This window comes from Gastrolobium bilobum, unplaced genomic scaffold, assembly GCF_033153095.1.
Source record: "Gastrolobium bilobum isolate Gb01-03AN ecotype WA unplaced genomic scaffold, APGP_CSIRO_Gbil_v1 utg7986, whole genome shotgun sequence".
NCBI lineage: Eukaryota > Viridiplantae > Streptophyta > Magnoliopsida > Fabales > Fabaceae > Gastrolobium > Gastrolobium bilobum.
Window position 1 is genome coordinate 465,763 of NW_026899159.1, and position 144,179 is coordinate 609,941.

Consider the following 144,179-nt stretch of genomic DNA (forward strand, 5'->3'; position numbering starts at 1 on the left):
TGTACTAGATGCATGATAATAATTAAGTCTTGCTCAAGGCATGACTCTGAGCATAATTTTTTCTTGTGAGCACCAAGGCTTTTGATCCAAGCATATAAAGCAAAATATTTTATCAATCAATTTTTTGGAATATAAAATGAGTTGTCTTTGCAGGATACATGTATCACACCTGCAAAATATGTTGGTACAGAATCTGACGCAAAATTGAGGAGACCTACATTGACCATCATACATGTGCTTAAAACTAATTCTTTATGCAAAAGTATTGTTCTCAATTTTACACTATTGTTTCACTATAGAGCGTTGATTCACTTGTCAACTCCGTTGCAAAAAAATATCAGCTTCAAGAATGGAAAGCCTATTGCTGCATTTAACATTTACAAATATATTCTCCATTGGAAATTATTTGAAGTTGAAAGCACTAGTGTATTCGATAGTCTAATCCGAATGATTGGATCTGCAATTAAGGGGACTTTATTGATGTATTTCGAATTATGCTTTGTGGTACATGCACTCTTATGTAATAACATGTCTTTAGTTTTGTTGGATTAGATGCATGGTAATAATTAAGTCTTGCCCAATGCATGATTCTGAGTGTAGTTTTTCCTTATAAGCACCAAGGCTTTTGATCCAAGCAGATAAAGCGAAATATTTTATCAATGCATTTTTTAGAATATAAAATAAGTTGTCTTTGCAGATACATGTATTACACTTGCGAAACATGTTGGTACAAAATCTGACGCAAAATTGAGGAGTTCTAAGATTAACCATCATGCATGTGCTTAAAACTAGTTGTTAGTTTTCATGTTCTTCATGTTCTCAATTTTATACTATTGTTTAATGGTAGAATGTTGATTCACTTGTCAATTGTTTTACAAAAAATATTGGCTTCAAGAATGGAAAGTCTATTGTTGCATTTACCATTTACAAATGTCTTCTCTTGTCTAATCTAGGTGATTGGTTCTGCAATTAAGGTGACTTTATTGCTGTGTTCCGAATTATGCTTTATGGTATCTGATAACTACCTCTACAACACATTTAGAGGCGATTCATGGTGTTTTAGACAATGAGATTTAAAGAGGGAGATCTCTTTGTTCATTTGTTGGATCATTCTCAAATTTAATTAGTGTGTTCTTCTTTTATTATACTTTAATTTGATCGTTTAGATTTTTGAGTTGAATCATATGTTGTTATATATACATTTCAAAGAAAGCTGCTTCACATTATAAAAACCATCTCACTTTCACTTTGAAGTCACACATTGAATGACCCTTACTCCTCCTTCTCCCTTTCCCTCTATATAAGAACCCACACTTAGACACTAACACACACCTACACTTGAATATAAGTATACACCAAGAGACTTATTCAAGAGTCCATCAAAGACACTTGAATTTAATACTATAAAGTTTATGTTATAATATTTTTTATTTTTTTTAAAGAGAAGGTGACTTTCCACAACTTGGTACTATACAAAATCATTATGGAGGAGGTTTAACTAACTACCTTTTGAAAACTTGAACCCATTATGCAGTGTTACAAACCATCTACAAAATCGCCTCAGAATGTCAATTGGAGGCGGTTATATTAACTGCCTCGGAACGTCTTGGAGGCGGTTATTCTAACAGTTCATAAGAATTGCCTCATTTTACCTCATGACGGTGTTGACTTCGGCGGTTCATAAGCTGTTGAATAGAGCAATTAGCGGCATTTTTAACCGCCGCAAAATGTTGGTTTTCTTGTAGTGAACATATATCATCATTTCCCTCCTTGTACTGAATCTTCCAAATTTCTTTTTCTAAGATTGCTTTATGGTATCACAACCTTCCTTTTGAGGGTCTAACCACCATCCGTATCCAATGTCCACACTATATTTTGGTTCCAACAGATCTTTCCAAACCATTGTTAATGGTGAAACTTCAAACCGCAACAATGAAACACAAAACCCTACTGCCTCATCTCTTATCTCAAATGAAAGTCCATATCTTATCATCAATGGACATCAATTTAATGGAGATAACTATTTCTTGTGTGGTCTCAAAGTGTAAGTACCTCAAAGGAAGAGGAAAGGTTGGGTATCTCATTGGTGAAATAAAAGAACCCGATGAGGACGATCCAAGAAAGAATTGGCTGTTACTTGTTGTTTTTCGTCACATATATTTTTTATTTTGTTCCTTATTCAAATAGCATTGTTGATATACATGCACCAATAACATCAAAGGGAGCATTACTATCTGGCTGATCCTCTGATAAAGATACCCTGATGGTTCATTGGCAGAGTATTATTGAATCCCTCAACGTCATCCTCTGTACACTGATAGAGAACTTTGTAAGAAGTGTAATTTCAATTTATGAACCACCAAATATTAAGCAATTATCTCCTTGTTGGACTTGTTCATGTGATTTCTGAAAATTGCTTAAACGTTCTTTTGGATTTCAGGTGCCTCCCATTCTTATCCAAAAGATCTTCAGTCAAACATTCTCATATATTAATTTGCAACTCTTCAATAGGTAAGTAGTTTTTACATACATCATTTAACATAAGAAATTGTGCATCATAATGTTTTCATCTTAAAATGTGGAAAGGTTAACACCTTTTTTTCAAATGATTACCGGTCTTCGTTTTCGCGAAAGATGCACATTCAGCCATGAGGAATATGTGAAAACAGGATTGGATGAATTAGAGTTGTGGTGCGGCCAAGCAAAGAAGGTACTTTGTTTTTGCTTTTACTATAATTTGTTTATCTTGAGTTTGTACATTTATTAATTGGGTTTTAACAAAATAAGGTGATGAATTATGATTGTTCTATGTGATTTTTGGATTGATGTACACATTTTACTAAAAGCTCCAAACTAATTGCCTTAAGTTTGCAGGATTAAGGGTCATCCTGGGATGAGCTTAAGCACATAAGACAGGTTGTTGGATTACTGGTAAGTGTGTCTTGTTTGATAATATGACACCTTTTCATGCTATTATCTTGGCCATGTTGTAGCTGATGGTTCATTATTTTGATAATCAATATTGGTTTTCTAATCAAATTTTATTTTCTTTTTTACTTACCTTAATCATATAAAATCTGAGAGTTTCATAATTAGGTTTGGTAATACAAGATAAATACTTTAAAACTAAAGGATTGAGGGAATTTGATTTTACTTTTAGACTTAGCTTGTTTAATCTAAATGCTTATACTCATATTAAGTAACTATAATTATTTTTCTCGGACAAAATGCCTTTAGTATAGGTTATATAAAGAAAATCATGCTTAAAGAAATTAACGTGAGACGTAAATGGACATTATTTTTATATGCAGGTTATTCATCAGAAGCATAAGATTTCCTATGAGGAAATCACTAATGATTTATGTGCTGTAAGTATTTTAGCTAATAATAAAGAGAGTGAAATATGTTATTAACATTTCTCATTAAATAAATTTGTTTTTTTAAAAGTAAAAATATTTTTCATTGGATACCAATTGCGGTGGTTAAAAGTGACTGTAAAATCTAAAAATAAAAAGTTTAATAGTTGGAGAAATATTCTTAAATCGACCTTTAACCTTCATTGCATTTTATCAAAATTGCGAAAGCAATGTATATATGTTAAAAAAATGTTGAAGTGAATTTTTTTTATATATTTTTTTAAAATCTTAAATGGAAATTATCTTGAAATAATGGGGTAACTTCTTGAAAAATAAAAATAGGATGACAGTTGTTGAGAACTGAATGTAACATAAATGCTTAATATTCCTATTTATTTTTTCTCACTTAAAATTATAACTTAAATGAAGAGAAGAGACGCCCGCTTATATTATTAATGCTTTTAAAAAGAAGATAAATGTAAGACTATTCATATTACAACCGCAATCAAATTATCTCTTTAAATTTGTACGAAATTAGTACTTGTTTTAGAAGATAGTTAATGTACCTCAGTAATCGGTACTATTTTTTTTACATTTGATTAATTTATTTCAGTATTTATTATTGTGAAATCAATCACTCCCGAACAACAGTTGCAATTAACTCAATAGTATTCGAAATGACTAATAGTTAAATTTTAGGACTTGTAGAAAACGAAATTATTGAAGAAGAAAGAATTAACTCAACAAATCACATGCATTCATTCAATGAAACTTGAAAAAAAAAATATTTATAATTCTATTGATTTTTTTTCAAGAAAAAAAATCTATTGGTGTTTCTTTTATGTCAGCTGAAAATTAAACAATAAAACATAGTCTATATCATGTAATCCAATAAATTTTAAGTCACGTATTTTCGATGAATTTCAAACATTTAAATGTAATAATTTTGTATCTGTAGTTAAACTTAGTGAATCATTAAGTACTCAACCATTTATTCATTGGAATAACAATGGGCAAACTTAAGATATAATTTTCAAGTTTTTCAAACTAACAATGATATTTCACCTAATAAAATTAATCATGTCATTTTTAACAGAAACAGTTTCCAGATAATATATTTGTTTACTGTTGTACCTCTAGCCAAGTCTGTCAGTGCAACATTGTGAATTTTTTATCGGTTGATATAACATTTTCCTTTTTAAATATCACGCTTTGCATTGCCATTATGTATTCCCCAAAATAAGGAGAAATTCTTAAAGTGTTATAGACACAAAACTAAGTTCACTTTTCAAATTGCTTTCACGATGGCTTTTAAAATTATTACAGATAAAAAAAAGCTGGGAAGTAAGAATTATGATGATAATAGTTTGACATCAATTTATCAACAATATTAGACAAAAGAGCCTTACCTAACTCAGGTACTCAAATCTAATTGGAGGTTTATTCTGGGTGCATTGAACTTAGGCTAAAGACACACAAAAAAGAAAAAAAAAAGAATCACAGTTTCTTAACACAATTTCTTACAATGTTATGGAATTAATTTCCTTTGTCAATTTGAAGAATAAAATTGAGATACTATTCTGAATAATTAATTCAATTCTAAGATCTAATTCTAATGTGGACCAATATTAGTAGCCATAAAAGATCCCGTAAAGCCATAGTTTAACCCAAGATAAATGGTCAAATTAAAGATTTAACCAGTAAGAAAGCATTCAGTCACGCGTAAACGCAATCCCGCAGGTTATTCAGTAACACAGATAGCTATACTCCATCAAGCATAGGTTTGTCAACCCCCTCATCATTGAAGGACAAATAGTTAAAATCTTGATTTTACATAAAATTGAAAGGAGGATGAAAAATTATAAATATAAAATTCTAACGTAAAAAAAATCATAAAAATATAAAAGTATTTGAAATTTTGATAAAATCATTTTAATTAAATTTTTTTGTAAAAATATAAATTTAAATCAAAATTTTAACTACCATATAAGTCTCAACAATACAGCCCACCAATAGTCACCTCATATAAAGTGTATGCTAGCAAAGGCACCTCATGTAAAATTGGATTCTTTGACAATTTACTTGGCATGTGGTTGCTACAATGATCGAAGACTTACTACCACTCATGTGGTTGCTACAGCCAGTATCCACATACCAAACATCTGGCTCAATTTGCTTTTCATCTTTAGCAACCATCAATAAGGTTTCACCTTCCTCCTTTTCTGCAAAGTTTGAACTTTCTCCTTTTTCTTTGCTATTTGGCAGCTTAGTATAACATTCAGATTGATAATGACCAAATTTATGACACCTGAAACATTCTACCTTGGATTTATCAGGGGCTCCTCCTCTGCCTCTGCCTTGAAATTGATCATTATTGGCTCTGAAATTAGTAGACCTTCCTCTGCCTCTGCCTCTGTCTCTACCTCTGCCTCTACCCCTTCCTTGAAAATTGTTGGAACGAGTATCGGTAGAAGCCTTTAATGCTTGCTCATCTGTGTCTTCCTGTTTGAACTTCTGTTCATGCACCACCAATGAGCTCTGCAATTCATCAAGTGACAAATCATCTATATCTTTAGATTCTTCTATAGCACAAACAACAAAGTTAAATTTTGCTGTTAATGATCGAATAATTTTTTCTATGACAGTTATTTCTTCTGTCCTGCCTCCATGAATTCGCATTTTATTGACAATGGTCATCACGCGAGAGAAATAATCTGCAATTGATTCTCCCGACTTCATTCGAAGTGTTTCGAATTCCGAGCGTAAAGCTTGAAGCTGCTGCCTCTTTGCTCTTGCAGAGCCTTGATACTTCTTTTTCATGGAGTCCCAAATATCCTTGGAAGTTTCTTTGGAAAGAATGGTTTCCAAGATAGAACGGTCAATGGCCTGGAAGAGATAATTCTTCGCCTTCAAATCCTTCAACTTTACTGCTTCATGAGCTGCTCGTTGTGCTGCTGTCAATTGAGCTCCTTCTGCTAGTGCTGGTTCAACAACACCATTGGTAACTACATCCCAATATTCCTTGGATCGAAGGAAATTCTCCATCAACATGCTCCAATGATCATAATGACCATCGAAACGTGGAATGGCTGCTTGCACAAAATTAGAATCTGTGGCCATGACTCTTCACTTTTTTTTTTTCTCAACTCAATTCCCTCACGTGTTTAACTCTCAACCTGGCTTTGATACCACTGATAGAGAAAAATTAAGATGCAGAAATATAACTCACAAAGTTGTCTTTCGGGTAAGAATGATATTGGGCCTCACACTTGAGGGAGGATGTTGGAAATAATCAAGTATGAGTTATAAAGAAGTACCACATAGACCAAGTGATGACATAACCTTTTTCTTGTAATTGGCCAGCACTCAATAAATTGCTTTTCAAATCAGGAACATACAATACATTAGATATTGTTTCCACAAAACCATTCTTGGTTTTTATTTTAATGTCACCTTTTCCCATTACTTTCACAGTAGAATGATCACCAAAACTCACAGTAGATTGAAAATTTTCATTCAGATGAGAGAAAGAAGACTTACTACCACTCATGTGGTTGCTACAGCCAGTATCTACATACCAAACATCTGGCTCAATTTGCTTTTCATCTTTAGCAACCATCAATAAGGTTTCACCTTCCTCCTTTTCTGCAAAGTTTGAACTTTCTCCTTTTTCTTTGCTATTTGGCGGCTTAGTATAATATTCAAGTGTGATGAGTCCCAAATTGGTTGGTAATGAGCTAAGTAAAGAGTATATAAGTGAAAGGACCCATGAACTCAATGCCTTAAGGTTTTGGGTTGAGACATGGTGTCAGATCCACTTGCTACGGTTGGTGTAGCCTTAGCTCATTGGTGGTGGCCCCCGCCACGGGCTTTCCCTGGACCCGCTTGACATTGGAGTTTGAGGGAACAAATTTTCCAACAGTGGTATCAGAGCCAACGATTTGGGCCAAGTGTTTGGAAGGCCTCTGCAGAAGGCTAGTGTGACCCTAATATTTGAAAAAAAAAAAAAAAAAAAAGACTTCCACAGAAGTTGTCTTTCGGGTAAGAATGATATTGAGCCTCACACTTGAGGGAGGATGTTGGAAATAATCAAGTATGAGTTATAAAGAAGTACCACATAGACCAAGTGATGACAATATAAGTGCAAAAGACCCATAAACCTACAGCCTTAAGGTTTTGGGTTAAGATGTGGTGTCGGCCCACTTATTGTGATTTATCATTTGGCCCAGTGGTGGATGTATCCTTTGCAAAGAGTTTTGGGCTCCCCCGTTCCATTCCCAACAATACTAAGCATATGTCGAACCTACAAGCAAATAATGTCTCATATTATTAATAAAGAGGCTAAGACCAAGGTATAATCATATTTTATCCCATTATACTTAATTTTAGTACTCAAATACTGGCTCGAGCTTAAGTATATGTGACATCAAAGATCTAGTCCTAGGATATTATCAATAAAGCATAGATCGCATAGATGCTAGTCATCACACCAAATTCCATTAATCAAACCAGACTTAAAGGTCCGTTTGTAGACGCTTATCAAAAAGGTACTTTTTATGCTTTACTTATTTTAGAAGTGTTTTTTACAAAATATAGATCTATTTAGATTTTTTTTTTAAATATTTGAATTTTGAAAAAAATATTTGACTTTTATTTTTTTCAGAAGCTAAAATTTTTGTTTTTGACTTTTTTTTTGTAGCTTCTACTTTTTTTTAAAAGCAGACATCCAAATAAATTTTATAGTAAAAGTGTTTTTCTTTTTTTTATGAAAAAAAGCAATTTTAACTAATTTTTTTTCCATCAAAATAGACCCTTTAATCATGTGTGATTAGACCGAATATCTCGTGGTCGGCAAAAAAATTAAAATATTACTGTTTTAATAAATAATTACGAATACATAGTTGTTTCGAAATTATCTACGAATCTATTGCACTCATTCACGTCCAAATTAAGCGTGACTATTCACGCCCAAATTAGGCATCCACGCCTAATTTAGACGTGAATCATCTGGTGTTGACACGTGACAAAAAAAGTCAACTTACGAACCGTAAAACTTTGAAAAGCCATAACTTTTGACTCGGATATCCGAATGAGGTAATTCTTTTTTTGATTCCACGTAACTTTTCGAGATCTACGTAATGACATCTCATTTGATATATTTTATCTCTCACAAACACAATTCAAATTTGCAATAATTGTATTATATAGTGTATTACCAAAAAAATTAAAAAATTATTATTAATAAGAAAAACAAAATAAAGATTTAATTTGTGATTTAAACTCAAAAATTAATTTGAAAAATTTGTATCAATAAAGAAAATAAATAAATATTCTAAACACTTGGTAGAATATTATATAAAATTGTATATGTTTTAATAATTAATTACGAATAAGTTGCCGTTTTGAACCTAATTACGAATATATTGCACTCACTCATATAACATTAAATTCAAAATTCAAAATTCAAATAACCTCCAATAAGTTGATTGCATTTTGTATTTAATAGGAGTTGATTGTGTTTTGTATTTAATAGGAGCTGATTGCGTTGTAATTTTATGAGTTAGTTACAGATTGTGCCAATTCAAATAAATTTGCTGGATGTTATTTGAATTTTGAATTTAATGTTATAGGAGTTGATTGTGTTTTATATTTAATAAAAAATTTGGTGCCATCTTATTTATAGATGAGTTAATCCATTTTGGTGCCATCTTTATAGTATCTTTGTTGCAAATTTGAATTGTGTTTGTGAGAGATAAAATATATAAAATGAGATGTCATTGCGTAGATCTCAAAAAGTTATGTGGAATCAAAAAAAGAATTACCTCATTCGGATACCCGAGTCAAAAGTTATGGCCTTATAAAATTTTAATGTTAAACTATTAATTTTTTGTGCCACGTGTCAACACCAGACGAGTCACGCCTAGTTTAGACGTGAATGCCTTGGGAGTCACGTCTAATTTGGACGTGAATAGTCACCCCTAATTTGGACGGGAATGAGTGCAATAAATTCGTAAATAGTTTTGAAAAAGTTATATATTCGTAATTATTTATTAAAATAATAATATTTTAATTTTTTTTTGTCTCTCGTGGTCTGATCAAATCCCCTTCCCTAAAATACCGAAACCTTTCACGCTACAAACACAGAGATATTAAGTTGCAGTAACATATTACGTGACTTACTAGCAAGTTAAACTATACGGAAACAACTTGCAGTAACAACAATTCAGTGTAATAATTCCTTCGAGTCCTCCATTAATTTTCTGTTAGAAGTATTTTGCAATTACAAATAGCCGTACACATATATATTGCTCTACACTCTGCAGGTGGATCCCGAATATGTGTTTTCTGAATGAATATTTGTAAGAATTGAAGTAAAAACTCACCACTTTTAGAACAACCGATTTCCCTCGTGCTAATTGATGAATTAACCTATATTTTGATAAAACTAGGCTTGAAATCAAGCTTTTGGTGGAGAGAGACTTGACATTAATTAAGGCATCGATCAACAATGATACTACTTTCACACGTTGGAGATGTTAGAATTCACATAATTTGTGATGTAACTTCTAACCAAACCAAAAAAATAAATTACCCCAGTGAAACAAAACCCAAACAAAATAGAAATACAACAGCAATAACAATCATTTGTCCTATTTCTAAGACAAGTTAAATTTCATTGGAAAAAAAAAAACAAGAAAATTTTATAAGGTGACGTTTGGTTGGGAGCTTTTCAGCGGATATCTATGTTTCTCAAGTATGACTTTTAGAAACACCATGTTTGTTTCAACGTATTTTCACCAAAAACCCATCTATCCAATTTGTATGGATTTATGAGAAACATAGATATCACACTGTTTAGAAACCCAATTTGAAGGTGGAATTTTTTGAAAAAACCGGTTATCTGACTTTTAATGCACTGTTGATTTCATAAAGTTACCTAATTTTTCCAGTAAAATTTTTCTCCACCAAAAACAACTTTTTTTTATATTTTTCTACCTATTTCAATTTATCTATCTTTCTAATCATTTCTCTATCTATTACATTTCCCTAGTATTCCAAAAAAATTTCCTCAACCAAACGCTCCCTAAGAAAAAGTGAGTGAATGATGTCTAATGGGTGCTACGAGATCATTCTAAGGAATTTATTCAAACATGCAAATATGGTAATTAGCTTCACTTGTTCTTGTCGTCTAATGGCAGCGTGCAAACTAGACATTAAGATGGTCCCATGATACCTTCCATCTCCACATTTTCATCACGTAATGATGGCTAAGACTCCACATTAAAACAGATAAGAAGTTCCACCAGATAATTATTTGTTCAATGATCTTTCAATGTCACTATTATATATATGAGGTTTGTTAAATGGACTTTTGAGAAGGTGCAGCTTCGGACATTGGATGGCGGAAACAGCCATAAAGATAGTGGGGGATAAAAGAGCTTAACTACGTGACAAAGCCTAATCAACAACCCATTTTGGACATAGTTCAAGATTAAAAAAGGAAGATAGGATTTTATTTTATTTTTTAGAAAAAGCATTGTCCACTTTCGCTTTTGCTTCATTACGTTAGTCGTTAGGTTTCATATACTAACATTGTGCGAGTTCAATTAAGGCGACGAAATAGTTTGCACTGTAAGAGAGACTAACCTACAGTCCCTTGGGGCATCCCATAAAATTAGAATGAAACATTAGTCTACTATATTCAAACTAATCCTTTATAATTGGAAAGATACGTATAAAAACCTATATGCTATGAAATATGGACTCTTTGAAATATTCGTATTTATATGTATATTTAATTTAAATTTTATCACCTCATTGACCTTTGATATACCTGCTTCGAGCCTTTATGAAATCCCCCTGCATTAACTGTCAAAAAAATTATACGTATATACATACAAAAAATAAACTTAAAAAAAGCGAAACATAAAAGTTATGCACTTGCAAAATAGTTACTTTTATGACTCACATTTGTATAGATGTATAGTTTGCTCCGTTAAGTTTTACAAAAGAATGTTTAAATTGGAATACCAGAACCGAACTTAGAGAGTCAAATGTATCAATATACTTTTAACGTGAATTAAAATTATTTCGTGTAAAGACAAAGTCATCTTCTAGAATTCCAAAACCAAGTTGCTTTAAAGTTTTAAGAGATAATTTTTATCTATTAGTCTGGGAGAAACAATTTTCCCCTTTGATTTAAGGACAATGTTTTTCTCGTGTTACATGAGATAATATTGTCTTATGTAGAGATATAATTAGATAAGTCCTACAATTAAAAAAAAAAAGAAAAAAAATACTATCTCAGATTTTGATGGATATATAACATGAGAAAAGGTTTCTCATATAACACGAAAGAAATATTTCCCTTGATTTAACAGGGAAAAAAGAAAACTGCATTGATACTAATGCACCTCTATTCTAGTACTGTTCTGCAGGTTCCTAATGCAAGACGACCCAACTCTGTTAATCACCTCGTGGGTGGGATGTCTTTTTCATCTTTCATATTTAGTTACTTTATTCTGCTGGAGCTGTGATGATGTAGGTCCAACAACGAAGGATAGCGAGCTCTGTTATGAAACCAAAACTTTGAGGTGGACCCGCGTGAATATTAAAGATAAAACCCAGACATAAGATCACAAAAGAAAATAAAAAGATTTTTTTTAAACCTATATTCTGACATTATCACTGCATAAAAATCTTCAAAAGCTACAGTTGCATCTTAGCGATAGCAAGGTCTTATTGGATAGGAAGGCTGTTGATAATAATAGAAAACAAGGAATTTACAATATCTGATATTAGGAAGAAACTAAGATAAGAAAACAAGAAGCCAGTATGATGGGATGGACGGTATTAAGGTGTGGTGAGGAGAAAAAGACCATTGTATAATGGACATTTAAGTAGGAAAGATAGAAAGGAGAAAATAAAAACGAAAAGAATATAAAATTGGCATTAATTTAATATTTTATGATACAATACAAATTATAAAGCACTAATCTCTATTCACATTAATATTAAACTCTAAATTCTTATTATATATGAAAATAAATCATGAAATATAAAGAAATAAGAAAATTATTTATTAAGAGATCATATAAGATACTCTGAACTATTTTAAGAAATAATTTTCATACACTGCAAGAGGTCCATAACCAGTTAACTAAAAGGAAGATTCCTATCGGAGCTCCAATATGTTTGATTTGAGAGATAGAAATAGAAATGAATAACAGTATATTGTCTAAACCACTATGAAAAAAGTTCATATAAAAATAACCCAAAACCAAGTGTTTCTATTACATCTTGATAGTTGATACAACAGATTGTATGTGTTCGGATGCACAGCATCTGATGAACTACTAACTATATTAGAACACAACTTTAATTCCATATTTCGTGCAACGTAAATCGAAATCACACGGAATTCGTTTTCTAAGGATCATCGTCATAAGGTGGAGCAGAGGTTGCTGATGATGGAAGAATCAAAGTAGGCTCTCCATTATGTACAAATTCAGTGCATAGGGAAGCATGCTCTGGCTTAAAGTCCCATGTATGTCCCGTCAAGTCCAAACGCCGAACATTACCTAAAGCGTGATAACCATAACAGTTAAATCTGAAGGTGACAGGAATCTTTGAAATGTGAAATTAAAATTTTCAATAGCCTGGTTACTCTCTCTCCTTCCCAACTCTTTTCTCTATCTGATCAAGTAACTTGCTAGCATTAAGTATAGAAGCATTTGCAACAGTATGAAGATATATCGCTTCCATTTGTGCAAGTTAGCATCAATGGCATTTTCCTCTTTAATTAGCATTTAATAGTTGTATAATGTGGTATCATATATAAACACAGAACACACCAAGGAATGATGCACACATAATAACGTATATTAAAGAAGATATAAGGTATATGTAATAGCTGTCACAGATTTAAAACATTTATTATTGAAACTTCAAAACATATTTTAGATGGCTAGATTTAATATGGTTCTACAAATACTGTCCTAGAACAACACATATATCAAGTACTTTAACCGAGGTTGAACTAGGAGTATTCTAGATAAAGTTAGTTACTTCTTGTGACTATAATGTGACACTACTAGCATCCAAGTAACCACAGATGGGAGTTTAGTGGGCATGCTTTAGCAACTAATCAATTAAATGATCACAAAGTTACTACCTGCCAGCATCTAAGAGTCAAGAGGTCAATCATAGAAGAGACAATAACAACCTAAATACCTTTTGCAAACTTTAATGCAGAGCAGATGATGGCCAGTGATTCTATTGGCATAAAATTACTTGCAGCATTCACTTCAACTAGTTTTGGAGCCTGTGACAAGAGCTTTGACAAAAACATGGCAGTTTCAATCGAACCACGGTTTTTGCTGTTCAAATAGGAAAACATGTCACATGATTGTATGTGCAAGATTAAACAAAAGCGATAGCAGAATTTTACGTATTAATCATGACCTTAGATTAATTTTCACCAGCTTAAGATCCTCCTTTATTAGTTTCTGAAGCTCTCGAAAACCAGATGAACCCAATCCAACTCCTGCAACATCAAGTACCTCGATAGGTGTACTCAAAAATTTCCCCAAAGATTCAGCTACTTCACTATATAAGAAAAAACAATCAAAATACAAATGGAGAGAGACTTAAGTGATGAAGAGTGAGATTTTATTGTCTACACACATACCTGCCAAGGAGGTTGTCAGCAACAGAAAGAGACTTCAATGGTCCTTTGAAGGTAGAAAGAGCATCTAGAAGATAGTTCACTCCATCACTGGACAGCTCACAATTCTCTAATTTCAAACAAGCCAATTGAGAGCACGTTTCAGATGCTCCAGCAAAATAGGGAATTAAATTCCTGTAAGTTTGATGATAGATAATTAGACACACTAGAAGAATTTCATAACTTCAAAATATACCTAGAACATGGAAATACAATTGACCTGATTCCGTCATCCTCAATGAAATTGTCACTTATATCCAGGTTCTCCAAGTTAGGCATGTGCACAAGAGCATCTCTAAGACTTTCTGCATCATCTTTCCGTAAATTGTTCCCCCTATAAGGCTATGACTAGATTAAAAATCTTTTGTTCACCAAGCACTGACCAAAATGGAAATATAAATGCAACGAGCTTATCAACATTGTCTTAAAGCAGCTCATATTAAGACTAACACATAAAAAGATGGAATCAGGACACTATGCACCAATATCAATATGTACCAACAGCAAAAGGTAATGCTATAGAGAAACCGTCTCATTCATTTTCTGTAAGTATCCGATTATTGATCACAGCCAACAGAAGTCTATTAATGAAGAGTTCTCATATCACACAGATAGTATACAAATATACTTTAGCACAGTGCTACCTCAGGTTAAGTACACGCAAGAGTTGCAAGGACTTTCCAATTCCAAAAGACGAATGTGAACCACTTGAGAATCTCCTTTTAAAGTCAGAAAGCCATCCTGCTATCTTGAAGAGGGTACATGAAACTGTTTGTTAGCTTAGAATAAAGGGCAAATCCCAGTGCACAAGGCTCCCCCAACTTTGTAGATCAAAATACATAATGCATAAAGTGTAGAAGAAAACTCACTTTATTCTCAGAAAGATCAAGGACAGATATGCTAGAGGAAAGATTGAGAAGAATCACAAAAAGATCTCTTGCAAAAGTCCGTCCAAGTTGGTTGTCAGATAATTTTAATGAGCACAGGGACCTAGTAGCAGCATCAGCATGAAAGAAGGTTAACATTTAACAAACAGAAAAGCTATTATCTAGTTATATGTCCAGGTGAAATACAGCAAATAGCATACTAATCATAATAAGTACTCCCCAACTAGTTTAGGATAAAGGTGCTGTTGAGCATACTAATCATAATGCAAACTGTTGCAATGATTAAAATAGTATGATGATATTCTAGTCATGTTAAAAACATAGTAGGGGATTATCTAAAGTATTAGATCTAATGTATTCCAATAAGATGAATGCTCCTCAAGAAGCTAGTCAATTTCTTCATTATCAGTCAAATTGATGTCATAATCATATTATATTGTAATATTATATTTAAGCGGCAGCTATATATAAACATTATCCCCCTCTCCACAATCCATTGCTTGCCAAAAACAACAAAAAAAAAAAACCTGGAGGAACAACTATAAACACAATTCCTTGAGAAATAGCACGTGCATCAGCAGTTGTTTAGTTATATTAAAACCAAACTAAATTTTTGAATCCTGATTACTAGGAGAACATGTCAAACCTTCATAATAAAACCACAGTATGAATAAAGTTGATAACAATCAAACAAAAACAAAAATAAAAAGGTAAACTTATGCTCATGTACCTTCCTGAAGACAAAAATGACACAAGTTCACCAGGTAAAGAAACTTTGCATGGTTCCAGAAAACTTGAGGCTATGATTGATAAGTGTTGGATCCCATATCTTTGTACACTATTTATGACCACAGAACCGAATATTGCCCTCAAAAAATCTGTGGAGACCGTGCAGTGAATAAATTCCAGTGATGTCAATGTTCTACAATGTTGCCTAAGAAGTTTGCATAATCCATCAATCTGTGAAACAGTGCATATGAAACCATCAATAAGGTCATAAAGAGGCATTTTTTTACACTTGGAAACACTACTAATATAATCAATCACATTTGAAAAGTAAAACATATTTTAACACACCAATCTAGAAGGTTCTTCACCAAGGTATAAAATGTCAATCCTCTTTGCTCAAAAGGTACTGAATACTTTGATTTATAAATCATCACAAGGACCAATTGAGAGAAAGAGAAAAGCATATATTGAAGCTTAATATAGGTCCTTCAACTTATTAGTCACCGACTCACCATAGATAGCAAGTATGCATAAAAGGGGCATGGTTTCTCACCTTTACTTCAATCAGTACATATAAAAGCCCAAGTATTCAAGTAACTTGAACGGGGCCTAACCTAACGATACACATGGCCCAAAATGCTTACGCCCAAGATACTAGTAGCATGCTACACAAGCCTTATGTACCTTTAGCATTCACTTCTCCCTCTAATCTGGGTTTTGGGATGTTTTATGTATATCTGATAGGTACCAGAAAAAGAATTAAAATCTGATATTGTATTGATAATTTCAGGAAACATCGCACAATGAAAATTGGAGAATGCAATGTAATAAGGGAAGCAAATACTGGCAATTAGAGAAGCCAGTTTTCTCCCAGTATACCAAAGGTGTCCGTGTCCCAAATCCAAGGTTGTTCAAATCCAGATCTTACCTAAGATCAGAAATAATAAGATCGTAAATTGTGAAATCGACAAAGATTGTAAGATTTTACTTTCTTATTTTCAATAAAAAAATAATAATATTTTTATATATAAAATAACATTTAAATTATAATTTCAAGTATAAAAGACACCAAATATAAAAGATAATTTAAATATAAAAGATAAACTCAAATAATCGTTAAATTCAAAATTTTAATAATAATTTATTTATCTAATAAATCGATTTTTTTCTTAAAATATAGAATTATATTTGAAATGTATATCAACATCAACATCAACAACACCTTTATCCCAAATTAATTGGGGTCGGTGGTAGATGAACCCACATGAAAGATACAAAACGGTTGAAAAAAAAGAAAAAAAGCAATAAATAAATAAATAAATAAATAAATAAAAATAAACAAATAAATAAATATATATTATATATATATATATGTATATATAAATAAATAAAAGTAAAAAAGAAAGGGACAAGAAGAAGTGGGGGAAATGAAGGGGAAAAGGACTAAAAAGAGACCATCTGGAACATAGGAATAACAGCGGGTCTAACCCTCCACCATACTTATAGCTTTTCTCCATTCTGTTCTAAGACATACTGTCCGCCAATCTATATCCCACTCCATTAAATCTTGTTTTACTACTTTCCCCCAAGTAAGCTTCGGCCTACCTCTGCCCCTTTTTTTTTTTTTTTTTTTTTGATAACACCTCTGCCTCTTTTTGTGTTTAGCTCTTGGTAACAAACTTCTGTTCTTACAGGAGCATCCATGGGTCTTCTCATCACGTGCCCAAACCACCTCAATCTATGTTCTCTCATCTTCTCGGCTACCGGTACTACTCCGACCTTTCGTCGAATATCTTCATTTCTTATCTTATCCATCCTTGTGTAACCACACATCCACCTTAACATCCTCATCTCTGCTACTCCCATCTTATGCTCATGTTGCCTATGTGTTGGCCAGCATTCCGCTCCATATAGCATTGCCGGTATTACTGCCGTTTTATAGAATTTTCCTTTTAACTTCAGGGGGATTTTGCGGTCACACAAAAATGCAGATGCACTGCGCCATTTCATCCACCCTGCTCTGATTCTGTGATTTACATCCTCATCAATCTCTCCACCATTTTGTAAAATGGAGCCCAAGTATTTAAAAGCATCTTTTTTGGGTACCTCTTGACCATTTAGATGCACAGGTTCTTGGTCCTCATCTCGTACCAGAGAAAACTCACACTTCAGATACTCAGTCTTGCTTCGCCTTAATGTGAATCCTCTGGATTCCAATGTGCTTCTCCACAATTCAAGTTTTCTATTAACACCCTCCTTGCACTCATCAATAAGCACAATATCGTCTGCAAAAAGCATACACCATGGCACTTCCTCTTGAATATCTTTTGTTAGTTCATCCATAACTAAGGCAAAGAGGTAAGGACTTAGAGTCGACCCTTGGTGTACACCTACCGTGATAGGAAAATAACTTGATGATCCGTTACAAGCTTTTACACATGCAGTAGCCCCATCATACATATCCTTGATTGCCTTTACATACTTTAATGGAACCTTTTTCTTCTCCAGGACCCACCATAAAACTTTCCTTGGAACCCTATCGTATGCTTTCTCAAGGTCTATGAACACCATATGCAAGTCCTTCTTCTTTTCTCGGTATCTTTCCATTAGTTGTCGCATCAAGAAAATGGCTTCCATGGTACATCTTCCTGGCATAAATCCAAATTGATTTACAGAAACCTTGGTATCTCTCCTCAAGCGATGTTCAATAACCCTCTCCCACAACTTCATAGTATGGCTCATTAGCTTAATGCCTCTATAGTTTGAACAATTCTGTATATCTCCCTTGTTTTTGTAGATAGGCACAATCATACTTTTCCTCCATACATCAGGCATCTTATTCGTCTGGAGAATCTTATTAAAAAGATTGGTCAACCATTTTATTGCCACATCCCCCAGGCCTCTCCACACTTCAATAGGGACACCATCAGGCCCCAAGGCTTTATTAGTCTTCATCCTCTTTAAAGCCTCCTTAACTTCATGTGTATTAATTCTGCGTACAAATCTTCTATTCATATCATCATACGCGTCCTCTAAGTCCACCTCGCTTGTATCTCCACCCCCATTAAACAGCTTGTTGAAGTATTTCAACCATCTTTCATTTACATCTTCATCTCTCACCAGAAGTTTTTGATTTTCATCCTTGATGCATCTAACTTGGGTGAGGTCTTTACTTTTCTTATCCCTTATCTTTGCAAGTTTATAAATACCTCTTTCACCATCCTTGCTCCCAAGATTTTTATACAACTCGTCGAAAACCTTGCCTCTAGCTTCTCGCACTGCTTTCTTTGCATTTTTTCTCGCCAATCTAAACTTTTGCAGGTTCTCTTCACTGGGACTTTTATGCAAAGATCTAAAGCACTCCTTCTTATGTTTAATTGCCTCTTGCACCTCTCCATTCCACCACCATGTTTCCTTTGTATGAAATCCATTTCCTTTGCTTTCTCCCAACACCCTCCTTCCCAAATTTTGAATTCACTTAGCCATCTCATTCCATATTGCATTTACTCCTCCATCAAACTCCCAAGGTCCTTCGTGCAACATTCTATCATTGAACTCTCTCTCTTTTCCCTCCTTAAGCTTCCACCACCTTATCCTTGGATTCTGAGCCCTCTTCTTCATTGTACGTACTTTGTTGAACCGAACATCCAAGACTACCAGCTTATGTTGCGTAGCGACACACTCTCCAGGGTAGACCTTACATTCGACACAAGAAGTTCTATCTTCTCTTCTAGCCAGAAAGAAATCAATCTGACTACGATTATGGCCACTATGATAAGTGATTAGGTGTGACTCCCTTTTTTGAAAAAAGGTGTTCACTAACATCAAATCGTAGGCAAGTGCAACATTCAAGATATCTTCTCCAGTCTTGTTTCTCGTCCCATAGCCAAAACCTCCATGGATTCTATCAAAACCTCCATTGCTTTTACCAACATGACCATTTAGATCTCCTCCTACGAAAATCTTCTCCTCTCGAGGTATTCCCCTCAAAACCTCCTTCAAGTCTTCCCAAAATTGGCTTTTATCAGTTGGTTGCAATCCAATTTGGGGTGCATACACACTGAGGATATTCAGGATTAAGTCACCCACAACAAGCTTAACCAGAATAATCATGTCGCCTTTCCTTTTGACGTCCACAACTTTATCTCTGAAACTTTTATCGATCATAATTCCAACACCATTTCGACTCTTGTTCGTACCTGTGTACCATAACTTGAAACCAGTTCCATCCACTTCCTTGGCCTTTTCTCCAGCCCACTTAGTTTCTTGCAAACAAACAATATTCACTTTCCTTCTAGCAAAAACATTTGCCAACTCCCTCAATTTACCCGTTAAGGTTCCTATGTTCCAGCTTCCCAATCTCATCCTTAACCCCTGGGCTGTGCTTGCCCGCCACGCTCGCCCATCTGCGTGTTGGGACCCTGGCATACTTCTCACTTGGCCATTTGAAATGTAATATAAAGTAATATTTAAATGACTACTAAATTTAATTAAAAAAATTAATTTCTAAAGGAAAATTTAACAATCAATAAAAAATAATTCTGATAATTTAAATAAAAGAAAAAAATGAAAGTAGAAATTTATAAATTTGAATAAGTAAAGAAAAATGCAAAGATAAAATTTGAAATGGTGGGTAAGAGGATGTACGGTTACAGTAGACTTTTTCTCGTCATTCTGCAAGATGCTTTCTCTTTCTTTCTCTGTTTTTCTCTTTCAATGGCCAAGTTTGTTAGCAAGTGGTTGTCCTCTTTGTGGATCTAGTCTCTGACGGTCACTGCCGTTCTTCTTCCCTTTCTTTCTCTTAGTACTTGGGTTTTTTTCCCTAGATCGTAGAAACCGTGGGATCGGCCAATCCCACCAATTCTACGCCTTTGCCCGTTGATCCCAATCAATCCATGTGGAAAGCAATCCCATATGCAATTTAGATCGCTTGAAGGAAAAATATCATAGGATTGTACGATCCTACGATATTTCATGCGATTTTAACAATACCCAAATCCACTCACCAAATATGGGATTTACCCATGTAACCATAGTGACCACGATGGCCATGTTTTGCCATGATAGTGGCCACCTGTCGCAATGTGATGGTGCTAAAGTATTGCTATCAAGCGCAACTGACTACTAAGGACTGTATAAGAGAAATAGTGAAGAAGATAGCAAACAGTAACCAGGTTGGAAACAGTTGTAAGTGAACTTTCACTTATTTTATAAACAGCTTGTTTTAGTTCATTTTAGCGCAATTACAGGATGAGCAAAACTCAAAAATTCAATTAATTAAAGATTTGGAACAGATAAGTTATACAAACATACAAGTACAAAATTACAAATACATTATAGAATATAGATTATACATATCTATAGGAGGAAGGAAGCTTACTTGTTCCTTGGATCTGATCCATCTTAGCACCAGACTCTGCAGCTTGCAACTTCTCAACAAATCCTGCAAGTTAGAGCACATGACATCATACCATGTTACATGGTTTTAAAGCATTAAACGAACTGGAATTTAGGAAACCATCATATGATACATGTCTTGAACTGTAAACTATAAATTTAATTTGTGGTAATCAGCTTCTAAGGAACATCAAAATCACCTTCATCCCAATTTAATTAGGGTCAACAGTCCATGAACCCATATAAAAACAAGAACAGAATAAGGAAAAATAAATAATAAATAAGAAAAAATTCAAAAAAGAAATAAATTATGATTGAAGTATTAAAAACGAAATGTTCCAAAATGCTTTGACAATAACAAACAAAACTAGTTGCTTATAGAAAATGACCTTTAGGAGGAACCAACAACTGAAAATTTATCAATCAAAAGATTGCCCAATGAATAAATTATTTAAGTTATAAATCTTTGTTAGAGAAATGTAATATAAAACCATTGATTGGCCTTCACTTAATAGCTTGAGTTATTAGGTGAGATCGTTGTTTATCATGGTATCAGAGCCTCCGTGACCAAGGGGTCACAAGTTCAATTATTAATGCCCCTCACTCAATTAATGAATAATAAATTAAATATTGTGCAGTTTCTTATCATGGGTAGGCGGGGCTTGTGCATTGTCTACCCTTCAAGCTCAATGGGACTCTCGTATAAGAGGATGTGTGAGAGAAATATAATATAAAATCACTGATTAGGCCTTTACTTAACAACTAAAGCTTTTGCGTTGAATTGATTTTTTACAATCTTATAAGGTATGAACTTGTATCAGCCAATGCTTTCCATAAACTTGTTAAAAGCTACAAATGCATTTGACCAGATGAAAATATAATGACTATGGTAGGAACTTCACCCCAAAAGCTAGCTCGTACGGTAGCAGAGCCCAAAGTCCATATAAACCCCACACCAGAACCTTATATTTCTGATGTGGGATTCCAAGTCCCATACCTTGCAACTAGATCGTAACATCCCACCATGCTCTGCAGCCCACGCGGCCTAGCTTTGCGCTAGTCTTTTTACTAGCTTTGGGCGAACACTGCAATGCCAGCGTCACCAGCCGCGCCGCTTGATTGCAACTAGGAGACATAGTGAAAGGTTCTAATTCCAATTGGTACGAACCTTGGGAGAGCCTCATCACCAAAGCTAGCTCGTAAGGTAGGAGAGCCCAAAGTCCATATAAACCCCCGCACTAGAACCTTATATTTCCGATGTGGGACTCCAAGTCCCATACTTTGCAAATAGATCGTAACAGACTACAATTCCAAAAAGATAAATAACAAACAAGCAGTGGAATTGATCAGGGAGTTTTTCATGATATTCTAGGATGCACAACTTACACAAGTTTCTGAAGTATATAGAAAATTTTGCAGTCTCAGACAACTGCAAAAAGACAAAGTGATATAAGAAGCGAAAGAATTGGTCAAGATAAAGTGCAATAACACATTTACCAGCAAAGTTTCAATCATCATGTATTATATTTGTAGACAAATGCAACATTAAACTTTAAAGTAGGGAAACAGTGTTGTGAAAAGCAGTTCATGTGGTTGCCTAGACAGGGCAGAAACAGCCTCCCTGCCTCAGATGGCCTAAGGCGAAGCAAGTTTGATGACGCAGCCCTAGCGTGGCTGTATCATGCATTTTCAGCCAACTTACTTATTTTGTCTCACTTAAAATGTTTAGTAGCCAATGGTATCTAATAATCTAAACAGGTATTTTGGTCTACTAACACAATCTGAACTTAATTTACCAAGCAATCCGAGAAAAAACACCTAAAATTAGAATCTGAATTTATCTGCTATGGGTCAATTACAGTCCAGAAGCTGAACCTACCATTATCCTCTAAATCCATGCTCATCCATAGCCTCATATCTATTTTGGACTGAAGCTACGATTTCCCCCCTTTATCTCCAGTGAGATATAAACCATTCATGAGCATTAACAAACTACTTAAGATTTTAGGAGAGTAGGTTTATGACAGAATATTAAAGCCTTGATGACCAAGTAGTCAGGAGTTTAATTCTTGCAACCCCCATTCTTCAAAATAAAAATTGAATTTCAACACAAGGTAGGGTGGGCTTGTGCATTATCCACATTTTAAGTCCAGAGGGCTCGTGTGAGAAAATGTACTACATAAAAAACCATTCATGAGCCTTCATTTAGCAGATTGTAGAGTTGATCTATGCTATCTCTCTCTATTCCCTAATATTTGCAATTGTGTCATTGTTTGGCCTCTTGACTTGCATTTCATTCGATGTGCACTTACATTGTAATACTTCTAGTCAATTTGGATTACATTATGTTTTCAAAGTATTGTCATGACTTAAGTTGCATTTAAATCTCATCAAAAGTGATGCAGGTTTTGGGGGTGGCTGCCCAAACCTATTTGTTGCCTTGTGATAACTCCGAGGGAAAACCCAGCTAACTAGTCAGCTGAATCTGAAACGGATAATCAAAGCGAGTTCAACTGATTATGTAACACTTGAGCTTCACCAATAGAAAAAAGAAGTATTTATCCAAGAACACAAAAAATGAAATCCATGGTTCTCTTCTTTCTTTATTATTTAAAGGCAATCCTAACTGATTCTTTCTATATAAATTATGACACATAATATCACTTTAACATCTTACCTCACATGGCTGCCAAATTGTAGGCAATGGTAAGACAGTTTTGAATAGTCACAAATTGAATGAATTTCATGTCCCGCAAAACCAATATATTTCAGTATACTGTCTGAAAAGAAAAGGGGTAAAGTGAAAAAATTCAATAAATTATCAACGAAAAACTAAAAGTATAGAAATGGGGGGTGAAGTGGGTTGTGCAACCCGAAAGTAAGATTATTTACGCACAAAGTTCAGGGTAACTTAAATAAACAGATATTATAAATTTAATTGATGCAAAAGCAAACTCTTTGCAACTTAGTTTTTCTCACAAGCTCTATCTCCATTCTCCAGGAGGTGTCAGAGAAAATATTTGAAGCATAAAATGGTGCTTCAATGGTTTTTGCAAAAGGATGACCAAGCAATTCAAGAAACTTTCAATCATCCATACTGCCCCTTCATTCTTTGTCATCAGCCAAAGGCATTCTAGAGACCTAGACTGCCGTCAAGTGTCTAAGTGACAAAGATTATGTTTATACTTAAAGCTGAAAAGTAATACTGATATTTTAATATCACATGTTGCAATCACAGCTCTTCATGAACAAAAAGAACAGCGGCAAAAGTATCATTTAAGGAGCAAAATAAAATTATTCCATAACCACTTTCAAAAGTGAACAGACTTTTGAGTTTGACTAAGCTAGACATAGAAGGCAGCTTCACCTAGAAATTTTCATTAAAGAGATAGCAGATTAACATAGTACCTGAAATCTGTATGTCACCAATATATCCATTAAAAGATGGGATTAGTGCTATCTCTGCTGCTTCATCTAGACAACTGTTATTTCATGTAGATTGTAGAAAAATGTAAATTTTGAGTAAAAAACCAATATTAAGCGATAAACCTAATACAACACTTTATAGTTTATATACTTTTGCAAATGGGTTTCCCAATACGCTTGCTGCCAGTCGGTTGGTTGGATCTGATTAACGAGACAAGGCCACCGTAACTTAAACAACATCTGCCAAGCTGTATTTAGATTAAAATCCCTGTAATAACAAGATTCCCCACAATCAACAAAGATACCACGAGAATGCATTTGCACAAACGGATGAGTATGAAATTCTTGGCAACCTTGAGCGTTTTCTCTTGTTTGTTGATTCATCGCAAGAAAACCCTTCCTCATTCTGGTCCTGGAACGGCCTGTTCCAATAATAACACATACAAAAGATCTAACTAAGGTAAAAAAACCAAAAGAGCATAAAAGAAACAGCCGCGGTTAAGACTTAGGTGCAACACAAAATCTAGAAGACAGCTAGAGCACTTAAAATACAAAACCTTTCACCAATCAATAATGTATCTTCACTTGTTCAGAATTTTGGTAGTTCAGATAAACAATAGTTAGCCAACACATAATTGAAAAAAAGGAAAAAAAAATATTAATAATAATCCAGCTAATACTATACAAGAACTACTCAAAATACTTTAGGTGAGTGAATAAATTATGCATTTAAAGACGAAATTAGGATGATAATGCTGACGATAGTGAGGGTAAGAAATGAACATACAGGTGATGTTGGAATTTGCGCAACGCGATTGGGGGCAAACGCGCGATTAAGGTATCAAGTAAATGGAAAGGAAGGTCGTATATAGCCTGAAGAAGAAGATCATTATCCCCTGCAACCATTCCTGACTCTAGGTTACACTCCAAATACACTACAATTTCAAAATCCTTTATAGAAAAGAAAGAAAGAATAATTGTGTAACGAAATTTACCGAGGAGAAGTTCTTGTGCGAGTGTGTCGATGCACAGAGAAATCAGAGAAGGAGCCTCCGCCATTGCATCAGAACTATTGCTTCTGTTCTGTGTAAAGGAGAAGGGAAAGGAAACATAAAAAATCAACACTCACTGTGCCCGGTCAATGCGGTCAACGCCAAACGCAAACCTTATCGTTTTATGAACCATCGCCACGCAACGAAGCCGTTCCACTTGTTTATGAATTTATTGCCAATTTGTTATTAGCTAAGCTATTTTCTTTGGCCCCACACTGCAGAAACAGTAACTTGTTTATAGAAAATAAAAATAAAATTTATGCTATTACATCTGTTTCAAAATTTATGCGAATTTTTTTAACGCGTATTTGTATTCAATTTTAGTAATAGGGGCATAAAAGAAAATGGATAAAAAATAAGAGATTAAAATAGAATAAAAATTTCCTATTTTAGTAAAATGATGTACTCAATTTGGTACAACTGTAGTATTTAAAAAAATTTCCCATGAAAGATTGAGTCCAATTATGTTGGGCTCGTACAATATACATTCTTTTGTATACGCAACAGCGTGGCAACTGGCAACAAACCAAGAGAAATGAAATAAATACAAAGGCGTCATGTCTGGTGAGTAAGAGAACAAAAATAGAAGATGATGGAAATAAGGTACACATGTGGGTGATCAAATAGATAGAATTATGTGAAAATAAAATCTCATAACTTTTGTATAATATTTTAATGTATTGGAGATGAAATATAAAGCATAATAATATAAATAATTTGTAGGAAAAAATATTTATTATTTTAAAGGACACAATTTTATGTCATTTTAAGTAAAATTATTGTGTTTTGGTATTTTATTTATTTATTTTTTTTCTCCTCAAGAATACTTTTTTTTTCTTGCTGATTTTGTGGATAAGAAAGAAGAATTTTTTTTGCCAAAATACAATAATCACTTAAAATGACATAAAATTATGTCCTTTAAAATTACAAATACATTTTTCATAATATTGTAACCAGAAATAATGTATCCTACATTTTTTTTTGTCATATATCATAGAACAGATTGCATACAGTATATACTGAAATTTTTTCACCCGCCAATCATACACACTAAATAGCAATGCTATTAATATATTGGATTTTGGAGTCCATGACCATGATGGTGGTGAGGTTCATAGGGCTCAAAAGGTCGCTGGTTCCCCTGAATATTGTTATTGGAAGACACTGGTGATATTAAATCACTAAGAGATTTGAATCCATGTATAGAACATAAGAGATTAATAATCAGAATTACAGTGCAACATTAAAATTAGAATAAACTTACAAGTCAGTTAATGAGACAGAATGATAAAAGTATGCAGTATGGTGGATTAAATCCGAGCCCAGAGAATATGTCTTCTTAAGACAATTTGCCCCCTCACTGACGCCAAAGGTTGATGGACAAGTGTCTCCGATGATAGAACAATTTTCGTCTGAGGAGTGGTGGCACTACCAGTCAACAGCCCAAACGAACACAACAATATGCCACAGGAAGGTACACCAGAAAATAGAAAGGAGGATGCAAACTGAATGAAGGAAAAAATCTGGCAGAGTAACAATACAGAAAATTAGATGATTTTGCTGGGGGGGTCAGGGTTTATTTATTGATACTGACCGGTCACGATGAACCGCTGACGATAAACCGCAGACGGCAAATCGCCGTGACTAACAGCCGCGAACGGGCATGACTGGTGATCGATTCGGTGAACAGGTACAGTCGGTGACCGGTTCGCGAAAGTTAAGAACCGGTTCGATTCAAAACGTTCAAAAAATCGACGGATAGAAGCGTGGTTTGAAAAAATTGGAGGGAAGCAACGGATAGTCACAGGGATATTTTGGACAAAAAATTAAAAAATAATTTAATAAAAAAATATTTTTATTTAACACACACTTACGAACATAACCAGACAGCGGCGCACGCGCGTGGTGGACCTAAGCCCACCTATCTCCTCTCACCTCATACTAGTTGTCCAATGTGAGACTTTTTAAACCCACACACCCTGTAACAGCCCATTACGTACCGGAATTATTAACATTGATTAAGATATTAAGCGTAGTTACAATCACAGCAGTTCATTTATAAAAATGCGAGTAAACTTTTTCCTTTTCATTACGCGAGCATTTAAAACAATAATAAAGCGTAATGAATAAAAGTTGTGAGCATAACTAAAAACTAAATGCAGAATAATAATAATATTAATTGTCTAACTATCATATAATACTTCTCTCAAGTCACTAAGGGGTTTCCATAAACTCACTCAGCATAAATCTCACTTTTACGTTTTTTTACCTATTCGAATATGATTCAGTCTTTTAGATACTGCAGAAAATTCGCATGTCGCGAACCTCTCATCTTTTAGTATGTTATTATAGACTTAATTATCTTTCCAACAAGCTATCACACACTCCATAAAGTTCTCGTTTGCTCCGGTTATCACCATTTGAAGTTGGACAAGCAAAGCTGCCAGTGCCAGCAACCTCAAATAGGACACCAAATAGCCCTCACTCTTTCCATAATTTCGGACAAACCACACCACCAATTACTCTCAAATTTTTATACAGTAAACTAGACACATAAAGATTCAATTTTACATATCATGGGCCTAATTTTACAAATAATTGAAACGGGAATAAATTTTCCAAAAACAGGTGCCGACAGCCTCAAGTGCAAGGGATCTCTGGACAGTCCGGGTTCAATGGCCTCTACAGGTCAGCGTACTACTCCTATGGTTCACAAATTTTGACAAAATATAGTTGACATCTCAATCTTCAAAATAGTGTATGGAACGCCTTTATTGGACTTATGTGGAGGGAGATATGCTCCCCAAAGTTCACCCAAAATCTGCCATTTTATAGAAATTTCGGCAGCAACTCCTTTGTTTTTCCAACATATCTCACTTTTGTAAAAGTGTTATCTATCATCAAGGGTACCTAATAGACACGGGTGGCACTCAATGACCAGCAATGCCTTGGTTCTCTTACAACCCATCACAATTTATATCCATTTGCTCACTTTACATTTCATTTCTCAAATTATAAAACTTAAAATATTTCAATCACTTTGATCCATTTGCATACATTCTTTAAACATACGCATAATTCATCAACTAAAATAGGCCTAATGCCCTTTTATCATACATCATCTTCAATAATACACAAGGTCCAATATTACAATTACAAGCCTTAAATGAAACATCATACAAATAAATCTCCAATTACAACATAATGAATCCTCAAAAGAAACATGGTAAATAATCAACTAAACTTAGACAAAATATGGCATAAACAAAGATGACAATATGAATAATCCTAAATCAACATACAATTTTCATGCCCTAAGTCTAGCCTAGGCCTAGTGGCCTCAAAATGCAAAAAGGCATAAGTCTCCACTGCTCATCCTACAGGCCTCTTGCCCACAGCTCCTGCCCCACTGCTACTACCTGAAATAAAGTCCCCAAAACTTGATGAGATATACAAATATATCTCAGTAATCCAGAGGTTCTGGAGATCACTCCGTCTCATGGCTCACTCAGATGCAAATCAATAATATACCACAACATCCAAAAAAAAATAAAGCAAGGGATTTAGTGAAGTAGGGAAGCATAGGGAGTAAACATACGATGAAGCTGAAATGATCAATGCCAAAGCCACGCAACATCCGGCCTATTGGCCTCGGCATATAGCCTACGGGTTCTCATCCAGGAAAATGTTCCCAGAATATCAACCAAGGCACCCTCCATCCATATACACTCGAGACATTCCTAGAGTGCTCCTCAACGGATGACACCCCATGACCCCAGGTCAACTGAAACTCCCGGAGACCTATCCAGTGGAAGTCCGTAACGCCCGAAGGCAACAGTCTACTGGCCAGAGACACAGTACATCCTATGTACCACTATAACACATAAATGCATGAGCATGTTATAATACATTATTAACATCCACCTCCAACCACTACCCCCAAGGGGCGTGGTGGAGCACACACGAGGACTAAATTCCAGTACCAAGGGATTACCTGGTGACAACTTCCTCTCTTGGTAGCTCCAATCCAATACACCACCGAGCTTAGTCCAACAAGAAATGCCTACACATAGGTCATTCTCATTTCAATACAACCACATAATTCATATACATGATTATTCATACATCATTACATAATCACTTACCACAATCCTTTTGGTCAAGGACCAAAGGCAACCCACCAAGCTCAATGCTCCAAGTTTAAGTCTGTGGGAGGCAACCTACAATGATCACACAAGGATCATTAGCACAAGGTGCAACCAACTAAATTACAAAGTACCAAAGTCCACCCCCCACATGTATAGATTCGGCCATATTGCCCAAAATTACCAAACCATTTTCTTAATTTCATTTCAAGGTTCTACTAGCTTCCTAAACTTATCACAACACCGTTTCAAGTCCTTAATTCCATGTCATACCATCATAGCACCATTTCCCCTTAATTTTCCCTAAATGGCCGAAATGCACACACACATCACTTAATAATTTTCCTTCCAATTCAATGCATCAATTCAACATACAACCAATTTAAACACCATTCATAATCACACAACATCAATTACATAATTTTTACATCATCCATCTTTATTTCCCCTCATTGGCCGAATTCACCGTGCATGTGCACCAAAGGATTTTTAATCTATTTCAACACTTATACACATCCTACAATCCTATAATTAACTCATACAAATTCTTCACAACTCAATTACACAATTCTACAATCATACCAATTCACAAAGTATTGAATTTCCACATCAAAATTTGCCTAAGTTACCAATCAAATCCTCAATAACTTTTACGTGTTCAATCACTATGAAACGTCATTCTAAGCCACTTTATTTAATACACAATTTTAATTTGAGCTCTCTAACTACATCAATCCATGCACAATAGCTTTAGGTTTTCAAATTTGGATCTACCAATTCAACCAATTAAAAGTGTTGAAACTTACTTACAAGTAAGGCTTAGGACTCTTCTACATCATACCAAAGCATTGGAGGATCAATCAACTCCAAGAACCTCAAAAACCTTCACTTGACCGCTGACAATGATGTGCTTTTTCTCCCAATTCACTGAGTTTCAAGCCTTAAAACTACCATGGTTGTGTTTGGAAGGTCCTTTACTTAAAGTTTGATGTACTGAAAGTTGGATTTCGGTGGAGATTTAAGTGAGTTTGGAGGGAAAGAAAATTTGAAGCAAAGCTTTGTCTCCCACCAATGGAGGCCGCGGGTTTTTCAAAGAGAAGGGAGGAAAGTGATGCATGAATAGTGCTAACCCATGTGGCTTAAGTCACTTAAGTGGGGTGGCTCCCACCGCCACCTCACGCGATTCAAATTAATTCAAATATCTCGCTTATTCCACTAAACGTCCATAATTTCCTAAACTATTTAAAAACTCCAATTTTTAACATTAACCATTGTCTTTTAATTGTCCTTGATCAGATGAATCCGGAGTTTTCCAGTCGTTTTGAGAAATCACAGTTTTAAGCTGTTATGCGCGTTGTGGGCATGCTTCCCCAAAAACCCTATTTTTCATCAATTTTCATCAGAAATCATATTTACTAGTTCTATGTACCATATATAATTTATTTCTAAACCTAGAGCTCAAAATTCATTCAGCACGCTTTACGATGCAACTATAGCGATATTTGTACCGTTGTGATGGGTGGAAAGCGTCCCAAAATGCATAGAGATCACGATTAGGGCACAAGTTCTACAAGGGGTTGCACAATCCTAGCCTGTTGTAGGGACCTTGACCACAACATGTTATCTTTGATGTAACGAGACCTGCATGCTCCTACTAATAATTACGATAAATAAGCATTGGTTCACCCTTGACACTACATACAAGTAACACAAGTAAAACTAATGTTGAACACTATATATATACCATATTTTTTAGGGTTGGTGATTAAGTTCATGTTCATTAGGAAGGCATTGACAAAAATAAAAATGTCAGAGCCGAGTTTGGAGTGGAGATCTCTAGTCATTTGGACCAGAAAAGGGTTGAAAAATCTGTGCAGCTTGTTGCAACTCTGGCGCACACTCCCCGTTCTTGCTTCTCATAGCAAGCTGAGAAGGAACACAACCTAGTGAACTAGTTCCTGTCACCAGCACACGACGAGCCCCTAACTCATACAACCTCTACATCAACATTTAGTAACACATTGTACTTAAACTCAATCAACACATATATGTAAATAAATAGAACAAAGCAACATAAGAGAATTAAGTTGGCTTGCAACATTTTTAAAACTGTAAAACATGCTAACATATTTAATTCTCTCAAGTGAGTAAAAATAATTCACTTTTTTTCCACCGAAGTGAAGGAACCAAATTAAGCATGGCTAATAGGGTTAAAGGGGAAATCTAATCTATTTCAATCTTTTTTGAGTGGAAAGTGAAATCATAATTGTAAGAATCAGAAATTGGATAATGCAATTATAAGGTTATGTAAGTTAAGGCTCAACCATCATTTTTAAAAGAAAAACTTAAGAATTTACAATTACAAAAGTCAGAAAAAAATTGTTTTATGTTGGGTATGACTTATATTTTACATTCACTTGGGGGTGCACGAACTGAAATTCAGATGTTGCATATAGTCCAGATGAAGGGAATAGAAGGAGGTTAGGGTATTGATATATGTATGGTGAAGAAATCATTGTCTCTTTCTCACACTTCATCACAATATCTTTCACAGTCTATATGCTTTTCTAATGTCCTTTTCCCTCCTATTTCTCTCCTCCCATCCCCTGATTCTGCCTCTCCAAATCTCGAGTGTCCACCAACTGTATAGAATACTGGGATGACAACTACAATATTCAAAGTGTATTTCCAGATGTAAGTTTGTGTCTATATTTCTCCAATAAAAGCAAAATACACCATGAAATGGTAAATGCTTAATTAATTCAATAAAATATTCCTTCAGTTTTTTCATACATGAGGATGAGTATGACTGAGGACTCCAACAATGCTCAAAGCGATTCTTTGTTGTCGAATGACAGTTATAGGTGAAGGTAATTGTATATTTATGTAGTGCATTAGTAACATGCGCTTTGATATTTAGAACTATATAGAGGAGAAGATTATCTGCCATTATAGTGTATAGAAGAAAGTTGATAATATATGTAATTTATTTGTAGTGTAACACATCCTAAAAGTATGAGAAGCTTAAATTTGGGAGATTAATTAGAACAAATGAAGATATTATGCAAATAGGATATATGTAGTGTAACACATCCTTTTCCGTCCTATTTCTCTCCCCCATCCCGGCTGATTCTGCCTCTCCAGATCTCGAGTGTCCACCAACTGTATAGAATACGTACTCTTTACAAGAATGACAACTACAATACTCAAAGTGTATCTCCATATGTAAGTTTGTGTCTATATTTTCTCCAATAAAAGCAAAATACATCATGAAATGGTAAATGCTTGATTAATTCAATAAAATCTTCCTTCAGTCTTTTCATGCATGAGGATAAGTATGACTGAGGCCTCCAATAATGCTCAAAGCTATTCTTTGGTGACGAATGACAATTCCAGGTGAGGATGACTGTATATTTACGTGGTACTTTAGTAACATGATCTTTATAACTATGTAGAGGGGAAGTGTAACGGGCTCGGATGTTAGCCCAATTAACGAGACTGTGAAGACTAAAAGAGTTAGGAAGAAACTTGGGTACTTAGCGGACTATATTGTGGGCTGAGTGTTTAAACTTATTAGGCCAGCCCATTAGTAGGGATACTATTTCACAATTTACTTTTAATGTCATGTAATTTCATTTTAAATAGCCTGAGAGCATTAGTAAAGGCAAGAAGATATTCAAAATTTCTCTTTCTCTCTCCTATTCTTCTCTCTAAATTTCCTCTCATCTTTTCCCTATTTTATCTGTTTCCTTGACCCTGTTACATTGGTGCTTTCCATTGAGTTATGGCTGAGAATACTCGCCTGCGTGACCTCACCACCCAAATCCATGTTCACGACCAGCAACTTCATGACTGACCAGATCACCACCGTGGAAAGAACCTTAGATCATCGTTTGGAGACGTCAGAACCCTCCCTTAATCAACGATTCAATGATGTCAATGTCCAGATCCAGATGTTTATTCTCTTCTACAAACTATGCAAGCTCAAATAACCACACTACTGGCCAACCCTCAGTCAGGTATCCTCGGAGCCACTCCAGGAGCCAACAATGCACGTCCTCCTAATCAGGTCCGTTCCATACGCATCGATTTTCCCAGATTTGGATCTGGCGACCCTGGACCTTTGGGTGTTCGCTGTGGAGCGTTACTTTCGATACCACTAGGTACCGAAACAAGATCGTCAAGATCTGGTTTCCCTCAACATGGATATGCTTGCTTCATGTTGGTTTGAATCCCTATTTGCCATTGGACATCTTCCCGATTGGCCATCATTTGTGCAAGCACTCCACCAACGCTTTGGACCTTCTAATGTCGAAGATCCTCTGGGTTCATTGGCTAAATTGATCACGGATTTTCAATCTCCTTTTGAATTGCTTGCTAGGAGGAAACGTACACTTACGCCTCTGATGCGTAAGAGCCTCTTTATTTTGGGATTGAAACCTCAGATTCGACGTGCTGTTCTTGTGCATCGTCAACCAGATGTAACTGCAACGTTTGCATATACCAAACTTTTTGAGGAACAAGTTGCTGACTATCGCACAACTAAACCATGGGTAAGTCGCCCATCACTACCCAATTTTCAACCAGCTACACCAATCACAGACCAATCCATTTCTACTATTATAGTGTATAGAAGAAAGTTGATAATATATGTAATTTATTTGTAATGTAACACATCCTAAAAGTATGAGAAGCTGAAAGTTGGGAGATTAATTAGAACAAATGAAGATATTATTCAAATAGGCTATATGTTTCTCTCATGTCCTTTTCCGTCCTATTTCTCTCCCCCATCCCGGCTGATTCTGCCTCTCCAGATCTCGAGTGTCCACCAACTGTATAGAATACGTACTCTTTACTCTTTACAGGGATGACAACTACAATACTCAATATATTTTCTCCAACAAAAGCAAAATACATCATTAAATGGTAAATGCTTGATTAATTCAAAAAAATTTCCTTCAGTCTTTTCATGCATGAGGATGAGTATGACTGAGGCCTCCAATAATGCTCAAAGCTATTCTGTGTTGTCGAATGACAATTCCAGGTGAGGGTGACTGTATATTTACGTGGTACTTTAGTAACATGCGCTTTGATCTTTAGAACTATGTAGAGAGGGAGTGTAACGGGCTCGGATGTTAGCCCAATTAATGAGACTGTGAAGACTAAAAGAGTTAGGAAGAAACCTGGGTACTTAGCGGACTATATTGTGCGCTGAGTGTTTAAACTTATTAGGCCAGCCCATTAGTAGGGATACTATTTCACAATTTACTTTTAATGTCATGTAATTTCAATTTAAATAGCCTGTGAGCATTAGTAAAGGCAAGAAGATATTCAGAATTTCTCTTTCTCTCTCCTATTCTTCTCTCTAAATTTCCTCTCATCTTTACCCTATTTTATCTGTTTCCTTGACCCTGTTACATTGGTGCTTTCATTGAGTTATGGCTGAGAATACTCGCCTGCGTGACCTCACCACCCAAATCCATGCTCACGACCAGCAACTTCATGACCTTACTAACCAGATCACCACCGTGGAAAGAACCTTACATCATCGTTTGGAGACGTCAGAACTCTCCCTTAATCAACGATTTAATGATGTCAATGTCCAGATTCAGATGTTTATTCTCTTCTACAAACTATGCAAGCTCAAATAACCACACTACTGGCCAACCCTCAGTCATGTACTCTCGGAGCCACTCCAGGAGCCAACAATGCTCGTCCTCCTAATCAGGTCCGTTCTACGCGCATCGATTTTCCCAGATTTGGATCTGGCGACCCTGGACCTTTGGGTGTTCGCTGTGGAGCGTTACTTTCGATACCCCTAGGTACCGGAACAAGATCGTCTAGATCTGGTTTCCCTTAACATGGATATGCCTTCTTCATGTTGGTTTGAATCCTTATTTGCCATTGGACATCTTCCCGATTGGCCATCATTTGTGCAAGCACTCCACCAACGCTTTGGACCTTCTAGTTTCGAAGATCCTCTGGGTGCATTGGCTAAATTGCAGCAATAAGGTTCGGTCACGATTTTCAATTTGCTTTTGAATTGCTTGCTAGGAGGATACCTACACTTACGCTTCTGATGCGTAAGAGCCTCTTTATTTTGGGATTGAAACCTCATATTCGACGTGCTGTTCTTGTGCATCGTCCACCAGATGTAACTGCAGCGTTTGCATATACCAAACTTTACGAGGAACAAGTTGCTGACTATCACACAACTATACTATGGGTAAGTCGCCCATCACTACCCAATTCTAAACCAGCTACACCAATCACAGCCCAACCCATTTCTACTATTATAGTGTATAGAAGAAAGTTGATAATATATGTAATTTATTTGTAGTGTAACACATCCTAGAAGTATGAGAAACTCAAAGTTGGGAGATTAATTAGAACGAATGAAGATATTATGCAAATAGGCTATATGTTTATCAAACGACTTTTGTGTTTTTACAGCATCTCATTCTCATCGGATTACCTCTCTACATCACTACAAGAGAAGGACTTCTCAGACATGATATGAGCTGACGAGCTTCTTGAGATGTAAGTTTGTGTCTATATTTCTCCAATAAAAGCAAAATACACCATGAAATGGTAAATGCTTAATTAATTCAATCAAATCTTCCTTCAGTTTTTTCATACACGAGGAGAAATTGTAAATTTATGTGGTGCATTAGTAACATGCGCTTTGATATTTAGAACTATATAGAGGAGAAAATTATCTGCCATTATAGTGTATAGATGAAAGTTGATAATATATGTAATTTATTTGTAGTGTAACACATCCTAAAAAGTATGACATGCTTAAATTTGGGAGATTAATTAGAACAAATGAAGATATTATGCAAATAGGCTATATGTTTCTCTCTTGTCCTTTTCCGTCCTATTTCTCACCCCCATCTCGGCTGATCCTGCCTCTCCAGATCTCGAGTGTCCACCAACTGTATAGAATACGTACTCTTTACTCTTTACAGGGATGACAACTAAAATACTCAAATTGTATCTCCATAGGTAAGTTTGTGTCTATATTTTCTCCAATAAAAGCAAAATACATCATGAAATGGTAAATGATTGATTAATTCAATAAAATCTTCCTTCAGTCTTTTCATGCATGAGGATAAGTATGACTGAGGCCTCCAATAATGCTCAAAGCTATTCTTGGGTGACGAATGACAATTCCAGGTGAGGATGACTGTATATTTACGTGGTACTTTAGTAACATGATCTTTAGAACTATGTAGAGGGGAAGTGTAACGGGCTCGGATGTTAGCCCAATTAACGAGACTGTGAAGACTAAAAGAGTTAGGAAGAAACTTGGGTACTTAGCGGACTATATTGTGGGCGAGTGTTTAAACTTATTAGGCCAGCCCATTAGTAGGGATACTATTTCACAATTTACTTTTAATGTCATGTAATTTCAATTTAAATAGCCTAAGAGCATTAGTAAAGGCAAGAAGATATTCAGAATTTCTCTTTCTCTCTCCTATTCTTCTCTCTAAATTTCCTCTCATCTTTTCCCTACTTTATCTGTTTCCTTGACCCTATTACATTGGTGCTTTCCATTGAGTTATGGCTGAGAATACTCGCCTGCGTGACCTCACCACCCAAATCCATGTTCACGACCAGCAACTTCATGACCTTACTAACCAGATCACCACCGTGGAAAGAACCTTAGATCATCGTTTGGAGACGTCAGAACCCTCCCTTAATCAACGATTTAATGATGTCAATTTCAGATCCAGATGTTTATTCTCTTCTACAAACTATGCAAGCTTAAATAACCACACTACTGGCCAACCCTCAGTCAGGTATCCTCGGAGCCACTCCAGGAGCCAAAAATGCACGTCCTCCTAATCAGGTCCGTTCTATACACATCGATTTTCCCAGATTTGGATATGGCGACCCTAGACCTTTGGGTGTTCGCTGTGGAGCGTTACTTTCGAAACCACCAGGTACCGAAACAAGATCTGGTTTCCCTCAACATGGATATGCCTGCTTCATGTTGGTTTGAATCCCTATTTGCCATTGGACATCTTCCTGATTGGCCATCATTTGTGCAAGCACTCCACAACGCTTTGGACCTTCTAATTTCGAAGATCCTCTGGGTTCATTGGCTAAATTGCAGCAATCAGGTTCGATCACGGATTTTCAATCTGCTTTTGAATTGCTTGCTAGGAGGAAACGTACACTTACGCCTCTGATGCGTAAGAGCCTCTTTATTTTGGGATTGAAACCTCAGATTCGACGTGCTGTTCTTGTGCATCGTCAACCAGATGTAACTGCAACGTTTGCATATACCAAACTTTATGAGGAACAAGTTGCTGACTATCACACTACTAAACCATGGGTAAGTCACCCATCACTACCCAATTCTAAACCAGCTACACCAATCACAGCCCAACCCATTTCTACTATTATAGTGTATAGAAGAAAGTTGATAATATATGTAATTTATTTGTAGTGTAACACATCCTAGAAGTATGAGAAGCTCAAAGTTGGGAGATTAATTAGAACGAATGAAGATATTATGCAAATAGGCTATATGTTTATCAATTGACTTTTGTGTTTTTACAGCATCTCATTCTCATTGGATTACCTCTCTACATCACTACAAGAGAAGGACTTCTCAGACATGATATGACCTGACGAGTTTCTTGAGAATTCGGCCTTCTAATTTTTAATTGAGCAAAGTGTGAAGCTTAGTACGGTTCTATAATTATGTCTTGACTAGGAAGATAACAGAATAAGTTGTTAGGTGCATGGACTGATATTCAGATGCTGCATATAGTCTAGAGGGATGGAAGAAGGAGATTAGGGGTATTGATATATTCATGATCACGAAATCATTGTCTCTTTCTCACACTACATCCCAATGTCTTTCACAGTCTATATGTTTCTCTCATGTCCTTTTCCGTCCTATTTCTCCCCCCCATCCCGGCTGATTCTGCCTCTCCAGATCTCGAGTATCCACCAACTGTATAGAATACGTACTCTTTACAGGGATGACAACTACAATACTCAAAGTGTATCTCTATATGTAAGTTTGTGTCTATATTTTCTCCAATAAAAGCAAAATACATCATGAAATGGTAAATGCTTGATTAATTCAAAAAATCTTCCTTCAATCTACTTGAAAAATGGTATACTGATATATATTAGAATTGTAAATAATGTGTACAAGGGATTCTCTATTTATAGAGAATATGTGACCTACTTTTAACCTAAAGGCCTTGGCCCAATACAACAAAGGGCTTGGCCCAATACAACAATAAACTAAATAATAACTAAATCAATATTATTTACAACACTCCCCCTCAAGTTGAGGAATAGATATTTATCATTCCCAGCTTGCTAGTAAGTTCTTGAAATCTGTCTGAAGGAAGCCCCTTTGTTAATAGATCAGCTAATTGACGCCCAGTGGGAATGTATGAAGTGGTAATCAACCCGCTATCAAGTTTCTCTTTGATGAAATGGCGGTCGACCTCAATATGTTTAGTCCGATCATGTTGAACTGGATTATGAGCTATACAAATAGCGGACTTATTATCACATAGCAGCTTCATAGGTCCCTCACATTTTATTTTGAGATCATCAAGTACAATTTTCAGCCACAGTAACTCACAAATGCCTTGAGCCATAGCTCGAAATTCAGCTTCTGCACTTGATCTGGCAACCACATCTTGTTTCTTACTTCTCCATGTCACCAAGTTACCGCAAAGAAACATGCAATAACCAGTGGTAGAACGACGGTCAGTCATGGATCCAGCATAATCAGCATCTGTGTAGACTTCTAAAGATAGATTGCCATCACGTCGGAATAACAATCCTTTACCAGGAGTACCTTTAAGATACTGAAGAATTCTCTCTACAGCCTGCATGTGTTTTTCCTTTGGATTGTGCATAAACTAACTGACAACACTAACAGCATAAGCTAGGTCTGGTCTAGTATGGGCCAGATATATCAATTTCCCAACTAGCCGTTGATATTGTCCTTTATCAACTGGAGGACTCTCTTCTTCATAGCCCATCTTGTGATTCTGCTCAATAGGAGTATTAGAGGGTTTACACCCGAGCTTTCCTGCTTCTTTGAGAAGATCAAGAACATATTTCCTTTGGCTGATAAAAATTCCTTTGCTTGAATGAGCTACTTCTATCCCTAGGAAATATCTCAGTTTCCCAAGGTCTTTGACTTCGAACTCAGAGGCAAGCCGTGTCTGCAGAATCTGTCTCTCCACAAAATCATTACCTGTGATAATAATATCATCAACATATACAAGGAGCACAGTAAGCTTCCCGTTTTGGGAGTGCTTGAAGAAAAGAGTGTGATCTCCTTGACTCTGTCTATATCCTAAGGTCATCATAACCTTAGTAAACCTCCCAAACCAAGCACGAGGTGACTGCTTCAATCCATACAAGGCCTTTTTTAATCGACAAACGTTATTTCCCCCCTTCACAGAATCAAAACCAGGCGGGATTTCCATGTAGACTTCTTCTTCTAACTCACCATTGAGGAAAGCATTTTTCACATCAAATTGATTTATATCCCAATTGTAATGGGCAGCAAGGGACAACAAGATTCTCACTGTATTCATTTTTGCAACTGGAGCAAAGGTTTCTTCATAATCAATGCCATAGGTTTGAGTGTAACCTTTGGCGACTAATCGAGCCTTGTATCTCTCAAGAGTGCCATCAGAATTATATTTTAGGGTATAAACCCATCTGCACCCTACTGCTTTCTTTCCGTTGGGTCTATCAATAACCTCCCATGTTTTATTTTTCTCCAATGCATTCATCTCCTCTTGCATGGCTTGAGCCCAATTCCCATCTCTCAAAGCTTCATGTACTGATTTTGGGATTGAAGTAGAATCTAGTGCTGAAACAAAGCTTTTGTGCTGCATAGAAAGATTAGCAGAGGAAACAAAATGGGAGATAGGGTATTGAGTACAAGAGGGACAGGAAGAACAAGATTTCTTGGAACAAGATCTTTTTCCTTTTCTTAAAGCAATGGGTAAATCATCAGAAGCAGTAGTAATGGGTAAGTCATCAGAAGTATCATGATCAGAAATATGAGATTCAGGACTTACCAGTGGTTCAGACGATTGAGGTTGCTGTTGAGGCAATGTGGGCTGTTTCCTTCTTTGATATACCAATTCAGGTGTTACAATCTTCCGTATCTCTTGTGTACTTGATGTATCAGTCATAGGAGGATCAGTCACAGACACATTAGGAACAGGAACAAGAGGAAGAGACACTGACACAGGTGAAGGAGTAGACACTGAAGTTTCAAAGAAGGAAGGTGATGAGTCTTCTGGTGAATCATTCTCCCCCTGAAGATGAGGACCTTGGAAAAAGGACTCAGATTCCTGAAATGTAACATCCATAGAAACAAAAAATTTCCGACTTCCAGGGTGATAACACTTGTAGCCCTTCTTATCAGGAGCATATCCAAGGAAGACACATTTAAGAGCCCTAGGATCCAACTTACTGCGATGCTGTTTATGAATATGAACAAAGACAACACATCCAAACACTGGAGGAGGAAGACTTTGCAAAGTTGGAATAGAAGAAAAAAAGGAAGTCATGGAATGAATAGGACTTACATGATCGAGAACCCGAGTGGGTAGACGATTGATCAAGAATGCTGCAGTAAGAATGGCATCTCGCCAATAGCATTTGGGTACATGTGTTTGAAACAATAAGGCACGAGGAACTTCAAGAAGGTGACGATTTTTCCTTTCAGCAACCCCATTTTGTTGGGGGGTGTCTACACATGTAAGTTCATGAATCATACCTTGATTTTGTATAAATTGGGAAAAAGAGTGATTGACATATTCAGTACCATTATCTGTCCTTATTCTTTTGATTTTTTTACAAAATTGAGTCTCAATCATTTTATAAAATTGAAAGAACAATTTTGGTACCTCAGACTTTTCATGCATTAAGTAAACCCAAGTTATACGAGTGCAATCATCAATAAAAGAAACAAATCATTTATTTCCAGAAGAATGAGGGACCTTAGAAGGACCCCAAACATCAGAATGAATAAGATCAAAAGGTTCAACACTTTTAGTAATACTAGAAGGGAAAGATACACGATGATGCTTAGCAAACTCACAAACATCACAATGATAAGACTCAACAGACTTAGACAAAAACAAAGACGGAAATAAAGACTTGAGTAAACTAAATGGAGGATGTCCCAAGCGCTTATGATGAAGCCAAATCAGAGAATCAGCAGTTGACTGGCCATGTGACAATAAGATGTGATCCTTAACATGAGTTGCAGGAGATTGTGACACCAGATAATACAGCCCACCTTGCTCTTTAGCACCCCCAATCGTCTTCCCTGTGGCGAGATCCTGAAAAACACAGTGAGTAGGAAAGAAGGTTACAGTGCAATTTAAATCTTTTGTAATTTTATGAATAGAAAGAAGATTAGTAGAAAGTTTAGGGACATGAAGAGCATCTTTGAGATGTAAGGAAGGCTGTAATTTTATGTTACCAGAACCCGCAACTGATGTATGGGAGCCATCAGCTACGGCTATCGTATGAGTGCCAATGGTAGGGTTATAAGAGACAAAGGGGTCAGCACAACAAGCCATATGATCAGTGGCACCAGAATCAACAACCCAAGAATGTTTAAAATCAATACATGAAGTAAGAAAAGAAGAAATTTTGGAGCTCATACCAGTCATAGCCAAATCACTAGTACCAGATGGCTCACTCAGAGAATCAAGTATGGTTCGAAGTCTTTCCAACTCATCTGGACGAAATGCAAGTTGGGTCTCATTAGGTGTAGGAGCTATATCAGAAGAAGTAAAATGCGCTTGACCACGCATCCTTGCCATCTTTTCTAAGACAGTTTATTTTCCATGGAGGCGATAGCATAGATCTTTGATATGACCTGTTCTTTTACAATAAGAACACCAGCGATCATCTTTCTTAGGTCTAGAAGATGCTCCATCAGAATATTTTGGAAAGGAACTCCTGTAAGTAGAACCATCTTTTTTTGTTGAAATCATAGCAGACCCATCAGTGGGTTTAGAAGCAGCACCATCTTTTGATGATAACATGACAGATTTATCAGGGTTCATCATAACACCCCGACGATTCTCCTCTCCCCGAACAGTATTGAAAACAGCAGAAAGGGATGGAAAAGTTTCTTTGCCAAGTATCTGAACCCGAATAGGATCATACTCGGAATTCAAACCAGCAAGAAAATCAAAAATACGCTCATTTTCTACCTCCTTGGCTAAAGCAGTAGCATCTGCAGTACATTTCATCTTCAAACTCTGAAATTGATCAAGTTCAGTCCATAACTCCTTCAAGGTGCCATAGTACTCAGTCACGGATAAAGAATCTTGTTTTGTAGTGAATATTTTATTGCGCAATTCATAGCGCGCATCCATATCCTGTTTCAAGGAATAAGTGGAGCGGACAGTTTCCCAAATCTCCATAGCAGAAGACAAGAACATACAATGACGACCCACTTCAGGAGTCATCGAATTCCACAACCAAGTCATGATAAGAGAATCCTCATTATCCCAAACAGCAAAATCGGGATCCGTGGCAGCAGGAGCAGGGCCATCAAGATGAGCAATCTTCTTGCGACTCTTGATGGTAGTACGAATGAACTGAGACCATGACAAATAATTTGATCCGTCAAATCGATAACTCTGATGTAGATTTGGAAGATCATTGTGACCAAGAGGGGTCACCACAGATGAGGTAGAATTTTTTTCAGATAAGTTTAGAGTTGAATCACCGTCGGAAGCGGCCATACTGCAAAACAACTCAAGGAATAGTACCAAGAAGCCAAAAAATCACGAAAAATTACCAAACGAGGTCCGATCAAAGAGGTGAGCACAGATCCAGAACGAGCTTGGAGAGTCGGTCAAGACTGCACCGGTCCGCAACCAATAGCAACCGTCACGCGCTGTCACGCGCCGGTGAAGCTGGCGGCGCGTGAGATTCACGCGCAGGGAAAGAAGCGGCGCGTGGAGGCGCGTCTGACGTCCGATCGGGCTGGGCTTTTCAGGCGAAGGTCGTCCAAGGATTGCGAACCTATCTGGGGCTGATCGGAGTTGAATGGCCGCCAAAAAGAAGGTCAATCGCGATGAACAGTGTTCTTGGTTAGTGAAAAACGCTTCTGTTTGGAGGTGACGTTGAACGGTTCAGTTTGGGGTCTTGTTATTGAGGAAGATGGGAAATGCTAAATGCTTGATTAATGCTTGATTAATTCAATAAAATCTTCCTTCAGTCTTTTCATGCATGAGGATAAGTATGACTGAGGCCTCCAATAATGCTCAAAGCTATTCTTTGGTGACGAATGACAATTCCAGGTGAGGATGACTGTATATTTACATGGTACTTTAGTAATATGCGCTTTGATCTTTAGAACTATGTAGAGGGGGAGTGTAACAGGCTCGGATGTTAGCCCAATTAATGAGACTGTGAAGACTAAAAGAGTTAGGAAGAAACCTGGGTACTTGGCAGACTATATTGTGGGCTGAGTGTTTAAACTTATTAGGCCAGCCCATTAGTAGGGATACTATTTCACAATTTACTTTTAATGTCATGTAATTTCAATTTAAATAGCTGAGAGCATTAGTAAAGGCAAGAAGATATTCAGAATTTCTCTTTCTCTCTCCTTTTCTTCTCTCTAAATTTCCTCTCATCTTTTCCCTATTTTATATGTTTCCTTGACCCTGTTACATTGGTGCTTTCTTTGAGTTATGGCTGAGAATACTCGCCTGCGTGACCTCACCACCCAAATCCATGCTCACGAGCAGCAACTTCATGATCTTACTAACCAGACCACCACCGTGGAAAGAACCTTAGATCGTCGTTTGGAGACGTCAGAACTCTCCCTTTATCAACGATTTAATGATGTCAATGTCCAGATTCAGATGTTTATTCTCTTCTACAAACTATGCAAGCTCAAATAACCACACTACTGGCCAACCCTCCCTCGGTCAGGTATCCTCGGAGCCACTCCAGTAGCCAACAATGCTCGTCCTCCTAATCAGGTCAGTTCTATGCGCATCGATTTTCCCAGATTTGGATCTGGCGACCCTGGACCTTTGGGTGTTTTTGTGGAGCGTTACTTTCGATACCACCAATTACCGGAACAAGATCGTCTTGATCTGGTTTCCCTTAACATGGATATGCCTGCTTCATGTTGGTTTGAATCCTTATTTGCCATTGGACATCTTCCCGATTGGCCATCATTTGTGCAAGCACTCTACCAACGCTTTGGACCTTCTAATTTTGAAGATCCTCTGGGTGCATTGGCTAAATTGCAGCAATAAGGTTCGGTCACGATTTTCAATCTGCTTTCGAATTGCTTGCTAGGAGGATACCTACACTTACGCCTCTGATGCGTAAGAGCCTATTTATTTTGGGATTGAAACCTCAGATTCGACGTGCTGTTCTTGTGCATCGTCCACCAGATGTAACTGCAGCGTTTGCATATACCAAATTTTATGAGGGACAAGTTGCTGACTATCACACAACTAAAGAATGGGTAAGTCGCCCATCACTACCCAATTCTAAACCAGCTACACTAATCACAGCCCAACCCATTTCTACTATTATAGTGTATAGAAGAAAGTTGATAATATATGTAATTTATTTGTAGTGTAACACATCCTAGAAGTATGAGAAGCTCAAAGTTGGGAGATTAATTAGAACGAATGAAGATATTATGCAAATAGTCTATATGTTTATCAAACGACTTTTGTGTTTTTACAACATCCCATACTCATTGGATTACCTCTTTACATCACTACAATAGAAGGACTTCTCAGACATGATATGAGCTGACGAGCTTCTTGAGAATTCGGCCTTCCAACTTTTAAATGAGTAGAGTGTGAAGCTTAGTATGTTTTATAATTGTGTCTTGACTAGAAAGATAACAAAATTAGTTGTTAGGTGCAAGGACTGATATTCAGAGGCTGCATATAGTCCAGATGGATGGAATAGAAGGAGATTAGGGGTATTGATATATGCATGATCACGAAATCATCGTCTCTTTCTCACACTACATCCCAATGTCTTTCACAGTCTATATGTTTCTCTCATGTCCTTTTCCGTCTTATTTCTCTCCCCCATCCCGGCTGATTCTGCCTCTCTAGATCCCGAGTGTCCACCAACTGTATTGAATATTGGGATGACAACTACAATTATTTCCAGATGTAAGTTTGTGTCTATATTTCTCCAATAAAAGATAAATACATCATAAAATGGTAAATACTTGATTAATTCAATAAAATCTTCCTTCAGTCTTTTCATGCATGAGGATGAGTATGGCTGAGGACTCCAACAATGCTCAAAGCGATTCTTTGTTGTCGAATGACAGTTCTAGGTGAGGGTAATTGTATACTTGTGCGGTGCATTAATAACATACGCTTTGATCTTTAGAACTATGTAGATGAGAAGATTATATGCCACTATAGTGTATGGAAGAAAGTTGATAATATATGCAATTTATTTGTAGCGTAACACATGCTAAAAGTTGGTGAAACTCAAAGTTGAAAGATTATTTGTATATATAATGAAATTCTTACATTATTATATTACACCTTTTATTTTTATAAGACGTAAAATATTTATGTTTTGTTTTTTCTTGATTGAATTACACATATTTGTATATATAATGACATTATTACATTATTATATTACACCTTTTATTTTTATAAGACGTAAAATATTTATGTTTTGTTTTTTCTTATGAAATTCTTAGAACATAAAATAAAATAAAAAATCCAATATGTAAGGTTCGAGAGGCTGAGTTCTTGCATAACTGATTGAGATTTATTTCGAGTCCACTCTAAGTTAAAAAGATTCAAAAAATGAAGCAAGTTAGAGAAAAAAGTATTCTATTATATTTTACAAATCATCCTATAAGAGTCCTCGACGAAAAATAACAAATTTTCCTAACTTAGTAGCATTGATTAAACTGAAACAACTTGATTAATTGATTAACATGATTGATGATATTACTTATTATATGATGGACAATTACGGAACTAGCTAATATGTTACATCTCAGAAAAAAAATAGAATAAAAAAAATTTCTAGACAATCTCAATCCTTAATTTATTTATATTTTATTATAAAAATTAAAATAATACAAATTTGAGAATCATCAACCGTTGTATTAAACTGTATTTGGTGCATTTTTATTTTAAACTCTAAAAAATCTATTTACTTTCAAATTTCAATGTGGGCTGTGAAAGTTCCCCAGCTGAGGCTCCATGGGAGATTGGGTCCAATGATGTTGGGCTCGTACAATATACATTCTTTTGTATACGCAATATCATGGGAATCAAGAGAAACGAAATGAAACAAACGTCATGTGTCTGGTAAGTAAGAGAACAAAAATAGAATAGAAGATGACGGAAGTAAGGTACAGATGTTGGTGATGAAATGGACGGAATTATATGAAAATAAAATCTCATCATTTTTGTATAATATTTAATGCATCGGAGATGAAATATAAAGCATAATAATATAAATAATGGTAACAAAAAATAATGTATCCTACATTTTTTGTTGTCATATATTGTAGAATAAATTGCATACAGTATATATTGAAACTTCTTCACCGGCTAATCACGCACACCACATAACTGTTGAAGGTTATGGATTTGAGAGAAAAGAATTTAGAAGTGTTTGAAGTATTATACCAACGGATATCAAGTTTGGAATACTCAGTTTAGGAAACTCTATAGATAACCTAAACTATTAGGTTCCAACCCATATAAATTCAAATAACCATGCTTTCATCTATTGAGTTTGTATATCATCATATTATTGAAATATATTATTAATATATCCAACAATAAGCATGCTATAAATTAAAGTGTATACTATATTAGATGTTGGAGTCCATGGCCATGATGGTGGTGAGGTTCATAGGGCTCATAAGGTCGCTGGTTCCCCTGAACATATCATCAACGATAAACCTGAGTGCACGTTGTGATGGGTGGAAAGCGTCCCAAAATGCATAGAGATCACGATTTGGGCACAGGTTCGACAAGGGGTTGCACAATCCCAGCCCGTTGTATGGACCTTGACCGCAACATGCTATCTTTGATGTAACGAAACCTACAATTAAGATAAAGAAGCATTGGTTCACCCTTGAAAATGCATGCATGTGTATATATATGAGTGACACAATAAGCAGAAACACAAATAAAATTAATCTTGAAAACAATACATATACCATATTTTTGAGGGTTGGTAATGAAGTTCATGTTCATAAGAAAGGCATTGACAGAAACAAAAACGTCAGAGCCGAGTTGGGAGTTGAGATCTCTGATCATTTGAACCAGAAGAGGGTTGAAAATCTGTGCAGCTTGTTGTAACTCTGGCGCACACTCCCCATTCCTGCTTCTCATAGCAAGCTGAGAAGGAACACAACCTAGTGGACCAGTTCCTGTCACAAGCACACGACGAGCCCCTAACTCATACAACCTCTGCATCAACATTTAGTAACACTGTATACTTTAATTAAATTCAATCAACACAGACCAAGAAGTTGAACAACACAACATATGAGAATTAAGATGGCTTGCAGCATTTTTAAACTGTAAAATACGCTATAACATAATTCTATCAAGAAAGTAATATAACTCACTTTTTTCCACCTAAGTGAAGGAACCAAATTAAACCAGGCTAATTGGGTTAAAGGATAAACCAAATTTATTTCCATCTTTTATGAGTGGAACATGATATCATGATTGTACGAATCAGAAATTGGATCAGGCAATTAGAAGGTTATGTAAGTTAACGTTCAACCATCATTTTTGCAAGAAAAACTTAAGAATTTACAATTACAAAAGTCAATCAATTTTTCTCTGTTTATATCATTAAATTTAGGTACATTTCAAGAAACCAAGTAAATGTAACAGTTGAAAATTTTCCTCAACAAAAAAGGAACATACTGCTGTATCAGTCGCATCACAATTTTTTGGTTAGTTTTTAGTTTTTACCTTAGAACCTACGACGTTACATGAATTACTTTCAACCTCAAGATTCACTTCGAGTTCTTATTAGAAGTGCATATCATGTTGTTTCAGCGACCAACAACTCCGTGGCAAACATCAAAGCCAGAGAGGAAGAGAAAAGTAACAAAAAAGATAAAGCAGAGGAGAAAGAATTACCATGAGAATTTTTCTGTACTCGGTGATAAGGTAGCTAGAGAACTGGGGGACAGTGAATTGGTGAGACCTGGGAGAGAAAGGAGTTAAGAAATAGTTGTTAACAAAGTCATTACCACCCACTGTCATGAGGACCAGAGCTCCATTCACAACCCTTTGAGCCTGGTCTGCCCCTACAGCTGCACTTAACCTTTCCTGGTACTGCTGGAACAATGCAAACTGCTGGCACATTCTGATTATACCCACCTGTTGTAAATTTTAATACCCCAATGTTGTTAATTCAAAGTTAATCAAAACCTTTCAGCCTGATTCCAAATAGAGATAAGGGAGTGTTTGGTTCAATAGAAATTTTTTTTACTAGGAAAATGTAATTACAAAGAAAAAAACGTCGGAAAGTAAGTTTGGTAGGAAAATTTAAAAAAAGTTTTTTGGTACCGCAAAATATTACTAGGAAAATTGGCTTAAATATGCTGAGTGTATGTTTGGTTGAAAATAAAAATTTGATGGAAAAATAAATAGAAATTACGAAAGTAACCTTTTTATAAAATTTTGAATGTTACATGTGGTTAAGAATAGGGGTATTCTTGTCTTGATTTTCATCCACTTTTTCAATTTCTCCATTTTTTCAAGAAATACCATCTTGCAAACAGCATTCGTTAATAGTGTAGAAGTACCTTTTTTACATGCATTTGTAATTAGATAGGCAACTCTTTTTCATAGGTAAAAGTCATGATTTCATTCTACCAAATGCGGAGAACGAGAATGCAACATGCACTTTCCTAGAAAGTTTTTGAGATATTCTAAAACAAACACCCCCTAAGAGAATAGCAAGTTTTAAAGTTAGTTGGTAAGGACCAAGTTAATAATATAAATGCATAATATTATGTATATGCACAGAGAATTGGTTATTTACATGTTATTCTCCGAGAGCATGTGATACCATGTAAAGAGTGAACATTATATTTATATTTATTTATCAAAGGGAGAGAAAAAAGTGAGATAGCAGAGATTTACAAATTGGATGCCAGTGTCATTGAGGATTCCTATACCAGCAGAAGCGAAGTTGGCCCCAACCAAGAGCTTTTCTCCATTTAATTCAGGGCTCAGGTATGGCAATGTAGGTTCAGACCCAATTTGCTGGCCTACAATAACATTCACATTTCACACCCCATGTAAAACAATATCATCATGTGTCATTAGCACCACAATGACCATATATTCAACAAAGGAACAATTGAAGGGTAGCATATGCAGTATCATCATGAGTTATGTATGGTTGAATATATATACACATTATATGTGATTGACGTACTAATAAGGTCAGGGAGGTTGAAGCCGTTGGAGAAGCGTCCAGTGGGTTGATGAGTGGGATAGTCAATGCCATAAGGGGGTGAGTCAGCACGTGCCGTGGTTGGCAAGTAATTGTTGTTGCCACTGTCAACCAATGAGTCCCCAAACACGAAGAAAGTTCGAGCTGCTTCTGCTGTCTTTGGTGAAACGACAATGATTGCCACCACCACCACCAAGGTGACTAGGACCAGGAGGAAGACTCTGTTACTTGACATGAGCTTGATTATCTTAGCAATGTTGTTGGCTTCTTCTAAATGTTGGAATGTAATAGCTAATTGCTGTGTGAAATCTAAGGCTGGCTTTCAATGGTCTTATATAACAGTTTATTACTTTATTACCCTGTTACTTTCACTTGTATTTCAATTCTAATGTATATTGATATATCATTAATTTACTAGTGAGCATAAAAGTTATTTAATAAGAATTAATGATGCGTTAATAATTTACTTATTTAATCCACTTAATTTATACAAGAATATTTCTCTTTTTTTCGAAAGGAGGAGTAATTGTATCCAGAAAAATAAAAAAGAAGGAATAGTTAATGATGAAAACTAGGGGTGTCAATATAGGTTTTGACACGCGGGTCGACCCTCGACACGACACGAAAATTCGTGTTCGGGTTGACCTGCAAAAAAATTCGTGTCGTGTTGGAAAAAATGACACGTAAAAAATTCGTGTCGTGTTCGTGTTGATGTATTCGTGTTCGTGTCGACCCGTATTTTTTTAAAATTATTTTATTTTTTATTTTAATTTTTTTTAATTTCAATCCATGAATGTTTGTGCCCGTAACTGGGGCAGTCCCAAAAACCTCCTCACACATAGCAATCCAATCCAACGCTGTAGATCCGGTAACTGCCTGCCCGTCAGTAGGCAAACCAAGTATACCAGCCACGTCCTGTAATGTAACGGTCATCTCTCCCTGCGTCATATGAAATGTGTGTGTCTCCGGTCTCCAACGCTCAACCAAAGCAGATATCAAGGGGGTATCGATCTGAAGGAAAAACAACAATTATACAAAGTCCACATACGGTAATTTAATTAAGCTATTTGAACATTACATACCTGAACATGACTCATACGTGCCACGTGTATGAACCCAGCCTGTGTCAAATAGTCAGCGACAACATCTGGTATATCATCGTGATGGGGTCCCCCCTGAAGTTTCCCTCGCCTCGTCTTTAACCCCCTAACCGTATCCTCGTTCCACACAACTTGTGAAACGTGACTGCGTTGTGTCCTCTTACGGAGTACCTCCCACCTATATGGATCAGGAAGTACATGCGTACAAGGATCGGATGGCTCAAGATCACCATCGGATCCAGAGCGCGAGGACTCTGATGAAGACGAATGGGCCATAATAGAAACTACTACAGATGAAAAAGATGTACCCAAATTAGTATTGATATTATATTAATTTACACTAAATAAAATTTAATTGCACTTAATTAAATAGCATTTAACTAATAACTTCAATTGTTATATTAATTTCAATTACATTAACATCATTGACAATTAATTCATTTAACATTACATTATTCTATCAATATATTTCAATACAAATATTAATTCAAATTCAATTTAAATTAATATTGCATACGTTATTCATTCGTCTTTAACCCTAATTACAATGTGGTTAATTGAAAGGTCAATATGTTTGCAAGTGTCCTTCATAAAAAAAAATTAATTGTGACAAACTAATTTCTAAGTGTGTAAATAAGTCATAAAACCAACATATACCAATTTAGAAGTAACTAATTAATTTGTAAGTCCATATAATATATAAGTCACATCACAATCTTACATAGGTCACTAATATTTTTCTAACCCCCCTAACAATTAAATAAAGTCACAAATATTTTTCTAACCCCCTAACAATTAAATAAAGTCACAAATATTTTTCTAACCCCCTAACAATTATCTAAGTCGCTAATAACTATCATATATTAATTGCTGTTAATAAAAAAAAAAATCAATAAATAGGGACTTACATGAGAGAGAGACAGAGCTTCGCTGCGCAAAATCCTCCAAAAGAAATTTAGAGAGAAGGAGGAGGAGGAGGTTTAGAGAGAGGATGGGAGGGTGGAAATGAGGTAAAAAAGTGAAAAACGGATTTATATACACCGCGGATAACACGCCCTATCGTGGGCGTGTCTCTCTCCTGAAACACGCCCTTCCTTTGCCGTGTTTGCTTCATAGCTCACGCCCTATCGTGGGCGTGTCTCTATCCTGCCACACACGCCCTACCTTGGGCGTGTTTCTTTCACAAGCTCACGCCCCACATGGGTGTGTCTTTCTCCATCAGAACACGCCCCATGTGGACGTGTTTGGGTGCTATAGATTCGTAATTTTTTGCAAAACGATAACTTTTTTGTAATTTTTTATTAAAAAAGTAATAAATTAATTTTTTTGCGAAAGGAAATCAATTCAACAAATAATTGATGTGTGATTTAACTTTACGGGGGAGTGAGAAGACATGTGTAATTCAACAAGTTTATCCGTTGTCTCCTAAGAATGATATAAGGAATGCTTGTAAGAAGGACAGTATCCAGACATGTTATGTGGAAGTAAAAGTGGAAACTTTACTGTCATTTAAGATGGTTGGTGACTTGGTGTCAATTTAGTGTCAACTCAATATGGAGGAAAAAGTCTTGAGATATTTTAAGGGACATTACACTTTTCTGAAACTCGCATATAGAATTCAATTTACTTTTCACAGGGATTATGTTAAAGCAACACGATTAGCTAGAAAATATCTCACCATAAATGTATCTAAAATCTGCCATTACTATTTTGTATCAATATCTTTTAACTGTAGAAGTAAGGTGGTGTCCGACATTATTTTATATGTACTTAGTAATTTGCTTTTTTAATTCAACCAAAATGCAATGATTCAGGAATTAATACAAACAGAATAATTATAATAATAATATGACCCTCAATAATTAATAAAGCTGAAATTCAAACTCAGATTATGATTGTATGCTTATCTACATATTGGATATTTACTTTTATCAATAAATTATCACCATGATGCAATGGCGGACGGACATTGGTGACTGTGTCTGCACATGCAGACACAAAATTTGAGATTTTTTTTTTTTTTTTTGGTTTAAGTGGAGGAGAAATCGTACGATGTGTTAGGTAAATATCCTAAGAAGCATATATATAAATAAACACTATTTTATTACGATTAAACTTATATTAAACTACCAGCGCCGTAAATATCCTAAGAAATAAAAAAAAAATTCTGGGTCCACCACTGCCATGATGCAAGAGTGTCTTTTTACATATATATGCTAATTGGAAGGGCGACCCACTCTTTTAATAAAGGTTTTGATCCGACCAAATCTTTACAACTGGGTCGATCATGTGATCTTCCTCTACACAAAGGCCTGGAACCTCCTTGGGTCAGAGCATCTTGCAGTTTGAAGTTTGGAGCAGCTTTAATCCATGGGTCTTCTATGGAACGCGATGGGGGTGTACCTGCAAGACACTCCGACGCTCAAGTTTTTATTATGTAGGAGAAGATGATGTACCTTAGTGTTGATACATGTATTTATAGTGGAGTGATATGCTCCTTGGAAGATGTCTTTCTTCATAGGGAAGGCAAAAGTTCTTTGGTGCCAAAGTAGTATGACTGTCATGGTTAAATGTTGAGGAGCTTGCTGTCATGGAGTCTTCAAGTTTGTGTTGTTTGCTGTGATAGCCTTTAATATTGTGCAGCTTGGAGAGATGAGTTTTGCAGCCTTTGTGGACTAAGAGCTTTGCTTCATTGTAAAGGCTTTGATTCTGGGCCTTGTATTTGTATAATAATTATCCATATCAGGTTTATTGACATAAAATTATATTCTACAAATTTATAAAAGTATATGGATTCATATTTTAGTTTCTCTTTCTGCATGAGCCCTACATATTTTTATATATGTATGAGATAATTTTATTTCTTAAAAAAAAAAATTAAATACTTCTATAATAATAATAATGAAAACGTAATTGTCAAGCTGCATTGACTTGAAATTTTTCTCAGCTGGCAGCCTATGAACTTTGCTATTCAAGTTGCGATTCCCAATAGAATCCAATTTATTAGGTTGCTATATGAAGTTAAGTACCCATGTGAATTGCATAAATGGCTAAGGTAAATGTATACAATCTCAATTCTCAACTTTTCTTTTCCCCTTCCAAAAATGTTTCAATGAAATGCTACATCGAATGGGAAGCAGAAAGCTGCCACTAACAATGCACATTTATTTGGTGCACCCACTTGAAATTTCCAATTTACTAGGATTTCAATCAAACATAGTATATATGCTTTTGGGTCGTTTTTTAAGATAAATGAAAACTCAGCAACATTGGTGGAAATAACTTCCTCCATTACACGTATAAGGGAAAAAATTGATTGTCTTATCACTCTAATGACAAAACCTACAAAAATGGAAAGTAGGGTACCATAGCATTTTTCATGTACACCTACCCCTTGCAATGCCATTTAACGGTGGCATTCAATATTCATTGACGAAGTGCGTCGGATATTGATCATAAGACTTCAATAATAGATGTTTAATAGCTGTATATCTAAATAAGATGAAGCTTATATGTAATTAGTTGAAGCTGAGGATTGGTTTGTCCAAAATTAGGTTTAAAGACTTAATTTTGATAGGTTTTAAGGTGCGTACACCAAAAAACCTAAGCACAAAATGCAACACACTTTATTTTTTTGTTTTTTTCTAACGTTTATAACAATTACAATACACATATGTTAAAGTAATGTTCTGTTATCTAAATGGTGAAACGCATGAGCGCATAGTAACACTGTATATATCCTAGCTTCTATACTACGTATATATAAAATTATTAATGTTGTTTCACCAAATATTTTAAGGTGTTGTATTAAAATGATTTTTTACATGATATCAGAGATGGAGTGACCAAGTGATAAGTTTGATCCTTATCGCCTCTCTTTCTAATGGAATTAAGTAAGAACAAGATAGAACCCAAATGACTCTTGCGTCAGAAGGTCTGTGAGAGAGGTAAAAATTTATTAATGTAGCTTCACTCAATACTTTAAAATTTGGGATTGAGACATTGTGTCGAAGTCACTTGATATCGGTGATATAGCTTAGTCCATTGGTAGTGATTTCTTGAATTTAATGGGAATTAATAATTAATTAATAAATGAGATCTAATAATTTCCAATAAATTATAACCGTTAGATTGACGAAAATTAACGGTGATTAAGTTGGTTGTAAAGGTGATAAACTTTTTTGGTGGTAAGTATATCCTGCCCTAAATTAAAATACTTATAACTTAAAAAGATAATAATATATACTTATAGTCAAAAGAGAATATTTCTTTTGGGGTAGCATATACTTACCACCAAATTTTTTTACCACATTTACAACCAACTTAATCACCGTTGATTTCCATCAATGTAACGGTTATAATTTATTGAAAAAATATTAGATCGGATTTATTAATTAATTATTAATTCCCATTAAATTCAAGAAATTATAACTGTTAGATTGACGGAAATCAACGGTGATTAGGTTGATTGCAAATGTGGTAAACTTTTTTGGTGGTAAGTATATCATTCCCCCTTTAATTTAGGGTTTTATACTTCTCATGTAATATGAGAAGAAAATTTTTCCTATATACTCTTCGATTTACGTAGTGACAGGGTCCCGTATATAACTTTTTCAAATATATGGATATCACATAATTTTTGTTTGAGTAAACACCCTTTTTGGTCCCTGGTAATATCTACGAAATCCTTTTTAGTCTCTGGCAATAAAAAAGGACCAAATTGGTCCCTAACAGTATGTAAAAAGGGTCACGTTAGTGACGGAGGAGTTGACATAAGGACTAACATAGCCCTTTTTTCATAATTTTAGGGACCAATTTGGTCCTTTTTTATTGCCAGGGACTAAAAAGGATTTCGTAGATATTGCCAGGAACCAAAAAGGGTGTTTACGCTTTTTGTTTCTATGGCATAAGAAAACTCATCTCATATGACATCATGGGAAATATAAAACCCTTTAATTTAACTATCAAATTTTTTATATTCTCCTTTAATTGTTAGTGTTTGTTCGGTCAACATCTCCAAGAACATTCCAACTTATCTATTAAATGCCTTCTTGCTCAGGCCAACCACCAAAGCGTCTTTGGGTCTGGGTCTTGCTCCAAATTTCATTACTATTTCCTTTTTTAGAACATAATTTGTGGCAGTGTGAAGACCTTAATGATTTAGACAAAAAAAAATAAAAAAAAGTAAATACCATTTTTGATCCTCAGCAAATTTTACGATGTCCGCTTTAGTTCCTAGCAAATAAAAAGACTATTCGTAGGCCTTAAGAAATTCAAAATGGACTTATTTTAATCCTTTTGAGGGACTAATGTAGGTCTTTTTTGAATTTGTGAGGGACCACAATTTCAACTAAATGAGTGCATTTTGAATTTTTTAGAGACCACGAATAGCCTTTTTATTTACTAAGGACTAAAGCGGACATCGTGAAATTTGCTGAGAACCGAAAATTGTATTTACTCAAAAAAAAAAATCAAGTGAAAAACCTGAAAGCCTTAATAAGTTGAAAATTTTAAAACAATTAATTAAATTATTAGAATGGTTTTGAATTTTAATTTTAAAAATTAATCCAATTCAGATTGAAAAACAATAATAAAATAAAACAATATTTCATCTAAAATATTATTACGTTATCCGCACTTGAACTTTACTATCATATACTCCTTGTCATGAAGTTTAATTTTTTTTTTTATGTCATTTTTTTACTTTTATAGTTCGGACATTGGATTGAACATGTTTGTGGGATTGGACATGTATTGTGGGATAAATGAACATGCATGATAGCTAGCTATATTGCCAATATTCAAGATTATATACATGTTAAAATATTGTACAAAGTCTTCCTGCTTGCTTTGGCTATTATTTTGACTTAAGTAATTCCGGATTAAAAAAATGTTAGGGACACACAAAGATGTGCTATATATTATTTTGCATTTAATTAGTGTATTCCTAATGTGATTCTTGTATAAAGTAAAAGATAATTTAGGAGTATACAAAAGAATGTAATTTGAAAAATTAGGAGGTGTTAACTACTTAAAATTAATATTCACAATTAGTTGCACAATCCATTTTCGACTACTTCAAGATTATGTTACCATTGTATTGACTATTGAGTGCCTTGCAACTTGTGTTGTGCTGAATCCACCATGACAAAACATTGTTCATGTTCCGGTAAAACACAAAAACTGTAAATCCTTATAATGAACAAGAAGCAAAAGCAAAAGCTTCTTCAATCCATATCATACTGAAGCATCTCTTTATCCTTTTTTTCATTTGATAGAGAAATGACAAGTGAGAAAGAATATCTCAGTCCCTTTCAAAAGTCATGCTTATTCTTTGGGCTCATCCTGCAATTTTGGGATCTCAAGGATGGGATGAGGTTAATTATTCTATTTACTGATACTAAAGGCTTTTCTTGTGGAAACACAGGCTAATAGAGATGTCACGGGATTTCTGGGCTGTGCTTCAATTTTTTAAAGCTAAAGATGCTATAGTTTTGGCTTATAGTCTAGTTCAAAATTGCACAGTGAATAACCATTTGCCAGAACACAGGTCACTGGAGAATATTCTCCTCCTTTTTCTCACTTTTGATAAATGCCCCTACCCTTTTGATTCAGGTTTCAGACTCAGCTACTATGACTAGTGCCTGGTTCATATCATGTGTGTCCAATGATTCTTTTTTCTACTTCTCTTTCGTTGTGTTACACGAGTCATGTGGAGAAATAATACAGTTAAGTTGACTACCTCTATTTCCTCATTGTTCGTAAGACTTTTATTTATTATTTTTATTTTTCAAGGGATATTTTAGAATTTGCCAACTTTCCAAGCTAAGCTAATTGGCATATTGAGTATGCCATAATAACAGTATGAATTTTCAATTGTTGAATTTGCACTTATTTTATCACATACAATAAAAATGTAATACTTTTTGAATGATTTACATTTTTTATTTTTAAATAACTTCAGTTTTGGCCCACGTGATCCTGAATAATCCTTTTTTTTTTTTTCAAACAAAACAAAATCTATAAATTAGGCCACAAGAGATAAAAACTATAGTGGAAGGCTCTTTTTTAGGCCTAATTTATTGGGCCCAATATTAAAGTTCGCATCTAGAATCTTCTAGAAGGTATCATATAAAATTTTTTTTTTTTCTCTTTGCACTGCTACCCCTGATTATGAGACATCTCACCACACCTTCTCTCATGCTTCAGAGAGACACTCTCTCTTTAAAGACCCACTTTACATATTGAAGGGATATCTTCTTCTCTATTCACCTTTCATACTATTACTTTACTACAATGGAGAGTCACTTTAGCCATCTACACACACTCCCCTTTTGATATACAGCACCATGAGAAACTTTTACAGTGCCTTGGTCTTTACAATTGTCATTGTAAACACTCGTAAATTGACATACTTCACCTTTTTTGAAACACATTTATGAACCTCAAACGGGTTCAAAAAACCAGAAGAAATAATAAATAAATGGAGGAGATACTTGTTTCAACTTGTGAGTCGTTCTTGGACCACATACTTTTCCTAGTATATGCGACACTACATGTGTTGTAGGAGAATCTCAAATTAAATTATAGCTAGGAAAGAAGATAGGAATCCAAGTAGACAGATACATAACACTATGAGTTAAACTAGTTACAATTTCCTTGTATTTTAATTTTATTTTGTTGTATTACACAAACGTTTCATGTATTTTAAAAAATATAAAATCAAATAATAAATTGCACAAAATCGTCCCTTAAATTTTGTCACTCAAAGTCTCTTCTGTTATAGTTTGAAAACAAAATATAAAACCGAGGAAAGTAATTTAGGCTTTCATTTTAATTTTATTTTGTTGTATTACACAAACGTTTCATGTATTTTAAAAAATATAAAATCAAATAATAAATTGCACAAAATCGTCCCTTAAATTTTGTCACTCAAAGTCTCTTCTGTTATAGTTTGAAAACAAAATATAAAACCGAGGAAAGTAATTTAGGCTTTCATTTAGTGACAATAGGAGACAACTACTAGGTAAAGGGCACGCTGCATTGAGAGTGTCGGTGCTATGTTTTTGTAACCTAAGTACTGGTATACTATAGTTGTGCATGAATTGAACATGCTCTCATTCGGCTTTGTTCTCTATATTTTGGTAATTAGAATCGTGACCGTAAGGTTGCGAAAAAGCCATCATCATTCTGGCCTTGTGACTCGTGAATCTAATCTATTCATTCATCATGATTCATGATTTAATGGGAGCCAGACAGGAAATAGAGAATTGAACTGTTCCTCTCTTTTGGGGTTAGGGTGGGTCCATGTTCCATACAAGTTGTACAGATGGTGTTGTACCACAGCTATGGCTGCATTTTTTTTTTATCGATCCTAATTGTTTTTTTAGAACGAATTGAACCACTTCGGTATTTTTATGGATTCGATTTTTTGAATCACCTGTAAAATTAATTCGAAATTTTGGGTGTATCAAAAATTAAATTAAAATCTTTCTATCACCTACTCATTTCCAACACCCAACTGAAGTACTGGGTCACCTAGCTACATTTGTACCTTCTGAGACAGTCTATGACAATGTTATGTGACCAAATACACACTCGGCGTTCAGATATTGATGATTGAGTACTCAAGACCGATTATGTATTTACTATATTGTTCTACTGTCAGAACTGAATTACTTTATACACGTATTACAATGTATCGATCTGCTTTTGCTGTTCTTTTCGCTGTCATCATATTTTTAGGGTTGCCATTTGCAACACCTGAATTTACTTTTCTGGGTTAAGTTCGAGATGGTAGCATCTTTCGACGTAACACTAACAACCTTCTGACCTATCCAGATTTCAGCTAGTCATTCTTACTTATAAAAATTATTCACTTTTCCCCCGGAGATAAAAAAGGAAACCAATTTATAATTCTTATAATCCGTATAATTCTTTTTATTCTTTGTTTCAGGTAATTAATAAATTACAGCTACATTAATATAAAATAACTATAAATTGAAACAATTCTTTTAGCAACTTTTAATGAAATTAGGGAAGTAGGGCCATGCGTTGATAATCGAATACAACAATAATAGAGTTACAACATTAAAAAACAAAGAGGAAAGACACATCAGGGATTCAACCATTTAGGCCCTGCCTGTCAAATCAACCACCGCATCCTCCACAAGTTCTTCTAGCAACTTCCCCTCTACTTCCTTCACCAAAAGATCCATCTCCAATTGCATAAGCTCAACCCACCCTTTCCCCACAACCTCTTTCCTGACAACACTCTCCACCACCAGGCTGTTGCTGTCCCCACAATGCCCCCAAACAGATCTTATCCCACCAGATATTAACTCCTTCATTTGGGCCATGATGAGGTCCACCAATGGGGGAGGTGCACCCTCTGTGACTTGGAGCCTGCTGTGGCCCCCACTCCACAACATGGCCATTAAGTAATTCTCTGATCCATAACCAGTGGTTTCTATTAGTGCAACATTGACACAATCGAATACAAGCTTCTGATTAGATCTTCTCTGCCTTCGCTTGGCTTCATGGAGAGGCTGAGTTTCCTTGTCATTGAGATTGGCATATTTATCCCTCAATGATGGATCCAATGGGCTTTCAAGGGAATGCCATCTAGAGTAAAACGAGTTAGATTGCACTTGATCATCAAGTTCAGCAACTGATAGTAGTTTCTCGACTAAGACAAGCCAGTCTTGATCCTCTACCTTGGTGTCTAAGGAAACCAACGAAGGCTTTAATGGGTACTGACTTGCCACCTCTGCACAAGAATCATCCCATGAGAGGGTCCGAGCTATTGATTCTATAGGTGGTGATTTGTCAATTAAGTTAGACTTCAGAGACACCCGTGATCCTACAGAATAAATGGCAGTCAGGTAATAAACCAATAAAGATAACAATGATTATCATTTAAGAATTTCCTAGCAGGAACAGGGATAGAGAGAGAGAGAAAGGCCTAAGCATTACCCAGCTGACCGCCCTTCATACGGTCCAAGGACTCATGAGCTGCATTATCATCTTCAAATGGAGGTTCTAAAACTGAGATTGGACTCGGCTGATCCTGGTTTTCGCTTGAAATCCCTGGTACCGGTGGCTTTGACAGAGTCAACCCGGGCTGTGAAAATTAACAAAACTGTCTCAGAATCCTCCAGTTTATTTACCAATTTCCAGTACAGAAAAAAGATTTTACTTATGTGATCCCAGTATATAATATGGCATTCAGTTTATCATTCCATAATCAATGATAACAAGAAATAAAAGAAGTTGAGCTTTACTGTAATAAGTCTTGGCTGACTGAGAAAAGTTAGTTCTATTATTTATCAAGTAGTAATCAGGAACCAATGATGTTTATAACCAGGTATGTTTTCATTTGTTTCCCGATTCCAAAACATTAAGAAAATCCCAAACAATTTGTCAAACGAATTGGTTTGCTTAGATAGAACCTACCACCATATCATCCAATTTCCTTAACAGCACACCATGCAGCCTACAATTCACGCAAGCACCTCTACAGCAGCACAAGTTTCAAGGGACTAATTTAATTAGCAAGTTAGAGAAGGCACAAAGTTACCTCTGGATCATGAAGAAATACTTAGGATTCCACAGTTAAAGACTGTTTTTATCATGTTACCAACCAAGAACTTGATACAGATTAAAAAAAAGCCAGCACTACAACTCAACAACATTAAAGTTTAGAAGTAGCAATCTATACTCGTACAGTTTTTCCTTTCTGTATTTCTGTTCGTTTCGATTCTTCTTTCCCTTCTTTTGAAGGAGAGAGGGGGCCAAGGGACTGAGAAGGTGTGAGATTTAGAGGGCGTTAAGGAGTGACCTTAAGTAGCCAACAGCAAACGAAAGAAAATTTGCATAATGCACCATAAAAAAGTACATCGAAATATGTAGAATAGTAGCTATTACCTCCAGAGATATTACGCCTTGTTCGTTAGAGACAGAATCTGATAAAGTTTTGCCTGATGATTCATATAGAGATGGAAGAGAACACTCTCCAAAGGAGCCACTGTTGAAGCTTTGAGACACATCATCCCTAATGTCTCCAGTTGAATTTACTGGAGATACTGATGTTTCAGCAACAGAAGATTGGGACTCATCTTTTATTTGAGATAGACAAGATTTTTCCTTGGTTGATTTCTTATTCCTTGAGAATAAAAAACTCGTAACTTTCCCTTTAAATGATGATTTCATACTCTTTGACTTTGTCAGTTCCTTGGAGTCATGTGCTTTGCCAGCATCGTTATCACAAACTTCAACATTGAGCCCACTTTCATAGACAGTAGAAGATACAGGGACAGATTTTGACCTGAGGAGGTTTTTAGGAGAACCATCAACATGTACTTCTTCATATAAATTTCGACTGTAGGAAACAGATTCACTTGGTTCTTGTTCTTTATTAATACCCTCAACCTCAGATATTACAGATTTCTTTATATCTGAAAGAGCAAGCATCTCACCCAAGGTAGAGCTTCTCCGCATATGCCTTTGTTCCTGAGGACCCTTACTTGATGCCATCATGGCCCATCTTTCAGAAAGTCGTTTCTTGGCCTCTCTGCATACTGATGACTCAGGAGACCCGGATGCACGACTGAAGGATGACGAAGAAAAAGGACTGCCACAGCGATTGATGTAATCCCAAGAATGCCTTGGAGATGGTGACATAACTTCCAAATCACTAAAATTTCCAGCAGTATACTCATGGTCTGATTTGTTGAATGAACTCGCATCACCAATATAGCCATTGGAAAATACTGAAGAATACAAAGTTTCATCTCTTTGATGAATTATGTTTTCATGCATTTTCTGTGTAAGTTCTGTGGCCACTTTTCTCGATTCCAGTGCACCATCATCTTCAGGTCCCTGAAACAAATTTCCAATTTGCAGATTTTGAGGTGATGACATCGTTGGAGAACCCACAGCCTTAATCTCATGTGTCTTCACAGAGGTAGGCTTCAATACCACTATTCGAGTAGGTTGAACTGGGAACTCATCAACTTTCTGACTGGCTGGAGAGTACACAGGGCTATTTTTCTCCCATGCAGCCCCAACATTTGCTGGTTTCTTGATCTGCTTGTCGTTCTTTTTCCCCTTTCCACCAGATTTTTCATTGTCAGCCATCTTTGAAGGTTTAAGAACAGTAATACGCTTTGTCTCAGCTAGTGGAGTAGACTGAAGTTCATAAAGATTTTGAGAATCCAATAACCTGATTAATAGATCATTATTGGAGCTTAAAACTTCCAAGGCATCGTCAAACTCCTTGGACTGGCGCAGTCTCTCATCCGTAGATAGACGTTTTGCTTCCAAAAATTTCTGGTGAATGAGAGCCATTTTTTTCCCATTAACATCTTCAGTCCACTTTTCTCTCTCTGGTGTCTTGTCTCTTAGATTGCTTGTTCTCTGTGACCGCAGCCATATATCATAAATATCTTTATAAGCAATCTGTTCTGTGATTGGATGAACTTCATGAAGCATTTCCTTGTCCATAAACCTATCTTCCAGCTGCCAATGTTTGAATGGTGTCCCTGAATGACCACACATATGTTGAGAATAAACTCCTCTTTGGCTTCCCTCCACAGCTAAATTAGGCTCTCCCAATGGGATGGCTTCAAGTCCCATTAATTTTGCTACTACATTCGGTGGATTGTGCTTGGAAACAACTTCTTTGGACATTTCTTGGTCTATGAGCATCTTGATGGGTGTTCCGTTTATTTTCTTCTTTGAAGATGCTCTCATTGAGTCAGAAACAATCTGCAAAGTCCATGAAAATGGAAAATAAATAAAAAAAGTACAGCAAAGCATCTAATAAATTAAAAAAGAAAAGAACATTCCACATGACTATATCACATCATTTATCTTTTCTTTTTGAATTTCAACCAATTAGCTTTAATGACAATAACGAATAATCCTCTCCAAATTACCAGCTTATCCTCTACATGATCACCAAATGGAGGACTCATGATCCTCGCAACATCTGATTGACTTCTTGAAACTGAAGATGCTGCAAGTGAGGTAAAATTTCGTGAGATTAAGACTGGATAATATAATGGCAAAGCAAAATGTCAAAGGCAGAAATCAAAAGTACAATTATTGCATACAACTTGGAAATAGATAAAAGCAAATGACAATTTAGAGAAACCTCCAGCTGGGTTTCATGATGCTCCAGGACATTTAAAACCAGACAGATCACCAAGAGAAAGGTTTCTATCCAAAACTCAGTCAACGAAAACCCAAAAGAAATAAGCTCCAAATAAAAACCACAAGGAAAATAGGGTATTAAAAAATACTACAAATTATACAATTTTCTATGTTTCCTCTTCATCATCACCTCAACCCACCACTCTCTACCAAAACCACAAACTAATTTGAACGTAAGTGCATAAACATTCCAAATAAAGAGTCAATCATGGACTAAGCAAGATCATCTTCCAAGGGCAATGAGGCAAACAAATAAAAAAGAGTAAACAAAGAGAGATAGAGACGACCATCATGATGTGGCTTGTCCGTGAGTAGCTTGTTTCCATTTACTCCAGCAGTTAAATCAAAGAGGTTTACCATTCTTCCCAAGCATCCTGGAAAAGGTTTCTCAACATTGTGAACCCTTCTGTTCTGCACCCCATTCATTTCAACAGCTGCGCACACAAAGCTCCGAGATTAATCCTCATACACAAGTACATAACATCTGGGTTGGTTGGGGAGATCTGAATAGCAATAAAATGCACACATAAACAACATCACCCAAACGATGGGGACATAAACGAGGCAAAAAAAATAAAAAAATACATACATACATAACCAAACACATTAAAAGAAGAAGAACCAATCAACAGAAGCACCGAAAGACACAAGATCCAAACAGTAAATGAACACCAATGCAATTAACACAGGCAGGAATATAAGGATACTTAGAGAACAACAAGAACAAGCTCTGTAGAACTGATTCAGTGTGAACTTGCACAGTAAATTTCAATGTCAAACCTCAGTATTATCAGTTGAGCTACCCAGAAACATTAACAAGCGCAGAAGAGAGAGTGAGAAGGTAACACAGACAACACTTTCCCGAAGTACAACAACCCAGATTGTTCAAAGATAGCAGCGAAATGACACGAATAATCAAATCAACTCAAAAATAAAAAAATCGTTGGTTCAGTTCAGTTCAGATTTGGAAAAAGAATAGAAACACACACAATACAGTGATCAAAGGCCCAAAGGTTCAATTGATAACAGACTGACATTCTTCTCGAATCCCAAACAGCTAAGGAAGAAGGAAATCACGAAAGCGGAATATCAGTTCGAAAAATTGCCGGTGGCCAAAAAGCTGCGAAAGAGGAAAAAGCAGAAGATTCGAGAACAGCGAGATCGAGGCGAAAAAAGGAATTTGCTGAAAAAAGGCGCAGAGAAGCAGAAAAAGCAAGACAAGACGCGCATAGACAGCGTACCTGATGAGGAGTGGCTGTCGACGGTGGCATTCCCAGCGGCGGCACTGCCGGAAGGTGGCCGGAGAAACGGCGGGATCGGCGATGTGGAAACTGAAGAGAATAGAAAGAGAAAAAGAGATGGTGTCGTCCACCGACTCTCCTACTCGGACTTGAAACACCCCTCCTCAAAACTGCGATTGATTTAACAGTTTTGGATTACGTGTAGAGAGATAAAAAAAAAAACGAAAATAATTATTAAATTGTTTTAGATAAATTAAATATTAATTGAGATTATCACGTAACTTAATATGAATTTGAGATTTAGAAAATTTATTTATCGCATTACGTTTTGCGCTCCTCCTCAACTACCTGGTATGCGTTGTTCTGGCTTTGATTTGCTTCCAGTTTAGCTTCCATATTTTGTTGTTGCATAATTGTACCACGTTATCATCACTACTATTTAAAAATAAAATAAAAGTTTACAGTTGAAAATGATGAAATGTCCAAAGTATGACATTCAACTTTGTAATAATTTATTTTAAAATAAGAAAATTTTTGTTTGCGTTTATTTTATGAAATCTGAAACCTGTGTTGTTGCTGTCAAGAAGTTATTATATTCCGATATCCGAAATGTAAGTTAGACCAAGTTATAATTTTTATAGATAATATATCGATAAAAACAATTAACAGAAATGAAATTTTAAATGGATTCGATGTTTATCTGACGTGGAGTTGTGTATTTCAAATGATAGAAAAAAGTAAGCAATGGAAATCAGTGGAAAAAGAGTGAGTGGTCTTTTTAATTTAAATTTTAAATAAAAAAATATTATTTTGTATTTTTCTCTCACTTAAAAAGATACATGGGAGAAGTTATAAGGTTATAATTATTATCTCTTTTTTCTTATTATCTCTTACTACTAAATCTTAACAGTTGATTTTCGTTAATCTAATAGTTACAATTTATTAGAAATTAATAATTAATTAATAAGTATGACCTAATAAATTACAATTATTAAATTGATGAAAATTAATGGTTAAGATTTAATAGCAAGATATAATAATTATAATCTCTCCCAAAATATAATTATATATCTTTGAAAATAACAAATATTTTTCTCATGAATATACGAATTGATGTAATTTTTAAATATAACCGCAGTATATTTTCACATTCTTTAAATAGATATTACTTCAACTTGAATATAAGATTAACTCTGACATAACGCAATCTGATCTTATCAAATAGATTGACTTCAACTTTTTGTGTGGTTGAAGTGTTATCTCAGGAATAGATGTTTTTATGTGCTAATTAACATGATCATGTTATGTGGGATAATTATAATAATATATGAGTGAGTTAATGGTGATAAGGGAGGAGAGAAAAAATATAAAGATAAGAAATTACACAATCATCACCGTTGATTTAATTATTAATGGTTAAAATTAGGATGACAAAGTGAGCAGTCCGCTCCGCCCTGTCCCGCTTTTGAAGGTGGGCTGAAAAACTCTGCTCGCCCCGTCCCGTTTGGCAGGTTGGACGGGATGGCCTGCCAGCCCGAGCCTATTTTACACTGACCCGCTTCGGCTCGCCATCAACCCGTCAAAAAATGAACTCGTCCAGCTTTTCAGATGGGTTGAAAAACTCAGCCCGCCCCGCCCCGTTTAACGGGTGGGGCGGGTTGGTCCGCCGAGCCGAGCCTGTTTTGTCATCTCTAATTAAAATCCTCTCACATGACATGATCATGTTAAATTACACACAAGATGATCCGTTTATGTTAAACTTGTATTTTAATTAGGGGTGTCAATATGGGTTTTGACACCCGGGTCAACCCGCGACACGACACGAAAATTCGTGTTCGGGTTGACCCGTAAAAAAATTCGTGTCGTGTTCGTGTTGGAAAAAATGACACGCAAAAAATTCGTGTCGTGTTCGTGTTTATGAATTCGTGTTCGTGTCGACCCATATTATTTTTAATTATTTTTTTTTAATTATTTTTATTATTATTTTTTTATTTTTTATTTATTTTCGATCTATTTTTTTAAATTTTTTGTCAATTACCGTTTTGTCCCCTATTTTGCGTGTTATTCGTGTCGTGTCAACCCGCAAAAAATTCGTGTCGTGTCAGTGTTGAAGATTTTGACACGAATGAAAATTCGTGTCGTGTTCGTGTTGATGTATTCGTGTCGTGTCGAATTCGTGTCGTGTCAACCCATATTGACACCCCTAATTTTAATGTTAGTTAAATAGCTCTATTGAATCGTAAAATTATAAGCGATACAAAATTTGTAAGAACTTAGTTGTTTGTTTGTTTACTTTCACGTGTATCTCCAAAAAAAAAAAAAATAAAATAAAATTGTTAGACCTGTATATTTAGAAACTGGAACTTTTTATGAAAGGATTTATTTATAATAAATTCCTTAACTAATTTATTTATTCAGTCTTGTGTTCGTTAAAAAAAAAAACATTTATTAGCTGTAATCTTTTGTCAATATTTACTTGTATGAAGTTGTGGGAGCAGTTCGGGGAAAAAAGCTAATTAAAAAACATTTATTAGCTTTTTTCCTTAACTAATATATTTATTCAGTCTTGTGTTCGTTAAAAAAATAAGATAAAAGAAGACTTTATTCTCTAATATCAGGATAAATTACTAACCTCAACAGGAATTTATAACAGGATTATCTATCGCCTACTAATGAAAAATCTGAGATTTAGATCCAAGTTATGGTATATCATTGCTATTTTCTTTTCTTTCTTTTTTTTAATGAGAAAAGAAGTTTATGGTATATAAAAATGTCTCACTTCATAACTGCGTCATTGGAATATTTATTTATTTTACTTTAATTAATTAATTAATATAAAAAACTTACTTTAAAACTGCATCAAGATATAAACCTAGTTGCTCACTCACAATAAACAAATCGCCGGTCATCTCAACTTAATAGAATCATTTTGGATTCGTATAGTTCAAATGTAGATATTATATTTAAGTCATGCTAGAAACACTTGATATAAATAAAAATATTTAATGTAAGTAAGTCCACAATATATTGTTTGTTCTCTGCACTGACTTTTATCGAGTATGCATTCAGAGAAAAATAGAAAAATCGAATAGAAAAATATGGACATATTAAACAGCTGGAAAATATACACACCAAGGAATATTTTAATCCAGAGAAACGAAAAATTAATATTTTAACCTACCAATTTTTTTTTTTGAATATTTTAACAATTTGAGTGTATGATTGAATGGCCTGAGGGATGAGAGGAATTTTGGCCGAGAGTGGGTGACTGAATGTGGACTCATCACGACGCGCCATCAGTGAAACGATATAAAAATAAAAATAAAAAAACTAATTAATAAATACACACCTTGATTTCTTACAATCCATTTTCTTTTTTTAATGATAAATAATAGTATAACAATATGAATTTATGCATACTTTTAAAAAACTAATTAATTTTTTATTCAAAAATAAAACTGTAAATATAATAAAAATATCACTATAATTATAATTCCATATTTTAGTTGAAATATATATAAAAAATCATGAAATTAAACTCTGCTTAGCAATATATACACTATAATTGAATAGGGCAGATCATTTTACATCAGTTAAAAATAAAAAGTCTCACACTAAATTTTAATTATTTATCTATTTACATTTAATGATTTAAAATATCTAATAAATTATACTAATGTAAATAATGTTGTCCCTAAACAAGATTTTTAATTTAAACGAGACTATTTTTTAAGGGATCGTTTTTTCTAAAGTTACTTTAGATAACTTTATCTAATGTTCACCGAAACGACGTCGTTTTGGAGAGGAAATCATGGTGTGTTTGTAATTTTAATTTATTTCAGGGTTATAATAGTCTTTATCATTCTAATTTTTTGATTTTTCAACTCCAAAACGACGTCGTTTTGATGAACATTAGACAAAACTGTCTAAAGTAACATTAGAAACTTTTTCCCCATTTTTTAAATATATGTGCTGACAGATAGCCAATTTTTCCCTACTTTGATATATTAATTTTTTCTTTTTGAGTTTTTTTAATCAAACTTCGAATGATCATCAAAAGATTTTTTTTATACAGGGGAAGGATTTGTTTATAGATTTTTTTTTATAAATTTTTGTAAATTACACTATGTACTTCTAAGAATACATAGTGTAACTTAGTATACTTTTAGGAATATATAGTGTAGTTTGTAAACAAAAAATTTGTAAATATATCACTTCCATTATATATATAAAAGTAATAAACTATGGAATTTGCATCTATCATGTCACATGACACAAAAAAGTTTCCTATACATACAATATTTTGTGGGACTTGCACTTTTTAAAGCAAAAAAAAAATTAAGACACGCAAAACGAATCTCTATAACATTACACAATCACTTTTCCTATAATATAACTCTTATAAAACCATAAAGTATCCCGCTAAATAGTGAGCAATTCGGTGCTTTTCTTAAAGTTTTTGTCAAGCAATTTGATGGGGTAGTTAAAATCTGAATAACCATAACACATGTTCAGAGCAACCGACCACCAACTACGAAGACCTTTACATAAGGAAGAGGTGGGGCTTCAATTTTATTATTGTTAGACTTCTTTCTCTTAAAAGCTGAAATTATATAACTGTAAAACCTTAACACCAAAAACTAAATACCAAAGCAGCATCTATTAACTACAGTCTACGATTTTAATACAACGATACAGCGGGTCTTCAAAAAGAGAAAGTCTTTCATTTTATTACAAAAAAAAAAAAAAGTCTTTCATTCAATCTTCATATTTATTAAGAAACCATATATGGCATAATGCATATGCATGTATGATTATTAAGTGGGTGCAAAAGAATCAAAAAAACTGAATTAAAATGTGAATTGAACCGAATTGTATATAAAATAACTGATTTTTAAAAATCAATTCTTAAAACGAAATGATTTTTAAAGAATCAGTTCAAGAACCGAACTAATTTTTAAAAATCAATTCAAGAACTGAACTGAACTAGTTTTTAAAAATTAATTCAAGAACCGAACTGAACTAGTCTTTAGAAATCAGTTCAAGAACCGAACCGAACTAAACCAATTTCAAACCGAACCAAACATTTAAATCAATTCAATTTAATTTTTCAAAAAATTCAGTTCAATTTGACTCATACAAATTATCACATTTATTTTATTTTTTATGAATATTGTGGTATTAATAAAGTTTTATATTATCTTGATATTACACTCAGAAATCACCATCGCTAACACCATGCATGCCCCCCTCATTCATCTATACCAGAAGTTCTATCTCAATCCACATAGTAAAGTATCTATCTCTATCTTGAATTGAACACCCCACTATTCCTATTCCAGTACACTTATAAAAACACCCTGTATTTTTATTAATTTGCTCTATATAATATAACAGTTGAAAACTGAAATTATTATTTTATTGTATCAACAATTGAAATCAGCGAAGTGTCTAATTAATGTGTCTAAACAAATATTTTGTTTTGCAGTTTTAAACAACACAATCGCACAAAAATGTTGACGATGAAGCATTTTTAGAAGTGTCTTGAACATGTCTTGACTTTAAAATAGGATAACATTTCCTCCTTTAAACTTCCAATAAATAAGTAAGAAAAACAAAATTTGGAATTTAACATTAATCTTTGGTGTTATAAAAAAGAATTTGTTTTTTTTGTTTTTGTGTTCACTGAAATGATTATACAAGTTGATGATGTACCTATATCTTCAATGATAGCAAGATTAATCATTGAAGAAAAAATAAGCAAATTGTTATACAAGTTGATGTACATATGTCTTCAATGATAGCAAATTAATCATTGTAGAAAAAATAAGCAAATTGTTACACTTTTATATACAGGCAAATAATTATGCAACCTTGTACCGAAATAAATAAATAAATATATATGCAACCCAAATGTAAGACACTGCTGAAATTTCTTTCTTCAGAGGTGTTGTTAGCTAGGAGCTTCATCCCTGAATAGAAATAAAAAGAAATGGTTCATTAATTGGATAGGAATCAATTTTATTGTGCTTTCTTAATATACCTATGTTATGTGAGACAATTTTAATTATTTATAAATAATTAACGATAATGAGAGATGACAAAAAAAATTTAAAATTACATAAATAATAAATAACCAATGAGACATTACTTATTTACTAAAGAAAAATATAAGAAAATGGTATTTGTTTTTGTTTTTGTTTTTGGAACACTTCAACAAGTACGTTACTTGACTTATTAGCTACTTGCCTAAAGCTAAAGTTTTTGTGGGAACACGTTTGCCACTTTGAAATTGTATCTTGTTATTTTCAAAAAGTAAATCATTACCTGATATTTAGCATCACGTGAAAATGATATTACTGTTTTAGATACAACGGATAGATTAAAGGGTGCTGATAAATAAAGATAACTAGAGGGGTATAAACATGAAAAAGAGAAAAAGAAGCAACACAAAGCTTTCTAATTTTGTGATTTGACTTTGTAATGATTATTTGTTTGATGTTATCCCTTATACGCCAAAACATATACAAAACATTTGGGACCGTTTTTTGGAGGGATTAATTTTAGATATTCTGAAAACTCACATTAGAAATTCTAATTATTCATGTTTAGTACAAATATTTTTAAAATTTTCAATAAGATTTATGGAAATTAAAATTGTAAATAAGAATCTCGTGAAATAATATCATCAGATGGATGATATTCTTGAATTTTCATTGGAGAAAAAATATTTACATAATTTATAGGACATAAATAACCTCATTTAAAGCAAAAAAAAAAAAAGTAATTTGAGGGGCTGAGAACGATTTGAGAACGAAACTGGTTTGTGACGGTCAAATTCGTTTGAAAATTTTGGATTTGATCTTCGATGCCATATTTTAACTCTTTTGTGGTATATTAAAATTTATTTTCAAAAATTAATCAAAGGTTAGTTTAGTAAAATTTGCTACATTCCTATAATCATTGACAATCAATCATAGAATCAGAAAATTTAAACCAATATTACTGAAAGTATTTTGATTTATCAAATATTTTTTGATAATATTATTGAAAAATTTACTTTCTTAATATATTCTTAAGAATCATGATTCAAAAAAAAAAAAAAAAAAAAAATCTCATCTGAAATGTCTTAAGTATTGTTATTAAAATCTCTATTTATTATTATAATTTTATGTTTTTATGATCTTTTTCATCAAAATAATCTTACTAATATTCCAAACAATTTTATAATTTTTTTACATTATAATTTTATGTTTTACGCTTTTTTAATCCTCTTCTAATTTTATTAAAATCTCGATTTTAACAATATTGATATTAAGATTTAATAGGTGATCGAAAACAAATAAAAATGTACCATAAGGCTGCCGTTAATCCGGGAGAAAATCTTGAATGGGCCACAATACACGTCGCTTTCTTATGTCTGTCAATGAGTGACGTACAAGGTGCACATGCAACTGAAAATGACACTTTAAATAGAATACCAAACCTAAACTAAATCTAAATGTCACTTATACTGCATGATTTGCGAATAAGGGCTCTTTTGTATTACCTTCTTAAGAAAGTTTTTTTTATCATTTTTTTTTATTTTAAAGTACTTTTTATAAAAGTTATAGTTATTTAAATTTTTTAAAACATATTTGACTTTTGATTTCTGCTTTTTTTAAAAGTTAAAAATTTTAGTTTCCGAAAAAAGTAAATTTTTGATTTTTTTTATGACTTCTGCTTTTTTTAGAAGCAAGCATTCAAACAGACTTTTTTGGAGAAGTGCTTTTTTTTATTTTAAAAAAGCAGCTTTTGAAGAAAAAAAACTCATCGAAACAGGATCTAAGTATGATTGTCTCCGTGTTCAAAAAACAAACAATTAAGGCGAAAATCTCCAATTTTTTTTTTTTTTTATAACAAAATCTCCACTTTTTCATGTTCCATATATATCATGAGCTACGTTCACCACAATTTCGATTTAATAAATTTAACTTGGCCTTATTATATTACTAAAAATAATGTAAATTGAGAGCGACCCCCTTATTTATTTTATTACTAACAACGACTTATTTATTATAACCAATATTTTAATCCTTTTATTTTGTTTTCGATGAAATTGTATTCAAGTTGTAGTTTGGCTTAACGTAGGGAAATAAATGTTTGGTCCAAAAGTTAACACTATTAAGCTTCCGCATGTAAAAAGCTATTCTCTCTCGTTTAAAGCCAATCTTAGTAAGAACTTCATGTGTGGAGAATGTTGGTAAACTTAGGAGATAATTTCAGCAAAATCTTTCAGAATTTTTGGCAAAGGAATATTGGAAATTTTTTTTTTTTCGGTAAGCGAATAGTGGAATGTTTACTATTCTACCTAACCACTTTTTTTTTTTTTTTTGGCACAAACCTAACCACTTTCATTTGGGCTCACTCTTACAATCACCCCATTCATGGCTTCACTCGTCCAAATCTCATGATCTTCTCTAGAACTTTTTTAAGGCTCTGACGCCATTTTCGTCTTTCATAGCCAATACCTTGAAAGCTTCCTCTACCTTTCCCTGTCTCATTAAAAATTCTCAGAAAAGGGAAATCATAAATATCCACATAAAAAGTGGGAAAATGAAAAGAAATGAAATGAAATGAGGAAATAAATAAAGTAAATCATTGACAGTATAAAGAGTATTCACAATAGTCACTCTTCCAACAACGTTTGTTCATCATTAAGTTTTAGCAACAACTGATGGAAAAATAACAGTAGCCTCAGCTAAAAGAGAAAAGTTGGGTGGGTGGGTGAAGATATCATGATAGAGATATTGACGTTTTAGAAATATATAAAAAAAAAAATAGTTTGATTTTAAAAGCATATACTATATTAGACTTGGTGGCAAACAGATGTAGTGTCTTATAGTGAAAAAGAAGTAATAATGACAAACGAAGTTAATTATGATACATAAACGGTAATAATCACTTTTTGTTTTCTTTTTTATTTACACTTTGTTTTAAACTAATTTTTTATGACTGACGAGCGGTAACCAAATATTAATTAAGATTGATGATCTATTTGAACCAAATCCAAGGGGAGGGCATAAAAATAGTCATCATGATCACAAAATGTTTCAAAAAAATATTTTTATAATAAATATATTGTTGTTAAAATCTCGATTTATCACTACGATTTTTCGTTTTTACGATTTTTTTTTCATCAAAATTATTTTACTAATATTTCAAACGCTTTCACGTTTTTATGATTTTTTACTATTTTTTTACATTACGATTTTTTAATCTCCTTCCGATTTTACTTGAGATCTCGATTTTAACAACAGTATAAGGACATGATTTGATGTTTTAAAATTTTAAGTTAAATACAGTTATTATTGAAATAATTATGTTTTTGGTAAGATTATTCAATACATTATAAACAAAGGAAAAGTTGTCATCTAAAAATATATTACCTTCAAATTTCATTTGAATTTATTTTAAGACAATTTATACAAGTTTCAAGTAAATAACACCAATTGTCATTATACTATTAGATTCTAGTTTTTATTAAAAATAAAAGAGTAAAATAAAAATAATTGGGTTCTTCTTCTTTCTTTTTTTCCCAATCGAAGTTAGATACGAGCCTTAAATGTTTTGGATGAACAACTCAATACTCTAAATTATTTGGGTTGATTATAAATAAATGCAGCTGAATGAAAGCCAATGTCATTGCTGTCCCAGTGGAATAAAATTGAAGCCAATATCATTAATGTCCAGGAATTAACTCTTTATAATGGCCGTGCAAGGGTAACAATTAAAGTGAGAAACCAATGTCATAGATTTGGTGGGGGGAGCATAGATTCGACTATTCGAGCCTACCAAACTTGGCTCTAGTGACTTGATTTGATAATAAGTAGAAGAATAAATAAATAGAGGTCATGCGGTAAAAAAAAAAAATCTCTTGCAAGTTAAATGTTACAGGTGTTCGCGGTCTAGATTGGATCGGTTTTGAAAGCAAAAATTATCCGATCCAATCACTTCGGTTTGATCATATAATCATCCATTCGGTTTGATTTTTTTTCAAATCCGATCCGATCCAATCCAATTTTTTTCGGTTTGGATTGGATCGGTTTTCGATTTTTTGAAAATCCTAAAATTTATTTCATAATTATTGTGCAAATAACATTTTTTGTACATATTGGCTATGTAATTTTTTTTTTCAAAATACAAAAGCATTAGTAAACTATAATATAGTTTTTTTTTGGGCAATGAGATATGAAGCTCTACAAAGATAAAATTTTGTTGATGAGATGTGGCTAAATTTTTTCTTGGGTTTAATTGATGGGTTAATGGATCTTGGGTTTAGAAATTTTTGGACTACGATTAGGGAAAGACCCAAGTAGATAGAGGAGAATTAATATATTGGATCGATTTTCATCAACCCATCCAAAAACTGATCTAATCCAATTAAAATTTGCGAGTTTTTTTCGGTTTTCGGTTTTTTCAGTTTTCGGTTTATTCGGTTATCGATTTTTCGGTTCGGTCACCGCGGTTTGGATTGGTTGATGAACACCCCTATTAAATGTGAACGTTTTTTAAGTTAATTTTTTTTATAGGAAAAGTAAATATTTTTAATGTGAGATATACTACGACTTTCAGTTGGAACAAAAATTGAAAAACCTTGTTATCAAAAAAAAAAAAAAAATTGAAAAACCTTTCAAATTTTTTTTCTCGATATTTACTAGCTCAATCAATTCGGTTGGCAGTTGGATACTTGGATGTAAATGATGTAACGCCTTCCTTCAAATCATTGCTCCACTCCAGCTAACCTAAGCTTCTAAAATCTTGGGTTGGACCAACCGTCAAAATTAGCCAACTTAATCTAAAAGATAATTTTTAAAGGAGAATATTATCGTGCCCCTAAACTTCAAATACTCTCTCATTCAATATGATTTTATTTTATATTTTTCATTATTATATATTATTATTATAATATAAAAATCAATTTTACTCGAAAATATGAAAGCATAGGGTACTCCGACCCTTTTCTTCAGCAAGGTCTTAATTTTCGGTTTGTAGTCTATTTTAATTTTAATTTGGCATCACCCCCAATTTCGGTTACTCAATAACCTTTTTTTAAAAAATAAATAAAAATCAAATGGCCTGAGACAAAGACGAACTGCTTATGCTTTCGTTTTGCCTTGGCCCAAGGGCTAGTTGTGGCAGGCAACAAGCCCATTTATAAAAGGAATAATCAATCGATAAGCCCAATCCAACGTCTTATATTCTCTTATCTATTGCATAAGTTATATATTTTGTATAGAAGATAAAATGAAAAGTTTCTTTTTTTATTAAAAAAAATTGTGGTCAATGTATAGAATAATTTATCTCTTTTGTTTGGCGAAAAGCAAATCATTTACATCATAGTTAAGAGATTGATTAAAATATTTCTTGTAATTTTCTAAATAGTTGATATAATTAAAATTTCAACTTGTAAATGTGTGCTTATTAATTCGAACATCACTTGATCGTTTATTACTGAATTAAATATTGAGATTGATAAACAAAAAAAAGTTGAATTAATAAAATAAAAAAAGCCACAATCACGAATATGTGCGTAATATAGTATAGATTATGTATTGAGACTTAAAAAAATATTTGTTTGTTTTTTTCCTTGCAAAAATTTGATACTTTTATGTAAGGCTTATACTTTACATAAAAAAAATGATTAGTGTGTGTACAAAATGTATCGATAGCGGATAAAAGTTAGCATGGCAGTAAATTAAAAATGGCCTTTTGTTCATAGTTATGGCATCAAATCTGTAAGACAGAAAAACAGCATTTTTTTAGAAATATTTTCGAAATAATAATAATAAATATTTATGGGGGGTGTTTGAATTCTAAGTATAGCATTGTCACCGAGTGAGCATCTTCATTGTGATTTGGAAAAAGATGAGTTGTAATAACATTATCCAAAGGAATTGGATATGGTGCATAGGTGGCAGCACAGCAGTGGAGGAAACGATTCATACACGGTTCTGGAGATTAGATAATTCTCCCAAATAAACAAAAAAAATTTAGTTCATTCAAAGCCTCTCAATCTTTGTTCTTGTCTTGTCTTAACTATTAAATTTTTTGCCACACTTTAGATCACCACTGAGAAAAAGAGAGAGGAAGTGATGGCTAGTTGTAACATGGCATCAGCTGCTTCTCGGTTTGTGTTATCTCCAAATGTTTCAGGGAACACAAGTTCACCATCAAGGATCACTATGGTGATGTACCCTACAAAGTACAACAGTTCTAGGCTTATTGTGAGGGCAGCTGAGGAGGCACCCGCAACAGCCACACCTCCAGTGGAAGGTGAAGCTGCTCCTAAACCCAAGCCACCACCAATTGGTCCCAAAAGAGGTGCTAAGGTGTGTTACCCTCAAATTTTCAGCTCTTGTAGTTTGGAATCATTGTTTGTACCATAATCAATTTAATTTGGGGACAGTGTACTTGATCATATGGTTTGATCCTTGGTGTTTGTATATGTACTAGCATCTCTCTTCTTTTCTAGATGTGTGCTTATTCAAATGTAAATTTTCTACATTTTGAATCTATGGCTATAATAATAAATATAAGCTTATAGTTGGAACTTGAACTTTGTAGTCAAGTAGCAGTTTAGCAAAATCTTATCTTGTTGTAATTTTTATTTGTTTTGTTGGTTGCATTTGCCAGGTTAAGATTCTTAGGAAGGAATCATATTGGTACAATGGTATTGGTTCTGTTGTTGCTGTTGATCAGGTTGGTTGGTTTTTTTTGTCTTTCATTAGGCATCTCCCCTTAATTTTTTCTCCCAGCAATGGATCATGTCTTTAGTTTCATTGATTTCTGTTTGTTGTGTTGTGCAGGACCCTCAGACTCGCTACCCAGTTGTGGTTCGATTCAACAAAGTTAACTATGCCAATGTATCGACAAACAACTATGCTTTGGATGAGATAGAGGAAGTGAACTGAGTCATCTATTTTAATTGTAATTTGACCCTTGCCATGGTATTGCAGTTAGTAGCCTTAAGGGTTTTCATGTCATAAAGAGGAATGTGTATCATATTTTCTGTCGTATATCTCTACCTCTTGATCTCCGTACACTACATTCTATATGTGCAGTTGCTCATAAACAGAAATACTTTCAAACTCCATCCCCAACTTTTATCAAGAAACGTTGAGAGACATGGTATGACTAGAATTGAGAGAAAGTGAGAATGTAAATGGTGAAATTGATAAATTGGTAAAAGATATGTGCTATAAACTTAATAAATTGCTTATATAGATCAGAGAATAACTAATCATATGGGTGTGTAACTGATCACTAACTACCTTAACTAATCACCAATTAACCCATTTATATATTGTGACAAGTTTTGCGATATTCATGTGAAAAAGTCCCACATTCGGTGCTAAAGGGTTAAGTAAAGTTTATATGACTGGGGGAATTTATAAACGTTCACTTGATATTGTTGGTTTACCTTAGCACATTCACCTCGCATCAAGCATTATGGAGGTGTCAAAGCGGATAACTTGTCTTTTTCTCTTTTTTGGAAATGGGTTGAAAATTTCAAATCATTCCAACCTGTGCTGCCAATATATTAGATTAGTGAAGTTCTAACAAAAATTATATTTTTCATAAATGTAAAAGGTATTAAATGAAGACAAACGAGGTGAGAGAAAAAGTCACTAATTTATGTTTATTTTTTTTTTTAAAATAAATTAAAAAATCAATCCGACGTCATGGGTTGAATTCATTTGTACCCGTCCTTAAGTCGAGTAGGTTTAAGCGGGTTGAAAATTCCAATTCAACCTACCACAAACGGGTTAACTGAGTTGGACCATTTTATCACATCTTTATATATAGAGAGATACACGTGCGTATACTGATTTACTGAGAATGCTTCGACTCCATAAAGTGTGAAACAAGGCGATTGAGTTGGTGATCACGAATAGATTGTGTTAAGTTTAAAGATTTTATTTATTTATTTTTATTATCAACCCGAAGTAACTTAACATAATCATAATTGAATTTATTTGGATCCCGTGATTTAGTTAACTGTTTTTTTTTTAAATACTGTTAAAATGACATCATTGATATTAACTAATTAAAAAGAAAAATATTTTATTTTATATTGACATATTTGTAGAAAATAATATTAAGGTGATTGAGTTAGCAAGTGTTTAAGTTTGATGTTGAAAAAAACAATGTTATTAAACCCGGCTCGGTTGTTAACTCGGTCAAGGTATTAAGTCAATACTTCAACCGCATGATCCGATAAGTATATGTAAATCTATAATTTATATTAAAAAAATTATAAACATATTCAAATACCTGTAAAAAATAATACTAATTTCAAATAATCTAATATTGAAAATAATAAATCACATATTATCCAACAAAGAATCAAACAAACATATAATGCTTATGATACTGGCGCTTTTTGTTCAGCAGACGACATCTGTAACTATAAATTAAATCAAAATATCTTTCATTGTGCATAACTAAGATAATATTAGTGTTATAGGTGCATAACCTATGTAAGTCAATAAGTAACAAATCACTCAAATATTTCAAAAGAAAACAAATCATTTGTGAATTGAAAACAAAAATGATATCCTTTATGATTTTTTTCGGAATATTTTTTTATGAACCGGGTTGGATTACTGGTTGAACTAACAAAGTCATTATTTTTCACCAAAATCGACAAGGTTGCACCGATTCGCACCGGTTTCAATGTTGGCCGATCCAATACAAAACCTGGATCGGTTATATGACCGGTTCATTGGTATTTGGGTCGACTCGGCCAAATCGATCCAATTTTTGTAACATTGGAAAAAAAAAATCCAATGCCAAATTGAAGCTGGCTTAATTAGAGTTAAACCGATTAAAAAAAAGAAAATAAAAGAAAGAGTTAAACCAAGTTACTACTCAACCTAACCCTTATTTTATAAATTGGTTAAGATTGGGTTAAGCCAAATCACCAAGTTAAACTAGATTCTCAATTATATGTTCTAACTATAAGGCATCTAATAAACGTATAAAACGGTCCCTGAAATCGATATTTCATTCAAAGAGAGATATCCACGAGTTTATCATGCAAATGTTTTATTTTTCTGGTCCATAGTCATGGTGCATTCATGGGTTGGACGTATATCGTAGTTGGGCCAATTTTTTCAAGTAACCGATCACATGTTTGCTCACCCCCGTTATCCTTACGAAGGATTTGGGTCAAGACAGTTAGAATTGAGATTTTACATAAAATTAGAAGGGAGATAAAAAATTGTAAAACATAAAGTCTTAATGTAAAAATATCATAAAAACATAAAAAACGTTTGGAATATTGATAAAATTATTTTGATAAAAAAAAATCGTAAAAACATAAAACCGAAGTGATAAATCGAGATTTTAACTACCATGATCTGGGTCATAGATGAATATGCCAGCAGACTCAAAACAATACAAAATTATTATTGAATATTACTCTACTTTATCAATATCTGTTCAAAAAAGGAAAGGAAAGACACGAAAATTAAACTTTCAGATTAATCTATTTAATATAGATTATAATAAAAAGAGTAATGCTACACAATTTGAAAATTTTAATTGAATTCAAAGAAAATTTGTCAAGATTTAAGCGCAATTGTAAGATTAGGAAATAGAATCTCTAATCCATCCAAATGTTAATAATGTGATGATCAGTTCAAGATAGACTTTTTACAATGATATTCTTTCTTTCTTTCTTTTTTTTTTAAAAAAAGTTAAGGGATGGGAAAAAATTCACACACCTTTTATTTTCTGGCCCAATATATAGGGTTTGTTTTTAACGTAATTTGTGTAAGCCCATCATAGGTGTTCAAACATCAATCTAAGTCCAGTCCAGTTTTTACTTATGTCAACATTCAACCCAATCAAAATTTATGGTTATAGATTGGAAAATAGGTAAATTTTGGGTTATATATTGTACGAATATAGCTGGTGTGCATGGTTTAGTTTTTTTAACTTGAATATAAATATGTGCTTCAGTGCTTGTACTAATTTTTGTGTGTGTGTGTGTGTTGAAAATGTGCTTGTACTAATTTGTTTTGAACTCAGCGAAGCTTTTCTTTTCTCCTCCTTATTCAGGTGATTGCACCTTCAACTCCAATAAAAGAAAAAGAAGAAGAAGATAATTTCATCCAATATTTTCAATTCTATACAAAAAACAAAAACTATTATCAACAAATGATGGTTTGAATGATAAGAGAACTTGCGTAGGCTTTACTCTTTTGTTGACACTTGGTATATGTGGTAGTAAATGATGATATGTGAGGTCACGATGATTTTGTCATTTCAAACGAGCTGGTCTTTCACATGTCTATTATTAGTGCTATCATTTCATAGCTTGGTCTATTGGAAATTTCCTCACGTTTTGGGTCCAGGTAAGATTAAGATACTAGTTTGATTTTCCTCTGAACAAGTTAATCAACTTGCTTCTCCTTGTGTCAACCACAAATGACACAAATGTGAATAGGTGAACAGATATTTTAGATATGATATTATCAATCACTTTTTCAAATTCACATTTTGACTGGTCCTGTGGTGTCCAGTTAGATCCCAAGATTTGACTTGTCCAAAGAGTAATGGATTCCCAAGAGTGACTCTTGGGGAGGACGGAGAGATTCAAACCCGAAATCAGATTCGTCGAATTTATTAGCGTTTCAGACATCGATTGATATCTAAAAAATATCACATTTTGTTCTATAGCAGATAGAATTTTTTTAGTTAAAAATTTCGTAATCTGGAGATGAGATTGGGCCCATATATGCATCCCATTTCCCACTCTCATTAGAGGGATAAAACATTCACATTACAACTCACCCTCTTTTTATATAATCACCTTCCACTAAATTAAGAGGATCTTACCAACTAATTTAGGATTTAAAATTGCACATCTATATAATTAGGATTGAAATATTGTAATTAACACCAATACTAACATATATAGAGCATTATGATCAGGATGGTATATATAGACATACAATTTATACCTAATGAGATTTTTCTCTTAGAACTCTTAAGTGTGAGAACCAATTAATGGTTCCCTCTTCTTTTTCCTTAATATTCTTAAAACCACCCCAGCACTACAGGCATTATAGCATTTACCCTACCTAGATTAATTCTATTTTCCACCATATATGGATCAGTTACTTTGAAAAGATTTAAATGTTTGTCTTAATTAGTGTTGTTGTCAGCCAAGGCATCATCTATCTTGCTCATATATAGTTGGCTGGTATTGGATTGCATTTAACCTTGAACTCCTAGCTCGTGCATGGTCCACTTTTTTCACAACGTGACTTGTGAGATCCCACTTTACTGCATAGCGATATAGTACCCTTGTCCTATAGTAAACAAGGGGATGGATTGACAACTAGGTCTGCCTCAGTAAGGGTTGCAGCCTGCGAAGAGAAGCACTGCTTTTGTCTACCCAACATGGTCATGAGACCCTATCTTTGTTGCTATGTCTAATATTTAAGGATGTTTTGTTTGATTAGTCCCATCAAGTAAGCATTAACTAGAAGTACTAGCTAGTAATCAGTTCCAAGTGACAAAAGCTAATTAGTTTCTATATCCATGTATATCATTTGATTTTAATTTAATTAAAAAATAGTAAGAGAGGTCTTCTTAAGTATATTTAGTGTTGTGTAACAACTCAATGAAGCTGGAAAAGAAACATTCAGCTCAATTTACCATTTCTCATTAATTAATTTGTGTGTGGGGAAAGTTGGAAACCTCTAGTAATATATATGTGCATCCTTCTAGTCATTCTTATTTAATTCTTGACGATTGATTACATGTTATTATATGGAAGAAATCAAAAAAATTCTTGCTAGATGCATAATATAATTGATGACACGAACATGTAATAGCTAATGAAGTAAAGAGGAAAAAAATGAAGGAATATAAACTATGGGTTTAGTGTGTGTCATTCAAAAGGACACAAGTTGTGTCCTTTTAGTGATTTACACAGACTACGACCGGTCGTACTCTGTATAATTCTGAAAAGTTACTTTTTTTTTTTCACTTTACACGTCAGTGATGTGACTGGGGAGAGGGAAAAAAAAGTAACTTTTCAGTTTTACACAAAGTACGACCAGTCGTACTTTCTGTAAAACACCTAAAATGACACAAGCTTGTGTCATTCAAAAGGATACTTTTTTTTGCCATAAACTATTCAAGTATTTAGGAGTGTTCAAAAGAAAAACAAATAAAAATATTATGACTCTATGAGCATGATATTCACGTGAAGAATGAAATTTAAGATATTTATAGTACATCAAATAGTACTTACTAAGTAGTGCTTCAACAGTACTAAGAGTACAAGATATGAATGCATACAATTACTTAAAATCTTCAGACATTATTTAAAATTATAGATTAGATATTGGCATTGCTGAATACATATGCTCTGATGTTCTTAGTGGTTGGTTCTATTGCTATATATGGAGCAGCATTGTGTTTTTTTTGCGATGTAGTGCATCTACTTACATAAAATTTCTTTAAGAAATTGCTTTTTCTTCACTTCTAGAGTATCGTAGTTTTGACAACTATAACCCTTACCTATAGAAAAGTACGTTTTATATTTTAATTAATTAATTTATTATTTATTTAGGTCCACCTGCTCAAGTTCATTTGTGGACATTACCATGTGAAGAGAACAAGTTCTGATTTATCACACTAGTAGCTAGTATATAGTTTGAGGAAGCAGAAGAATAATGGGCCCCTTGCGGTGAAGAAGAATAGTGGCCAACCCATGTGTTTATTTTTAATGCTTTTGTTAGTGAATGTCTCCAATGAGAAAAGGTTGGAAACATCTAATGAACCCCAACAGAAACAAGACAAACTCGAGCTGTTAAATGCAGTCAAGTTTGTAGAAAACTGAATGTCTGATTGACTTGAGGCTGTTGTGGTGAAGAATTTAGATGGGCCATTCAGTTGAATTTTTTTATAATTTTTCGAATCAATAGGCATGGGCTCTCATATGGGTTGTTTCTATTTGCTACATCGTGTTAACTGTTAAAGAAGGTGAACAAGGATAAGCTTTAACTCCAAAAAATCTCTATGTGGGGACAATACCTCTCATGGTAGTTTTCTTTTTTTAAACTTTACATGCATTCCTATAAACCTTTTGATCCATTTACTGCATTTTTTTTTTAAATTTCCACATCAATGCAAATCTACAATATTTTATCAAAATAATATAGTGAGACAGGCAAAAAAATTGTGAGTATATTATTCAAGTCACAAAAGGGTGAATGCATATTTGCTTAAGGGACGAATAAGTGTATGCTACATGGCGTTCAGCTAAAAACTCACATAGAGAAATAAAATAGTGCAAGTTGCACATACTAACATGCACTACTTAAACACACATAATCCATGCACGGCATTATTTTGGTTTTTGGACTTGCATTGATTCAATAAAAGCTTTGGAATTTTGTGTTAAATGGGTCAAAAGGTCCACCGGTAAGCTCTCAAGTGAATTCTTATCAATATATGTGAGTGTTAAGGAACACTGGCCAAAGTGTCACTGTTAGTAAAAAAATTACCAAACTGCCACACTAATAGAAAATTTTGCCAAAATGTCACGTAGCATATTTCGCTACACAAGCGAAATATGCCACGTCAGAACCAAAAATGTCATGTGTCAAAATTGGAGAAATTCGCTACTCTATGTAGCGAATTTCTCCAATTTTGACACATGGCATTTTTGGTTCTGAGCATTATGACGTGACATATTTCGCTACAGTGTAGCGAATTATTTGCACACATATTTCGCTACACAGTGCAGCGAAATATGTCACGTGACATTTTGGCAAAATTTACTATTGATGTGGCAGTCTGATAATTTTTTTTGCCAACAGTGACAAAATGGTCATTGTTCCGAGTGTTAATCAGTTTATTGTAATGATCAACACTGTCACACTGAACGGTTCTTATTTTTTTTTCGTTTTTTAGATATTCATACCCATGATGATCAACACTGTCTCATGGGTATGAATACCTAAAAGATGAAAAACTCACCTAAAATTGTGTTAAAGTTTGGTAGAGATAACTTTGTCATTTATGTGGTTCTACCCGACTTCAAACTTCAATAGGACTAGTTATCCAAAAAAATTAAAAATGAAAAACTGAGGTATTTTCAGATCCTACTGAGATAGGATATATCTACACGTTTTACATTATTTTCTATGGCTTCTGTGTAGGCAAGGGATTGTAGATATGTCGTCAAAAGCTTTACAGTGGTACTAGCTTGTTGGTGTTTGATATATATAAAACCGATATTATACCTTTGCCTAATAACTTAAAGTCTCTATGGTTAAGTAATTAGATTTAGAAGTTCAATCTTTTTTTGTCGCTTCCCCGTTTTATATTGGTCTTGACACTTGACACCTTTCTATCTATCTGAATTCTGAAGTGTCCTATAAAGGTATGTTTACGTGATTTTTACATTTTCTTATAACTGTAGGGCTTAATCATGAGGGGTGTACGGCACTATTATTGATGAAGTAAAAGAAAACAAATCATTGAAGACGTTTCAGAATTTGACGCTAGCTTTTGAGGATTGGAGATTCTTGCACATAAATTTTGTGCGCAGACTTTCAGATAGAGGAACCTTTATACCATTGACATTGATGAATGAGAGAAAAAGAAAGAATGAAATGGGTGGACTAGAATGGTGTTGATTTGATTTATATGAGTTAATATGAGTTGTTGTTTTTTACGTGCAAACATTACTCTTTATAGATATTGTAGTCTTAAGTACTCTTAACCTCTCTGAGTCATATACCCTACAAACTTCTAGGTCTGCCGTAAGTTCTTTAGGGGTGTAATCTGCAGTGTATTCGGCCTATTTTTATTTCTCCCCCCTCTAAAATATCTACTGTTTATTTTGGACTTTTCTTCGGTCTTCGACAGTACTTGTTTTGTTCAGAACGGGTAAAATCATAATGCAGTAGTTTACCGTAACTTCATGTTCATGGCCTATAACAATTAGTCAGAGTCTAGGCTTTAGTATGAAGACCCAGTTCTGTATTATTATTTTTATTTTTCACAACTTACATGGGTATAATTTAAGGGGGAAAAACGTTTGTTCTTTTAAATGACACAACTTGTGTTATTTTAGTCTCACAAAAGGATGAAACCTATACTTTTATTTTTTCACTTTCTTTCTCTCATTTAAAATGATACAACTTCACATCCTTTGAGATGACAAACACTTTTCTCCTAATTTAATCACAATTTTTTTTTTCTCCTTGTAATACTATTTCCTCCGTTAAATCTCACCCAAAAGTGTTCCTAATCAAATTTTAAATCTCATTTCTCTAATTTTTTTTAATGTGAAATATCACCCCTCTAATTTGAAGTTCCAATAAGAGATTTGTTACCATGTACAATTTGTACCTTTGGGCATAAATAGAAAATTACAAAAAAATATCATGATTGTAAAAAAGGTGTCGCAACATGTTTTATCAACAAATTAGTAAGTTCACAAAGTGATGCCATTTCGGAAAACTTACACATATGTTTCTGCGACTAAATTTTATTTATATATAATATATATTAATAAAACTTACTAAGAAAATGTTTCACTTTTCTACCAATATAATAATCTGTTTTTTAAGAACTTACGACCCAAAAGAATATCAAAGTTTGCATTGAGAACATGTTCCTTGAGACTTGCTCTATTTTAATTTTAGTTTTTCTACGTAAAAATATAGGAAGAGATATGGTTGTCCAATTTCGAACCTCCCCAGTACCACCTTTGGGAGGGGTTTAAAGCCTTAATCCTGGACCCGTCCCGAATCGGACTAATCGCAAAGCGATGAACCAATGAAATATTTCCAAAAAAAACTGAAACAATTTACTCTGTTCACGTGGCTTAATAATTAGTTTCCAACTGGTACGAACTGTATTATAGTTTGGTGATACTGACAGAAATGATTTGATTGTAATTTGTTTTTTTTTGGCTTCTTCATAATTATTTACATCTATTTTGACGAGACTAATCCCTACGTCAAAAAATTTGCCACTAATCCAAGTTATTTCATGATTCAAACTAACACCTTTCGACCCTGATAGATAGTTACATCAAGAACTTTGTGGCTCTAAGCTTAAGCATGTGCAGAGCAACAGTCATTTGTATGATCTCATCATTTCTCTACGTGGATCTGACCCAATATAGCAACTTTAAAAGTAATATTTATGCAACCATCTTCAGATAGAGGGGTGGTGGTGACCTTGTGGGGTGCCATGGAGTTGAGGTGCTTTCTCTTTGATGGGCCCTACTCATCTGAAGTTATAAGTTTAGGGGCAAGTTGTCAATCACAAACATTGAATCAGTGGGCCATAGGAGGATTTAACTTCTTTGCTATTTTAAGAAAAGACAACGTTAGTTACAACATCTATATTTGCAAATGTGTCAGATGAACAGGATAATGAACCTTACATCACATGAAGGATTCAGTGTAAGATACTCAACCCACAAAAGAAGATAAATTTGCATCAGTTAAATTTGTTGGCTAGCTGCGTTAAATTTTCACCAAAGAGTTAAGAAAGTGTGTTTCATGAAAATTCTTCTTCACTCAGATTCAGTATTTTCCTTGCTTATAGATCACAGCAAGTGGAAAGGAAAGGAAAGAAAAGAACTTGATAATCTAAGATGAAGGCTCAAAATAGAAAGCAGTTAATGACCTTTCTACCTTTATCTTCATCAAGTTTTGGGATTGCCATATGTAGCCAAAAACTATTGGTTGTAACTCAAATGCGGGCTCATGCAGCCACCCCTATATGCCACCGTTCGTCCTTGGTCACTATATATATATATATATATATATATATATATATATATATATATAGGCAGGATTCTTTGACACCTCATATGAGAACCGTTAAATAAAAAAAGATCAGATGTGACACCATTAATCTCTTTTTTTGATCTAACAGCTCTCAGATGAGGTGTCAAATTTCAAATTTGACACTGGTGTCAAAGAATCCTACCTCATATATATATATATATATATATATATATATATATATATATATATATGACAATGAAAATAAAACACTTCGCTGCTAATCAATGACATAAGCTTCTTTGCCAAAAGAAGGAAAAAATACGGTCACAAATTACCTTAATATCTTGGAAAAAAAAAAAACTAAAATGTAAAAGAGAGATAGAGAGATTGAAAGTGAAGTTGAAATTCTAACATTGAACTTGATCACTGAAGTACGGTACAAGTTACATATGTATAAGCTGAATGAACATTGGAATTTTTTTTCAAAGAAAAAAAAAAGTGAAAGCCTCATCATCCTTGGTGTTAAAAAAAATGACCAATCACATAAAAAAAAACTTTGGTCTAATTCGGAGAGGGCTGATCTGTCTCTGTGCTATCTGCTTTTTTCTTTTTTGTGTGAGTATTTTTACAAGATATTGTTATTTTGTTTGTACAATAACAAATTCCTGAGGCCTAAAAGAAAGCAGCACTGCTTGTTATGTCTTTGAAGGTTTAAGCAATTTAGAATTGGGAAATGCAACGTCTATGACAAGCAGTAGTGCGCTGCTTCTTTTGCTTAGTCTCTTGTTTCCATACTTTGCCAATATCTTGAGCAATTCTCACAGCATCAGATGAAGCACCAGAGAGCCCTGTCTTTGTAAACCCAACAGCATAAAGCCCAGCATTTCCTTTCCAACCATGAGGGAATGGCATCTTTGGGTATCCATTCTTGGAGAAGAATTCACCTTCCTGTACATAACATAACCAAAACAAGGTTAGTTCCACTTCTCCACAGACAAAAATAAATAAATATAATAGTTACTGTTGAAATACAAATAAAAGAAGCTTCTAAAACAGGATCAATACTTTGAGGTTAAAACTTTAGGGGATGGGAAAAAAGGACAAAATCAATCTACCCAAAAAGCTTTCAGAACTGACAATCTTCTGTGATGAAAATATTAGGAGGAAAAAAAAAACCCTTTTTTTATTGAAAAAAATATAGACACCAGTGACTGTCTTTTTATGATAGAGGAAAATTTTAAAAACAACCAATTTACAACATTTTCTCACCTGAAGCCAAGAAGGGACATTGCTGCGGTATCCGGTTGCAAGCACCACTGCATCAATGTCAAGCTTTTCACCGTTAACAAGCTCAACTTCTCCATTGTTAAACCTCTTGATTCCTGGTACCACTTTTATGTCACCGGATCTAATTTTCTCCAAGGTACCAATGTCCAAAACAGGGGTCTTCCCCTTTGTGTTCTTCAGAACCAATGGACCTGTGGATGGCCTTTTTATCCCATACTTCTCTATGTTACCCAGAACAAACCATGCCATGATCAATAGAAGCTTGTCAACAAACCAAATGGGAAGCCATCGCAGCATCAAAATCGCCAATTCAAACGTTGATTTCCCAAAGATTTCTCTTGGTAAAACATGAACCTGCGTGCCCAAAAAAAAAAATTGATCAACCCCAGTTAGATTTCATCCTCAAAATTTACTCTTTTTTATTCCAATGAAAGAGATTTTTATCGAAAAAAACATAAACCAAACAATGCCAACAACACTTACCGAACTACGAACAACCATTGATGGTGAGGCATGGTGGTTGCAGAGGTCAAGTGAAACCTCCATGCCAGAATTGCCACAACCAACAACTAGAACTTTCTTTCCCCTGAAACTTTCCCCTGACTTGTACTCACAAGCATGAACAACATCACCTTTGAATTCACCTAAGCCTTCAATATCAGGCTTAACACACTCTGCATTTTCACCAGTGGCCACAACAAGCCACCTACAAATGTACTCAACCTCATTTCGGGTTGAACCACTTGAAGAAACGGTCTTAACCCTCCACAATCCACTGGTTTCATCATACCTAGCAGACTGAACACACTCATTGAATTGAGGGTTGATCTCAAAATGGTTTGCGTATGATTCAAGGTAATCTATGAACTGTCTCTTTGTGGGGTATTCAGGGAAGTCTTGAGGGAATGGAAGGTTAGGGAGTTGGCAAAATTGCTTTGGAAGATGAAGCTTCAACCTATCATAGGTACGTTTTTGCCATAGTGAGGCTATGCAATCTGCTCTTTCAAGAACCATGAAGGGCACTCCTTGTTCTCTAAGGCATGCTGCTGTGGCTAACCCAGATGGGCCTGCCCCTACAATCACAGGGCCATTCACCCAAATGCAACGCCTTGAGAAGAAGTCTTCATGATCAACAACGCGAAACAAGTTCTCCATTCTGATATATGTATATATATGTAAGAGAGGTTCTTCTGTTTTTTGTGGGATTTGGGTTTGCTCAAGAAGTGGGAAAGATTGTGTCTTGGATGAAAGTGGTTTGAAGTTGAGATAGAGAAAGTGTTGGTTTGTGATTGAGAGAAACTTTGCTTATGGAATATTGAGAATGTGAGTTTTGAATTGAATGGAGAATGAGGAAGGGGTTGAAGTGCTTAAATAGGGGAATTGGGTATGATAGGTGCATGTGATGGTGTGGGAGTTTGTGCTCTTTATTCTTCCCTTGTTAGAGTATGCATTAATTATAATTTGCGCGTTACAAAATTGCATTATTCTATATGTGTTCTTATGTAGTTTTGTATCTTTATTTTTTATTAATACAAATAAAGTGTCAAAATGAGATTTAGATTATGATGTGCAAATATAATTTTTAATTGTTATATCATAAGTCTGTGTCATTGACAATCTTTTTATTATTTTAAAACATTAACTTTTTTGGGTATGTGAATATTTTATAACAGTATATTCTGTCCGATTATTTTATTGGATCTTACTACGTTATAATTGTTAAAGAATTGCGCAAGGATTAGCATATAATTTTTTGTGGGGATTTATTCTTTCATCATTCACAATCACAAGGGGGCTTCCTTTTCTTTCTTTCTTTTATAAAAGTATATGGATTTTTGCAATATACAAATTAAGTTAGGTAGCAATTAATACTGGTGAAGGTATGGGATTTTCATGTATTCAATATTCAAGTATGACATTATCATGCATCACTAATAATTAATAAATAATTATAAAAAAAATAGACCCGAATTTTTTTTATATAATGTTATTATATAAAAATTTAACATAAAAGGATTTATTTCCGATATAACTGTTTAACACTTGACCCGGGCCGATTTGTAAAGTCTCATAAAAGAAGTGACCGCTTGCAAGCGTACGTACCATCGTTTTAGGTATGATTTACAAGATTATGTTGGAAAGGGAAGGGGTCTATAATAATAAACATAGTCAAACATAAGAAGAATAAGGAGGCAATGATGAATTGATGATGACATGTCATCCTCGCCTGATTCTTTTGGGTCCATATACAGGAGTGAATGGAAGCTCAATGAATCAAGAAAATAGATAAATAAAAAGCAAGACATAGTATAATTGATACAAAAGCTTAACATTCTTGGTTCGTTTAATAAAAATGGAAATATTTCATTTCAAAAGCTTAAATTTTGCTATACATAAATGATATGTAAATATTACTTTAGTCTTTATTGAGAATTATAATATGTTCTGGGTATTTCAAAAATAAATAAATAATATGTTCTGGTTTTCAAACAAAATAACTTCTGCAAACTTTTATTTACAAAAAATAATTTACAAAAGGAGGGAGATATATAGATGTACGTGATAGATCCTTTTATGTGTAAATTTTAAAATTTATTTATCTCTCTTTGTAAATATTAATTGATCCAAACCTATTTAATGCTAACGAAGAGAAAGATAAACACAAAATTTTCATTATGACCGAGTCATGTGAATTTTTTTTTTTCCAGATCCCATGATTCTAATTATTTATTTAGAACAAGTTAGGTCCCCTGTATCCCCACAATTCATATAGGGAAAGAGGCCTATACATGTATGAGATTAATCCCAAATCGAGCAAGATGACAATGATTCGACTCATATCTAAAGATTCTTTTCAGGATTCCCTCTTTTAACCGTTCTTCTATCCCTTATATTGTCACTTGAGTTAATCCTTGATCATTGTGAAATTTTAACATTGAAGGTCTACTTCCGAAGTGAATCTTTGGTACAACACATGTATCATACATCTTGACCAAAAAAAGTAAACTTTTGGATTTGTTGGGAAATTAAATAAGAGAAAAGATTTAGATTTAAATGGGAGTAACATTTCTCAATACGAGTAAATGATGTACAGTACTCGATACAGCAGCAGCACCCAATAAATTTTCTCACTTCCAATATAAATGGATGATGAGGTGGTAGGGAGAGTGCTCACTAAGTAAATATTATAGAAATATAAAATTAATTGATGGACCTTCACTTAAAGCTTTAGCTATTGGGTTGAGATGATTGTTTTACATGGTATTATAGCTTTCGTGATCATGGGGTTACGAGTTTGATCCTCCCCACATCCATTTTTTAGTGGAATTAAGTTAGCACAAGTTAGAAAGAAAAAAAATAAACTTTTATAATATATATGTTTCAAATTCAAAAGGCTCTTGCATGATGGGACGTGTTAGAACCATCACTTAATAACTTGAACTTTTCTGTGAGATGATTGTTTGTCAAGATATCAAAGCCTCTATGACCATAGGATCATGAGTTTAATCCTCATTATCCTTCACTTTCTAGTGGAATTAAGTTAGCACTGAGATAAAAAAAAAAAAAGGATTTGTGTACTATCTACGCTTCAAGTTCATTCGCTTTTGTGTGAGGAGACATGTTAGAGAGATATAATATAAAATCATTGATAAGGCCTTCAGTTAATAACTTAAGTATTTAGGTAAGATGATTGTTTACATAATATCAAAGCCTTCGTGACTACAGAGTCACAAGTTCGATCATCATTATTCCCTATTTTATTAATAAATAATTAACTATTATAAATTTTTTTATTTTTTTTGGTAAATATATTATAAATTTTTTTAACACAATTATAAATGGGTTTTATAATTCTCATGTTGAAGGAGAATTGAAATCTCACGTTGTAGAGACAAAAAAACATGTGGGACCCATGTGTTAGAAAAAATTATATGTAGGACCCATGTCAACACGGAAATCGAAGGGTGTGTAGGAAAATTGTAATTCTCATGTTAAATATATATATATATAATCATTAATGAGTTTTCACTTAAAAACATGAGATGTTGGGTTTAGAAGCTTGGTTTGAAAGCCATTACGCACGTGTAGCTAGTGGCAATCTGGAATGAGAGCCGCGGGTGATGCTATACGCTGGAGAAGCAGGACCCAAGCGCCAACCCGTTTTCACACACCACCGATGCCACCTGTCACTCAAGCCATTTGGCTTCTTCACTAACTTTCATTCTCCTTTCTCCTTCCAACCAAACTAAAAAATTTTCCTTTCATGGTATTTATTTTCTTGCTTTTGAATTTCTCCTCTTCAACAGCATTCCAAAATAATTTAGCAAATAGCTACTTTACATAATAGAAGACAAGTCAGCAAAGGAAGAAAAACTTTTATGCTCACAATACATTTTGCATTTATTAAATTTAGTAAGAGGTTGATAATTAATTACGTTTGTAAGAAATAAATAATACTAGTTCAAAGTGAGGAGTCAAGAAAATGATTAAAAAAATTAAAAAAAAATTACACGCGTAGTACTACAATCTAGAGTAGATAGTTCTTTAGTTTGGATTTTGGACTATTAGCTAGCTTTTTACTACATAATCCAATCATCCTATTGGCAATTAGCACGTGTAGTTTCACCTTCATGTACTTTAATTGGAAGGACATATGAATCTGTGAGTTAATGTGCGTGATATACTTAACTGGTACGTGGAAGTCCGATAAATGATTGAAGCATGTCACTTTCGGTGTGTTGTAAATAATCTTATATAATTCAATGATAAAGTATACTAATTAAATTAAAGTAGGTATTAACAAGCCTCTTTAATGAGTAGACAGTGAATAACTGTTATTAATAAATTGAACTACCGAACTAGCTCTCTATAGTTAATTAGGTTTTGAATAGTGTTAACTCCTAATTTCCAAGAGGGCCATATACATGCAAGTACAACTATGTGGCAACATATGAAGAGCTTTTTTTACGAAAAATCATGGAGTACCCCACTTCTCCACTTTGAGAAGTGGTTAAAATTTCATGGGAAGGAGAGGGAAGCATGTGCATGAGGCCTTGAACTTCATAGGAGTCTCTCCTTTTCATGAAAAGCTTGGCGTTTCTCCAAAGGACTTGTATATATTATTAAATTTGCTTTGGAATTAATGAATGGTATTATAGGTAGAAACCATCATTCCAATCTTATTCCAGTGGTACTACTATATGGTCCTATCAAATGCTCCAAAAAACAATCCTCCAAATGGCTACACACCAAAGAGATATGAGAGAGGACTAACATAGATATATGTTCCTTTTAGCTAGTCATATCCCATATGCATGATATGATTGGGATATGTGTTTTATTTCTTATATATCCATATTACCAGCCTTGCACTGCGCTCCACGGCCAGCTTGGGAGCCCCCCGTTGCACAAGGCCTTTTTTGCTGTTACTATGGGAGATTCAAATACTACTTTTTTTTGTTTCTTTCTCCAAATAATCTTTCTCTTCTCTCTCTCTCTCGTTAACGATTCTCTTTTTTAATTAATTTTTGTATGCAAACTATAGTAATTAATATCCTAGCAAGCGCTTTTGTCCAAGATAAATAATTATAACTAGCTAACTAAGCTTTCTCTGTAGTCGGCGGTGATGATAAAACAATAATAATTAACTAAATAGACGCGTTTTTTGAAGAATATATATATTTATATGTATGTATGTTAGTATAATAGTATGTATGAACTTTATTTAGTGCCATAGCTAGAGGGTACTTGCTAAATAATATTAAAAACTATAGTTGCATGTAAAGTATACGATAATGAGTCTCAGTCACGCGTAACTAAAGAAAAGGTCAAGAAAGGCGAAATCATTGGGTTTACATACATAATATATATTATATCACTAGCTAGGTTCTTCGAAGTTTAAGGTCTCTTCAATTCCTGAAATTGCAATTGCCAACTTCACATTAGCAGAAAGTTAAGCAATTTGCATTGGAGTATGGCTATGGCGGTGCCACTCTAGTACGACTTTTGTATGTAATTTATTAGTCCCACTTCCCAGAACTCTATGTCTTTGTTTTGGTGCTAAGAAATTTCTAAGTAAGTGGATTGACGTTGGAGTTCGAGAAGGATGTGAACCGAGGGAGGCGTGACACCATAAAGTTTTTGGGTTATATACTTTGTCTATTGCAAAATGCACAAGGGGGATGTTTTCTCTTAATCATAACAAAAGGTCTCTGGTTTTGATTGAAAAGATGCATGTCAAATTGTTGTAATTTGCCAAGCTGATTATCAATAGCCTGAAAGGATGGTTTGAAATAAATTAAACTATCAAGAATATTATTTTCTGAGTATCAAATTATCTCTTAATTAAGGTTACTCATTTTCATTCAAATCAAGGATGAATTTAAAAATAATTTTTGTGACTAGACATTATAAAAGCAAATTAAAAAGGTATAGATTTGTAACAATACACTTAACCAAATTTATCACACACTTGTTTTAAACATTGTTATATATAATATATGGGAAAAATTAAGGGTTCAGATTTTAAATGATATTATTTTGCGTTATTTTAAACGAAACGATTGTGTTTTGATGTATATTTATTGATTTTTTATACGTTCTCTTTTTTATAAAATTAGAAAGAGAGAGAAAAAGTATTGTGGAAAAGAAAATATAAAGAACTAACAAGTATGCACCAAGATATAATTGTTTTACTTAAAATAACATAAAGTTGTGTCTTTTAAAATGATACAATATTTTTTATAATATATTAGTATCTTTTTAAAAAAAAAAAACTAAACAATAACAAGAAAATAATCCTAATTAATAAATCTTCTATAAAAAAACAAGAAAAATATAAAATGACAATGATGTCAATGGATAACAGTAACGGGTGACACTGACTGAATGATTTAAAATCAATCAACTATTAAACAAAACAAAAACAAAAATCAATCGACTAAAAAATAAATAAATTTTCAAACAAGGTTTCCATTTGGTAAACCTCAATCGAACTTTTTTGAATCTTACCGGAACTACGTTTTGCCAAAGGCAACGTGATTGAACTTTTTTTTAGGATAAAAACACTTAATCCTTTTAAATTTCAACATTAGCACATTATTTGATGTTGTGAAACTTTTTTTTTTTTTTTTGAGATATTCTAATTGGTTCATCGCTTCGCGACTAGTCCAATTTGAGACGAGTGTTAGAATTAAGGCTTTAAACCCTCCCAAATACAGTATTAGAGAAGAACAAACACATGTTCTCATCCTCAATTGCTCAATTTTTTGACTTCAACTGAACTACTATCATTTGATTGATGTTGTGAAATAAATTAGTTTTCAGATGCATAGCTAAAATGAAATTCAACTAGTAAAATAGCAGCGGATCCAGAAATTTTGGTGAAATTATATATAATTTAAAAGATTAAATATCACATAAAATATATATCAAAATTGAAATTGAAAGATAGGGGGATCGATGTCCACTCTAACCCCTCTGGATCCGCTCTTATGTCAGAAAAATATTTGCTATTTGGTATTCAAGCATCGCTTTCTCTAAATAAAATGGCCTCAACATTTAAATGTAATGTTGTATTACAATTGCAATGAGTAATTGTTGGTGTTATTGTTAAATTAAAAAAATTATATCCTTTAGATTATGGAACAGAATCCGTTTACAAACTTTTTTTACAATTACACTAATGTAGGACCGGTCGTACACTGTGTGATTAATGTAGGACCGGTCCTACATAGTGTAGTTTGTAAATATAACATGCCCCTTAGATTATAGCGTAAACCTATGTTTGTCAATTTAAACGTGAGTAACTAATTAGTCTCATATAGGATAATAATGAACTAAGTATGGAATATACTAGCTGTGATTTGTCACTTAGTCCATTGATGTATAGATGTCTTTTTTATTTTGAGCTCTTCTTAGCCATGTAAAAATGGGAATTTATTTTGATGCTTGAGACCCTATGTGGTTCTTCCATGACACTTGTACAAAAGCTTATTTTTTATTTCTCCTCTCTCCTCTCTCTTCAATAGTTGTCTCATTCTGATTGGTTTGGACCACTGAATTAATGGTAAAATTTTTTTCGTAAAAATGATATTCCGAGTCAGTGATTTGGCTAGGCAAAATATTTGGAGATGGTGATTAATAGTGTTTGGATTTGATGGAATTCACTTGAGTGAGAATTAATAAATTTTATGACTCACACTCGAGAGGAGAATATTTGAATTTAAAGTGAGTGTTATAATCTTACATTGATTAAGAATGAATTAAATAATAAATATCTAAGTATTAGACCCATAAATTCAATATTTTAAGGTTTTAGGAGTTAAGATTTTTTAATGGCCAGTCCATTCTATCCAATTTAATATTTTATCATTTACACTTGAATTCTCAATATATCATTTTCCTTTTCCTTATATGTTTTTTTTTCTTTTTTTCTTTTTCGTCACACATTGTTAGGTAGGGTAATCAAATGGCCACAAATTTCTTCTTGGTCAACTAGGGAATATAAATCTCTCCTTTTTAGCTGTTTCTTTAGGAATGTTAGAAGACGAATATGTTATCTAATATTTTAAGTTTTTAACCAATAGAGTTCATAGAACATACTAAAAAAAGACTAGGGTTGCAAGAACGATTTTTTAAAGCTTTTAGCTTTTTCTCACAACTTGCACAGAGATATAGAGAGAGAGAGATGCACATAAACAATTGGCACATATTCATGAGTGATGACACCCACTACTACAAAGATTTTTACCGTCATTTATTATTATTTATATTTTAACCGATTCATAAAAAATCCAAGTAGATTTCTGGTTAAGAAACAAATTTTTTTACCACTTACCAGTGGTTATTAGTAATTATTATTTATATTTAAGATTTATAAAACTTCACTCACGGGTTGGGTCTTTGACCCCGTTTGTTTATTAAGAAAAAACCACTGACCAGTCTACAATTTTTTAATTAATAAAGTCAATATATAAATTTTGTGTAGACTAATGTGATAAAGACATATATATATTTTTCAAAAAATATGCAGTAATTATATAAATTTCAAAATCACGTAATTTTTTGTATTTATTTAATGCATTAAGTTAGTCTGGATAAATTGATATAAGAATCTCTTCATACCAAATATATATCATTCAAACAATATTCATACAAATGGTTCCATATTCAACCCATAAGATTTTCGTTTTGAGCCAAATATTTTACAAATAGCCTACCAATAAAAATTATCAGCATGAATCAAAAATCTTTTTATCAATGCTATTTAATTTACCAGTCAATCCATAATATATTTAACATACTTGTTAAATTGTAAATTTTCAAATTATTTATCATTTACTCTTAATATAGAAAACATAATATGAAAGAATAAATTTCAAATAAATAACAAATTCAATTACTAAATTTTTAATTCGAGTATATGTCATATGCTACTAATTACTTATAACTAATAACTATAGTATATCAGGACAGAAATGTAGTCGAGTGATCATAGGGTCACATGGCAGAGCACCATATTCGTTATGAAAATTAAACTATATATAAAAAACTAATACGAAGAAGATCTGAACAAATCTATGAGGTCATAATAAGAACCTTAAAATGATTTTACGACATCTTCGTTCTCTCAATTATGCTTTTTTTGTCCTTGTATCTCATGTGACGAACTAAAACCCTCATTAATGATGTTGTAGTGACAAAATTATACCGACTTTTCTTCGAACGGAATATTTTCTGCCATGTGTTTGGATATCCTTAGATCGATAAGAGAACATAATCCTAGTAAATATGATTGGCATTAAAATATCAGCGATTTATTATTGGGTGGGATTTTTGTCATGCAATCATATTGTTAAAATTAGTGTATCGCTTTGTACCAAAAATAAAATAAAAATATTAGTGTATCGCTTACCTATTAATGTTACGTCAAACAAATACAAGCTAACTATTTTAAGAATTCTTAATTTTATTCTCTTATTGTCATGGACGGGCATATGATTTTTTTATCCCTTTTTCTTTTAATGGGTCTCATCCGATTTTCTTTTGAACAAAGTATGCCTTTTGAAATTTTCTTCCAAACGAAACATTACCAATTAATGAATTAGTATGTTTCAGTCATTCATCAAGCACATTCATGGAAATAACACTCTTCCTTTTCTTCGCAAAAAAATTAATGGTGAATTATTTTAAATCTGAGAGCGCATTAACTGGTAACTAATAATTAAGGGGTGACCTCAACGAAATTTTTTTGTGTGCATCGGATCGGATGTACCCAATTGAGTACATTTTTTTTTTCAAAATAAGAATTTTTTTACCAAATGTAGTACCAAAGCTTTACTCCACCTCAACCCTTCTGATTTCTTTTCTCTTCTTTCCTTAGTAGAGCTACAGAGCACAGTCCCAAACAGTTATGTTCGGTTGGCGCATTGGGGAAAACAATTTTAAACTAGAACAGTGTTATATAATACAACTAATTTTTTCTCGAATGACATTTAATAGAAAGAAAGACAGAGATGGATATCATGAGCGAAGAAGGTGCAAGAGTTGGACATTGAAAATAAAAAATAAAAAATACCATCCAAATCCAATTATAACCATATATATATATATATATATATATATATATATATATATATATATAATGGGACAGGATATATATATAGAAGTCTTACACTCAATCTTGACCATTGATCCACTTGTATCCAGTGATTCACATTACTAAAAAATTTGAGCCCTTAGATATAAATGGGATAAGTGGACAAAATTAAGAGTGTAACTTACACTGGTGTAAAATGATCCTAACCCATATATAATACATATCTTACGAATTGGTTTGCGTGCAGCATTATTATTTGAACCGTATAATTTTAAAACCATCTTCCAATATTAGTCATCAGCGTTACCACGTTAGGGGCATTGCACCTGGCACAACCAGGGCTTTGCATGTGGCAGGAGTTGCCCACATTTTAAGTTTTCTTACCATAATTTGTGGTTAAATTCTAATTTAAATTCCCCGTCGCTCTATCCCAGGTGCCGCCCTCAGAAACCCTCCTCCATGGTTATAGCAAAATCCTCACGTTCCATACACATATTTCCGATGAGGTTTTCTTTTTAAAATATGGGATTAATTGACCAGAACATGGTGGTCCACGAAGTTTAATTGATTTCCGTATTTATCTATAGTTTTCCCTCTGCTGATCAAAGTCACATGACACAGATCTTTGTTATATATAGAAGTAGCAAATAAATTATTTCAACTAGAAATTGATTGATAACTGCAAACAAATTTTGGACTTAGTTTAATCTTCCCATATATTAGGATCGAGCAGTAATTAAGCTTAACCTACTTAATTGTTTTATCTCATTACCTGAACTAAAATAGGTTACAATTTAAACATGTGGATTAACTGTTCGAAATTATTCTAACTTAATTAATAATCTTGAATTTGAGTACTAAATATGAAAATATATTAAAATTTTATTAATAAAAATTGTGCCGCTCTTATAATTCTGTACAACTTAAATTCAATTAGTCGATAAATTAATGATATATCAGAAAATAGAACATGTTATTCTGAGTAAATTAGGCGAATTGTATGCTCAACAAATGCACCAAAATGAACCACGCACCACCTGCACTGGTTTGCAACTCATTTAAGGAGGCATTCTCCCTGATTCATATACTCTCCTCGGGCACGTAGAAATTTTTTTATAATGTTTGTTTTCCTAGAAAATTCCAATTGTCAGAACCGAAAGAGAGAGACTGACGGAGTGTAAGCATGATAAAGATACAGATTATGTCTTATGATTATAGAATCTCTAGGCTTTTGTTTCGAGGAGGGGACGTTATTGAACTGTAAAATGTCTACGTGGCTGTTATAGAAGCAAGAAGATTCATGCACGTTCCACGTATCCTAATAAAACTTTAGTACTTCGCATTCACTGCGACATCGGTATTACAATGATGCATTTTGAAAAATATATAATTATAATATTAATTTTTTTTTTTTCATTTCAGAAATTTACCAATTAATGCGAAAAGAAAATTTTTGATATTATAATTATATATTCTTTAAAATACATAATTATAATATTATTGTTGCACTAAATACTTAGTACGAACGTATTACTAAAATTTTATTCCATGTATCCCTTCAATTTAATTTGCTTATCTTAATTATGATTATTTTTAAAAGAAGGTAAAATTCAATGTTGTGAAACTCGGGCCGACCCGATTGGGTCGACTCTAAATTCAATGAATCGGTCATCAAATTAATTCGAGTCAAACATTGGACCGGTCATGCATCAGACCGATCAAACCCAGCTAAAATCGGGTCATGCATTTAAAAAAATCAAAATTATTTCATCTTGTCAAAAAAGTAGAACTTGTTTTTAATTTTTTTTGTAATTTTATTTGTTAGTAGTATATTATTTTACAATGACTTCAAATTTCAGCTTTCACTACTGCAACAATTTGCAAAAAAATAAATTAAGAAAATGTGACATTTGTTATTTCAATGTAAATGAAATAAAAAAAATATGAGTTCACAACATCTGGCCTTTTGAAATTATTGAGAGGTATGTTTATGAGGATTCTGAGTTGCAATGTAAATTGACATAGTAATAGCGTGCATTTTCATTAATTTGTGTTTTATGAACTTGTAAAAATGTGATTGGGAAATATTTTTGCGCTTATTTAGTGAATATAGTTTAATTTATTTTTAATATGAAAAATATAATTAAACTTACATGTTCATATTTATATACAGGGTTTGTTTTTTCTAAAGTTATTTTAAATAATTTTATCTAATGTTCATCGAAACGACGTCGTTTTGGGGCGGAAATCATGGTATTTTTATAATTTTAATTTGTTTTAGGGTTATAATAGTCTTTATCATTCTAATTTTTTAATTTTTCAATCCCAAAACGACGTCGTTTCAATGAACATTAGATAAAGTTATCTAAAGTAACATTAGATATTTTTTTCTCGTATCTACAAAAAAAAAATACTTTTCTCCCTTGTATATATTCAGGTCAACCGATTCGAGCAGAGTGACCCACTGATCCAATGAGTGACCCAATACCTTGACGGGTCGATATCTGGATCAAATTTAATAATATTGGTAAAATTAGAGGTGGACATGTTTCGTTTGGATTTCTATATGAATTTAAATAATTTTAGTAATTCAGTTCGGTGACGGATTTGTTTTATTCTGTACGTTGTTTATTTAAAATTAATAGTTAATTAATAGATATAACTCAATAAACTATAATAATTATATAAATTAAAATCAAGGCCAAGCCAAAAAGTAAAATTTCTTAATCTTGTAAAAAAAATCCTCCCCATTTTATAGTGTCATGCTATTAGGGGTGTTGGTGGTTTGTTTTGATTCTGCTGAAAAAAATCAATTCTAATCAAATCAATCATTTTATATTAAAATCAATTGATTGTATGAAATGAAATAATTGAATCTAACCGAAATATTTTTATTAATTTAATTTGGTTGATTTGGTTGAATTGATTGTTGACTAAAACACTAATTTATTATTGTATTAAAAAAACACTAATTTATTGAATAAACTGAACTTCGGTTTTTTTTTTTTTTTTTTTTGTATCATTACCCCTTCAACCATAAGTTTACTTGAACTTGATAAAACATCATCACTATATATATAAACAATATATTAACTCAAAAAATTTGATAAAAATAAAATTTTTAAAGCTAATTATGTATAGATAATTAAATTATGGCAAATATAAATATATATAATTCAGTTTGATTTGACTTAGCTCGATTTCATAAATGAAATTTGCAAACCAAACAAAACGATTAGTAATAAAAGTAAAAATAAAAATTGTCCTCAGTGAATGTATTCTTTGTATAAAATTATTCTTCTATTATTCTTATATTATTAAACTTGCATTCATCATCAACTCGATCGGTCAGGTGACCGATCAATGAATCATTGATTTGATCAATGAATTATTGATTAGATTAAACTTAATTTATTATTATTCTAAATAATATGACTGTTGGATATCCATAATATGACCGTTGGATGTGATCCTTACTATTGTTGGATATTCAATCCCAAATTGTAACCATTTAAAAAGTAATTATGATCACTGATCACATTGTAACTTACCTAGTATTGTGAACCTATAAAAAGACATGTACATAGCAATACACCAAAAATGTCTACGCCTAGAAATTAGAAACAATCTAGCCGTACTTTAGTTTCCTATGCCTTGTGATTGTAATTTACTTAATCCATGTGAATCCATTTCCATTGTTATAGGGTGAGCACCATTCTTCATTAGAAAGAGAAATCTATAAAAAAAAAATTACAATACAAGGATTTTTGAGTCAATTATTATGTTTATTAAGACCAATTTCTTTGACAAAAAAAAAATCTTTTTATTTACAATATTTTTATTGACCTGATGCAATTAATTATGATAAATAAGTCTTCTAAATTTTAATTCAAAATTTATTTTTCATTTTGGGATCAAAAGGAAACCCAATTGGTAGATTAAATATATATCCTTTTTATAATTCTCGTATATGCAGTTTATATTTATTTTGTATATTTTAACAGTTTACATATGTGTATGTAAAAGAGAAAAAAAATGTATATTTATTTCTTCTAAAGCCTAAAATATATATTGAAAGAGAAAAGTATTTTTAAAAGGGAAAGGTTATAGTTACTACCTTTTTTTCTTACTACTTGTTACTACTAAATCTTAACCGTTGATTTCCGTCAATCTAACGGTTATAATTTATTGGGTCACACTTCTTAATTAATTATTAATTCTAATAAATTATAACCGATAGATTGATGGAAATCAACGATTAAGATTTGGTAGTAAGAAGTAGTGAGAAAAAAAAAGGTAGTAATTATAACCTCTCCCTTTTTGAAATTATAAAAAGTAATGCATAATCAATTCAAAAAAATTTGATAAAATTTAAAAGAAGAAATAAAATAACATGTCATTCTTTAAAAACGAATAAACCAAAAGGTTTAATCAATTTTAAGAGTTGTATTGTAATTTAATAAATAAAATAAAATATATATTAAAGTTTTAGCTTATTTAAATTATTTTTATATATTTTATTTTACAATGAAATTAAGTTTAGTTCATTGTTTGTGTCAATTTTTTCATTATTATTTAATAATACATGATTACAACATTAACATAAAAGAATTTTGACTATAATAACAACTAATTAATAAGTTAAAATCTTTTATTGATATAGGAATAATATTAAGCTGATAATGTAAAAATATTATTTTCTCTAAAGTGAGGGATCTATTTTTTTCAAATGATAAGTTATAATTATTAATAAGAATTAAGAAAATAAATCTTAATTTTTTTAACAATCCTACAACTTCTTACACACGCGCGTACATACACACATAATCATTAATATATAAACAATAGATTTTTCACACTACTAAAAAATGCTTCTTTTTTTTTACGGAAAATTTCCGTAAAAAAAGAATAAAATTCGTCGAAAATTTAGTTTTCTACGAAAATAAAGTCGTCGATGATTCCTTCGTTGATAATGATTTTTTTTATGGAATTACTGATTTCGTCGAAAATTTTCAACGGAAAATAAATAAAATTTTGTCGAAAAATCTTGTATTAATTTTCGACAGAAAATAAATTCTGTTGAAAATTTTCAACGAAAAATGAATGAAATTCCATCGAAAAATATTGTAATAATTTTCGACCGAAAATAAATTCCGTCAAAAATTTTCAACGGAAAATTAATAAAATTTCGTCAAAAAATCTTGTATTAATTTTCGACGCAAATAAATTTCGTCAAAAATTTTCAATAAAAAATTAATAAAATTCGGTCGAAAAATCTTGTAATAAATAAATTTATATTTATAATTAGAATTTGAATTTTTTTTATATAAATCTTTATTTTCAAATAATCACCTCGTCGACATTGCCGTTGCACCTTGCCGTGGTTGAACTTTTCGACGTCATTCTTTGGTGTCTGCAACAATCACCTTCTCCATTGTCTAGCCGCCTCCTCTCTTAGTGTAGATCTACACTTAGATTTTTTTCTTTTTTTTTGTATTAGGGTTTGTTAATTTTTAATGCTTTTCGGCGGAATTCGTTTTCCGTCAAAAATTCCTAAATATAACTTTTATTTATTTATTTATTTAATGGTTTTCGACGGAATTTATTTTCTGTCAAAAAATTCATAAATATAATTTTTTATTTATTTATTTCTTTATACTTTTTGAAGGAATTTGTTTTCCGTTAAAAATTCATAAATATAATTTATTTTTTATTTATTTTTTTAGTAGTTTTCGAAGGAATTCATTTTTCGTCAAAAATTCATAATTAATTTTCTTTTTTATATTTTTTAATGGTTTTCGACGGAATTCATTTTTTTGTCGAATATTCATAAATATATTTTCTTTTTTATTTGTTTTTAATGGTTTTTCTCGGAATTTGTTTTCCGTCGAAAAATTCATAAAAATAATTTTTTATTATTTTCTTAATGTTTTTCGACGGAATTCGTTTTTCATTGAAAAATTCATAAATTTCTTTTTTATTTATTTTTAATGCTTTTCGATGGAAATTGAATTTCGTTGAAAAATTCATAAATATATTTTCTTTTTTATTTATTTTTTTAATGATTTTCGACGGAATTAAATTTTCGTCGAAAACTGCGACGAAATATAATTTCTGTGGAAGTTTCCGTCTTTAATTTCGACGAAGGACTTTTCTAGTAGTGATCACTTGTTTTTTTCTTCTAAAGTTAACGAAAATCCCGTTCTAAAACAATCATACTTACAATTAATCAAAATTAAACTATTTCACAAATTACAATTGCAATAGTATTTAAATACAAAAAATATTAAATCAAATATTTGATCATATTTAATAAATCAATTGTAATTAATAGAGATTTGAATAAATAAACCGTGTGTTAATGAAGAACTCTTTTTTTACAATTTTTTTAATAACAATAATGTCATACTCATATCTAGACAATCGACAAAATTATCAATGAATACATTATTGCTTTTCGTATTAGATCCCAATGGCATATATATATATATATATATATATATATATATATATATATATTGAGAGAGAGAATTAGAAGAGAGATTTCAAGAAATGACAGATTCATTCACTCTATCAATAACCAAGTTGGATCTGGTGTATCATGATAAGGGATTTCCTTTTATTTTTTTTTATAAATTTCTTCAGATTAGATCAAAAACAATTCTTGAATGAGGTATTCAACTCTAAGGATGACTCGAAAAAAAAGAAGGAAAAACTTCAAAAAAACCTACAAGTTTCCTCAAAATCACTTAACCCCCTTCCCGAAATTTTTAATCATTTACCCCCTACTTAATTTCTTTTTATCATTTACCCCTTACTTAAAATTTCTCTATCATTTACCCCCTAATTTGATTTTCATCCAAACTTTTGTTAACAAAGTTAAATTTCTTAAAAGATACCAAAATTACCTTTGATAGAAAAAAGAAAAATATAATTTCCTCACAAATGCAGTTTTAGACAAACTTATGTAAGCAAGACAAGAATGTAAATCAACGATTGAATCCTCCCTCTACTCTCAACCACACAGAAAATAACGAAACAGCACCTTCGGCATGTTTGCTTGGTAATATCATATGACTAAGGGGGAAACAAGGTATATATGAAGCACAGAACGTAAAGCTTTTCACCTGTTGTGCGAGCAAAATAAAGTGTGGCTCTGAATAAATTTATAAAGTCAGATTTGTTGGTCGAAAAGCTTATAACAGAAAAGGGAAGATCTAAACCTGCTGAGATGATGCCTCTTTAATCATTTTATTTGAACAACGACACTAACAATTGTGAGTGGGTGTTTAATGGCAATGTGATTTGCAGGAAACAATTTTAATAATTGCTAATTCTAACAAGGCTGCCTTAAAGAAAACATTCCTTGAGTTCGTCTGAAACTGCTTTTGTGAGGAAATTATGTTTTTTATTTTTCTATTAAGGGTAATTTTGGTATTTTAAAAAAATTTAACTATGTTAACAAAATTTTGGATGGAAATTCAAATTAGGGGGTAAGTGATAATGAAATTTTAAGTAGGGGGTAAATGATTAAAAATTTTGAAGAGGGAGTTAAGTGATTTTGAGAAAACTTGTAGGGGGTTTTTTGAAATTTTCCCAAAAAAAAATGTTTATTGGTTCTATATACATATATCTGTGTGTGATATGTAGGGGTGAAACTGGGTTGGGCCGGCCTACAGGGGCCTATGGCTCGGCCTATGTCAGGTCAGATCTGACCTAGTATATTTCGTAAAATAGGCCAGGTTTGGGCCTTGAAAAAAGCTTGTTTAATAAAAAAAACTGTAGGCCCACTTTCACAAGGTCTGGCCTATAAGCCTACAGGCTAGCCTATATTGTACTATTTATTTTAAATAAAATAAAATAGAAAAAGTATGCCTTGAAGAAAAAACAAAAGATATAAATTTAATCAATTAAAATTATTTATAAATTAATTATATTCGATTATATTTTAATAGAAATCTGACTTTATTTCTTATGTAGGAGGAAACAACATCTCAGCATGTTAAATTGTGTATATGAATATATTAAAATATTTTTGGGAGATGTTATACTTACTACAAGCATCATGATGTGTTTATTGGATTCATGTAGTTATTTTAATTTACATAGTATCGATTTGTTTGTTGGATCTGATGAATTATATGTTATTTAGTTTGAGCATTTTGCTTTTGAAGTGACTTAAATGCAAATTGTATGAGTTTTGTTGTGATTCATGATTCTGTTTGGACGTTGAAACTATGATTTTTGGTTTAGCAACAGAATTTGAGTATTTTGTAAAGTTGATTCGTGGTTCTGCTTGGAAGTTAAAAATTAACAGGCTAATGGGTTAGGCCAGACCATTTGTTTTTTTATAAACGGGCCAAGAAAGGCTAACAGTTAGACTCGTACTAGGCTTGGGCCAGGCCAAATTGAAATTTTTTGACGTAGGCTTGGACTTTTCGGGGCAAAGCTTGGCCCAGCCCAGCCCACTTTCACCCCTAGTGATATGTTTCATGAGTCTAATGAAATTATGACATTTGTTTTTTTTTTTTGATAACATTAAAGAGCGAAGCCCCAATTATGACATTTGTTAGTTGTGTGCTTTTTATTTTTTTTACTTCTAATAGAGATAAATGCTACAAAGTACATTAAAAAATCATAACTAATTTTTTAAAATTTATAAAATTTATTTTTTAAAAAATAAATAAATTCATATATGATAAATAGCTCTATCACGAAGAATCGTTCTTTTAAAAACGTATCCCTCTAAGAGTTTACTTTGATATACGAGTAATAGAAAGTAAAACAAATATAAAAGTGACTTAAATATCTTAATTTTGATATCAATAAAATGATGTTGTTATCAATACTTTTAAAATATACATATTACAGTTCAAGTTAACTTATAAAATTAAGCTATTCTTATTAAAAATTTATTCAAGTAAAAAATAAAATTTCATTAACAATATATTATAAAGAAAACCTTTTTTTTTTATAAACTTCATCACTCAACGAGAGAACACTAATCCTCAACCTAGATCATATAAAACACAATAAATAAAAAAATAAAACACTATATAGATTGAAAACATATTCTTGTTCTTCTTAATCCTTGACTTAATAAGAAAGTAACCCTTATCTCCATCTTAAATTAGTGCCTTTTGGAGATATTAGCTCTAATCTTTCTTCATAAATATTTGGTATGATATATAATTCAACGGTCATACATAAGCTGTCATCGTTATAGTTCTTCTGACAATGGTTTGTATATATAAATGTTTAGACCAACAATTTATATTTACACATTGAGTTTTATAATTGATTCTGATTACATGCAAATTATGTACACTAGCAAATATATCATGTATTAGATGTATATATTTTTTATTTTAAATACAAAAATATAATTACAAAAATATTTAAGAGAATATATATTAAAAATTATAAAAGAAATATGCATAATTAATTTAAATAAAATAAAAATTAAATTAAAAGAGATAAATATTAGAAATCATAAAAAAAATTCTTAATTATTATAAAATATTTGAATTTAAAATTTTAAAAAGTTAAGAATAATATGCATCGTTCTTTAATGGAGACTACCTACAATAAAATAGTTTGATGAATGTATAAGCAATTAAAATATGAAGAGAGAAAAGTACAAATTTTTTAATTGAAAATATAATCCATTATAATTTTGGAAGAATAAGAAGTTTTAATATAAAAAGAGAAATTTAAAAATAATTGATAATTGAGTTTTTGAAAAATAGAAAAAATATTAAATAAAGATGAAACCAAATATCTTAAATAAGAGGAAATACAATAAGAATTATCTAGGAGTAGGACCCTAATTTATTATATACACAAGTTATTCATACACAACCAAATTAAATCATATAGTAAACAAAATTACACACCCACTGGAAAAGTGGAAAGAAATATGCCGAGTCCAATTTGTTGGATAATTTGACTAAATGCATAGTAATTAAATAAATTTGAAGTTAGAAGCATGCTGCTATATATACTATCTGACTTCCTATTAATTAATTGTATCAAAATGGATAATCTCTGGCAGAGTAGCATCAATAGATCATTAATTATATAACACCTCTTACTAAGAAAATAACTATAATAACGGTAAAGATACGTATAAAGCAATAAAAGGAAGTACCAGTATATTATTTTTGTATAAACTAATTATACATGTCTCGGCTAGTTATGAAGAAGGGAATTGAACATGCTTAGAACATGACCGGCCGTTTACCAAAAGAAAACAACGAACATGACTGCGGATTAGATGCTTATCAATTATTATTTTTTATTTTTTGAATACATTAATGAAAATTGAACACATAACCTAATACAATCTACGCAAATCTCTCACCGTTAGAACAATCCTAGTTGCTTATCAATAATTATTAACTGCATCTTATGACGAAACCTATTTGACTATACATATATATGTATAAGAAGAAGATATCATCGCCAGAGAGATGTGGACTCTCCGGAGAAACACATGAGACCACATGGAATGGCTGCTTAAATCACAAATTGGAATATATTTAAACTTTGCATGATACCGTTAGTTATAAACTGATTAAGAAACTTACATGTGCAGTTGGAAGTTCTAATAATTATCCATAATCTTGCTTTTGATGCCCAGCATGCATTTGATTGTTCAATACAATTTTTTTTTTCAACTCAATAATGTACGTTGGTAGGAAAAATATTCATTAATTAATATTGGGGTAAACCAAGATCATTATATATATATATATATATATATATATATATATATATATATATATATATATATGAGAGAGAGAGATTTTGACTCCAAAGTAAGACTTCTAAGTCTTACTTTTCATCTTAACCATTGATTTTTGCCAATCTAATAGTTATAGTTTAGGAAATCATACTAATTAATTAATTAATAATTACATTACAAATGATAACCGTTGATTTCTGTTCATCAACGACTGAGATAAGAAGTAAAATTTTTAAGACTTACTCTAGAGTCAAAAGAACCCTCCTATGTATATACTGTCATATAGAATAAGTATTTAAATAAATTTACAGTTGTATACATATTGTACAAAACATGTTACGTTAAGATTGTTTTTTGTACATCAATTTTCAATAAAATTAACGTATAATAACATGAACTCTGTGTAAAAAAAATCCACCGATTGAGTGGTAGTTTTATTTATTTTTAGTTGAAACAATTTCCTGTAATTATTTTTCAACGCCAATATGAATAGACCTTAACTATATATAACTTTATAAAAGCGACATTGATTCTGAGGAGCTCAAGGAAAAAAATAAAATTCATATAGAAATATTATAAAACAATTAGTTATTGGTTAAAAAATATTATGGACCCTTCAAAACCATTTCTCTCAAATAATTAGATTAACTGATTAATAAATAAAATAAAATTATTACTCAAATAATTAGATTAACTGATTAATAAAGAAAACAAAATTATTATAGCCCTATATAAATATGTGTGTGTGAGAGAGATAAAAATGTTTACTAGCTCTCCAAAATTGTTCAGCAGCGTTGAAGGCCCGCTCCATCTCCACTCAAACTGTCATACCCAAAAAATGGGGAACATATATGTTCACTTCCTTCCATTGTTTCCTGAATCCTAAACCACAAATTATGTTGAACTATGACAAGATGTGTACATTTACATAGATAGGGATATATATCTTTCATGTCTACTATTTTGGAAAGTCGTGGGGGGATTCACTTTTGGAGCCATGTGCCAATTGAAAATGATCACGCTGAACTTTCCCTCCATATTAATTAATATCACAAGTAAGACAAAGCTAAGTATACAGATTGTATCTCTTGCAATTGTGACAAGGAATTTCATGATAGCGATTGCTTTGGTTAACTGGTTGATTATAGATTATGGTTGCCATCATTTTGAGTTTGAATAAATAGGCAGCTTATAGCAATTTCATTCATTTTCAGACTTGATCAGACCAAATTATTTCAGTCCATGATTGTTACAAACTACCGTGTTATTATTTTTAAACTAAGATTATGTACATCTTCATTTTTTAATATTTTATTAAAAAAAAATATAATAATAAAGAATGTTTGAATTTGTAATATTTACCTTTTAATCTTTAAGCAAAAAAATAATGAGATGCATTTACAATCTTATCTTCATTTGTATTTATTTTTCAATTTTTAAATGACTGATTAAAATTGATAATTTTGGAAAAAAAAATAAAAAGTAGATAATAAAATAGAAAATCCTTTATACGGTAGGATCGATAGATAATCTTACAATTGCTATCATTTTCATAACTTGTGTTCATTTTTCCATACCATTTCTGCAATTTGCTTAAGCAGCTCCTTATCCTTGTGGAAGCTTCTACATTTTTCATGGTCCAAACGGAGACAATTCATCGTGCATGAGTAATAAATTGTTGAAATAATGTCATATATGACAAACTTTTCATAAATGTAATATAGCTTCTTCTTTTTTGGCCATGCATGTAATGTATCAATGCAAAAACTTAATAAAAAGAAATTATACAGATAATTCTCGTTCTTTGAATTTGATTGGAGGGTAAGTAAGAAATTATACACTTTTGTTATTTCTCTTGTAATCTTTTTTTCGACTAAACCCATTTGTTAGGTGTTGGGTATCAGAATGTCATACAACTAAAATAGAGTTAAGAAAAATAGAAATTTCAAGACAATCAGATAAGTGTAAGTGAGAGTCTTTCTATGCAATTACAATGATAACTAATTAAATAATTAGTAAATTTAATTCCACTGATTAGGAGATCATCAAATACGTCAATTGAAATGATACACATGATTTGCATAGAAAATCCAATTAAAAAAAAATCACAGGCAAGAAAATAGAAGATTTTTACTAAGTAGAAGAAATTACGGTCTCTATCTAATTATAAGAGAAAATAGTATCACTCTCTTTGGAATTACGAGAATACTCTACACTCTTAAAAAACACTCAAAAGATATACTGTATATTTTTTCACTAAGTTTGGGATTATTGAAGAAAATAATCTCTATTTATAGACAAATTATTTCTGCATTCAATCTGCGAGTTTCTGTGTTGCACCGCTCCTCCGTATTCTTTTTGCAACTTTTCGCATTTGCAAACCATCCAAAGCAGATTTGTTTCATGTAAAAACAAAAGCAACTAAAAAATGACTTTAATTTTTCGTCAATAGGAACATTTTTTTATTAATAATATCTACAGAAAATCACACACGCAGCGGAAAATTTTGATAGCTTTTAATTAAGCAATTGAAATTTTCTAAATATATATACGCGTATTTATATAAAAAGAAAAGAGTACAGCAGTGCCAGATTTCCGTATAATAGAATGAATCCAAATATGACCATAATGTGAATGGTAATTAAGGGCATTTCCAAAGCTAGGGTTGGTAGGACAGTGAGAGATTTTGGTTTCATAGATAAGGGGAGGACCTTGACACCACTGGGAATGGACCAACAATTTTGGTGGGCATTTCAGGTGAACCACACAACATGGACCATAAATCATAACCTAAAAAACAAACTCGTTTCTCTGTTTTCTTGCAACCAAAGCTTATCCGAATCCAAAAACTAAATCCACAATTATGTGTTGATTTCAATTTGTACCTATTATTCTGATCGACATATTATCAAATTAGAATTAGTGAGATTACAGTTGTGATGGCTGGAAATTTAGACATACATAGGGTGGTCCAGTAGCAGCATGGTCCCAAACCCTTTTCTTTTTAGGGTAGAGCTACTTGGGTTGCAACCCGTGTGCTTGTGCTCTGGGTGGAAACTGTTGGGGCCTGAGCCATGTGAATTTCAAATGGGTTGGCCGATAAAAGTTTCAATCGTAAAACTTTAATTTAAAATATATAAATATATTTTTATGTGACTATTAGAGAGGCAGATTACTGTAGCCAATAAGTTCTCCATCAAATGAGTTCCTTTCATTAATTTTAGGTTGCCTTCCCCCCCCCCCCCCCCCCCCCCCAATACACACATACATATATATATATATATATATATATATATATATAGGGATAGGATTAATTGACATCAGTGTTAAACTAAAAAGTTTGACACTAAATTTTAACTATTGATTTTCATCAAACTGACGGTTATAATCTATTAAGAATTAAGAATTAATTTATGAAATTTTATTGATCTGGTTACACTTAATCACTAATAAATTAAGGGTTTTATATTTATTATGTTACATAACCTAATTTCATTTTTCTACACACAACGAATAGGAGAGAGAAAGTGAAATGATGAAAGAGAGAAAAAAAGAGGAAGGTTATATTTATAGGGATAGGATATTGTGACACCCAAATTATGTTACACCCATGTGACACCCAGTCAATCTCACCGTTAGATCGCTTATGTTGATCCAACGGTTATATTTATTTCCATCTTTGTATGGTCATGATTTTCCAAATTTAATATTTTATATTTATTTCTACCTTTGTATGGTTATGATTTTCCATATTTAATGCTTTCACTTTAAATTTGGAAAATCATGACCATACAAAGATGGAAATAAATATAACCGTTGGATCAACATAAGCGATCTAACGGTGAGATTGACTGGGTGTCACATGGGTGTAACATAACTTGGGTGTCACAATATCCTATCCCATATTTATAAACTTTTTATTTACAAACTACACTAAGTATGACCGTGCATACTTCAATCAAAAGTGTATGACTGGTCATACTTAGTGTAATTTGTAAAAAAAAATTGTAAACGGATCTTTTCTTCATAAAAAAATATGCGAACCCCACCTCTTTGATGTGAGTGTAGAAATGTGGAATTAGGTTTTATAACACTCATAATAAAACCCATAAATTAATTATAGGTTATCAATATAATTTTATTAACAAACGAAAAATGTTGACAATATAATAAACGTTAATAAACAATAATAACTCATGTAATTAAACTTAGGTATAGGTTTTTAGGTGTAAATATTGGAATCAATATTTTTAATATTATAGGAGATAATTTTATTTATCTTCTACATATATAAAAGTATGTGAAATTCATGTGAAATCAAATTTTTATGTATATATAAGAAATAACTTTACTGAGAAACATTAATACCATAAATATAACATCGATGAATCGTTTACTCGATGAAAAATAAAATAAAATCGGTGATTACTTTTGACAGGAGGATATCTCCCTATTTCTTTCTTTCCAAGTTCCTATTCAGCTTTTCATTTATGAATCAAATTTCACATTCTCATGATTCAACCGAAGTTAGGTTGTTAAAGGTACGAACCCTAAATGGCAACCAATTTCTAATCCCATAAGTTCACGTAACAAGCTACACAAGAGATTAAAGCACAAGTTATTCGTAGATTAGGTTGCAAAACGATTAAAACACTGTTAAGCACAAGTACGGTTTGAAGTACATCAACAGCAGAGCTGGCAACTTTTTTGTAACTCTAGAATTAGGTTGCAACTTGCTGGTGGAAAAAAGGTTAAGTTGAAATAGAGTTTTCAGATCAGACCAAAAAAAATGGAAAACCAAAACTAAGCTCAGATTCCAAGAATACCAACAGCCTATTCATTACTATATCAATGTTCATTATTGGTCCCATTTCAATGTCAAAAACTGGAGAGAAAAAAACAAAAAAACAAAAGCACTACAACTGACCAGAAGATTAAAAAAAAGACAAAAAGAAAAATACAAGACAAGATCACAAATCCCAAAAATATCCCTGCTCCTATGAAATGTAATTGTTATTTCTTATATTATAGGAAATAATAAAATAATTTTATCGCTTATACACACATAAAAATATGCAAAGATCATGAAAAATCATGTGTAGAAAAGAGGAAAAAAAATAACATACGTACCACACTTTTATTTGTACATAGGAAATAGAATTATTTTCTATAACATAAAAAACATTAATTTCTAATGAAAAAAAGATTTTACAATTGAATGGGTAACAAAAGAATGAAAAAATAACTATACAGCGGGGACATAATTAGGCAGAGATATGTCCAAAAAGATGTAGAGAGAAAATAAAAACAAAATGGCATTTACAACCACCACTAGCAAGGTCCAACAACTAATTTTGTTGTCTTCCTTGACAAGACAAAGTTATAAAAGCATACTAAGCTTCATAATACTCATTTAAAAATTGGAAGTCTGGGTTCTCAAGAAGCTCATCGGCTGGTTTCATGTCTGAGAAGTCTTTCTCTTGCAATGATGTAGAAAGGTCATCCACTGAGAATGGAATGCTATAAAGACACAAAAGTCATTTGATTAAATATGTAGCCTATTTGCATAATATCTTCATTTGTTCTAATTAATCTCAACTTTGAGCTTCACCTACTCTTAGCAGGTGTTACATTACAAATAAATTGCATATATTATCAATTTCCTTCTATACGCTATAATGGAGGATAATTTTTCCCTCTACATAGTTCTAAAGATCAAACCGCATGTAAAGCACCACCTAAATATATAAGCATCCTCACCTGGAACTGTCATCCAACAAGAAAGAATCGCTCTGAGCATTATTGGAGTCCTCAGCCATAAGCATCCTCATGCTTGAAAGGACCTGAAGGAAGATTTTGGTGCATTAATCAAGCATTTACATCCTCACGCCTTTTGCTTTTATTGTAGAAAATATAGACACAAACTTACATCTGGAGATACACTTCGAGTATTGTAGTTGTCATCCCAATAAAGAGTACATATTCTATACAGTTGCTGGATACTCAAGATCTGAAAAAGCAGAACCAGGGATGGGGGGAGAAAAATAAAAGGGAAAAGACACGAGAGAAACATATAGACTACGAAAATTGAGATGTAGTGGGATAAAGATACAATGATTTCGTGACCATGCATATATCAATACCCCTAATCTCCTACTCCAGCCCTCTAGACTAAATGCAACATCTAAATTTCAGTCCAAACAGTAGCATCATGCACTCATCGAGTAAAATGCACAAACAATCTTGACAACCAAGTCAACTGCTACTTGCAGAAACATGTGAATCCTTAAGCCATGAGCTTGCAGCTTAATTAGCACTGGCCTAATCTTTAAGACTTGGGTGCGATGATTATGTAGGAGGTTCCACTTATCCCACTTAACTATCAGGGTGCTTGTTGAATAATAATCATGATTTTGATCCTTTGGGCTTAGTATTATTTGGTCCAAATATATTAGGAATAGTTTAGCCTAATTTCTAGAATAATTTATTCTAGTTTAATCCATGAAAGTCCAAGAAATGTGTTGCACCTACCATAATTAATGTTTAGACTAGGAGGTTATAGAAAACTCTAGAGTCACTAGTAGCCATTGGATGAAAATTGTGTTAGCATAATCGTAACCATTGATTAAGGAGGTGCCACTTGTATGAATAGGTGTGTTCTCCATCATTTTGTATCAAGCCAAAAAGAGAAAGAATGGAGTAGAAATAAAAGAAGACTCTTCCATCTAAATCTTTCCAAGTTTCTCCTTTCTAAATTATCCTCCTTCCAACCGTGCTTGCACCTCCAATGTACCCAAAAAAAGGGAAAACATTCCGTAACTTTTCCTTGCAAAATACAAAGATAATCTTTTCAAGAACTTGTAATCTCAAATTCTGCTACTCATAAATCCAGTATGCTATCAAAGATAGGCCATTATGCATATTAACAATTTAATAAGAGATGCAGAAGCAGAACCCGTGCAATCTGAAAGGAACTAGGTATTTTCTGGGATAAACCTAGTAACAGAGATAAGAATCACTGGTTTATCACTCTCACACTCACAAAAACAAGAAAATAAAACATAGACATATTCCTCCCTACCCTAAGGCTCCAATATCTAACTGAATGAGTGTCTGCCTTCCTTCTCTCCCGGTCTCTGCCTTTAATCCTTTCCTCTAGCAGATTTCACACCTTCCCCCACAAATACGTGCCACATGTGCAGGGTAGTTACAACTTAAATTACCATCTTGACCCTTAATCACCTCATCCTTGCAGCCATCGAAATTCTAGTGACTGTATGAGGCCTAACACACTCACGCATAGAGCTTGAGATGGATAAATACTTACCGGGCATAAATCATTAATAATGTCATCATAGGAAATCCTATACTTTTGATGAATAACCTGTATATAAAAAATGACAACAATTAAACAAGCAGAAGTAATTAAGACAGAGATCAGATTTTGATCACTTCATAGTAAAAAAAAATATTGATTAACAAAGAAAAGAAGAAAATAGAAGAAATTCTTCTTGCTCTCTTACTCACTTAATCATATTTATTCCAAGATCATCACAAAGAGGACAGCCTTATGTTTATCTCTTATAGTTAACATACATGATGTGCACGTTTATGAATTAATGTGCATGTTTAAGAATTAATATGGTTAAAGCAAATTGCATGGATGTAAATGGATTTGATGAAATTATCCATGTATTTCCAACACATGTCTGATCCATTTAAGTCTCACATCAATTTGTTTAAGCATGATTTTCTTTCTAGAATCAATACTAAAGGCATTTTGTCCGGGAGAAACAACTGTAGTTACTTCAAATGAGTATAAGCATTTAGATTAGACAAGCTAGACCAAAATAGCAGATTCCCTCAATCATCTAGTTTTACTGGAATTATACTGTATTACCAAACCTAATCATGAAACTCTCAGATTTTATATGATTAAGGTAAGTAAAAAGAAAAGAAAATGTGATTACGAAACCAATATTGATTATCAAAATAATGAACCATCAGCAACAACATGGCCAAGATAATAGCGTTAACAGGTGCCATACTATCAAACAAGACACACTTACCAAGAATCCAACAGCCTGTCTTGTGTGCTTAAGCTCATCCCAAGATGACCCTGCATACTGCAAACTTAAGGCAATTAGTTTGGAGCTTTTAGCAAAATGTGGGAACCAGTCCAAAAATCACACACAACAATCATAGGTCATCACCATATTTCATTAAAACCCAATTAATATATGTACATACTCATGATAAACACATTACAATAAAAGCAAAAACAAAGTACCTCCTTTGCTTGGCCACACCACAGCTCTAATTCATCCAATCCAGCTTTCACATATTCCCCGTTGCTGAATGTGCAACAATCGCGACGGAGAAGAAGACTAGTAATCATTTGAAAAAAAGGTGTTGACCTTTCCACATTTTAAGATGAAAACACATGATGCAAAATTCTTATGTTAAATGATGTATGTAAAAACTACTTACCTGTTGAAGAGTTGCACATTAATATATGAGAATGTTTGAGTGAAGATCTTTTGTATAAGAACGGGAGGCACCTAAAACTCAAAAGGATATATCTCGTTTAAGCAAATTTAAGAAATCACATGAACAAGTCTAACGGGGAGGTAGTTGTTTAATATTCGGTAGTTCATAAATTGCAATTTCACTTCTTACAAAGTTCTCTTTCAGTGTACAGAGGAAGGAGTTGAGGGATTCAATAATACTCTGCCAGTGAACCATCGATGAATCTTTACCAGAGGATCGGCCAGATCGTAATGCTCCCTTTGATGTTCTTGACGCCTGTATATTAGCAATGCGCTTTGAATAAGGAACAGAATGAAAAACATGTGACTAAAAACAATATATAGACTCAGAATCCTTTTGAAGTCTCCAGAAAACATCTCCAAAAGGAAGAAAGAATATGGGGACAATGAGAACTATATGGGATGAGACATTGTATCCTACTGTATCCAGCCCACAATGGTTAGTTTAAGCTCACTTGAGTTGAACAATTTCAAACTAGATTTCAACACACCTGGATACATAGTGCCAAAACCGATGTTAACTCTTCCTTCAAGTTATCCCGAATGATGCCGTATATTTTCTCCAAATAGGCTGTGAGCTGCTGCTTGAAAAGTAAAGCAGGGTATTTAGCCTCTACCCTGCGAACAATCTCCAATGGAGGGGCAGCAAGATTGGCAGAAGAAGGGGACGAAAGAAAACCCTGCAATTTTGCCTTAAATAAATAATTGGAATTTTTCAATTGTTAAACAGAAATCAGATTATATACAATGTAAGAAATATTCATTACCATAGTCATTCTTCCAAAGAGAGACATCGGATTAGGTGGTTTTCTAACTGGGGTTGCATTCCTTACACTGCCAGATTTCAAGCTTTGTTCAAGTAAAAACAATAATGCAGATGTATTTGACAGCCAATAGGCCATAAGATCATTGACATCTTCATTCTGTAAGGTAAAAAGATAGTAGGGTAGAAGAAAGGTAAAAACTCTAGATGCGTGCTCAAATACTTTTCTTTACCAGAAAAACACCATAAAAATAAAATACCACACAAAAATTGGGATCAAATCATTGAACATTTCAAATATCCACAAAATAATTCATTGAACATACAAATTTATAAACTTTTGAATGAAATGGAGGGATGGATAACTACAACAATAAACCATGAAACTGACCAACAGCAATATTCAAGCTTGCATATATGTATTACTTCTAACACTAATAATTTCACAAGAAAAATATTCCTAAACAAGAATTAAACCAAACAAACACGTGCACACTCTCTCACCTGCAACACAACAGCTATTAATTGATAATGATCATTACACTCCACTGGACTGCATATTCAATTATTTTTGTGTTCAACGACATTATAATAATCAATGCAATTATAACATGGAGTAAGAATCTAAAGAGATTAAAACCGTAATAACGTGATTTGAGTTGTCACTATGCTGCATAATGAAACCTCCTAAGCGGGAAGAGGGGACAATAAAGAAACAAAATAGTTTTTGTTGTAAATAATATTGATTTAATTATTATTTAGTTTATTGTTGTATTGGGCCAAGCCCTTTGTTGTATTGGGCCAAGGCCTTTAGGTTAAAAGTAGGTCACATATTCTCTATAAATAGAGAATCCCTTGTACACATTATTTACAATTCTAATATATATCAGAATACCCTTTTTCAAGTTGGTATCAGAGCTCTCGATCTTGAGGGCTCTGCTTCCGCGCCTACGAAACCCTCGCTGCCATCAGCCGCCACCGGAAAAATTTTCCGGGGACCTCTTGGACCGAGAGATCACTGCTTCTCTTTGTTTTTCTCCCATCTTCCTCAATAACAAGACCCCAAACTGAACCGTTCAACGTCACCTCCAAACAGAAGCGTTTTTCACTAACCAAGAACACTGTTCATCGCGATTGACCTTCTTTTTGGCGGCCATTCAACTCCGATCAGCCCCAGATAGGTTCGCAATCCTTGGACGACCTTCGCCTGAAAAGCCCAGCCCGATCGGACGTCAGACGCGCCTCCACGCGCCGCTTCTTTCCCTGCGCGTGAATCTCACGCGCCGCCAGCTTCACCGGCGCGTGACAGCGCGTGACGGTTGCTTTTGGCTGCGGACCGGTGCAGTCTTGACCGACTCTCCACGCTCGTTCTGGATCTGTGCTCACCTCTTTGATCGGACCTCGTTTGGTAATTTTTCGTGATTTTTTGGCTTCTTGGTACTATTCCTTGAGTTGTTTTGCAGTATGGCCGCTTCCGACGGTGATTCAACTCTAAACTTATCTGAAAAAAATTCTACCTCATCTATGGTGACCCCTCTTGGTCACAATGATCTTCCAAATCTACATCAGAGTTATCGATTTGACGGATCAAATTATTTGTCATGGTCTCAGTTCATTCGTACTACCATCAAGAGTCGCAATAAGATTGCTCATCTTGATGGCCCTGCTCCTGCTGCCACGGATCCCGATTTTGCTGTTTGGGATAATGAGGATTCTCTTATCATGACTTGGTTGTGGAATTCGATGACTCCTGAAGTGGGTCGTCATTGTATGTTCTTGTCTTCTGCTATGGAGATTTGGGAAACTGTCCGCTCCACTTATTCCTTGAAACAGGATATGGCTGCGCGCTATGAATTGCGCAATAAAATATTCACTACAAAACAAGATTCTTTATCCGTGACTGAGTACTATGGCACCTTGAAGGAGTTATGGACTGAACTTGATCAATTTCAGAGTTTGAAGATGAAATGTACTGCAGATGCTACTGCTTTAGCCAAGGAGGTAGAAAATGAGCGTATTTTTTATTTTCTTGCTGGTTTGAATTCCGAGTATGATCCTATTCGGGTTCAGATACTTGGCAAAGAAACTTTTCCATCCCTTTCTGCTGTTTTCAATACTGTTCGGGGAGAGGAGAATCGTCGGGGTGTTATGATGAACCCTGATAAATCTGTCATGTTATCATCAAAAGATGGTGCTGCTTCTAAACCCACTGATGGGTCTGCTATGATTTCAACAAAAAAAGATGGTTCTACTTACAGGAGTTCCTTTCCAAAATATTCGGATGGAGCATCTTCTAGACCTAAGAAAGATGATCGCTGGTGTTCTTATTGTAAAAGAACAGGTCATATAAAGGATCTATGCTATCGCCTCCATGGAAAACAAACTGTCTTAGAAAAGATGGCAAGGATGCGTGATCAAGCGCATTTTACTTCTTCTGATATAGCTCCTACACCTAATGAGACCCAACCTGCATTTCGTCCAGATGAGTTGGAACGACTTCGAACCATACTTGATTCTCTGAGTAAGCCATCTGGTACTAGTGATTTGGCTATGACTGGTATGAGCTCCAAAATTTCTTCTTTTCTTACTTCATGTATTGATTTTAAACATTCTTGGGTTGTTGATTCTGGTGCCACTGATCATATGGCTTGTTGTGCTGACCCCTTTGTCTCTTATAACCCTACCATTGGCACTCATACGATAGCCGTAGCTGATGGCTCCCATACATCAGTTGCGGGTTCTGGTAACATAAAATTACAGCATTCCTTACATCTCAAAGATGCTCTTCATGTCCCTAAACTTTCTACTAATCTTCTTTCTATTCATAAAATTACAAAAGATTTAAATTGCACTGTAACCTTCTTTCCTACTCACTGTGTTTTTCAGGATCTCGCCACAGGGAAGACGATTGGGGGTGCTAAAGAGCAAGGTGGGCTGTATTATCTGGTGTCACAATCTCCTGCAACTCATGTTAAGGATCACATCTTACTGTCACATGGCCAGTCAACTGCTGATTCTCTGATTTGGCTTCATCATAAGCGCTTGGGACATCCTCCATTTAGTTTACTCAAGTCTTTATTTCCGTCTTTGTTTTTGTCTAAGTCTGTTGAGTCTTATCATTGTGATGTTTGTGAGTTTGCTAAGCATCATCGTGTGTCTTTCCCTTCTAGTATTATTAAAAGTGTTGAACCTTTTGATCTTATTCATTCTGATGTTTGGGGTCCTTCTAAGGTCCCTCATTCTTCTGGAAATAAATGGTTTGTTTCTTTTATTGATGATTGCACTCGTGTAACTTGGGTTTACTTAATGCATGAAAAGTCTGAGGTACCAAAACTGTTCTTTCAATTTTATAAAATGATTGAGACTCAATTTTGTAAAAAAATCAAAAGAATAAGGACAGATAATGGTACTGAATATGTCAATCACTCTTTTTCCCAATTTATACAAAATCAAGGTATGATTCATGAACTTACATGTGTAGACACCCCTCAACAAAATGGGGTTGCTGAAAGGAAAAATCGTCACCTTCTTGAAGTTGCTCGTGCCTTATTGTTTCAAACACATGTACCCAAATGCTATTGGGGAGATGCCATTCTTACTGCAGCATTCTTGATCAATCGTCTACCCACTCGGGTTCTCGATCATGTAAGTCCTATTCATTCAATGACTTCCTTTTTTTCTTCTATTCCAACTTTGCAAAGTCTTCCTCCTCGAGTGTTTGGATGTGTTGTCTTTGTTCATATTCATAAACAGCATCGCAGTAAGTTGGATCCTAGGGCTCTTAAATGTGTCTTCCTTGGATATGCTCCTGATAAGAAGGGCTACAAGTGTTATCACCCTGGAAGTCGGAAATTTTTTGTTTCTATGGATGTTACATTTCAGGAATCTGAGTCCTTTTTCCAAGGTCCTCATCTTCAGGGGGAGAATGATTCACCAGAAGACTCATCACCTTCCTTCTTTGAAACTTCAGTGTCTACTCCTTCACCTGTGTCAGTGTCTCTTCCTCTTGTTCCTGTTCCTAATGTGTCTGTGACTGATCCTCCGATGACTGATACATCAAGTACACAAGAGATACGGAAGATTGTAACACCTGAATTGGTATATCAAAGAAGGAAACAGCCCACATTGCCTCAACAGCAACCTCAATCGTCTGAACCACTGGTAAGTCCTGAATCTCATATTTCTGATCATGATACTTCTGATGACTTACCCATTACTACTGCTTCTGATGATTTACCCATTGCTTTAAGAAAAGGAAAAAGATCTTGTTCCAAGAAATCTTGTTCTTCTTGTCCCTCTGTTGTACTCAATACCCTATCTCCCATTTTGTTTCCTCTGCTAATCTTTCTGTGCAGCACAAAAGCTTTGTTTCAGCACTAGATTCTACTTCAATCCCAAAATCAGTACATGAAGCTTTGAGAGATGGGAATTGGGCTCAAGCCATGCAAGAGGAGATGAATGCATTAGAGAAAAATAAAACATGGGAGGTTATTGATAGACCCAACGGAAAGAAGGCAATAGGGTGCAGATGGGTTTATACCCTAAAATATAATTCTGATGGCACTCTTGAGAGATACAAGGCTCGATTAGTCGCCAAAGGTTACACTCAAACCTATGGCATTGATTATGAAGAAACCTTTGCTCCAGTTGCAAAAATGAATACAGTGAGAATCTTGTTGTCCCTTGCTGCCCATTACAATTGGGATATAAATCAATTTGATGTGAAAAATGCTTTCCTCAATGGTGAGTTAGAAGAAGTCTACATGGAAATCCCGCCTGGTTTTGATTCTGTGAAGGGGGAAAATAAAGTTTGTCGATTAAAAAAGGCCTTGTATGGATTGAAGCAATCACCTCGTGCTTGGTTTGGGAGGTTTACTAAGGTTATGATGACCTTAGGATATAGACAGAGTCAAGGAGATCACACTCTTTTCTTCAAGCACTCCCAAAACGGGAAGCTTACTGTGCTCCTTGTATATGTTGATGATATTATTATCACAGGTAATGATTTTGTGGAGAGACAGATTCTGCAGACACGGCTTGCCTCTGAGTTCGAAGTCAAAGACCTTGGAAAACTGAGATATTTCCTAGGGATAGAAGTAGCTCATTCAAGCAAAGGAATTTTTATCAGCCAAAGGAAATATGTTCTTGATCTTCTCAAAGAAGCAGGAAAGCTCGGGTGTAAACCCTCTAATACTCCTATTGAGCAGAATCACAAGATGGGCTATGAAGAAGAGAGTCCTCCAGTTGATAAAGGACAATATCAACGACTAGTTGGGAAATTGATATATCTGGCCCATACTAGACCAGACCTAGCTTATGCTGTTAGTGTTGTCAGTCAGTTTATGCACAATCCAAAGGAAAAACACATGCAGGCTGTAGAGAGAATTCTTCAGTATCTTAAAGGTACTCCTGGTAAAGGATTGTTATTCCGACGTGATGGCAATCTATCTTTAGAAGTCTACACAGATGCTGATTATGCTGGATCCATGACTGACCGTCGTTCTACCACTGGTTATTGCATGTTTCTTTGCGGTAACTTGGTGACATGGAGAAGTAAGAAACAAGATGTGGTTGCCAGATCAAGTGCAGAAGCTGAATTTCGAGCTATGGCTCAAGGCATTTGTGAGTTACTGTGGCTGAAAATTGTACTTGATGATCTCAAAATAAAATGTGAGGGACCTATGAAGCTGCTATGTGATAATAAGTCCGCTATTTGTATAGCTCATAATCCAGTTCAACATGATCGGACTAAACATATTGAGGTCGACCGCCATTTCATCAAAGAGAAACTTGATAGCGGGTTGATTACCACTCCATACATTCCCACTGGGCGTCAATTAGCTGATCTATTAACAAAGGGGCTTCCTACAGACAGATTTCAAGAACTTACTAGCAAGCTGGGAATGATAAATATCTATTCCTCAACTTGAGGGGGAGTGTTGTAAATAATATTGATTTAATTATTATTTAGTTTATTGTTGTATTGGGCCAAGCCCTTTGTTGTATTGGGCCAAGGCCTTTAGGTTAAAAGTAGGTCACATATTCTCTGTAAATAGAGAATCCCTTGTACACATTATTTACAATTCTAATATATATCAGAATACCCTTTTTCAAGTGTTTTGGTTCAAACTAGGCAATGATCCTTCTCACTAACATGCATTTGCTTTCTGTGGTAAGGGAACTCCTAAAAACGAGAGTCATTTTGGTCTTTTTTATATCTTTTGTGTTTTGTGAGTTTTATGTGCGTTGTGCGATTTGTGTTTTATTTCAACATTCTTAGTAGGCTCATAGCTAATTAAAGTCAACAAAACAAAAGGCAAAAATAGTACAAATTATATTATCTTTCTCATAATAAAATGCTCTTATTCTATGTCTAAAATTTTCAACTACATTTTCCCTTATATTATCATGGGCAATAAAGCATAATTCAGAATACAGCAATAAAGTCACCTTAATTGCGGAACCAATCATCTGGACTAGACGATCAAATACAGTAGCTTTTTCAACTTCAAATGATTTCCAGTGGAGAAAACATTTGTAAATGGTAAATGCAGCAATAGGCTTTCCATTATTGAAGCCAATATTTTTTGTAACACAGTTGACAAGTGAATCAACACTCTCCTACAGTGAAACAGTAGTATAAAATTGAGAACAGTACTTTTGCGGGAAGAACTATGAAAACTAACAAAATTAGATTCCTAATTTTAAACACATACATGTCGTTCAATGTAAGATCTCCTCAATTTTGTGTCAGATTCTGTACAAAACTGTTTCACAGGTGTAATACATGTATCCTGCAAAGACAGCTCATTTTATATTCCATTGAACACAGTCGCTTTCGCTTATAATAGAAAGGCACATTAAAGTAGTAGCAAACAATGTACTTACAACAGCTTTCTTTTTTTTGCCACATGGTTACCATTTTCCAACTTCAGCAGGTTAAAATTTGGGTAAATTATACAAAATCACCTTGTACTTGGGTGGTCTTTCAAAAGACCACCTTGAATTTCCAATTAACTTAATTAACCCCCTTAAACTATAACATTAAAACAATTTAACATATTTGATAATATTAAGACAATTATGCCCTTATTCTCAACTCATCCATAGCCATTGGCCCTGCCCACTAATCTTGCACCATTGTCCTTCGGCAGTTACCCTGTCATAGTCGTTGCCTCTACCATTATTCTTAACTCATCCATAAAGAATGGATTAAACCCCAAACTAAAATGATTCCCCATTTTTGTGCACCTAATATCATAATTCACAAAACTCTCAAGGGAATTATACATTGTGTATAAATCTCCTTAGAACTAGAAATGAAGCTATTGTCCAAGGAAAGGGGAAAAAAACATATTAGCAATATTGAGAAGACACAAAAGAAGTGAATTTTATCTTTATGCAGAAATTCTCATTTCCAATTACCAAAGCTAGATTTCATATAATGCTTATAGAGACACAGGCAATAGGGAAACGGGAGAAACCCAGGGAAGTTCAATTTCTTAAACAGAAACATGCAAAGTTGGAGTGAAAGCACCCCATTCATGACCATAAAGAAAAATAAAAAAGTTAATTGAACCTTACAAACTGATGCAAACATTGATGAAGTTGATAAATTAAATTGATGGAATAGAAGAAACTAATTTGATAAAGATGAAGAATTTATGTAAGATATATAGTAAATTTTCACAATTAGATCTTTTGTTTTGGAGAACCAATGGTGGCGGCAGGAGGATGGTGGAGGCAAGGTTCGGCGGACAATTGCAGCAGGTGGCAGTAGAAGGTGGTGGTTAGCGAGCAACTATAGTGTTAAAGCAAAGGTTTCCGCAGGCAATGGCAATACGCAGTGGGTGGTAAAAGTGTCAATGGTGGTGCCGTGGGCAAAAGCAATAGTTAGAGGTGAGAGTAGGGATATTATTGTCTTAATATTATCAAATGTGTTCAATTGTTTTAATGTCATAGTTTAAGGGGTAAATTGATTTAATTGAAAGTTTAAATTGGTCTTTTGAAACAACGCCTAACTACAAGGTGGTTTTGTGTAATTTACCCTCAAAATTTCAATATTCGAAAAGATGCATACTTACATACAGAAAATGAGGACCTACATACTTTAGTTAGTATAAATTACCTCAGGTACAGGGGTTGAGAGGTGCACTGCTATTGTTTTCACAGATGAGTTTAGCAGAGATTGTTTCTGAAGAATATGGTTTGCAGATTCCATGTCTGAGAATTTCTCTTCAAACCTATCAATAATAATAATTAAAGCAAAAAATGGTCATGATGATAGAGATCTTGTAACTGCAAATATAGAGTATGGATGCTTACTGTTAAAACACTAGATACAAGAAATTGTTCAAATGAAATCAATTAAATATTTATCTAATATCAACAAAGCTAACTCACAACCAAAACCTTTGCATAGCAGTCTTCAACTGAATTATTTTTGATTCAGCATCCAAAGCTTGCTTCAACCTTTCTTCGCCAATTCTGTTTGCCTCTTCATACTTTTTTTCCGTTTCATCAACTTTCTTTTCCAATGAGCTCACCAAGTTCTGTAACAGACTCCAGGAAGCAGTATATTAATAATACGATATGCCAACCTAACTTATGCAAAATGCGAGAATATCCAAAGGGTATCAATATACAAATATTTTCTTTAAACGAAGCATAGATATCTATGCACCTTGAGCTTCTTATTTTCACTACTGAGCTTCTCCAACAAAGAATGGTCAACGACTGGAACTTCCTGTATGACAGGCACTCTCTCTGCCACTCTTTTTGTCGCTTCCAACTCCTTTTCAAGAAGTAATTTAGTTTCTCTAAACTGAAGTTGCATCTTTTGCAAAGCAGACTGTAATCTTTCATTTTCTTTTGCTTTTGCTTCTTCCATGTCAACCTATATTTAATATTAGAGATTTAAGAAGCTTTGCAAAGAAAGATACTATTAGCATGAGTATTATCACTACCTTATATCTTTGTCAGAAAAATCACAGACAAAAATATTTTTCATCAATTACACAATCAATTTTTCTGCATTAAGAAAAGTGTCTGAAACAAGTATTGCTACAATGCTACCAGAGCAAACAAAATTATTTTACTCAAACTAATTGGTGTGGTTAATTCATACTGCTGGAAAATTGCCAGTTTGCCACAGTAAAATGATTTTAGACAGTTAAGTACTGGCAAAACCAGAGTCAATTACCCTCAAACGTTTTTCCAGCTGCAACCTTAATGTTAGGTCTTCAACCTGCTTTTCAAGCTTATTTTTGGCAGCATGGAGAGCTCCTGTTTCTCTTGCAGCCTGCAACAAAAATAAAAATAAATTTTTTTAATAACTAAATATTAAAATCAAAAGGTGAATATGCAATCATAATATTAAAACAGACTCTCACTATTATAATTTCCAGGCAAGCATTTTTTATGGTTCAACTATTAGTTACAGATAGTTTGTATTCCCAACATACTTATTCATAAGAAAACGTAGCTCGCTCCAACAGTAACGAAGTAAACCCAAACCAAACAAGTGCAAACAGGGTTCTCATGAATAAGGCACTACTATTTATACAAACTTGACAGGGTTTCCTTCTTATGTGCCACAAAAGTAGTCAAGTTTTGTCTGAACTAATTGCTTGCTACTTAAATAACCTTAAGCTATAAAGGGCTTCTGCCACCAACCCCAATGTCAATATACCTTGAAATTCACAGAATTATAAATTCCCCTTGCATAACTATTATCTCGAGTGCTATCAGTAATATAATATTTATAAACATACAATTTCAAATTCTCATTATCGGATTCAAAGGATTAAGTGGTTAAAAAAAGGGTGTTTACCATCTTGAGCTTCCGCAATTCTTGTCGAGCAACTTTTCCTCTCCATACACTTTGTGTAGTAATTGCTGCCTTCTTGAATTTCATGAAATGAAGTTGATCCAAGTATTTCCTGCAGTGACTCTGCAATATACAAAATCATCAGAGTTGGAAGAACAAAATATTTGGAACCAAAAGAAAAAATTAAAGCCAAGCTCAGCAACATTGATTTTGTATCGGATGTATGAACAATAGGAATAGTTAAACTGTTTAAAATATCTTGTAGTGATGGCTCTTCAAAATATTCTCTACCTGAATAACAATTGCTGCTCTAGTCCGCCTTCTAAAGTGTAGCTCACAACGAGCAGCCATCCCCCGCATACCAGAATGGATAGCAGCAACAGAGGTATGCAATTCTTTGTAAGTCTTCCGAACAATATGCATGCGGAAATACCTTTGAATCATAAGACTAGAAGCCTCCTGCTGCATTCCCTTGTAAACATGCCGAGCAAGTTGCCCTGAAATTAGTGCAAAGAAAGTCATCAGGCTTCACAATTATAAGTTTTTCCACAAATCCAACATCTGAGCTAATACTCCATGAACAATGAGCAGAGACCTCTGCATGCAGCTTGAATCTTCATAGCAGATAAACGAAGCGAGATGAAACTTTGGCGAGCCAAATATGTTCGAACTTTCCTCTGAATAATGCTTGCTGAATTTCCTAAGATCTCACTTCTACGGGTATCTAGTTCGGCCATTTGACCAGCTCGAAGAAACACCTTTGTTTTACCAATCTGTGGCAATAAACAGAACCAGTAAAATTAGAAAAAGATAATATAAGTCTTTGCAATGGTAAACATCATAGCAGTAAGTACAGATGGGCATAATTAGAAATTCATGTTCGTTAAACACCTGACAAAGACATCAAATAGTGATCATTCCTAAACCAAAACTATAATTTCAAAATTTTCTGCCAGCAGAATGGTAGTTAGGTGAAGTATGCAAAAAGGGAAGAGAAGGAAAGGTTACCAGCTCTCCAGCAATGGCAAAAAATAAGACTCCCAATGACTTAAAGTTCTGAGCACATAGTAATAGTTACCTGACAGCCTTCAAGTCCAACATTCTCTAGGATCCTCTTGCAAGCAGTGACCTCATCAGAACTAACATAATTAAAATATGAAACAAGTAAGCATTTTTAGAATAATAATTAACGTGACTGATAAGGAAGATGAATAACCTAGATACCTTCCATCCAATGCTTCAGGGGCAAGAAAGCCAAATCGATCCACAAATTCATCGAAGGTTTTTCTAGTGGGATAACCAGCACAGCTTATCCTAATCGCCTCCATAACTCCCTACAACCAGACAAACTATGCAAATAAGCATAAACGTACATAATCTCATATTGAACTTCATTTACAGAACAAACAATACAGTCAAAAACCAAAACAAAAGTGCTAACAGCCTTACCCCACAACGCAGTTGCAGCAAAACATTTTTGTTGTCAAAAATTGCTGGCTTAAGAAGATTATTGGGTTTTACACATCGAATGTAGTGTGGCTCAGTGGCACTGAGAGTTTCAAGTAAAGCTTGCAATTGTTGCTGCAAGACAATTGATGAGTTTTCACAACCCCAATGATTAAAACAAGAAAGACAAATCAGTTGTTTCCAAAATGAAGGGAGAAAAAAAAAAACAACCTTAAACCCGGAACCTATTGAAGAGGACTTTGATTGTTTGGACAATTCCACGGGTGAAGGGAGAAACAAACCAGATACAAAGGGGCATTTGGAAGCATAAAGAAGTGCTTGGTGTTCTGCAACAACATAATCTTTGTTCTTGTCGAGGAACAATTCAGTTTGATAAGTGACCTACAATTGCCACTGATTAAGTGTACATGTTTTCCAAAGAAGAATAAATCACATCTAGCGTTCTGGACCTATATTAACCATATACCTATCCTAATTATTATATCTCTGAAGTAAAAAATTACAACTTTCCCAACTTACATCACCAGCATAATGGCAAATTGTGAAGTCGCTACGTGATAATTTGGGCTTGTTAAACCTTTTATGATTTTTGAAGGTCTGATACAGCTTCTGGGCAAATGTTTCATGCGTTGATCTAGGAAACATACTGCATAACACACACATACAGCTACCTGAGCATCAATAAAAAAATAAAAAAATATATGAATGAGCTATCAGCACAAAGTATACCAAGCTTCGTCGAGAAGAGCAATAATGCCACCAGGTTTCTGAAAATGAATGTAAGACAATTCAAGCTTAAATTTTTTTTCAAATGAATCTTAATAAATTCCCCAATGACAAACTGCAATACACAATTATGTTATCAGTCTGCTAACAGGAATAACGGCAAAATCATGAATAACACCTTGGAAATGTACAATAATTTTTCTCCTTACGGGGAGGGAGAGAAGGGTCAATTTGAGTAAACTCAACTAGCAATTATCATTTCAAGGTAATCAGAAGTATCATTTCTTTTTTAATTAAGTCGTGAATACAGCCTAGTCTCTAAATACACATAAAATTCACAACTTAGAAGTTGTCATTCTTTGAACCCATAAACTAAAAATAAAATTTCCCTTATATGTATCTCATTTGATTTCAAGGCAAATATTAGAGCAACTTCCACATCAACTGTGAAAATAAGGTAAAATTTTCGTTTAAGCTTGAGAGGAAACTTTCAATTAAAAATAACACCTGAAGCATTTCTCCATATCATCCACCAAGCTTGAATCCTATGGTTTTAGTCTCCCTCTATGACAATGTCACTTTGTATGATAAATCCAAGATACCTAAATCATGCAACTTGTGGTATGGTATAATATCCAATTTTCATCTCTAAGCTAGTCGAAAGCGCTCATCTTACTGAACTTGCATTCCATACACTCGGTTTTACTTCTCTGAAAATAAAGAAACAGAAACATCTAAGACACCCTCCAGGCAATATTCTAAATGCCTCAATCATTGAAAATGCTGCCATACCATATTTCCATAGCCAATTAACCTAGTTTACCAATTTTGTCTACAGCCACCCATATTAGACTAAGCTTGAGAGTTGACTCCTAACAATATTTATAACTGTGAAACAATCATTTCAACCTAAAAGTTTGAGCTATTAAGTGAAGGCCTTTTTAATGGTTAGTATATTTCCTAACACGCCCCATCAAACAAGAGCCAAATGGGCTTAAAGTGCGGACAATACATCGGCCCCTGTCTACCCGTGCTAAGAAATTCTACAATATTTAATTATTATTTTTTAACAGAGCGGAGGGCGGTGAAGATCGAACTCATAACCACTTAGCCACGGAGGCTCCGATACCATATAAAGAACCATTCAACCCAAAAACTTAAGCTGTTAGGTAAAACTACAGTAATAGTTTTATAATATATTTATCTAATATGTTCCCTCACATAAGAGCTCATTGGGCTTGAAGGGTGAACAATGCATCAAGTCCTGCCTACCTGTGCTAAGAAATTCTAGAATATTTAATTATTATTTTTTATATAATGGGAGCGGTGAGGATCGAACTCTTGACCACTTAGTCATGGAGGCTCAACTACCATGTAAAGAATAATTTCAACCCAAAAGTTTAAGTTGTTAAGTGAAGGTCTTTTTAATGGTTTTTATATTTTTCTAACAATAATATCACCATTCACCACCACATTTAATATAGAATTTTGACAGAAATGAACCAGCATCAACATCAATGTCACTTTTATCCCAAAATAGTTGAGGTCGGCAGTTTAACAAAAATGAATACCTTATTAAAAATAGATTGAAAGGTCACGAGTTCAAATTCAGGAAATAACATCTTCGCAAATATGCAAAGCGGGGTAAGATTGCATACAAGAATTGCTATCATCACTAATCGGGATTTAATGGGGTGTGGTTCATACAAAAGCATGCTACAAGAGAAAAAGGCAATCAATAAAAGGCTTGCAATGTTAGAAGGAAAAACCTTTTCAATGAGATCGAGAATATCTTGATTGTCCACAAATTCAATGTAACTCCAATCAATCTCCTCTTTTTTGTATTCTTCTTGCTCCATTTTGAAAACATGCTGCAGAACAAAATATTTGAGCATTACAAGAATATGCCAAATAAATAAATATTATGTGACGTTTTTGCTTGTTTCAAATATACGTGCAATAGATAATATATATTTCATAAACAAACCTGATTAAAATGTTGCTGAAGCTTTTCATTGGTCAAATTAATACAAAATTGCTCAAAACTGCAAAGTACAAATAACAACCAGGGATAATTTACGAAATCAACAACACCAACTTTACAAAAGATAGAACTACAGCTCATGTCTATTAGAGTAATCCCTGACTGCTAGTAATGAGTGATAAAAAGGAATGACATTTCAACAGAATTAGTTTAACGAGAAAGCAAACGAACAAAGGGATTTATCACTCAAGTATTCTTAATCACAAGCCAGGTTATTATGAACCAAGGATGAACCAAATGATATCACCAAATTAATCTAGAATTTCAGAATATGAAAACTACTTGAGGAGGACATCATTGAATTACACATGTTAATTACACAACAAAAGGTGTACCAGTTACACACCTGTTATTCTTGAAACTCTCAAAACCATAAATATCCAACACGCCAATCAAGGATTTTGACTCGTGGTCTTGACCAATGGAATTATTAATTTTATGAACCAACCTACAAAAGCATGACAGAAAATTACAGAAACAGAGATTAATGCTTGGAGCAAATTGACCAAACTTCCCAGTAACTCTTACCAGGGTTCAAACAAATATATCTTTAACCAATCTGCTAGCAGGCTTACCAGTCAAACAACCTTGTGTATACAATCTTAGCCAAAGCATCTCGGCTGAGTGCAGCAGTTTCTGGATCCCGCCATTTTGTAATAGTTTCATCGCGAGTAACAATTACTCGCTTGCAAAGAGAATCTTCAAGTGCCTTTGCATCGCACCTGAATAAAAATAATGAGCCAAGGAAGAAAAGATACGAAATGCAAACCTTGAAACAACACAAGTGTGCAAAGTTTGCTCACATGAAAAGCTCAGCTGCAGTGTGTAGATGGAACCATGATTTTTCATCTTTGGGCTCAGATGAGTCTATCTCCTTCCCTTTCACGAACTCAATGTTGCCAAGATGTAAAATTGCAGCAACAACTCGAAATATTGCATCCTGAAGAGTGACGGCAGAAATGGAAAAACAAAGCATTGAAGCACAGATCATGAACTTAAAGAAACCATGAACTTAAACAAACTCCCTATAAAATACCTGTTCCTCGGAACTTATTCCAACAACATCCATTGCTCTCCTCGTAGCACTATATTCTTTAGATTCATGAACCCCATCCAACTCATAGCAATTTGATTGATTCAGATAATGAAATGTTCTTGGATTTCCTAATTTGTACTTCTTAACATCCTGTCAAAAAAAGGTCCAGAAAATTTGAAGTAAATAAAATCCAAAAAAGTTAAGCACAATTTTGAGTATAAAGCTTCCAAACCATAGCCTATACTGAGGAGTAAGGACTAAATTGTATTAAAGAATTTTACCAACACAGACCATTCCTGCCACCATTCAAAGTTAACATGGTGCAACTTCCGAATATGTTTATTACCCATCATGCTCAGTAGATAAATAAATATTCACAAACCAGGGAAGCCATGTTACCACTAAACAAATCTAAACCATAAAGATGTCTAATTAGGCCAAATGAAATCCTGACATGCTAAAGTTTCATCACGCCATTTCCATCTTCTACTACAGCAAGAACAAAAATACACAAGTAAAAGCTCTGAGCCTCTAAGCCATCAACTCAAGTTCACAATTATGAGTAACACCAGCATGCATTGTCACAATTAAGCAAAAAGCATATCTTACAACAAACAATTTATATAAAGATGATGAAAGGAAAGGAAAGGAAAGGATATCAACTCTTATTTTCTATCAAAGCACTCAACAGGTCCATTTCAGACAGTTTTCTCTAATGGTAAGTTACTCACATTTATGATTCAATCCAGAAACAAATTAATGTAAGCCAAAGAATCTCATTACCTCCTGAGGTGCAGCACAGAGCATGTAGAAACAATGATAATTCCTCTCTGGATCTGACACCTGGCAAACACGTGATCTTTCCAGCAGATAAGTTCTGATAGCAGCTCCTGAAATTCTTCCCCTCTGGTCAAATTGAATCTCCACAAACTTACCAAAACGACTGAAGAAGTCACAAGTTAGAAAATAAAACAAATAAGACAGTATGGCATAAAAATTTGCAATATAACTACATAAGAAGTAAAGTTACTATTATCTCCCACCTTGAATTATTATTCCTAACAGTCTTTGCATTGCCAAAGGCTTCTAGAACAGGATTTGACTGCAAGAAAAGAAAGAAATGGCCCCAAAAAATATCAAGTTTAGTGGACACAAGTTAAGGTTGTAATAAATTTTGATGCTAGAAAAGGTTAAAAAATAAATAAATAAATAAATAAATTTGAGGTAGTCAAATCAGCTAGCCAAAATAAATTTGTAAAGTGATAGAGAGATCTAATATAAAATCATTAATTTAACCTCACCCAACAGCTAAATCTTTTGGATTGATTTGGTTCTTTACATGGTATCAGAGCCAACGGTTTAGCTAGGCTAGTATTTGGAGATGGTGATGCAATTGAAAAGATATCCGCAGAAGGCTAGTGTGTAACTTCAATACATGAAGAGAAAAGGCTTCAGCAGACGTTGCCTTTGAGGGAAAACATGATGTTGGGCCTCACACTTGAGGGGAGAATGTTGGAAATATTCAAGTGTGAGTAGTGATGAAATTTCACATTAGTTAAACATAGACCAAATGAGGACTATATAAGTACAAAAGACTCAGACCTACAACATTAAGGTTTTTGATTGATTGTGGTGTCTAAACCCGTATTTAGCCCATGGATGGCAGTCTCTCCCCATCATGAGCTCCCCTTACCGGTCCAACAAGTGGTATCAGAGCCAATGGTGAATTGACATGTAGTGATCCGAGTATTTGAAGATGTGGGAAGACAAGGTCTTGATGAGTGTAGCAAAGCCTTGATCAAAAAGCCAATGTATTGATGAGAAGCCAAGCATTGATGAACCCTATAAATACTCGAAGAAGCTTCTCCTCAAGGGGAAGTGAATCTAGGCTTCAGACTCACACTAGAGGGGGAGATGTTGGGTGAGGTTACATTAATGGTTTTATATTTCTCTATAATAAAGGTCTAAGTATGGGCATAGCTCATTTGGCGACACGGGCTCTCCCCACCAAATACATCTTTGGAGAGGGACAAAGAGCTTTAACTGTGATTAGTCTTATAGCCAGCTCAAAGAGTTGAAACTTATAAGGATACCCGAGGGACCGACTCACCTCAAAAAGATAATTAGAATCGGTATACCAAAAAAAAAAGGTCTTAGTGTTTTACCTCCAAGACTTTTTGCTCAACAGTTCTACCTTCAGCAGCAGCTCTCCCTCCCATGTAAGCAAGATACTGCATAAGTAACTTAGTGCTTTCTGTTTTACCAGCCCCACTTTCACCACTAACCAATATTGACTGGCTGATTCCCTCATTTATCATAATCCTAAATCCACAATAATTCATACAGTCAACTAGTAAACTAATTGTTTGCTCTATTTACAGGACAGATATGAAAATTACCTATATGATGCATCTGCAACAGCAAAGGGATGAGGACTTAATTCACCAAAAGCTGCTCCTTTATATTGTGCCATCATGTGGCTATCATATAAATGAGGAAGCTTTATGAAAGGATTCACAGCAATCAATATATTCCCAGTGTAAGTCTGGAAGTAAAATATTGGTACAGAACATGTCAATAAAGTATGGAAATATGTAGATATTGACAAACACAGAGTAAAGGGCAACATTCCCCCATGCAACTGACACAATCTTTGAAGAGTTGGCATTTGAAATGCATACATAAATTTCATTGATATCATATCTTGATCTCAGATTATCTAGGACTCCAGGTTCATGCAAGTATGCAAGCTTTGTCATATCATCCACTCCACTTGGTGGTACTTCGGTATCTTTATGATAGATACTAGAAGCTTTAACAACAACCTGCATATTTAAAGACAAACAAAATCAGGGCAAAAATTCACAAATTTTCAAATATTAGAAAGTTCCAAATTGTGAGTTAACTTAAAAAATGTATATCTGGTACACCAAATAAAGAACAGGCATCCTACAAGACAAGAACAAATAGTTTCAATAAGCCACTCTATCTTACTATGCTATCCTTCAAAGGTTCCCACCAGTCATTCATGTTAAAGAAATCAAGGCACTCAAAGTAAAACTGGTAAATTCAAAGAACAAGAAAATGCATGAGTGAAGGCAAGGATTAGCTTTTAACAAATATTTGAAAGCACACTCACCGTCTTCCCTGAAGTGCAAAGGACTTTGATTTCTTTTCCATTAACCTCCAACACCTCACCATCTATCCAAGCTACATCAGAATCCTCCACCCAAATATGGGACCCAACTACAGGATTGGCAGCAGCAGCCTACAATGCGGAGTGTGTCATAACTTAATTGTACCAACTACAAACGAAACGTATTCCCTCTAATGAAATTTATGGATAATCAAGCAACTAGAATGAAACTCATAAGCACTGAAAAAAAGGAAAAGTCAAATTCTCTATTTAAATCCCACAAAAGTATTAGAAATATGACCCCACATATGCTCAGTAGAAAAAGCAATAAAACACAATTTCTAGTTTCTTATTAAAAATTGTAACATTTGCTTTAGATGGCCATAAAAAAAATGGCTCAAGTAGAATGCAATAATTCCATAATTTAATTTAGACCAAAGTTGCAACATGGATCTAATAACCAATATGGTTGAAAGCATCAGTAGACACCCCATTATTAGAAACGGATCAGTGGTATTTTATAACATATTTGAAAAGACAGTTGGAATTATAGTTCTTCCATTGCAGTTCATCTGTCCTATTGTAAAATGGTATCTACAAAATTTTAACTACAACCCCAGTAGTCTAAAATAATATATTCAACAATTATTAGAAATAAATTAAATTAGCTGAAACACGACTAACCCAAAGAATAAACATCCAACATGAGCAATGGAAAAATTCAAAAACTACCATCATCCAAGAGGGAGAAAAAAAATTATGATTGAAAATTTTGACCAAGGGGGGATTAGTAAGCAACTGTCACACAGTCACAAGCATAGGAAAGGACATAAATTTGTCTTCCTCACCCACACAGACATGCACATTTATCCATTAAGTATGGTGTTTTGAATTGTTAATGCAATGACACATCAGTTAGTTAACATAGGAAAACGACAACCCCAATCACAACCCCATAACTAGAAATCCATTTCAACAAAGTGATTTTCATGTCACTAAAAGGGAATGAAAGACTTCAAATTGACTCAACCAAGGCGACAAGACAAAATCCAGATGAATGGGAAATGAATACCATCTTCTGGGAGAGATTAGAACAAACACTCAGCTTGCAACCGGATCCACTGGCAATTCCTCCAACGGCTACTCCACCACTCAAAATGAAAGACCTTGGCGCCTTCCCCTCCACGTTTTCTAGTACAACTTTCACAAATGTGTGCTTTATAACTAACTCCAAATGTACAAAAAAAGACAAAAGGATATATAAAAAAAATTAAGTGTATGAACTGAAAGATATAGTGGATGAAAGAATAGAGAAGCTTAACACCCTCCAAACAAAACCAAAACTTTCAACAAGGTATTAAGCCCCTGATTTAACAGCAAACCTTGTTTCTGCTATGGGTTTAGAGTGTTCTCTTTCTCTATTGTTTTTTCTCCCATATTTGTGGGCTAAAACTATATTGGTTAAGAAACACAAATGGTGTTAGATTTAGCAGTAACGTCTCGCTTTGTTAAGGAAAAAAAATGAAAAGTTTCCTTATGTGGGTGTGACATTCCGGAAGTGTCCCTCGATGTTGGCATGAATTACAGTAATCACAATCACTGGAATGATGTCTAAAATCTTTCATTAAAAATCAAAATATTTGAGGCGCTAATCATGGTTGCCCAACATCTTTCCAATTTTATCGGATGTACCCGAAGGGACAGGTTGCCCAACATCTTTGCATGTTGGTCAAGTGGTCCAAATCCTCTCCCTCTTACCCTAACTTAACTTCATGTCATTTGCTTCTTATTTTTATTTTTTTTAAGTAAATTAGGCTTTTTGGCCAAACAATTGATTTTTATGTAAAAAAAATACTTATTTAGGGAGTGTATTTTTGGAGAAAAAAATACATTGGTATTCAATTAGGATGTTAAAAGATTCTAAAAAAGTCACATAGTATTTGATTAAGATTTTAAAATATTATTTTAGAGTCCTTCCAAATTCGGAGGTATTGAACAAAGAAAAAAAATAATTTTTTGGTATTCAAATATCTAACTATTTAATGGATTTCCCATTAGTGTGAATTTTGTGAGATTTTTTAATGAGAAATATAAATAACATATTTCTCTCACAATCTATACCAACTTTTTCTCAAAGTCAATATATGTTTTTTTTTTACTCACATATATTTTCTCTGGTTTAGGCATTCCTCCTTATGATATTCTTCTTATATGATTATTTGATGATTTATGGTTGTGCTTGTCGTCTCTAATGATGTGTTCCATTTTATTTTATTTTATATATATTTATCATAGAACAAGTAATATGTTGACAATAAACATATTAAATAAACAAAGTATATTGCCGATATAAATCTTTTCAAGATTTTTTATGGGAAATGCATTTGTCATGTTACATAATAAATAAATAGTTATTATGTTAAAAAAAAGACAAATTATATAATATTACAAAATGGAGGACACATTTTCAATGAATTTATATTATCTTTTTCTTAAGATAACAACTATTCATTTGTCATGTAACATAACAAATACATTTCCCAATTTTTGTACACCATATTAGGCACACAGTGAGAGACAAAATTTAATATTCATTTGTTGAATAACATAGAAAAAAATTGTTGTTAGCATAACTTGCTTTAGTCACTGAATTAAAAGAGCATCTACTCAATAATTTATTGGTTGTATTTTTAATGAATTATCTGAGTTATTCATATGAAATTTTCTTGTTCAGTTATTATCCTTTCATATTAATTTTAATTTCCTATATGAACATCATTATATATATATATATATATATATATATTGGGCAGGATCCTTTGACAACCAATTCTAACAATTGATTGGCGAAAATCAACGATTAAGATTTTGTGTCAAAGTTTGACACCGGTGTCAAACTTTGAAATTTGACACCAAATCCTAACCGTTGATTTTCGTCAATCAACGGTTATAATTTCCGCTAATCAAACTCATTAATTAATTATTAATTCCTAATAAATGATAATTGTTGATTGATGAAAATGAACGGTTAGGATTTGGCGTCAAATATTAAAAATTAACACCGGTGTCAAAGAATCCTGCATCTCTCTTTCTCTCTTTCTCGCTCTATATATATACATACACGTTTACCGTATATTATGTCATTTGATCATCCTATCACCAAAAATTGGATCGTTTTGGATATTTATTTCCCTTAATTAATGGACCAAAAATGGATATTATATTTCTCTTTCTTTCTTTATCGTCATTTATCTACCTTTATAAGATTAGGATTTTTCTAACTGGACAAATCCTTATATCTAGTAATTGGACACAAGACGGACCCTATATATGTGTGTGTGTGTGTGTGTGTGTGCACGTGCGCGCCTATGATGCACCGACACTGATATGGGACACGCGACACGACACGACACGCCGACACGTAAATTCTAAAAAATATCATATTCTGACACGTTGGGACACGTTTTGATATTAAATAATATTTTTAATATATATAATATAAATAATATAATTTATATAACAGTCCATAATAAGTCATATAATCAATCAAATTTTTAAATTTTATAACATAAATATAAACAAAAATAATTTTTCATACCTTGTTAAATTTTCATGTCAAATTTCATAATAGAAAAAAAATTGATTTAGAAATTATTTTTTCATGTTTAGTTAATAAAATAAAATTTAGCTGTAAAAAAAAAAACGTATCGGATGTGCGTCGGAGCATTGACCGCGTGTCAGAAAAAGTTGACTGCGTGTCGGAAAAGCGTGTCAAAACGTTGACCACGTGTCCCATAATGTTGACCACGTGTCGGACGCGTGTCGGAGTGTGTCGGTGTCCGACACGTAAATTTTCAAAAATCTAACGTGTCCGTGCATAGCAGGTTGTGCGCGTGCGTGTGGTATAATCATATATAAAGTTATTGTACGTGCAGCAATGACAGGTGTTTGGTTATGATTCTCCACATTTAATGCTTTCACCTTTTGTATGGTTATAATTTCTCATATTAAATATTTTAACCTATATATATATGGAATACTTATCATTGCTGCACATAAAGCGGCTGCAGAAAAATCAAACCCTCTATCTATCTATATATATCATAATTATTTTCATATACATAAAAGAGAATGACATTTTTAAATCATGGTTCACAATTTTTAAGTTAGCACCTCTGTTTCCATTTAAAACACAAGTAGAGCTTGCGTTAGCATGTGTAGCATTACACCACTTTCTTCGCAAAGAATGTCATTAAGATGAATTTCCAATTAAATCAATAGATGCATCTTCTTCTTCAGTATCATTAGTTAATGAAGAAGACAATTTTCAACCCATTAGTCAAACCCAAGAGGAGGAACAAGCATATGCTAATGCATGGAGGGTTAATATAGCTTTAGACATATGGAGAAGTGCTGCTAAGTAGGACATCAAGTTACATCAAATCATTAATTGAGAAAATTGTATTAGATTTTACTTTTTTTATTAATATAATTGTATTCCTTTGTTATTTTTTGTATTGACTCTTGTAATTTTGAATTTTTATTAAGAATTCATATGATTTTTTAAAATCTTAAGAATCTATATTATCTTTGTAAATATTATAAATTCTTTAAAATTCAATCTTACAAAATCTTGATTGTAAAAAAAATATTTTACAAAAGTCTTTAAAATCACTACAATTCTTGATTGTCTTTTAAATTTTGTAAGATTTTTTTATCTTTTTAATATTCTAATCCAATATATTTCGTTAATTTATTTTTCAAAAGATATTCCAAACTAACATGGTCAATCTCACACATGAACGGTATAGGATAAGTTATGCAAGTCAACTATATGAAACTTAATGCCAGCTAGGAAGACCCGCATGTTATTATGCGGGAATCTTTAAGTTTCGCATGTTAACTGTATAGGATTTAATGTCATTGTTATAAAGTCTCGTATGCTTAACTTGCGAGACTTGAAAAAGTCTTAATATAATTAACATGTCGGGTTCACTGGAGTAGTTTGGAATATCTTTTGAAAAGAGAATTAATTAATTTTTAAATTAAATAGTGATTTCTTTTCCGTTGACCTCCACCTCACCATCTATCCAAGCTACATCAGAATCCTCCACCCAAATATGGGACCCAACTACAGGATTGGCAGCAGCAGCCGCCAACAATGCAGAGAGTGTCGTAACTTAGCTGTATTTAGGAGTGTGCAAAAAAACTGATTTACTTGTCCTGTCCTTAATCTGACCTTGACCTGACCCATAAATACTTATTTTTTTTAACTGATTTAAATACTGACTCACTTTTATTTGGAACAGTTTTAGACCTGACTTGTTTTAATAATGACTCATTGACCCAAAACTTGACTCATACTCATTATGTGAAAAAAATCACAATTACATGAAAAATAAGTTTTA

The 144,179-nt window shown here is 33.5% G+C and overlaps 7 protein-coding genes and 1 pseudogene across 9 annotated transcripts; 1 reads left to right on the forward strand and 7 right to left on the reverse strand.

The window, feature by feature from the left end:
- Positions 1–12,505: 12,505 nt before the first annotated feature.
- Positions 12,506–25,656, reverse strand: LOC133287813 (uncharacterized). Of its 2 annotated transcripts, XM_061485496.1 has the most exons (16): positions 25,517–25,656; positions 25,309–25,417; positions 24,875–24,943; positions 24,673–24,789; positions 24,504–24,577; positions 23,773–23,875; positions 22,482–22,524; positions 21,079–21,141; positions 15,700–15,929; positions 14,952–15,072; positions 14,727–14,830; positions 14,303–14,416; positions 14,047–14,217; positions 13,821–13,964; positions 13,590–13,735; positions 12,506–12,937 (listed from the first exon to the last, which is right to left on the reverse strand). In XM_061485496.1, exons 1-16 carry the CDS (start codon positions 25,578–25,580, stop codon positions 12,786–12,788), a joined length of 1,824 nt encoding a protein of 607 aa, XP_061341480.1. In that variant the 5' UTR covers positions 25,581–25,656; the 3' UTR covers positions 12,506–12,785. The 2 variants fall into 2 exon arrangements, with proteins under 2 accessions (XP_061341480.1, XP_061341481.1); XM_061485497.1 differs by lacking the exon at positions 12,506–12,937 and having other exon boundaries at positions 13,598–13,735; positions 13,821–13,902.
- A 967-nt stretch (positions 25,657–26,623) lies between these two features.
- LOC133287797 (GDSL esterase/lipase LTL1-like) lies at positions 26,624–33,547 on the reverse strand (annotated as a pseudogene).
- A 14,046-nt stretch (positions 33,548–47,593) lies between these two features.
- On the reverse strand, positions 47,594–50,449 carry LOC133287823 (GDSL esterase/lipase At4g28780-like). Its single transcript, XM_061485508.1, has 5 exons — positions 50,194–50,449; positions 49,896–50,023; positions 48,885–49,127; positions 47,945–48,197; positions 47,594–47,826 (listed from the first exon to the last, which is right to left on the reverse strand). Exons 1-5 carry the CDS (start codon positions 50,444–50,446, stop codon positions 47,594–47,596), a joined length of 1,110 nt encoding a protein of 369 aa, XP_061341492.1. The 5' UTR covers positions 50,447–50,449.
- A 141-nt stretch (positions 50,450–50,590) lies between these two features.
- Positions 50,591–51,587, reverse strand: LOC133287798 (serine/threonine-protein phosphatase 7 long form homolog). The gene is made up of 3 exons (XM_061485476.1): positions 51,294–51,587; positions 51,040–51,222; positions 50,591–50,596 (listed from the first exon to the last, which is right to left on the reverse strand). The coding sequence occupies exons 1-3, from the start codon at positions 51,585–51,587 to the stop codon at positions 50,591–50,593; spliced, it is 483 nt and encodes a 160-aa protein (XP_061341460.1).
- An 8,747-nt stretch (positions 51,588–60,334) lies between these two features.
- On the reverse strand, positions 60,335–65,900 carry LOC133287781 (uncharacterized). 2 transcript variants are annotated; one of them, XM_061485453.1, is made up of 6 exons: positions 65,768–65,900; positions 64,814–65,029; positions 64,250–64,329; positions 62,238–64,079; positions 61,287–61,434; positions 60,335–61,173 (listed from the first exon to the last, which is right to left on the reverse strand). In XM_061485453.1, exons 2-6 carry the CDS (start codon positions 64,950–64,952, stop codon positions 60,443–60,445), a joined length of 2,940 nt encoding a protein of 979 aa, XP_061341437.1. In that variant the 5' UTR covers positions 64,953–65,029; positions 65,768–65,900; the 3' UTR covers positions 60,335–60,442. The 2 variants fall into 2 exon arrangements, with proteins under 2 accessions (XP_061341437.1, XP_061341438.1); XM_061485454.1 differs by having other exon boundaries at positions 64,814–64,960; positions 65,768–65,888.
- An 11,912-nt stretch (positions 65,901–77,812) lies between these two features.
- Positions 77,813–78,900, forward strand: LOC133287809 (photosystem I reaction center subunit IV A, chloroplastic-like). Its single transcript, XM_061485489.1, has 3 exons — positions 77,813–78,138; positions 78,443–78,508; positions 78,616–78,900. Exons 1-3 carry the CDS (start codon positions 77,902–77,904, stop codon positions 78,718–78,720), a joined length of 408 nt encoding a protein of 135 aa, XP_061341473.1. The 5' UTR covers positions 77,813–77,901; the 3' UTR covers positions 78,721–78,900.
- A 10,407-nt stretch (positions 78,901–89,307) lies between these two features.
- LOC133287819 (probable indole-3-pyruvate monooxygenase YUCCA8) lies at positions 89,308–91,029 on the reverse strand. The gene is made up of 3 exons (XM_061485504.1): positions 90,358–91,029; positions 89,857–90,228; positions 89,308–89,535 (listed from the first exon to the last, which is right to left on the reverse strand). Exons 1-3 carry the CDS (start codon positions 91,027–91,029, stop codon positions 89,308–89,310), a joined length of 1,272 nt encoding a protein of 423 aa, XP_061341488.1.
- A 25,418-nt stretch (positions 91,030–116,447) lies between these two features.
- On the reverse strand, positions 116,448–140,268 carry LOC133287834 (myosin-6-like). The gene is made up of 39 exons (XM_061485518.1): positions 140,154–140,268; positions 139,844–139,995; positions 138,775–138,903; positions 138,317–138,460; positions 138,035–138,180; positions 137,801–137,957; positions 136,679–136,737; positions 136,419–136,578; positions 135,636–135,785; positions 135,403–135,539; positions 135,175–135,321; positions 134,946–135,047; positions 134,543–134,600; positions 134,325–134,426; positions 132,559–132,596; positions 132,349–132,475; positions 132,040–132,210; positions 131,812–131,943; positions 131,587–131,696; positions 131,441–131,501; positions 130,958–131,135; positions 130,654–130,859; positions 130,366–130,485; positions 129,736–129,834; positions 129,217–129,429; positions 128,946–129,085; positions 128,662–128,776; positions 127,250–127,327; positions 126,984–127,154; positions 120,538–120,693; positions 120,262–120,450; positions 119,901–120,026; positions 119,712–119,782; positions 119,512–119,608; positions 119,291–119,347; positions 118,549–118,605; positions 117,151–117,231; positions 116,982–117,064; positions 116,448–116,741 (listed from the first exon to the last, which is right to left on the reverse strand). The coding sequence occupies exons 2-39, from the start codon at positions 139,844–139,846 to the stop codon at positions 116,615–116,617; spliced, it is 4,497 nt and encodes a 1,498-aa protein (XP_061341502.1). The 5' UTR covers positions 139,847–139,995; positions 140,154–140,268; the 3' UTR covers positions 116,448–116,614.
- Positions 140,269–144,179: the final 3,911 nt, after the last annotated feature.

Coding starts and splice junctions, on each gene's coding strand:
- LOC133287813 (XM_061485496.1), bottom strand. CDS start 25,580: ATGGCGGAGGCTCCTTCTCTGATTTCTCTGTGCATCGACACACTCGCA. Junction 22,525..23,772: donor CAATTTGGCAGCCATGTGAG/GTAAGATGTTAA, acceptor GTCTTTTTGCAG/TTGTCTGAGACTGCAAAATT. Junction 13,965..14,046: donor GCTGACAACCTCCTTGGCAG/GTATGTGTGTAG, acceptor TTTCTTATATAG/TGAAGTAGCTGAATCTTTGG.
- LOC133287823 (XM_061485508.1), bottom strand. CDS start 50,446: ATGTCAAGTAACAGAGTCTTCCTCCTGGTCCTAGTCACCTTGGTGGTG. Junction 50,024..50,193: donor CAACCTCCCTGACCTTATTA/GTACGTCAATCA, acceptor ATGTTATTGTAG/GCCAGCAAATTGGGTCTGAA. Junction 48,198..48,884: donor AGTACAGAAAAATTCTCATG/GTAATTCTTTCT, acceptor ATGTTGATGCAG/AGGTTGTATGAGTTAGGGGC.
- LOC133287798 (XM_061485476.1), bottom strand. CDS start 51,587: ATGGCCCATTCGTCTTCATCAGAGTCCTCGCGCTCTGGATCCGATGGT. Junction 51,223..51,293: donor CACGTATGAGTCATGTTCAG/GTATGTAATGTT, acceptor TTTTTCCTTCAG/ATCGATACCCCCTTGATATC.
- LOC133287781 (XM_061485453.1), bottom strand. CDS start 64,952: ATGAATGGGGTGCAGAACAGAAGGGTTCACAATGTTGAGAAACCTTTT. Junction 64,080..64,249: donor ATCATGTAGAGGATAAGCTG/GTAATTTGGAGA, acceptor TGGACTTTGCAG/ATTGTTTCTGACTCAATGAG. Junction 61,435..62,237: donor AAGGCGTAATATCTCTGGAG/GTAATAGCTACT, acceptor TAATTTTCACAG/CCCGGGTTGACTCTGTCAAA.
- LOC133287809 (XM_061485489.1), top strand. CDS start 77,902: ATGGCTAGTTGTAACATGGCATCAGCTGCTTCTCGGTTTGTGTTATCT. Junction 78,139..78,442: donor GTCCCAAAAGAGGTGCTAAG/GTGTGTTACCCT, acceptor TGCATTTGCCAG/GTTAAGATTCTTAGGAAGGA. Junction 78,509..78,615: donor CTGTTGTTGCTGTTGATCAG/GTTGGTTGGTTT, acceptor TGTGTTGTGCAG/GACCCTCAGACTCGCTACCC.
- LOC133287819 (XM_061485504.1), bottom strand. CDS start 91,029: ATGGAGAACTTGTTTCGCGTTGTTGATCATGAAGACTTCTTCTCAAGG. Junction 90,229..90,357: donor CAATGGTTGTTCGTAGTTCG/GTAAGTGTTGTT, acceptor TTGGGCACGCAG/GTTCATGTTTTACCAAGAGA. Junction 89,536..89,856: donor ATGTCCCTTCTTGGCTTCAG/GTGAGAAAATGT, acceptor TGTTATGTACAG/GAAGGTGAATTCTTCTCCAA.
- LOC133287834 (XM_061485518.1), bottom strand. Junction 135,322..135,402: donor ACTGCAGCTGAGCTTTTCAT/GTGAGCAAACTT, acceptor ATTTTTATTCAG/GTGCGATGCAAAGGCACTTG. Junction 117,232..118,548: donor TTATTAATGATTTATGCCCG/GTAAGTATTTAT, acceptor CTGCTTTTTCAG/ATCTTGAGTATCCAGCAACT.